The sequence below is a fragment of the Ammospiza caudacuta genome, chromosome 10, assembly GCF_027887145.1.
Source record: "Ammospiza caudacuta isolate bAmmCau1 chromosome 10, bAmmCau1.pri, whole genome shotgun sequence".
In the NCBI taxonomy this organism is placed as follows: domain Eukaryota; kingdom Metazoa; phylum Chordata; class Aves; order Passeriformes; family Passerellidae; genus Ammospiza; species Ammospiza caudacuta.
Window position 1 is genome coordinate 18,733,696 of NC_080602.1, and position 144,179 is coordinate 18,877,874.

At 41.4% G+C, this 144,179-nt stretch overlaps 3 protein-coding genes across 5 annotated transcripts; 1 reads left to right on the forward strand and 2 right to left on the reverse strand.

Annotated features, from left to right (window-relative positions):
- The first annotated feature begins 1,704 nt into the window (after positions 1-1,704).
- TM6SF1 (transmembrane 6 superfamily member 1) lies at positions 1,705-23,496 on the forward strand. Of its 3 annotated transcripts, none has more exons than XM_058811795.1 (10): positions 1,705-1,873; positions 5,339-5,442; positions 5,908-6,005; positions 7,342-7,445; positions 8,299-8,381; positions 9,730-9,851; positions 14,266-14,370; positions 16,390-16,482; positions 17,439-17,558; positions 23,120-23,496. In XM_058811795.1, the coding sequence occupies exons 3-10, from the start codon at positions 5,985-5,987 to the stop codon at positions 23,309-23,311; spliced, it is 840 nt and encodes a 279-aa protein (XP_058667778.1). In that variant the 5' UTR covers positions 1,705-1,873; positions 5,339-5,442; positions 5,908-5,984; the 3' UTR covers positions 23,312-23,496. The 3 variants fall into 3 exon arrangements, with proteins under 3 accessions (XP_058667778.1, XP_058667777.1, XP_058667779.1); XM_058811794.1 differs by lacking the exon at positions 1,705-1,873 and adding an exon at positions 3,197-3,360; XM_058811796.1 differs by lacking the exons at positions 1,705-1,873; positions 9,730-9,851; positions 14,266-14,370; positions 16,390-16,482; positions 23,120-23,496 and adding an exon at positions 3,197-3,360 and having other exon boundaries at positions 17,439-17,524.
- A 1,331-nt stretch (positions 23,497-24,827) lies between these two features.
- On the reverse strand, positions 24,828-61,133 carry HDGFL3 (HDGF like 3). The gene is made up of 6 exons (XM_058811797.1): positions 60,812-61,133; positions 39,246-39,322; positions 35,871-36,009; positions 34,462-34,620; positions 32,760-32,906; positions 24,828-25,995 (listed from the first exon to the last, which is right to left on the reverse strand). The coding sequence occupies exons 1-6, from the start codon at positions 60,893-60,895 to the stop codon at positions 25,990-25,992; spliced, it is 612 nt and encodes a 203-aa protein (XP_058667780.1). The 5' UTR covers positions 60,896-61,133; the 3' UTR covers positions 24,828-25,989.
- A 25,206-nt stretch (positions 61,134-86,339) lies between these two features.
- Positions 86,340-94,960, reverse strand: BNC1 (basonuclin zinc finger protein 1). The gene is made up of 4 exons (XM_058811091.1): positions 94,792-94,960; positions 94,395-94,630; positions 91,255-93,176; positions 86,340-89,289 (listed from the first exon to the last, which is right to left on the reverse strand). Exons 1-4 carry the CDS (start codon positions 94,958-94,960, stop codon positions 88,608-88,610), a joined length of 3,009 nt encoding a protein of 1,002 aa, XP_058667074.1. The 3' UTR covers positions 86,340-88,607.
- Between the last annotated feature and the right edge of the window lie 49,219 nt (positions 94,961-144,179).

Consider the following 144,179-nt stretch of genomic DNA (forward strand, 5'->3'; position numbering starts at 1 on the left):
CATTAATAAATTACCTATTTTTATATTCTCCACAGTATTTTTTTGCTGGCACACTTAAAAATGCCTTCTCAGTCCTGACATCAGAACTGATCTGCCACCGTTTGGTACAGGGACTGGAGAGGAACAACTTCCATGTGCTAAGAAGTGATAAATGTTCTAATCAAGAAGCCAACAAACATCAGCCCAAGCATATTCATTGCTCCTGAGTTAAGCTTTGCCAGCTGAGGGGCTCCACAAGTGGAATTGGCTTCTTGCTGTGGCCAGGATTCCCAGTGAGGAATGTGACATAAGGCTGATACTTGTGATTCGACAGAGAGTTGGGTTGCCTATTTTGAAATGACTGTTTAGACAGAAATTACACAACTTCTAACACAAGAGTGCTGCAGTGTGGTCAGGGATCACCAGTTGTGGCACTGTGCTGCTGAAGGGACTATCTTGCACATGAAACATAAGTTCAGAGCTCCAGGAATCTCTTCTTATCAATAAATACCATCCTCTGACAATTTCTGCATGGGAAGGAGTCTCCATGTCCATGTTTTCATTACTCTGTTTTGCTTTCCTAAGCTTCACTGCAGTTTGTGTATGTAATTGTATTTTTCAATCTTCTTCTGACATCTAATATTGCTAAATGGTTAAATAGTTGTTTGATTTTCTACAAGTTAGGGCATTCACATGTCTCATGATGATGTTACCATTTATAAAATTTGGGAAAAAAAAAGATTTTGCAACAGCAAGAAATGAATAGAATTGAGTATGTGACAGGGAGCTGGGAGGTTACATTTATTCTGGTGACAGCAGCTTATCAACACTGCTTTCATATAACACTTTGATTAGTAATTGTGTTGTTAAAGACACCCTATTCCTACCTTCATTTTTATATCACTGTTCTGGTACATGTGAATAGAGGGTGGTGTTACAAGCAGTTGAAGTTGAAGTTCTTCTTTCCCCTTCCTCCCCCACAAGAACACTTAGAGTTGTCAAAAATGCATGTGTTAGTTTTTGAGAACTCCTGGTTTTCAAGTGAGGGTGTTGTTTGATCAGTGAGATTGTTTGCTCTTTGACTTTATCTCCAATTTAAGCCAAATTTTGAACTGTTTGCCTTTGGGGAAGTTGGTCAGTGGTTTTGGACGGTGCCAACCGAGCAAGTTTTCCTTTTTCTCTAGAATTCGTTTCATCTGTAAAAATAAAGTCAACAAGAATGCTGGTGGTTTTATTTTCTTCCTAAAGCCTGAAATAGAAGCCAGGATATTTTGGCACAGAGCAGGAAGGCCAGAGTTAGAAGGAACTGTAGCAAGAAAAAAAAGATTTCTGACATGGAAAGTGTGGCACACCAGAATCCACATGTTCAGCTCTGTCATGAGTGGGCTTGGGAGCCTCCTCTGTCAGGACAGGGAAAGGAACGATGGAGCTGGAAGGTCAGCAATGTTACTTTCATGGGGTGATAGATGAAAATGAAAGGGGAAAGCATGCCCTTTGGGCAAACATTTCAAACATCCCATTTCAGAGGTTTCTTCTGCTAACAGATGCTCATAATTATTTTTCTATTCAAAAGTGGATAGATCTCAACACAAAAAGCTCAAACAATGCATCTCTGCTGTTGAGTTGCTATGAGATTACCACAGGATGTGCTGTGACATTTTCTACTCAGAAGTTTAAAAAGGACTTGAGGAACAAGCTGGGTGCAAATCAGAGCTGGAATATGCTGGCAGGGTGGTAAGGAAGAAGTTTCCCATGTAGTGTTTGACTTCAGAGGCACAGGAACTGAGAAGCCAAGCTTGAGACATGAATCTTGAGACTGCACTGTGGCAGCTGCATACAAATAAGCAGCCTATACATTTGAAAGCTTGAGAAGTGAACGGCTGTGCATTGAAAGGTAGGCATTTGGAGGTGGTAAATTTAGCCCTGACTCATCCAATGGCAATTTTGACACTTGGGTGGACTAAATTACTTTTAGGAGTTGCATCATGTTTTTATCAGATAGTTTGATTGAGCATGGTTTAACCCATTTGTATGCCTATGGCCAGATTCTAGATCTTTCTCACTTGAAATAACTATGCCAGGATTTGTTTATATGGAATAGATAGGACATTGATATGTTCTGGGTCACCAAGTTCTTTTCTGTCAGTGATATTATATCAATCTATTGCTTAAACTGACCAAATTTACTGTGAAGGACTTAGAATACCCTTTATTGCTCATGGCTGTTTCTGGAAACTAGTGACAGTTTCTTCACAGCTTCGTCCTTCAAATTAAAGAGCTCTTTCCTCTCGCTGGTGTTAACTCCTCTAGTATTTACAAGAGAGCACTCTAAGCCAAGCTCTTCGTGCTTTCCTCACAGACAGGTGCCCTGTTTGCTCAGCCACCTTAGCAGTCCTGCTTTGTATCATTTCAGCAGGAGGGAGTCTGAATTGTGCCCATTATTGCAAAAAATTGTGTTAATTCTTCCAGAAAGAGCTTGCCTGGCACGCTGGAAGTGCATTTGCTGTTTTCTTCAGGCAACACATTCTCACTTGCCAACGTCCTGGAATTAAATGCTCAGTAACTTCTAGGAACAGCGGTTTTCATTTCTGTTTGCCTTGCACACAAGACTCATTCCACCGCTGAAACTTCAGTGTTGATATTGGGGTATAGGCAAAGTTTGAAGCCAGAAAGAAAAGGCTGATGGAGAAGGTCAAACATATACCTAGGTTTTGCTAATTTTTTTGGCACTTAAATGGAAAAGATGAACTCATTTTTTCCCCAACTTTCTGAAACCGCTAATGTCCTTGTTCATAATAACCCAGCTAAATAATGACTCAAAAGAGATGTATAATTTTTTTACGGGTTTCTCAGGGAGTTTCCCAATACCCGGACCAAGGGACCGTCTGTCCATCCGCCACCTCTCACGGCACGGAATCGCCTCGGCTGCCGCCGCCCGGTTCTCGCCGAGCCTTCAGCCCGCAGCGCTCAGCTCAGCTGTCACGGCAGCCCTTGGCACGCCGCCTCCGTCGGTCACCGGAACAGCACCGTGTCCCGGGCGGGCGGCATCGCCCGGCGGGCAGTCCCGAGCCGCGGGCAGCGGCGCGGGCGAGCCCCGGGCGGGCGGAGGCGCTCCCCGAGCCGCCGGGGGAGCGGCGGGCGGCTCCGGTTTCCGAGGCGGATTTAACCTTTGCGGCGCGGGCGGGGGGGTGCCGGCCATGGGGCGGGCAGGGCCGGGGCGAGGCGGCGCCTGGGGCTCGGCGCCGGGCTGGGCTGGGGCGCAGCGCGGCCGCCGCCTCCCGCCGCGGGGATGAGCGCCTCGGCGGCCACCGGCGTGTTCGTGCTCTCGCTCACCGCCATCCCCGTCACGTACCTCTTCAACTGCCTGGCGGCCACCGGCAGGTGAGCGGGACGGGCCCGGCGGGGTGTTCGTACCGGAGGAGCGGGGTGCGCGGGGTGCGCGGGGTGAGCAGGGCGAGCGGGGCGGCCTCGCCGCTGCCGGGTGCTGCCCGCGTCCTGTGACGGGAGCCGAGCCGGGATGCGGCGAGAGCGGCCCCGGGACCCGCTCGCTGCCGGTGGCCATCCCCGGAGCGAGTCCCGTGTGCCGTGTCCCGTGTGCCGTGTCCCGTGTGCCGTGTCCCGTGTGCCGTGTCCCGTGTCCCGTGTGCCGTGTCCCGTGTGCCGTGTCCCGTGTCCCGTATGCCGTGTGCCGTGTGCCGTGTGCCGTGTGCCGTGTCCCGCGGGGCAGCGCCCGCTCCCGCCGGGACCGCGGCCTCCCCCGGCCATTGGCCACCAAACCCCAGTTGTGCTTCAAGGCGAGCGGAGAAGGCGCCGGGCCCGGAGCGCTCCCGAGCCGGGGCTGCCCGCGGCACCCGCAGCCGGCGCGCCGCGCTGGGAATGACCCCGCGCCCTCGCCCTGCCAAAAACCGGGATCCCGGCACAAACCGCAGCCTCTCCTCATGGCAAACCCGCTTCGCTTAAAGGTCTGCGTAGTATTTTGTGATCCCACAGCCCGGGGTGTTTTGCAACTTTACTGCACAAATATTTGCTTCTTGTTTTTTTGCTACATCTGTTTCTTCCCCATTTTCCTCCTTCTGGCCCATAACTGAATTTTTTGTTTCTCATTGCTAGAGTAATGTCAAATAACACATGGTGACTTACTTGATTAACTGCCAATATTTATTTCAAATTGATAGACTGCAGTGAAAAGTCACTGCAATATTAACAGCTGTAATGGTATGAAGAAATTCATCACTGGGAAAACAGACTAGCAGGAGATTCAAAGCATAAAATAAATCAACAAGCTAGTACTGCTCATCCTGACTTAGAAACTATGTGTGTATATTTTCTGAAATATTTGGTCTTGCAAATTCTTTGCAATAATTTAAAGTCAAGTTTCACTAAGGTTGATCTTCTCATAATATAATTTGTTCATACACAACTACACAACTTGTTTTCTTGATGCAGGGTGGTACAATGTACAAAATGATGTACCAGATATTTTTAGCTTATGCTTCTGGACTTTACCTAATTTTTCCATTCATGTTTTTCTCTTGCACAAATGAAGACTGAGGAGGAGAATCTTACCTTAAAGAGAGCTAAAGATAATTTACACCTTTAGATCTATGGAACAATTTTAAACTGCTTTTCCTAGCTTGCATTTTCTTGGGGAAGGAGACAAATTTGCTTTGTGACAAAGATTTTTTTTGTCCTTTATGCCACTCCCACTGTCCATGCAGTAACATTATAGCTCCATCTCCAGGGAAAAGTTCCTTTTGCCTGAGCCCACCTGTGCTGGTCACCGAACCTGCTCAAGTGGTCCTGCCCTGTAGGGCCAGAGAGCTCTCTGGTAGCATTTCCATAACTGAACATCAGCCCAGGTCCATCAGAGGTGCCCACACTGCTACTCCTGTTCCACGGGACTGATGTGATTTATTTTTGAATTTGTAATCTCCTGAGTAGATAATTTATTACTGAAGTGAGATAAAATGTCCCCAGTGATCCTTTTTGGCCTTGAAATCTCTGTGGGTTTGATCCTCATCTTTCCCTTTAATTTTCCCATAGTTTCTGTTTATTTTAGCATGAAAACTGATTTTAGTTAGACAAATCTAGATTTCTGGATATGTTGTTTATCTAGTTATTTTCGTATTTTCTTTTTTTAGCTGATCACACATGCAAAGAGAGGCAGATAAATTCTGCAAAACCATAGGATGAATACTATTGTAGACTATGCAATAAACTTTAAAATCTATATTTTGAATTATTAAAAGTTACTTTATGAGTATGTGTGTTTGAGGATAGCTGGCTGGCAAAGCAAAATTCTATCAGTGTTCCTTTTAAATTTTTCTATTTTTTTTTCTTTTTTTCCATACTGTTGCAGTTCCTGGGTGATTGTTGCAGTTGGATTGCTGGTTCTGGTTCTCATTGCTCTGTCAGCTCGTGTTCTGGTCAAGAGGAAGCCACCCAAAGACCCCCTGTTCTATGGTATGTGTGCTGAAGCTGAGTGGCCTGGCTCACCCATGGCTTTGCTCTGGGCTGCTGTGGCTCCTGCACTTTGCCTTGCTCACCTGCAGAAATGACAAGTCATGTTTTCCTCTCTGCTCCTTTTTGCTGTCCTCCCTCCTTTCCATTCACAGTCAAGGCTGTAAATTCCATGTGCCCAAGATTTTGGAAAGGCTGCACAGTCCTTTCTGCAGACACTGACCTTCCATGCAGGCTGTGCCTGCAGCTTCACAGAATTTCACATTCCTCAGAAAAGCTTCCTGAGAGCTGTGTTAACCAACCACAAATTGAAAAATCCTGAGCTATATGGGAAAGTCATATTGTGTGCTGAATATCTGTGACCTCAAAGTTGACACATCCAGTTCAATAGATCTCTGCCTGACAATTTAGTGAACCGTGTGATTCCAAGTATTTATTAATTTAATTTTTCCCTTTTTCCTATTACAGTTTATGCTGTATTTGCCTTTACCAGTGTAGTGAATCTAATAATTGGACTGGAACAGGATGGAATTATTGATGGATTCATGACTCATTACTTGAGAGAGGTAAATAGTAGTTTGGCTTACAAATGTAAATAAAATCTTCAGTATAAATAACTTGGTGTAGTATCTGTCACAGAAAAATAGCCACTCACACATTCAAAACAGTCTTCTTGAATTTTGTAGTTGACCTGCTTTGTTATTGTTGTGGATAAAACCCTCACTGACTTGCAACCTCCTGACACATTTGGCAGAAATAATGTAGCTTTCAAGCTCCATTGTTATAGTTAACTTCAGGAACCCTGCTCTGAGTTAACTTCTGTGGGAATTGAAGGACCTGGACATGACTGCAGAAAACCACAGAGAGCACTCAGGAGTGGATGAGTTACCACACCAAAATGTGTTACCAAGAAGAAAACAAAATTGCCCCTTTATTTTTGCCTAATCTCTTGACCAGAAGGAATGAAAGTAGAGTTAAAAAATGATGATGCCAGATTCCTAGTCAGCAGAATCTGCTGGCTGCTGAATATCAACATCCACCAAAAATAGCTCAGTAAGAGCTTGACAGGAAAGTCACTGAAGTCATTGAAAAGATTCCATGAACTTAAGTGTGAAATGAGTTGGATCCTACAAGGTTCTATGTTGACATCCATATATTCAGTACTGCTGTAGATCTCTAGGCTGCTAAATATATCTGTGTTTGTTGTATGCTAAATCTATCTTTATTTTGTAGCTTTTTATCACTAAAACATGGAAAAGTCATATTTTCATAATGTGGCTGAGTAAAGCTGGCAGTCACACACAGGAGTTTCCATCTTGCACCCCTTATTGCAGATGTGGAACTCCTTCAGTTCAGCTTGATCCTGCCTGTGTCAGCTCTGTGCTGGGAAATGTGCATTGTCAGTCAGAAGCTGAAATGTGGAGATTGTCAGTCAGAAGCTGAGATGTGCACTGTCAGTCAGAGGCTGAAATGTGCAGATTGTCAGTCAGAAGCTGAGATGTGCATTGTCAGTCAGAGGCTGACATGTGCAGATTGTCAGTCAGAAGCTGACATGTGCAGATTGTCAGTCAGAAGCTGAGATGTGGATTGTCAGTCAGAAGCTGAGATGTGCAGATTGTCAGTCAGAAGCTGAGATGTGGATTGTCAGTCAGAAGCTGACATGTGCAGATTGTCAGTCAGAAGCTGAGATGTGCATTGTCAGTCAGAAGCTGAGATGTGCATTGTCAGTCAGAGGTTGAAATGTGCAGATTGTCAGTCAGAAGCTGAGATGTGCATTGTCAGTCAGACACTGTACCACTGCTAGAAGGAGCATTGGTTACTGCTCTGGGCTTGCTTGCTGCTGTCCTTTCTGAGTTGTTTCTCTCTCTCTGAGCTCTGTGTGTTCTCCCTACCCCGTTCCAGGGGGAGCCCTACCTGAACACTGCCTACGGCCACGTCATCTGCTACTGGGACGGCTCTGCGCACTACCTGATGTACCTGCTGATGGTGGCAGCCATTGCCTGGGAGTGAGTCTGGCCTGGCCCCTGCTCACCTGCCCTGCACTCTCACATCACCTACAAAGGCCTTTCTTTGCCATGCAGTACTTAGATTTTTGTTTTGGGGTGGTTTTGTGCTGTAGGCCAAAGCAGTGCTGTTGAAATTTCATTACTTTCAGGGATTCTACCCTTGCCAAGTTACCCTTGCTCTGAGCTGACTGAGCCCAGAAAGTGCATGGAGATGCATCCTGCCTTCACCCTGCAGCAGACTGTAGCACATCTACATGGCTTTGTGTTAGCTAAAAGCTGAAAGAGGATGTGCACTAAAAGCATGTGTGAAAAAAAATTGTTTTTCAAATAAAAAATTTATTATAGCAAAAATGTATTGCTTAGCACCATGATGATCTCTCATCCCTGTTAGAGAGTGACATGAAGTTTAAGAGAAAAATAAGTTATTTCTAGAGATTCTTAAGCTTCTTGCTGTTGAATAAAGAGCTTCAGAGAGTAAGCACTTAAATTCCAGAGACAAATGTACCTGCTGGTAACAGTAGCATTAACAGCATGAAATTAATTATTAATTGTCTTATAGTTTTGTACAGCCTGTGATGTGCAAACTCGTGCAGTCAGCCTTCAGAGGAGTGACACAACAGCAAATAAATGAGTATGCCCAGAGCTGTGCTGTCCCTGTGATAACCTTGTCCCACACCAATGCAGGATTCCTCCCTGATCCCTCTCAGAGGCAACAATCCACTCTTGACTTGTGGTACAGGTTTTAAAAGCCTCCACTTGCTAAAACACAACCCCAGCAATGACTGCAATATTTAGGGTAGGGAATTTTTAGAAACAGTTCAATAATTATGTCTTGTTTCTTTTTTTTTAACAGACAAAGCTATAGAACCATTGGTCTCTACTGGCTGGGTTCCATTATCATGAGCATCATTGTCTTTATGCCTGGAAATATTGTGGGTAAGGAAGTAATTTATTTGACCAGCTTTCTCCTGTGAAACATTTTCTAAATTCAGATTGTGCTATCTATATTTTAGTGCAGTGTTGGTTCATTTCTGTATTAATATGAAAGGGGTATTTTAGGAATATCAGTAAAGAGATACAAGATATTCCACAATTTAAATATGAGGAAGAAAAGATGGAGACTGGGAAAAAAACCCTTTAAATTTACTTTACTTTCAAGGGGAAAAAAGAAAGTATTGTGTTTTGATATATCTATTAGGTTTTCATCTAAACCAGGTTTAAGTAATGAGACAATAATGTCTCAGTATCATAAAAATAGAAATCTTACTTTGCATAAAATTTCCAATTTGTTTAGAAGTCTGACTTTCCAACAGCTTACAAGAGGCACCCAAATCACATTTAAAAGTCAAATCTGGAAGTTATTCTGTTTTCAAATTAAATTTAACATTCCTATATTTCTAACATAAATCTGTGCTGTATAGAGGTGAGGATTGCAATAAAAATATTGGCATCATTATTACTGGCAGGTGATCCATTAAGGGTGAAACCTTTCTCAAGAAAAGATTTCCTTTTTAGCTAAGCTTAAACTGCTGCAAAGTTGACAAATGCTCAGCTGAGAAAGAGCTTGATGTGTCCAAATCCAGCTTTGGGGAAGGTCACTTTGGTCCTGCTTTTCATGCCAGAGGAGGAATATTCATGGTGCAGGCTGGGGCCAGCCCTGCTCCCTCCCTCCTCTGCAGATAGATCACCACAGAGAAAAGCAGGTTTAATGTGACTCTCCTGTCCTCTTTCCTTTTAGAGAGCCTCTCAAGAGCATGTCTGCCATTTTCCCTTCTGGCACATAGAGTAGCCAGTGTCAAAGGCACACATTTTCCTGGTTTACCTGAGGCTGAGAGCTCTCTGAATATTTTGCCCTCAGTACAAACTTGTGGGAGAAATCAGCACTTTGGAAAACAAATGCAATATCGGATCTTGAAAAATTGATGCATTTTATCCCCCATTTTAAAAAGAACGAGGTCTCTGCTTGAAGCAGGTTCCATTGAGAGGTTTGAAAGCTGTCCCACCCTGTACCAAATGCAGTGACAGATGTGGCTTCCCATCTTCTCAAAAAGTCCCTAATTCAGAAATGGCTTCCTGTCTCAGGGGCTCTTTTACTGGTGTCTCTACTTCTGCTGAGGATGTGATTTTCAAGAGGATTTGTGTGTTAACATTAGTGATTTCTAATGTTTTATGTTTATTTGCATTATCATAGTTGCTTCAGGTTTGATGTTACATAGCATAATTTTCTATTCTTCTGCAACAGAGCTTACAAATTCTCATAAATCTTGTAATAATTTTTCAACAGGCAAATATGGAGCAAAAGTGTGTCCTGCAATTTTCCTAAGTATCCCATATATCTGCCTGCCCATATGGGCTGGGTTCAGGATTTATAACCAACCTTCAGTGGCTCACGACACTCCAGTCAAGGTAATTCTGTTGTATCTCAGTGCTGGCTCCTCTTAGGGCAGCTGAAACAAGCTGCCTGTTTCTGGTGGGTTGTACAGGTCCCTGGTGAGCATGGAATGTGCTGTGACTGCTCTCTCTGATGACAATTGCTGTCTGGCTTTGAAGACTGCAAAAATATCTATACTGCAGGATATTTCATTATGGTGGAATAAAGAAAAAGCAAAAGAATCTCATGTCTGGAGTAAGGAACCTATTCATAAGTGTAATTGTATTCCTAACCTCTACCTATTCAATTTCTGTCTGATTCAGTTTCTTAGCTGATGAAAATAATGGCATTTACCAGCTTCTTAAAGCATCACAAAATCCTGTAGAAACACTGCAGGAAAGCACTCTTCTGCAGATGGCTTACAGATCTCATGTAATTTAAAAAAATTTCATGTGCTTTCTGTAATATTGGATTTTACAAGTGAGACCCTGTACATAAATTGATACAAAAATTCTTTACACATTTCTTGTAAAAATTCTGTAAAAACTTTTACTTAAAACTTTTTAGACTTCTGCCTTTGAAATAGCTAGATGGGTTGTAATAAGATTAACTGAGCCATGAAAATAATATATCAATAGTTTATGCACTGTTTTATTAAAAAAAAAAAAGGTAAAAACCCCCTGCAGTACATAGCACAGAACGGATTTTTAGCTCTTAGCTGCTGTAGGCAAGCCAGTTTATTGCTGCAGCACTCCCCATCAGCTGTAACCAATAGAATCAATTAATATTTTTGTATCACAGGAGCTCCTGAGCCTCAGTCAGGTTCATTCTGTCCCTGCAAACAGGGACAGAGGTGAAGGGTTGTGGCTGCTCAGAGCCAGCAGGGAGCCAGAGTGGGAGTGGCACAGACAGAGTGACAGCAGGACAGACAGACAGACCTGCCCAGAAACACAACAGCCAGCCAGCCAGCCCTTCTTAGGAGGAGAGAGAGGCACAGAGGGATGCCCAACTCTCCTCAGGGCTGAAGAACACCTACAGAATCACAGGTTTTAGGGCAAATCCCTATGGAAGGCAAATTGGAGGAATCTTCAGGTGCTAAACCTCCTGCTGTCCTGCACAGGCTCACAGGAGCCACCTGCCCCATCCCAAAGCCATTTGAGTGATTCATTTGAAGGAGACTCTATTCCTGGCCAGAAGCACTTTCTTTAGACTCATCAAGTCTAGTTAAAGGTAGTGATGGCAATTTTTACTGCACACATCAGTGGGAGCAGCCATGGATGAAGGATTCACTTTGTTTTCCTGGTATAAAGAATACTACAGAAATAGACTTTATAGAAAATATGTGATGGACTGATTACTTGCTGAAATACAACCATGTCTTCTGGGCTTGCCAGGAGATAAACTGCTTGCCTAGGTTAGATATTTTAATTTAGTATGTATTTCAGAGAAACTTAGATTTAATATTCTATTTCAAAAAGAGAGTTCAGGAAAAGCTGATGACCTGAAAATTTAACATTGCACTTCTTTGTGAATCCTTTCCTGGAAACCTAAACTTCCCTGCCTAGAATGTTATAGAAAAAGCCTTGATTCCTTTCACTGGAACCTCATAACCCACCCAAGCTGTTTGTTTTTTAGAAGTTGTATTTAGTCTTCACAGGTAAATTATGCTTCATATCTGAGCATGCCTTTAAATCTTAAAGTGACTACTCATGAATTTTTCATGCAACTCTTTCAGTCCCAAATTAAGAATTGTTTCCAGGAAATAATTGTGTTTAATGCTGCTAATCAGTGAGATAATCATTGTAAGTCCTGAACATATCAGTAGCTCATTTGGAATTAGCTGTAAAATTAAACTTTTTAAAACTATAATTATTCAGAGTTGGCATTAAAAGATTTAGGAAGAAAATGTAGCAATGGTTTTAAACATGCTATTATTAGTATATAGGAAAATACTTACATGAAAATAACAGAATCAAAGTGTATTCTGTTGGCCAAGATATACATTGCTATAATAATTTTACAAACCCGTTAGTTAAAAAAATCATCACTGTGGGGGCAGAGGAAAGGTATTCAAGTTTTGGTTGCTTTCCAATAGAGGGGTACAGGGGAGTGGAAAGGAGCTATGCCCTCATTTGGAATCAAACCCAGCTCTGCTGCAGTCTTTGCAAAGCCCAACAGATTTATCTGCAAGTATATCAGCTCAGAAAAGTTTAATGGAATTTAAAAATCTTTAACAGAATTAATGGAGAAATTCAGATTTATACATGAATTCTGAAGGGACTGACTTTTACAGACAGCACACAAGATTATTCCAATTCTCTAAAACTGATGACATGAGAAGCTTCTCAGAAGTTATGGAAAACAGCTTTTTCCTGGAAGTGAGAGGAATGGCAAAGTGTGCCTGGCCACTTCCTTGCTGCACAAAAGAACCCCTGGGGCTGCAGGATCTGTGCAGAGTTCAATGTTTGCAGAGCATGGGGAGCCCGTGGCAGCTGTGCTTGGCCAGTGCTCTTAGCATGTAATTCAATTTATCATGGGTGATGGGGCTTTGCTGGGTTAAAGAAAGGTAAGGAAAAACTACTCTTCAGTAGTCAGCAAAGTGCAACCTGCCTTTCAAATTCTTGCTTCTGCTTTTTTTACCTTTTTTTTAAAGCGTTGCATTTTCATTTTGTTTGCATGCATGCCTAAAGAAAAAAAGGGTGAGTTTTCTGTACCCTGGCAATTTCACAAACTAGTACTGCACCAAAGGTTTCTTCCACTTAGTGGCTTTGTGTCAAACCCTCTAAGCACAAAGTTCTATTGTAGCTTTGTGATTACAGTGAATACACACATCCATTTAATATTTAAAGAGGGATATTGAAATATTTGAAAAGAGGAGATTATATATATCTATAAGTTTCATACATAGTCCAAAAGGGAAAGAAAATATATCAGCTTTCCATTATCCTAGGTAGTCTACAATTGAAAATTATTTTTAACTCATAAGTGACCTTTTTCTTTCATGGGAAGAAGTATTTGAATATAGGCATCCTTTGCAGGTAATATTAAAAGTACTCCTACACCAGTACTCTGAGTACTGTGAAGTGACACCATACTGCCAAAACCTGTTACTTGTGTTAGTAAATCAAACAAAGGTGACATTTTTTTTTTCTGAAAAAGATCTTTAAAAGAAAATAAGAAAAAAAATTTGTTATGAAAGGGATGGTTTATGTTTGCCACAGCCTTATTTTTGTTAATCTGTAATCCAGATCTTGTAGTATTTACTCAGAAATTGTGCTTGCAAGATTGTTTCTCCTGTTTCAATGACTTTATTGTGAATATCTTGATCCTGTGTGCTTTTAACTGTGCCCCTGCATCCTAATATCTGTTTTGCACTTTGGAGACAATTCCACAAGTGTATAACAGGAAGGAAATCAGATTTTTCTTTTGCTGCCTGCATGCCAACAAGCGGCCAATAAAAAGGAAGAGGAAATGAGTAACACATATACACGGGGAAGTTTTCCCTCTGAACTGCACAAAGATACTGTGATGTGTTTATAATTTTGTCTGTGCCTACACAGTGCAGACAGTGTAGCTCAAACGATTTCCATGTAGGTTTTACTATGTAGGCAAAGAGATGCCTTTGGTTCCCCCAAAGCACCTTCCCCATTAGACATGGAAACGCAGAATGTGATCCCTCCCCTCTGTCCCTGCAGCAGAGGATTCCTGTGCTGAGGAAAGGAGGCACAAGACCAGAGCCAGGCCTTGGAGCTGCCTCAGTGCCACCCCAGGAATTCCCGGGGCTCAGGGACAGAAGAGGAAGGGTTTCCTCATACTCCATACACACAGAGATTTCATTCTCTATTTCTGCACTGCACACTGATATACAATATTTGCTCACTGAACTCAGCAGAGGACTCAGCCAGCCACAGAAAAGCTTTTATTTTATGCCAGTGATAGTCCATTAGTTTTAATAGTGTCACAAGCTGCTGAAAACCAGCATTTAATAATGAGATGGATCCAGTCCTTTTACAAAGCATACTAGATTGAACTTCAAATGTCTGAGACGAGCCTACATTTCCAAGGCTTTTCTACATAGGGACATTCAGGAAAACAAATGATTTCCAATTACAAAAAGAGAATTCTGAAGAAGTTATGCTGCTTTAGAGCCTTAGGTGATTGCAGAGTTAGCGTTCATTTGATTTAGGTTGCTTGAAATGACACTAATCTGTATTGAGTGGCTTCAGTTGGATCCATCCATTTCTAGAGTTTACTCAGATGAATGTTCCTCATTACATCCTCTAAAGTCTGGAGTTGCCTGTTTAGGTGGGAATCTTTGTCTCTGAAATCAGTGGATCGATGGGATGTTTTGTGATGTTTCACCCCTCCACCCTGTGTGCAGGGGCTGCTCTGGGGTGGAAGGCAGTGCCAGGGAGCAGGATGTACCCACAGCCCTGTTCTGTGTTGCAGGTGGTTCAGGAGGTGCAGAAGAAAGGACTCCTAAGGCGACCAATAGATTTAATGCTAGCTGCATACCTCATCCTGGCCACGGGCTTTTGCATATTCAGGGGCATGGTAAGTTGAAGATATTTTAATAATTTAAGCCAATTTTCAGTCAAACTTTTAAATTTGAGTCTGTATGAAAAAGCACTTACATTGTGGTCAGGGGAAATCCTGTAACATTTGGGTTCAAACACACCTCAGATACAAAAGGATAAATTATATATGATAACTATTGGTGCTTTGCTTCTCCATTTTGTGCTGTGTGCAGCATGTTTTTTTCAAAAGGAAGTGCACAACCACCAGAGTAAATAGCATCCCAAGAGGAAATCAACATGACCTGAAACTGTTTTCATTGGTCTGTTGTTCCATTTATGGCCCAGAATATGGAGACAAAGCAACTAAAGTAATTCTGTATTCATGTTTTTCTAAGCAGCAATGCATATTTAAAATTATATACAAAACCAAGTTAGCTTACACTGCATGAGATAGAGAAGAACATTTCCACCTAAAATGAAAAAAAAAAAAAATCCATGTTGTGAACAGCACACATTGTTTCTACTTACCAAGAGACAGTTTTTAAAAATGGTTGCTCTCTAAGCATAGTTGATTGAATCAAAATTTCTGAGGGAAGGAAGCAGAACTGAAAATGCCTTCAGGAGTAAATTCAGTCATAGGTAAATCTATTCCCTTGTCAGCTCTAATGCATTTTCTATCTTAAGCAAAATGAAACTTGTGTATCATTCAGTGAGCATAGCTCAGATGTTTGGGCATCTCAGATAACTGCTTGCTTGCTTCATTTGTAGATTTGATCCTTTCTAGAATAATTCAAGTAGGAAGTGATGATAAATCAGCAACATTTTATTTACCTAGAGCAGATTGTCCTTTTGTAGTTGTGCTGCTCACATTCCTCTCTCACCTCCTGTTTCTCTAAAAACCTGCCTCTCAGAAATGTTTTTTCTTCTAATTTGTCAGACCGCTTTGTTTCCTATAGATCATGTGACTTCAGAGAACCACTGATACAGGTTAAATAAGCTGGTTTAGCTGTAATTTCATTTGTGGAAAATATTGGTCTCATGGTCTTACTTGGTTCTGCAGTCCCACTTTGTTTCTCAAGGAATTTTCTTTGTTGATTTTGAGACTGTGGTCATTTCCTTATATATTTCCTTCACCAAGCAGGAATTGCTTACTGGCCTTGATTATATGTACAGAAATCAACTGAACTTCTCTGTGTAAGGTGCAGGAACCATAATTTTGTGAAGAAGTTCACAAAACACAATCCATTATAGTCCACTCAGACCTGTTTCTTGGATGCCCATGTTGGAAAAGAACAGGGAGGAATATTGACTGTAAAGTTTTGCATTGCCCCCTCAGAGTCACACACCAAATGCACCTGACTCTGAGCTGTGCAGAACTTCCTGTTCAGCCCTGTAGCTCAGGCATTAACAATGCCACAGACAAGCCCAGGGACCTGCTCACATGCATTGCTAGCTCAATTTAGAGCAGATTGTTTTGTAATAGTTTTAAGGCCTACCAGAAAAAGTGCAATTTTTGCAATTTATCCATGTTTATTTGGAACTTTTTACTCCTATAGGCATGTAAAATCCAACAATCCCTCCTTTACTACTCTCAAAAATTATTACTTTAAGTAACACCTGTCTCATGCATTGCTGCCTTGTCCCAGTGCAGCTCTTTTCTTGGATTACACCCATAGCTTGCTATCCTAAAACTGGGTGCTTATCCTGAAGTTTCCACTCTTAGAGCAATTTTCCATTGGAAAGTTCATTTGGTGGGATCAAAGGCTATTTATCAGAGCAAATCAATAGCAATTATACTTTTACAACAGCACAGCCAACTGGCTAAATTGTCTCCCAGTCAAAATCTTCAAAGCAGGCTTTGAAGAAACTTCCTCACAAACCCACTGAGCAGGAGCTGAGAGGGGGCTGCATTTCCCCTTTTATTTGGTGATCACATGGATCACCTTTGCCAGCTCTGTGCTGCAGACCATGAGCACACCCCTAGGGCTGATAACACCAGGTTGGCTGGTTTCAGAACAAATTGATCACTGGAAGTTGTTTTAAAACCTCTTGTCAGATTGCCCTGGACTGCCCTGCGGAGCTGTGCCGCCTGTACATCCAACTGCACGAGCCCTACATAAAGGATCCTGCTGCCTACCCCAAGCTCCAGGTAAAGCAGGGAGTGGGGAGGAGGGATTTGTGAACAAGGATGAAGCCATCTCTGAAGGCTTCAGAGATGACAAGATCAATATGGGAATTATCATTCATGGCAAATTAGAGTATTTTCTAGTACCATTTCTAGCTATTGTAGGATACCAGCTCCTCATTGTGATAAGCTTAACTTAGGTTCAAATTGGTTACATGGAGCTTCACATCCTAATTACTCAGGGTTCTTTTAACACAGCCCATGAAACAGATCTGTGTGCTTTTTATGTTCATTTCCCTTCCTTAGAAAGGCAAAGGAACTTTCAGTCAGGAATCATGGAGCAAGAAGTGGTGCAGTAGGACGAGATTCCTTAGGCTCACATTGCACTTCCATCCCCAGGGACACACTCTTGAAAAAGGGCACTGCACACAAAAATCATTGCAGATGGGGGAATGTTGTGCTTTAGTTCTGCAGAATTTGATGTTCACATTCTTTTGCAAGCCTGGCTGCTGCATGGGGACAGGGCCCAAGGCAGTCAGAGGACACAGGGGTGAGGAAATGAGCAGAAAGCAAGTGTCACTGCTGGATGAGCTCTTCCTGGGAAAGGGAGGGCATGGGGGAGCTGTGTCCCACAGCTCCCAGCTGGGAGTGCAGTGGGGCCTGACAAAGGCTCCCTGTGTTAAGGAGTTAAGCCAGGCCATGCTTTTTGGATGGTCTCAAGATAATAAGGGGCAGGAATACATGTCCTGGATGAAGGGTGTGTGGGTGGGGCAAGGAGACAACAGCCACCCATATCAGCAGAGACCCTAGGGTAGCTGCATCCAGTCAATAGCATCCAGGTGTGACAAAATAGCCTGGGAATCACTGTTGCCAGAAGTGTAGTTTTGAGTGGTCTCAACTTCTCAGTGAGCAGCTTTTTTGGTTTTTAAATGCACTTCCCTCACACTGCAGAGGAACTGATGTTTGTGTTTGGAATGCAGATGCTGGCATACATGTTCTACTCTGTGCCATACTATGTGATTGCTCTGTATGGCCTGCTGGTGCCTGGCTGCTCCTGGATGCCTGATCTGACCCTCATACATGCTGGAGGACTAGCTCAGGTATTTCTTTGCAAAATCTTCACTTTTAAATTACATTATAATAAGTAGAGACCTATGGAATGAATAAGGGGTCCAGGGCTGGATCTTCCCAGGTAGGTTTTGTGTTGATGTAACCTAGATCACCTTTTGTATCTGTAAAATTTAAGGGAGTGAATAATCAAATCTACTACTCTCTAATGACCACATTCTTGTTTAGCAGACTTCTCTCCTTCTACACAATGCTTTTATTTGGCTCATTTAAACCTTATTAAGCACCATGCACTCTTTAGCTGGCATCATGAAGGAAGCCCATCTTAAAGCTGTGACAGGCAATCTTAAAAAAACCCAACAAAACCCAAACACAACACAACAGCACAATACATTGTTTCCATAATATGTGTTGGTCAAGTAGGTAGTTTGAAATATACAAAGAGAAAAAGTACCTCCTTGTCACACAAAATGTACAATATCATTGGAGGATGTTGAGAGAACTCAGGGAACCTCCTGGGCCACAAACCACAGTAACACTCAGGAGTGTTTGTGTCCCCAACAGCAGACAATGATCATTTTTCTTTTACTCATTCCATTCTGGTTCCCTTAAATAAACAACTGTAGTTAATTACTAAATGGGGCTGATGCTTATGAGAAGACTGACCAAAACAATTCAACAGGAACTAGTAAATGACTTATGAGAGACAGATGAGCATTAAACAGATGAGACACAGGGACAATTGGTTTGTTCTGTACATAGGAAATGAAATGTGAGTGCCCAGAACGTCCAGACAACACAGAAAATAAGCACAATAACCCTGCCACAATAGTGACAACATAGGGACACAACAACAACTGTAATTCAAATATTACTATCAGACAAACACAAACCAACACTTGGTTCCTCGGGTCTGAGATAATCATAGATACAAACTAAAATCCACTTTAGCTGCCCAATAAGAAGGGTGGAGTGGTATTTTCTATTTTATCACAGAGAATAGGACTTCTTTTTTCTTCTCTACCAGTTTATAGAGAATCTTGAACTATCATGTGATATCAAAACAGAATCTGGCAAACATTAATGAGGAAGTTTAGATGCTCAAAAGATGTCATAAATATTGTACAACTGTGTTTGGCCAAAATCTAATTAAAAAAAAAAAAAAAAGCGCAAGCTAGCTAAGTAGGCAAGGCTGTGTCGGGAACTTCCTCTACTGACAGATTACTCAGGTTCCATAAATTGCCCAGAAAATCAGGGAAAAAAACACTCATTCAAAGATTTTTTAACACAAGAGAAAGTAAATCAGAAGTCAGAGTATGCCAACTATCACAACCTTGCAAACTTACCAGAAAGCTCAGCCTTCCAGTCTGCTTGGTTTGGGTTTCCCCCAACCCCACCCCTTTTATATGTTTCCTGTAATAAATAATCACTTTTTTTTTTTTTTTAACAGTCCTTTGTACCTTTTGTACCTAAACTTTGTTGCTGAAGTCTAAAACCCCTCTGTTCTTTGTGGTTCTGCCTCAGGATGTGCATTTACACATTAGACTAATACCCAACATTTCCCATTTCACTGTTTAAAGCTCGTCCTGGCACCAGCAAATGCTGTGGGCTGATATAAACTGATTAAGAGAACTCTACATTGCTGTTCTCTCTTCCTATTTTATCTTGCTTCAAAAAACAGTTCTTGACATTTGGGAGGGGTTTTTTTTGTCATTTTGACTTTTAATGCACTGCAGGATGAACTTCAGTTATCCTACAAGTGCACATGATTTAATTGATTTGAGTTAGTAAACTGTGACCAACCTGGGATGTAAAATGCATGTGAGAAAGAATCGAGGGCTCTTTCTTGATTATTTGGGTGCTTTGTCATTTTGAGGCAAAAACCACATTTACAGATTTGTCTACTGTTACCTTAAGTTAAAACACTTAATTGATAATTAAAACACATGTAGTTACCAAAACACATTTGCTTCCTCTCACACACAAGGTCCAGTAAAGCTAAGTGTCTGATGGTGGAAGCAGTGGGCTCTGCTCCCTGGGAATGAACACTGCTCCTACAGATGGGGAACATGGAGATTTTAATCATTTTTATTTCTATCATTATCATGTACTTTTTACAAAAACAAGTCACAAAATACCATGTGATGCATCTAAACTAAGACCCTCCAAAGTGCCTACTAGCCTTTCACACAGACACACATGTGCTGATTTTCAGAATTACAAACAACCCTCAGCTGAAATGACTCCATTACTAACATTCAGACTCCAAAACCTGTTGTGACCCAATAATTAGACTTTCTGAAGCTTCAGGAGGAGCTCTTTGAATTTCATATGAGTGAAGTACCAGGAGCTTTGATGACACAAAAGGGTTGGAACAGCCTCTGAACTTAATTAAACTGGTATTTCCCTATGCAAGTGAGCCATGTGAGAAGGATGGAGAGCCACAGCCTTACTAGCCAAAAAACTCTCTGCAGCCCATTTCTCTGTTTTGTAGAATGTAGAAAGTTTACCCCTACTCCCTCTTAGTGTTTTCTATAACCCTGCCTTTTTGTGGCTATTTTCTGCAGTGCTTCTTGTCTACCAGAGACCCTAAACCCAAGGAATGTATTTTTCTAGGTTACTCCCCTTCTATTTGATGGCTTTGTTAGGCTCATGAGATCAGGTCCAAACCCTTCCAAAGTTACAATCTTTGCCTGATTTTAGTCAGTCTTAGAGAGAAGGCACAGAGTGAAGAAGGACTCCTAACCTTTTTCTGGGTCTTTCCTCTGTCCTTAACTGCAGGGTAAAAAATACATGAAATACTGCCTATGATTAGGCAACAAGGCAAAAAAATACTGTAAAAATTGCAAGTGCAGACTGCTTCATAGAGACAAGCAGGCCAGTGAGAAGCAGGCAGACACAGGCTGCAGTGTCCAGCAGCTTCCACCTGCTGGGAGTGCCAAGCAGAGTGGCCAAGGCTTCAGGGGTGACAAAGGCTGCATGCTGGGCATGTAAGGCTACCTCAGGAGGATACCTGCAGCATCTCATCTGGTTGATTTCTCAGCCAAGGCTGGGGGTATGTTGGAGCCTCCAAATTCTCCACTTGGAGAGGGGATCAGTAACAGAAAGCACTGAGGAATGGCTTATTTGCTGAGAGACCCCAATGACAGCAAGGTAACAGCAGACTCAAGGTTTCATCAGCCTACTGCACACAGGCACAGGGCTCTGCAGGGACTGACAGCTCAGAATTTGGGGTTTGGTGCCAGTCTGCCTGAAGGGAGAGCAGCACTGGGCCACTGCTGAGTGAGAGATCTGCTTTTAACACATATCCCCTGCTCCAAGTAAGAAAAAAAAAAAGAGGGGAAAGAAAAAAAGTAGCAGCAGAGAACAGTCATGAAACAGAAATACAGGAGATTAAAGACATAACGCAATTTTCACAGAGGCAAATCAAATAAATAATAAAAAAAAGACTTTACAGACCTAAATATCCTCCTTGGTAATGAAAGAAGAAGCCATGTGTTACAGTGAAAAACAAGTCTAATAAACAATAACTTCATTATATGGTGCATCATTAACCACTAAAAATCTTTGTAGGCTACAAACAGGACATCATGTTACTGCTTTTTGGTTTTACAACAATTAAAGCTCACTAATGTCCCACAACTCCTGTAAGAGACAAGACCACACAGTAAGGCTTAGATACTCAGGCATCTTGGAGGCTCTGGGAGTTCTGGGTCTCAGAAGCATCCCCTTACAGCTCCTTCTGACAAGGTTTACTGTGAATTGGGAGAAATTTATAATCAACTTACTCTGAAGCACAGCTGGCCACGCTCGCAGGCAGGCAGGCCTCACAATCCCCTCAGAGAAGGAGCAGCTTTGCAGCTTCTTCACCCCAGACCAGGCTCTAAAAATGCAGCCCAGAGGCTCTTGGTGCACCAGAGAGCCCAAACCTCCTGCCTGCAGCCTGCTGGCAGCTCTCTGTCCATCTGTCTGTCTGTCCCTCTGCTGCCCTGTGCTATGAGGGGGCTTTGCTGCGGGCCTGCTCTGGCTGCCGGGGCTGAGGAGGCTCCTCCAGCAGGGACTGAAGCAGGGGTGGCAGTGGGGGTGGCAGTGGGGGTGGCAGTGGGGGTGACAGCGAGGGTGACAGCAGGGGTGGCAGCGGGGGTGACAGCAGGGGTGGCAGCGGGGGTGACAGCGGGGGTGGCAGCATGGGTTGCACCATGGGTTGCACCAGGCCCACCCAGGTGCCAGAGGCAGGGCCTGCCTGGGCAGGTGAGAACTAACGGGCTGCAGGAGACAGAGTGAGTTACCAGGCCGAAATAAAAAGGCTGCTGACAATGTGCCCCTGAACATCTGTTTGCAGTGCAATAGCTATTTACAGAAACATGCTAAGTGGCACTCTGCTGAAGTGTGTTTGTATTTGATTTCGTTGATTACTTTGTTTCCTGGCTCAGGTTTGCTCAATGAGCTCTCCCAATTCAGTTGAGGTGGTTGGAATCACCTGAAACCAATTTCTATTTCTGTTTTGATGGATGGTCTCAGCCTAACCTTTTGCTGGGGTTGTGTATTGAGACACCTGCACTTTATTTCCCCTGCACTTTATTTCCCCTGCACTTTATTTCCCCTTCTACTCTGCTGTGACCAGAACCATGTTCTACCTGAGGCCAAACTGACTCCTGCTGAAGCCAGAACAGAGGATATGATTTGGCCATAGTGTACTCCTCTGTGTTCCTAAAATCCTGGTGTCCCAGTGCTCTCCTTATGGTCAAATTGATGTTCATCTTCTCAGATCTCCTCTGCTGCTAGCTAACTAAATAGTAATTAAAAAATTGGACACACAATAGTTAATGTGAATGAGCAGTGGCTTGAAATAGCAGGTAACAGATGGAAACAAAAGACACCGACTATCCTGACACTTCTATCTTTAAATGTTTGTTTATGCTAAAAATATGCTTCAGGCCAGCAAGCCTGTCTGTGCCTATAACCTTCACTGTATGCTCAATTTATGCTTCAAACCAGCCCAAGCTTGAAACCCAAATATTGCAGACATTTTCTGAACTCATCAGGAGTTGTGGGATCAGATGCTGGAACAATCTGGGTTTAAGATTAAGTCCAAACCCAAATCAGAACTAACATAGGTTCCAAGACTCTCCTTTCTAACTTTACTCAGAGGGATTGTCTGGCTGCTCCCACTGATGCCAAACTCCCAACAAGCCTCCCAGGCAGGTGGGTGAGAGCCCTTGCCCTGACTGGGCTCTGCAGGAATGTGGACACTTTTTTGGGGATCCTCTAGCATAAATTATGACCCAGCAAGCCGGGGTGGAATCCTGTACCTGATGAAATTATCAATGCCACCATGTGCATAAAACAAACCTCTTAGCATGCCACTGATGGTTCCAGTTATGCCTCATACACCAAGATATTAATGATTTTAGTTTAGACTGTATTTTTATACCACTGTGCAAAAGTATGATGGATAATTCTGGAATAAGAATAAGGGCTGGCTTGGAAAATGTCACTGGAGATGCAGACTTGCACGTAGATTATGCCATCTTTCCAAAAATATACATCAACTTTACCTTTTTTTAATATATGTGTTATATACACACCACAGGCTCAATTTTCCCATATTGGTGCTTCTCTTCATGCTCGAACTCCTTACATCTACAGAGTCCCTGAAGAAGCAAAAGAGTTTTTCCTGATATTGAACATAATGTATGGGATTCTTCCTCAGCTGTTCGCTTACAGGTGTGTCAACAAGCCAGAGTTTTTCATGAAACCAAAACAAGAAGAAAAACCAGAATAGCAGAACTGTTTCCAGCTCCTGTCCTTGGCTATGTATAGAGTTGGGTTGGGATGTAGCTGAAGTGCTCAGATGGAACCCCAATGAGGCGTGTAAGATGTGTAAAATTGCACAACTGTGTAGTCGCACGGGCCGCTCTGTTTATCCTACTGAAAAAGGGAAAATAAAGACAACTGCCTTTAGCACCACTTCTCAACATTGTGACTTTGCAGTGCATTGCCAGTTCCCACAGCTATTTTTAAGTAAGCTGCTTTGACAGTTTTAGAAATACTGCATGAAGTTAAATAATAATAATGATGTCAGTGTTTAGCCTCCGCACGCTGAGGAATAGCAGGGCTAGCAGTCCCTGCTCAGAGCTACTGCACAACACGAAGGTCAGCATTGTGAAGCATGAAAAATTAACATACATAACTCTGTCACATGCACATTTTTATTTGTCAAAAAGTATGTCTTGTGGGTAGACCTTGTTAAAAATCCCAAGAAATCTTTTAAGAAGCAATCAACTCTTATGGTAAGACTCCATATATGATAAGCAAATAATATGGTTTTGTTAATTCTCTTCAGGATTCACTTCTGCCAGGACTGCTCACCTGCTTGAAGCTGAGCAGGTGCTCAGCAGCACTTGTGGGCTGGGCACAGAGGGCTCTGAGCCTCTGAGCTCGTGTGTTCCAGAGAGGAGGGGTTTTGGCTGTGTCTCTGCAGCTACTTTTGCTAATGCTGCTGGCTCAGAAACAAGCAGCAGCCAACACAGCGACCTTGGTTTGGGCAGTTTACATTTCTATTTGCAATTACAGCTATTTCTATGCCTTCTATGTGTATTTATATTAAAAGCAGTACACCTAGTGCCTTTCTCACAGATGAAACTAGCTGATATGTTTTAACTGGAAACACTTTATTTGGGTTTGTTGACTTTTTGGTGTTTGGATTGAAAGAATTTGAAGTCTAATCAGTAACAAGGAAGCAGCTGACATGCCTGTGTGCTGCACCCTTCACGAAGGGACCTTCAGAGCACTGAGAAATGCAGGCTGTAACACTCTCCTGCTGAACACTGCTGTGTCAGAGGAGAGCCCCAGGTTTTACACCTCCAGCCAAAGGGGCAGGTCCAAAACAACCACAGCACACCTCAGGCAGTGCTTGCTGGCACCCAGCATCCCTGGTGCAGCTCCTCAGGCTTTGGGACAGCTCCATCCCAGTGCCTCTTCCCAGGGAAACAAACCCAGCTGGGCTCTCACAGGACGTGCTGGCTCACAGACAGCTGTTTGAGCCTCTGATGTTACTTCTGATGTCTGGAAAGAAACTTTGATACATTCAAGGTGAATTTAATGACCTCCTGTTATCCAGAAAAGGCAAAGTACAGAAAAAATAAAGATCTCACCTGCACTTGTATCTATTATGGTCAACTCATGTTAACAGAATGTTTTGCTTTAATACTTGACTTACATTAATACCTCACATTATTACACGTATGAAGCCAAATATGACGCTAACTTAGTTGCTTACAACCTCAAACCTTACTCCCAATACACATTCCAATAAATTTATTCTGTAAAAACAATACATTTTTTTGTTTCCTTTTTGTTTTGTTTTGGTGTTTTTTTGGTTTTTTTTCCTTGTGGTTTTTTTTTTTCGTTTTTTACAGTAAACTCATCAACTACAAACCTTGAATACGCAAAAGATGTTCCAAGGACAAGCATAACAAGGATTGATAAAACCAGACTAAATATGTTTTCACAATAAAAGCTGGCATAAAAATAAATAAAAATCTCTATTATCACAATAGCAACAATAATGTACACAGAGTAATGGATTTGGAATGCTTACTTACTAGTCTAGTTCTATTTCCAAAAGGAAAAAAAAAAAGCCAGAATGACAGCATCCTTTTTTAAGCCTTTCATTATTTAAAATTGATGTTTTGTTTTGGTTTCCCATAGGGCTGTATATCACAGTAAGCTTAAAAATGGAAAGCATCCAAATAAATGATTTCAAATTGTGTTGGCATTGGAAAAATCCTTGTATTAATCTAAAGAAACACAAAAAGACTTTCACTAACTCCACATATAGGAACTAAGTCAGATAGTGTACATTACATCATGGTTTGGAGAAGTATTAAGAGTATAACTAGCTAGGTACTTCTAATAAGGAAAGGTATTTTATTACATTATTGAACTTGGTGGTGATTTCAACTGAAGAAGAATTTTTCTTTCATGTTGTAAACTGATCAAAACCCAAGAGAGAATGGATCTAGGAAAATTTAAAATTATGTCTCTACGTGGAAGATTGTTGTAGCATTGTATGGAGGGGACTCATTTCTAAGATTTAGTTGTGTTTAAAAATGTTGATTTAGAATGATATAATTTGGAGTTATGCCTTTTCTGTCTCGAAAAGGAATCTAAAACATGTTCAAGTATGCGATATCTTCATAAACCTCAGCCACTGGAAAAGGGCAACTTCATGCAACCAAATAATATGAAAATCAAAAAGTAACCCTTAGAAAAAAGGGTAAAAATGTCATTTCTGCAAACACAACAGATAGGAATGTGAATAATGTGCATACAAACTGGGATGCTGTTGATGGTACTAATGAACAGATGTGGTGACTCATATCAAATCCAAGAATATTAGACAACCAAACATGTAACCTTCTTGTGTTTTCCCTTAATATTCAGCAGTCATTATGTTGGTTAAGTCTGAAAGAGAAAGAGAAAGAAGTCACATTTAATGTAAGAAATAACATGCTGCATCAAACTTGATACAATTGATGTTATATTTCCACACTTCTTAGTCACAGGTACAAGTAACCACCTGGTCCATTCAAACAAATTTTTTCTAGAGAAAACTGCTTTGTTACATCAACTAAACGTATCACTGCAAAATATTAATGAGCACAGCTTAAAAGTAAACATTTAGGGCTGTATTCAATAAGCAGCTCCTGTGATATATGGGGGTGGTATTTCCCCCAGTCACTCCATTACAAACCTTGTAGCACACTTGAGGCACAACCAAATTTTGTTTTTTTCCACTGCACAAAATCACTGATGGGCTTCATGCAGGAGCTCAGGCACTGCTGCATTCCTGGATGTCCAGCCACAAGAACACCCTCTTGTTCAGATACAGGAAAGCTTAGCAAGCATGAGCAAAGATAAACATTTTCATCTCTAAGGGATCCAAGTGCTGCTTCTGAAAAGGAAACAGCTTGGCTCCAGTTCACTGTAAGGTGATGACACAAGAGGAACTTCCACGGGTGAGTCAAGGTCAGCCCTTGCTTTCCCTGACATTAGTGGGATCGGGATCAGACTGTCCTCACATGATCACAGCAAGAGACACAAGTCTTGGTTTCCTCCAATTGAACAGAGATGGCAAAATTCACCTGGTGGCCCTAGGACAGGTTACATAGCCAGCAACATGACAGCATGCAGTGCACCATGACCACCCACCTCTGGGCAAGGCATCTCTCCTACAACACTACAACAACACCTTCCCTGTCTTTGGTCAGTGCAGTCCTCTCTTATGACAAGTGCTTTGTCAAGAGTAAAAATGGAAACCTTTGCTGTCTGTGTGGGAGGTCCTGCTACATCCTGGCTAAGGACACACAATCAGGGGTTATTATCAAGTGCTCAGGCTTACAGGAACTACCAGAGCCCTGACTCCCCCAAAAGGGGAAACCATGTGCTGCCCATCCAGCACACCACACTCCAGAGGCCTCTCTCCTGTTTCAGAGTCAGGGAGATCATACTTAGAGATGCTTTGGGGGGGTTCACTGCTGTTCCTTTCCCTTCAGACACCCAATTAAACAATTACACATAATCAGTCAATCAAGCCCTGCTTTCTGCTGAGGTTCCCACTGGCAGTGGCTGCCCAGCACTGACAGGTAGGATGGGGTAACACAGCTGCTTCCTGTGCTGGAACTCTCAGATCCAGTACAGAAAGATGTCCTTTTGGAGCATGAAACCTTGGCAATTATTACCAAAATTCCCTTCTGGGCTAGGCCCAGAAGATTGGGTATGATCATCCTTACGTGGGTGCTGGGAACATGAACACCTCCCCTCCACACTGTGTCACAGACACAGCTGCTGTGCCACGGGAGGGACAACAAAGAGACAGACAATGCAAGTCATGCTCGAGGCTTTTGGCAGTTTCCAGAGGCATGTTCCCCTCCTGGCAGCAGTGCCAGGTGCCCAGGGCAGCAGGTCCTGTCCCCAGCAGGGAGAGCCGCAGGGCAGGGCAGGCTCTGGCCAGGCTCAGCCCTCCCGGCAGCTCGGGGATGCGGCAGCCCGGGCACCTCCCCTGGTCTCCATGGTTTCACGGCTCTCCAGAAACACAACTCTCAAACATCTTTGTTTGAACGAGTCTCCCAGCCTCACTGCAAGCTGTGGTACACCGTGTGCCGTGCTGCACACAAAGGAGAGAGCAAGGATCTGACTGATTCCAGTGCAAAGTTTCTGTTATCAGTGGCAGCACACAGAAAACAGAGCAGGGAACAAAACTAAACCCACAAACTGCTGTCTGTTCTTCTGGCACTGAAGATTACTTCCTTAACAGTGTCTGGCAACTAATTCAGCCATCCTGTACTGTGAAACTGCATGGGCAGAAGGATAATTGTTTACTTGCTCTGTACAATAGTTGTTATTCTGCGTTGCTTTGAGGTCAAAGTGGTTACAGGATTCAATGTACACAGAGCTGCAAATATTTCATCTGTACAGGCTGCTTTAATCTCAACTTGCATTCAGACATTTATGTTTCCTCTGAGTTATATCCCATGTCCTTAGCCAGCAGTGCTGTTATCCTGAAGGCAGCAAACACAACTCCTTACACCATATATTATGCCACTATTTGATTTTAACATAGAATTTTTTACTGTGCAATACTTAGACACATTCTAAAAAATATTATCTTTTGCTTTGAAGGGTAAATTTTAGCATGCCTCAAATAGCAGGAAAAGAAAATCAGACAGAAAAACATACTCTGTTTTCATTTTTTGTACAAAATGCTTTTACATTGTACCAAGCCCTAAATTCTATGCTTTCAATGCTGATAAGCCCCCAAACCTGCTATGCAGCCTGACCAGTGTTATTCTGATAAGTAAAGAAGAGCAGAGGAACCAAACATCTCAAAACCACATCAAAAGGACACAGTGAACCTGTGCTTCTCTGGCCACTTGTACCTCACAGAGTAACTGGGATTGTTGCTACCCCACAAGAATACCACAACAAAAAAGCCTGGACACAGGCTGTTTTAAATATGTTCTCCCAAATGCAATGGTGTCAGATGGCAATAATTTCGGACCAGATTTTGATCCCCTTATTCATGCTGGCAGTTGCCTCCACAAATAGATCCACTGACTCAGTTGGTAACTAATTGTCAGTGTGAGAAAAAGGATCACAGTCCTTTACTCCATTTTAATATTCAGGCTGTACCAGAAGCAAGAAAATGTATCTCATTTCTAGCCAATTTATTCTTTGAAGAGAGTAAAATCATTCACCTCCTGCACCTGAACACCAAGCAAATGCCTCCTTTACCAACACACTGCCCAGACTGTCACTAAAACAGCGAATAGCAAAATGAAAACTTGCCACATACCCTGTGTGCTGGCCTGACCTTCAAACACTCTCTAATAAGGCCAGAACCACAGCCAGCTTTCTAACATGAGTATGTGGCCATTCAGAAGTAAAGTAAAAGCAGTTTAGGTGTTCAGTTACAAAGATTCAGAGTTATGCCAGCGAAGAACTAAAGACACAAGTCACCAGAGATTTAAATGAGGAATGTAAATCTGCTGCCATGAATTCACTCATTTATCAACTAATTTAGTACCATGAAAGTAAACACAGAGCCATGAATACCTTTCCACCAGAAAATTTTCTTTACATGGTATTCTGAGAAAGCCAAAACAATTTAGTATTTAACAGCAGGGAAGAGTTCTGGGAAGATTCTGTGACTCAGGATCTGAGCAAACTCTGGGATGGGCTGTCTTAGCTAATACACTATTAGTTAATCAATATGGGATGATTAACCCCTGAGGTTCAGGCTCTGCATCTTCCTGGGGAAGGAATCAGACAATGAACAGCAGTTAGGAAAGAGCTTGAAAAACGTGTGGTGACAGAACACAATAACCAACTATGGCTGGGACTGAGGAAACATCTCTTTCTTGAGAGTGCCTGTAGTACTCAAGAATAGCTCAGAAACTAAGGGATGGAGATCAAAAAGAGAAAGCACCTTTGTCTACCCAAGGGATAAAAAGAAAATCACAAGTTGAGCCCTTGAACAGTATGATATTGGTTGAAAAAAATATAATAGCTCTGAAAGTACTTTTATTTGCTCTGGGTTTGAGTCTTCAGGAAGCCATCACTTGGCATTTTGAAGCTTACCTCTACCACCTGGAGGTTAGAATTTTCATTAAAAAATATAGGTGAAGGTGCTCCTGCAATCATCTGACTTTGGCTGTTAGCCCTTCAAGAAGATCCCTGTAATGCTGAGGGTAAGAGTGTGATTAAAAGGCAGGATTGCATCTGATCTGAGGAGGAGAGATGGGTCTTCAGCCTGCAGTCCAGGCATTATAAAAGGCAATTACTACCTCATTATTAGTGGTTTTAGTAAGAGAAAAGCTTGTCTCCTTCAGGCACAGTCTGAGTGAGAGGCCTGGGAGGTGCAGAGCAGGGGGGCAAAGGCACTCTCAGCATATGGGAAGCACCCAGGGTAGGGTGGCCAAGCCACATGTGCCTCCATGGTGGCCAAGGGCACTCTCAGCCCAGGGCAGCACCTTGGCCAAGCCACATGTGCCTCCATGGTGGCCCAGCCTCCATGAGCAGGCAGCTCTCGAGCAGCCGGGCACAGTGACAAACCACAGCAATGAATCACACCTGTCCTTGACACCAGAGCCCTGAACCCTTGTTTTTGGGTATCTGACTCAGGGTATCTTCTATCTCTCTGCACCTTATTTTGAGCGAGCAGCGGTTCTCCCGCGCCCGTTCCGGAGGCTCCTGGCGCCATCTCATGGCCACACCAACGCCCTGGAGTGGCCGATTGGGGACAAAGGGGCACTGGGCTCTGCACACTGCAGGGAGGGACCCGTCCTCTGCACACTGCCTGGCCAGGCTCTGCTCACCAGCTCAGTGCCTCTAAGGAGACCATCATCTCCTCTATGGTGGTGTCTTTAGCAGGTCGAGACATTTGTCTGAATTCATGTGTGTGAGCAGAAGGATCACATCCCAACTCTCCAGGTGCATGTTGCTCTTTTTCAACCTTCCTTTCTACAGCAGAGAAACCCAGGTGTGTGAGCTGGAGGAGCTCAGTGCCCTGCAGCAGAGCCTCAGTCTGGGTGTCCAGCAGGATGTGGGTGCAGTGTCCAGCACAGCTGGCCCCGTGCCCCAGCTCACCAATCCTGACACTGTGGGCTGGCTGTTTAACACCAACTCAAATAGACCCTGCTACTCTTCCCCCAAGTGCCCTGTGACTTCTAAAGGCAGACCTTCTAAAAGGACACTTGGTCTGGCTCTGAGGAGCAGCAGAAGATGGAGTGTCCCCTCCTGGTCCTCCAAGAGAATTGCACTACTGACAAAACCTCAGGGAAACGCTGAAAAGATTCACATGAGAAATGGTGATTTTGCAGCAGAAATGGCCAAGGTGAAATACATGGATCAGGATGTGAACTTTTCCAAACTTATCAGTGCTTTTATCTCAAACTGCCCTTAAAAGCACATCCCCATTGTCTCTTTAATCTGTATTACTAAAACTCCACCTTTTCCATAACATTAAAAGCATCCAAGACCTAACAACAGACTGGTTGCTCAAGCATGAGTTCTGCATGGTGGAGCTGCAGAAGTCAGAGCAGAGCCACCTCCCCACATGGGTATGACAATATTGACTCCAGATATTGCTTCAAGTTGGTGCTGGCAGGAAGGATAACACTATTGACAGTATTTCAGCACAGAGGCTAAAATATCTGTAATGCTGAAAATGCTGAGAAGCACAACCATGTTGTAGCATGCTGGACGTCACCTCCTGAGCATGTCACAAGCATGTCACACCAGGAAGAAAGAGCCATATGAATGCAACAGCCACAAAGCCAACATTCTGTGTGATGTTTTAGCCACTTAGTCTGTGACTGACCTAAGTAAGCCTTTTGTCCTTACATGGAAAATGTGCCTGAAGTCCACAGACACATCCCCTGTCACTGCCACAAACATGGGAAACAGCAGGGCCTGCTGAACCTCCTGTTACCTCAGATGCATCTTACAAACAGTTTTCTCACTCAAATACCTATCTGAAGACATGGAAGTGTCACAGGATTCACGAGGCAGAATGTGAGCCACCCTTATCAGCCTCTGACACTGTGTGGGTGAGAGGCTGGAGGGCACAGCTGGGCAGGGTCTCCTTGCATCAGTCCCTGGCTGAAGCCAGCAGCTTGCTCAGAGTGAATGGGAGTGTGAATTTTCCTTGTGACCCCATGAGCCACCTATCAAAGTCTTTACAGCAGAGTCACAAAACAACTACACAGCACTGCAGAGGGACACAGGGAAAGGGAGCCCTGGGAGGAGTCTCTGAGTGGGAGCCAGCAGCAGCTGCCCAGAGGTTGTGTTTTGTGAGAAAGGGTTTGGCTGAGCACGCAGCTGGGTGCTGAGGCACCTCAGCAGTGTCAGCTGAGAGCTGTGCTGGCCTCCTCTCACACCTGGGCATTTGTGTCACTCAGCTCCTGTGACAGCCCAGCCCGGCTGCTGCCCACGTGGCACAGCCTTGGCACGGGCACTGCTCAGGGACTTGGAGCTCCAAGTGCTGGAGCAGACAGGCTTGTGCTGCTCCAAAGGCTCAGAAATAGCAGGGGCTGCTAAAGGTGGCTGAGTAACCAGCTGCCATGTAATCCCCCTGCTCAGCCTGCCCCTCTTGTTGTTGTGGTCACAACAAAGTAATATTGGTATGAACACACAACTGACAAAACACACAAGGGGATTGTATGAAGCTGCTCTGGAGCAGAGTGCATTTCCCATCCTTGGAAGCTCCTAGCCTAGGGCAGCACCTGCCCTGCAACCTGCAGAATGCAGAGTCTGTCATGAGCACATGAACCCTCAAGAACCCCGAGGAGGACACTGGGACCCCACAAATTAAACAAGTGTGACAGGGCAAGCAGGCTCCCTCTGTTAGTGAGCCAGCATGCATTATGCAAACAGTCTGATTCTGCTCTCACATCAATTTTGCATCATTCCAGCTCATGGTTTACAGTGGCTCCTCTCAGCTGACATCTATGCAAGTGGCAGAACAAAAATAATGCTCTTTTCCAGTCATTTCTCTAGAGCAAAAATGTACAAATTTTGGCACCAAGTCCATGTTTCTGTTCTAGACACATCCTGAGCACTGAAATGCAACCCAAGAAGGTGGCACATGGGACACACAGGTCACCCTGGCTCCAAAGCCCCCCAGGAGCAAACTGCATGGGAAGTGAATGACAGGAACAGAAGATTACCCCTTCACTGGTTTTCTGCAAATCTGAAGAAGTGTTTCTTGTGTCATTGCCTGCGTCCCCAGCATCAGAGCTGCTCTTATTTTCTTCCTCTTTGCAGTCCTTATCATCTTCATCTCCAGGAGATTTCCGTGACTGCTTGGAGGATTTCTAAAATGATCAACAACAAAGTGAAAATTAAAACCTGAGCTTCAGCCATAGAAAGACACTTCTGAAATGTATGTGGAATGCTGTCTGATCATGCATTTCCCTGGTCAAGGTGAATACATGGGGTGAAAAGCATTTTTCAGGTGAAGTAGCTGCAGTTACTGCCACCAGTGAAGGAAATTTCTCTGAAATTCTGTGTTCAGCACAGGTTGGCAGCTCAATTGACTGAAAGACAGACACAGTAATAGGAGCTGGGTATTAGTGCTGGGTCACCTGTAGGTTTTGTTAGTTAATGAAACAGATGGTGCCAGCTTGGCAAAAGTTTTGATTAAATACAGAGATGTAAAATGAGAATAACATTAGCAGAGCTGCTTTCCATACTTTTTTTTTAGTGCTGTCAGCTTTAATATATTAACATTAGAGCCATGTGGAACCAATATATCTTCTCCTTTACATCCCTTTATGTTATGCAATTCTACAGTACAAAAGGATAAATTGTGGCATTAAGCCACCATTTTCATAATCCTCTGTTTGTCCAGAATCTTCTGGAAAGAAGATGGCAGAACAGACCTCAATTTCTGATGTAGAACACACAAAATTGGTGAAAATACATTTTGTTTGGTGGATCAACCACAAAATTCACACTCTCCCCCAAACTGTGCCTGGATCGGATTGTTTGATTGCTTCTTCTCATTTCCATTAGTTTTCACTTTCAGAGAAGAATAACATGAATGTGAATAAATTGACTCTGCCCCACTTTACACAATTTTTCAGGTGAAGTGCAGCCCTGGAGGCACACACAGAACCAGAGGAAGTGACTTTAATGTTGCTGCCCTTCATCCCAGGTGACAAGTGAGAAGTTTATCTGAACCCAAAGGTGTCACTTCTCAGGGGATTTTCCCCACCAGCCACTGTGAGACAGACACATCACTCTTAGCTGCCTGATCTACACTGTTACATGAGATATTAACAGGGCTGGTATATTAACAGGGCTGGTACAGTTCAGGTCTTATATCCACAAACTGAATATCCTACTCCCTGCTTAATGAATGAGTTCTTCCACCTTCCCATTCTGTATCCTGGACTGAAGTATTTCACACTCAGCTCCAAGAGGAGCAATTGAGCACATCTGGCCCTACCAGATCCTTCTGGGAGATGGAGGAGGAAGCTTCAGTTCTCCTGGACAGGAACCAAACCTGAGCTCATGACTCTCAGGAGGCCCACTCATAAGGATTTTTTCTTCTTCTTGGGGAGAGACTGATCTGAGATAATCAAACCTATCAACCCATCTTTGCATGGATTTTCTTCCCAGCCCTTCTGATCTCCTTCCCATAGTTTCACCTTCTTCTCAGTGTGTGGGCACTGGAATAGGGCAGAGTATTTCAAGTGGTGTCTCACCAAGGCTACAAATCAAGCCCACTCCCCTTTGCCTGTTTGAACAGCACTGTCCTGGTATCAGAATCAAAATGCTAAAGGAGGAAGAACAAATTTCCATGAGGTGAACAGTATTCCAATTATAAATGCCCATGGATAACAACAGGAAAAGTCAGAAGATAACCTTTGAAGTGTAGGATTTTTTCCGTTTTGAGCCGGCTTTTTCGTTCTTTCTTTTTCCTTTTCCATCCTCTTCTACCCGGTCACCTTCCTCCTCACTGCTGGCATCTGCTGTATTTCCTCCTTCTCCTTCAGTTTCTGATGAGCTCTGTTGCTGAATTGCCTTTAAAATAACAACAACAATAATAACATCAACAATAAAAATATCACTAATATCTATTACTTGATTTTTGTTCTGCATTGAAGATAGAAAGATGGAAATGGACAGCTTACACTTTAATTGCTACAGTTAGGAAGAGCTCAGGTTATTTTTGCAATTATCAGGAAAAAGGGCTGCAAAGGCAATTTTCTCAGTCACCGCTTGAACTCAGTTATCAGATGCAGATTCTGGGATCAGAAGATCCAATAACAAAAACATGTTTGCTGGAGGAGAACTAAGGGCTGCTCAGTGCAGAGACCTGGCATGCTCTACTCTGGGAAAAACTACTGAAACTTTCAGACTTTGGTTGCAATAGCAGAGACTTTTTTGTGAGAGAAGATGGCTGTTACATTCCCCTCAAAGGGCAAGATCTGTGTTTTGGAAAAGCAAGCCCTGACCAGCAGGCTGAGCACTCTTTGACAGCCCATCTCCCACAGACTATTCACTGGACTTTTTTTAAATCCCCAAGTGTATGCAAAACATGTGTAGGGCTGAAAATATGAAACAGGAACTGAGAGAGGCAGCAGCTTTTCTGCAGGTGGTCTGTATCTCTGGCTTGTAGTGTTTTGTGATAATAATGTAATAGGTGTTTGCCTGCTTTTGGAGGTGATTCCTGCCTTCAAAGGACCACATTTTTTTTAATGAGAAAAGTTCTTTGTTTTATACAGCCCACCAACTACTCTTCTCCCCCTCCAGCTTCACTGACTTTCTGCTCTGGACACCCAACAGGGAGAGCTGTTCTACAGCAGCAACTGTCTCCTACAGCAGCTTAACCCTCCACCACCTCACTCCTCTTAGCTTGGGCACTGCCAAGTGTGGAAATCAAAAGTGCAGTGACCTTAAGGTCTGTGTAAAATACATGGAGCCTGATATAAAAATAAACAATAGAAAGAAGAAGTCAGAAATTATTCATGTTTGTACAGGAGTAAATAAAACCATCCATTTTTAATTTAACTAAATGTGTTGCAGAATTTTCCACTTCACCACTCCAGAATGTCACAGAAAGCAAAAGGCTCTGCAGTATGATTAAAGTTCCATTTGTCACAGAGTGTGAGACCACAGTTGTCTTTACATTACACAACTACCAGAGCTGTGAAACTTTCTTGCTCCATCAAAACCAGAAGCTTACACGTCACTCTTAAAGTGCTCACTTTGACAAGCAGTAAAAGAAGAAAACAAGAAAGACAGGAGCAATAGGTGTGAAAGTCATTTACCTGATATCCAGTAAACTTTACTCCAGGGTTGTTTTCTATTTCCCACAGGCCTTCATTAAATCCTTTTCGCTTGTTTGATTTCCCAAACTTATCTTTGTATTCTTTATATGGGAAAAGGTCTTTGGGCCCCAGGAACGCACTGCATTGAACAGAGGGAACAGTCAAAAAAGGACTTTTCACACTCTCCTCTTCAAAAAAATCATAACATTAACACTGCAAATGCTTTCCCTATTCTTCTGCTCATTGAAGCATTTCTTTTCTAGTTTTATTTATTTATTTTTTTGGTCACGCTGGCTTTGAGTTACTGCTGTGAGTCTGATTTAATGGATTGGCTCACCATCCTGATGTTTGATGTAGTAAAATCATGCTGGGTATCTCTAGAAACAACTGAAACATCTCTATTTTATTAACTACTGCTGGGAACTGGCACTTGAACAGTTTATGAAAGTTTATAAAACAGTTTATGATGTCATTGCTTGCGATAGCAAGGGACCAAACTTCCAATCCTAGAGTTATAAATCCAGAAAGGCCTCAAAAATGCCACACGAAAAGTCAAGCATGTAAGGAGTGCCTAGGACCCATGAGCCAAAATCTGTCCCTTGTACTATGGGGCAGAAAAAGCAGTGACATTTATTACCATCTATACTGCCAGTAAGCCTGGGAGCTGCTTTCTTGGAATTAGCCCCCCACATACTAAATTCTGCACAAACACAATAAGAATGCTCTTTCCCAAAAATCTTATAATTTCATATAAGAACAAAAAACAATGGATGAATATAGGCAGATGAGTAATACAAGGAAACAATGAGACACACAGGGTGCTTGTGGCCAAATAGTTTTTTAGACAGCGCAGCAAAGGAGGGATTTTGTGCTTTGCTGCTGCCTAAGTCAGCTGCACATTGGGCCAACTAATTTCAGGCACAAGCATCACAATGCAGGGAAAAATAATTACATAAAAAAAGAAGAGTGATGATTTGTCCTGCTTTTCCTACACACGTTACAGCAAAACTAACTTCTTCTAAACTCTTAAACTGAAGGAAGCATAACTCTCTTTTTGTTGGGTATCTATATCTACTGAATTCTGCATGGTAACATTGAGATTGTAATCACAAGTCAAATTAAAACAATGAAGGTAAAAAGACCCCTTCATTCCCACATGTAAAGATTCTGTGTCATCAATGACCAGAGCTGAGCAAGTCCCAGAGTCCTTCACCATAATCACTGTCCTACTTTGCTGATGATCTGTGCAATTCATGTTAACTCTCTGGTCTCCATCACTGTGGGAATGTGGATTAAATACATTTATTGTTGTAACCTCACCATGACATTGGGAATTTGCCCTTTTTTGCAGATGGGATTCTGAGGCACAAAGATTTGTCCAAGGTCAAACTCAAACTGACAGCAGAGTGCAGAGGAAAAACCAGCTTGCTTCAGTCTCAGTCTAATATCTTAATCACAGGATAATATTTCTTCCTTTCTGCAATCATTATTTCAGATTAATGCCTGATTTATGCCCAGCATTTATGAATGTGCAAAGCTCCATTCACTTAAATCATCCCACTGGCCAAGCAGTTTGCCAGTGCAGAGCCAAATGGTTGCTAAAAAGTCATCAGATGGCAAATCCCTGAGGAAAGAGCTTCCTTCTAACTCCACCTGAGACAGCATGGGATTCACACTCAGCTGGATATTGATAAATATCTTAATTATATAATTACAAAGCCAAGAATGCATTTCTACCTGAAAGCCAAACAGTGATTTCCAAACTAACCGGTGCCATGTTAATATTAAATGCTACACTAAATAAATTATGTTATCTACACTTTTACTAATACCAGGAGATGCCTCTTTGTTGTCAAAAATATAAACAAACAGTTCTAAGACGAATAACAAAGGAAAACTGTATGAAACTTAGTATGAGCTACCTTAACTTAGCTCAAGAGTAATATATGGAAATGTTTCCACAGCCTTTTATGTAAACACTGAAAAGCTGTCTACATCTTTGCTTGAAATGCATTCATTGCCACTGGGAGAGCATAAGTTTCTACTGCTCTGCTATAAAACTAAGGAGCTGCAATCTACAGTTCATTTTTAACAGTCAGGCTTTTACATTTATAAAGTAGGAACTACAAACTGTTTTTCTCTTTCAGATGCTACAGTGAGATCATGAGCTCACAAAGTCCAAATAAAAAAAGATTATCAGTTTGGGATTCACTCATTTTGGAATAAAAGTGGTCAGTTTTTTTCTTAAATGTTTCTCAGAAATGATGTTCCATTCAAAAAATAATTACATTTTGTTTTCTGATTTGAAAGCATTGTCAGTTTATTTAAACTTTATTCTTTTCAGATTATTTTGTGACAATACTAATAGACCACAATATATCAAAACATCAGGTTGTTTCATTCTAGCAATGGAGCGAGAAAAAACAGAAGAACTATTTTAACGAAAGAGAAGCTATTATGAACTTTATAAAGCAGAAACTGCCTTTAAAGATTTTTTTAAAAAATAAAATGTGATGTGTGAGCTATGGAGCTTATAATATTCTGGAATAACATTAAAATTCAAAAATAAACAATAAATTTTTAATAAAGCTTCAAGCCTCTAACATTGAATTTAAAATATCATCAGAATTTCATTTTTCCAGCTTTAAAGGAATTCTAGAGAACATGTTACCTGAAAATAGGGAAGGAAAAGTTTTAAAATTAAAATATTTTGCAAAATGGAATGTGACTTGTTTTTTAGCTATCTCAGACATAGTTTAAACTAGAGACATGTACATTATAATATTGAAACTTTGCACCTTGTAGCAATTATGATGAGACCTAACTCACCTCTTGTGCTCTGATTCCTTTCTTTCCCTATGAGATCAGCCAGCTCAGTTCTTCTATCCCTTCTGAGAGCTCCATCCTACAATATCCCAGCACAGATGTCCCAGGAATGCACATGTTCTGAAGCTCTGCTGAGACTCTGGGGTCTGCTTCCTTTCACATCACAAACCACCAAGTGAGCTCTCACACGGGACATGAGCTCAAACGCGTCCAAACACAGGAGCCTGATCTCTGCTATCATGGACATCCAAGCAAGAAATGTTTGCCCCTGCCTCTGAGTTCAGGGCTTTTTCAGACCCTCTAATGAATTCATGCCCACACATTTCTTTACGGGATACACAGGATTTTGTGTTTAGACCATGAAGGCAGCAGCATTCCCAACCACTCTCAGCTTTCACTCCCATTTGTTAATACCAATGAGTTGGGCTGGCAGGACCTTTCTCTAGGCTCCCAATGGCTTCAGTTAGGATTTGTTCCAATGAAATCAGAGGAAATGATGCTGGCTGTGCAGCAAAAAGGCATTTCCCAAGGAATGGGTCATTCACTTACGTTTCATGAGTCCCAAAAAAGAAGATGGGGTATTTATTTGCTGGAGGCTTGACGGCTCCTTCAGGAAGTTCATCAATCTGTAAGACAGAAAGCAGTGGAAAAAGATTATTCCCAAAAGTGGTGTCCCTCATCCAAGCATCCTACCAAGCCATGGAGGTGCTAGCAGAGGTGTCCTGCAGCCCTGGGAGGTCCCACTGTGTGTGGGGTGAGGAAGGGAAAGCAGCTGCTGGAGTTTCAGGCAAAGTCAGCATGACTGAAATACTGCAGGGAGACAGCAGAAGACCCAGGAGCACACACAAAGTTTTAATGATTTCATGGGCATTTTAATACACAAAGGCAATAAAATCAACTCTGCTTAATTTAAGTGTTAACTTCAGATCCTGCCTCATCAAAGGCATGGAAACCCAGAGGGTAATCCTGCCTGTCTCACACAGCCACCTCAGTAACTCCTGCAACAAATGGGGAACAGATGGGACTCAGGGACTCTGCAGCTGGAAAACAGGACAATCTCCCAGTGGTGCTTCCTGTGGTGATGGTGGTACACACAGTGTAAAATGTGTAATGCACACCAGGGAGGGGGGCCAGGGACTCTCCTTCCCCTGCAACGCCCTGATAACCAGATTTGGCTACCACTCCCCTCTCTACCCTCTCCTTTCACATTTTAATCCTGGCCTCGTATTTCTCAGGATAGAGCTGCAGAGCAGTGAAAGGAGGGATGCTGAGGGTGCTCTCCTGAGACAGAGCTGGTACTGGAACAAACCCCTCAGGCTGAGCAGTGCCCAGACCCCTTCTCCCAATGTTTGGGTGAGAGCACCGGCTGTGAGGCAGGAGGTGAGGCCCAGGAATTAATCTTGTCTATGTCTAATTTTGTAGTCCCCTTTAACAGAAATAAGAGTCCAGGTGCCTACCCACACAAACCAGAAACACAGCAAAGCTTTAAATAACATCCAAGAGCCTGCCTTCCCAGAAATGGCACTTCTGAGCATATGTGGGTGTGTGAAATTAAGTGTCCAGAGAACTCTCTGGCTAAGAGAGAGCCTAATGAGTCTAGATACCTACAGGGCAGCACCAGTGAGCAGGTGAGTGGCCTGGTGCCTGCTCTAAGGCAACTCAGTCTCAACATCAGCATCCTGCCAAACATCACTGCAACCGAGAGCAAAGTGCTGACATAACAGTGCTATACAAAATCTGCTCCTCAGCAGAGCACAGGGGTGCAACCTGCATGTTTCCACTCAGGAGGCCAGACCCACGTGTGCTTTCCTTTTCTCTTCTTGCTGAAGGACCCCTAACACTGAATTCTTATTGATTAATAAGCACCAGATTGTTTTCAAAGGATGTCCTCTTTCACAGTAAAGCATCTGCTTGGCTCCATAGCTTTCAAAGGAGCTTGAGCTTTGGTAAGAATTCAAACCCTTTTGGTCTTTCTGCAAGGACACCCCTTGGGGATGGAGAAACGAGAGCCACATGTGGAACTGTAACATCACAAGACTCCTCTCAGCAGAAGAAATGGATGCCTATCTTTTCAGTCTAACTGGAATATTATCTGAAGCTGCACCAAAATCTGGAGATCTGAGGGCACTTCCAGAGCATTCCCTGAGGGGTGTGCAAGGTGGGACTCTGGCACACTGGGGTCATGTGTCACCATGCACCCACCTACCAGCACAGTCTGCAGGAGACAATCCGGGATTGTCACAGGGGTCACATGTCTTGTGGGCACAGCAATTACTTCTTTCTTGTACTTAACAAAGATAATGATTTGATAAATAAAAGGGGAATCTATTATTTTAATGCACATAGAAGGAAAATACACGCTGGTGGAGGATGAACACGTGCATTCCCTTTTAGCTCAGCTGTGTGAAAGGAGGAACTGAAACAACATGACAGGATTTTTGGTGTCCTCTTATCATCAGGACTCCAGAGAGGAAATGCTGTTGAAGATATTGCTTTAGAGCTCATAATTTTCTGACATTAACTATTTGTTTTTTAAGAAAGGTTGCTATTTGCTCACAATTCATTAATTAAATATAGGTATTAGACTTACAAGAATGATAAAAAGACTGCAGGTCAAAACCACTGCAACTCCCTTTCCAAACTGAGAGCAAGTCAGGGAGATGCTGCATGTCTGCAAAACATTTTATGCCTCCTTCAAGATGGAAGCATCCACATGTCAGAGCAAAAAAGGCTTTGCTGGCCGTTCACCAAGAGGAGGGAGAGGTAACACACCTCGACTGTCTGGATGCCACAGCCATCCTCCTCTTTATTGCCACAAGGAAGATGTCCAGATGCCAGAGCCCAGGAAAATGTGGACTGTTTTCACTGAGACAAACAGTGTCTGCTGGGACTGGAGTGCAAATCTCATTTGGCCACTTGAAACACGGCGCCAGCTCTGGGCTGCATTACAGAGCAGCACAGCCCAGTCACTGCCTCAGCCCCCTCTGTCACGCAGCTCACCTGCTCCCCATTTCGTGGCATATTTCTTTATTCATCCAAGTATCCCTTCTGACTATGTATCATCACATGAAACCATAAAAAAGCTTTTCATAGCTTTTGGGAGCTGGCATACACATACAAACACATGCAGCATAAATCTGCACCAAACAGCTCAAGGAGAGACTGTTAATGCTCCCACTCTAACATTTCACTCTGCAGCTGAGGTCAAGACTTTTCCTGCCTCCACTGATATTGCTGTGAGCTCCCCAGATCTGGGGCTTATGTTGCTAGTGCTATAACAAGGTTGGATATAAAGTGACAGTGTTATCTTAGGGCCACTGAACTCTGTGGAAGAAACTCCAGAGAATTTAGTGAAGGATGAGACCCTCTCTGCCATTAGGAAAGATCTCTTCCCGTTTTACCTCTTTCACATAAATCCCTGCATTAGAGACTGCGAGAGGAGATCTTTGCCCAGTCTCCCTATTTCCAGTAAAGCCACCTTAGCCCTCTGTGAATGTGGAGTCCCTTCGTGCTTATTTAGCTGCAGAACAACCCCTGCACTCCATGACAATTGCTGTTGTTTTGGTGTAGCACAAAGCAAACAGTACAAGCAACCATACTGCAATCTCCTGCTGCTGCACTCAGTCACAATTTATTCCCATTCTACAGGATGTTTTGGTTAAATATGCTGCAGATTTGGATCCGATATTTTCCCCCATATCAGCAAGATCAAAGACAGAGACGGGGAGGGAGGGAGAGGAAGAGAGTGAGCGCATGAGCACAAGAGCAAAAAAAGCATCGCTGCCTTGAACCAGGAACAAAAGAGGAAAGAGCACCCATACTAGAACACAGTGTTGTAGTCACAGAAACCTCACTAATGACTAAAGCATCTGTCTATCAGAGAGCCAGACTGCGACTGTGTTTTGCTCCTGGAAGGAAACAAGCAGATTCTCAAGTACCTGCTACAACCTGCAATCAAACACGGCTCCATCCCTGCCTGAAGCAGAGCGGGCTGCAGCTCGCTGCCACAGAAATCAGTGCGAGCAGCGCATGGCGTGCAAATCTGACATGTGCATCAGCAGCACCATGGGCAGCCGCTTCAATTATGGCTAAAATTAAAGCAGGTGGTTTCAGATTTCGAGTTTTATCCCCTCAGCTCCCGTTGCTGTCATCTGCTTAATGAATAACAATTGCTTTCTTTTTGCACAACCTCAGCAGAGCCGCACTGCCCAGCGTTTGTTTGCCAACCGAGCAGCAGAGCTTTAAAGATGTAACTGCGAGGTTTTTTCCAGTAAACAAACGCCAGGCTTCTGGGGTCAAGAACACCGAACAGAAAATTCAGCTCGCTCCTCTCCAACCAGAGCGGGGCTTTATCAAGCCGTGTTGCTAGTGACTACCAACGTGGAGGCAAGAAATCTGTCAGATCCTTACACTGTGCTTTACTGGCTGGGATGGGTGTGCAGCCCGAGTGTTTTGCTCTCGGTGGTGCCGAGCAATCGCTGATTTCTCAGGGAGTGTCCCCGCGGGCTGTCGGGGTGGCTTTGGAGCCCTGGCACCGCAGCGCTCCCTTCCAGGGTTGGGGACGCTGGGGAGCGAGGCTGGGCTGGGCTGGCGCTGCAGGGCAGAGCCCAGCGACAAGGACAACAGCAGCACCGGCACAAATAATCCCCGTGCCTGCCCGTGGGATACCGGAACATGCCCGTGCCATATTCCTGACAGGCTGGGGAGCTCGCTGGGAGCGCTGGTGCAGAGGAGCTGCACCCCCTCCCTGTGCTGAGCTCTGCAGAGCTCCACACTCCCTGCAAGATGGGAACCGTGTCTGTGACACACACGCAGGGACAGCGGCACGGAGCTTTGTCCCTGCGGGCTGGCACAGCGCTCCGGGCACGCTGGTGTCCCTGCAGGGCCGGGAAGGGGCAGCGCTGCCCCAGGGCAGGACGGGCAGCCCAGGGGCATCTCCCTCCGCTGCAGGGGCAGCAGGTGTCCTGTTCCATCCATCGCAAAACCTCCGTGCTGGGGATAAGCAGCCGCTCAGAAGCAGGAGGAATTCCAGTCTATCTTTCCACCAGACCCTGTCCTATTGCTTTCCAGCAGAATTTTACACACACACAAAAACAGGTATTATGCAAAATATCTATCAGTCCCCATTTACAGAAACAAAAACTTTACATCAGCATGCAGGGATGCTTATGTGGGCAGCAAAACCCACAAGATTTCCTTTTATTTTGCAAAAAGGGGGAATAAAAACTGCAGAGCAGTAATCACTGATTGTTTTGAGATAGTGTAAATGCCTTTGATTGGCAAAAGCACACAGAGCCATTGCTGAGATCCACATCTCCCTCTGAAATCCCTGGAGCTGCTGCTGCACAGCAGTGGAGCACAGGCCTATAGCATTTGCTGCAAAGTGGTTCAAATTGCTTATTATTGCCCAACACATGCAAGCAGCTTGATCTTTTGCAGTTAGCTTATTATCAGAACTCTAGATGGATAAAAGCAATAGTCTTCAAAATCCATTATTAAAATAGGATATTTTGCTTTACTACAACATTTTTATTCCAATGGATTTATTATGCTTTTTAATAGCTAATGCTACTGGGAGTCAGCAGTATAGCAGTATCTTTTCTAAACCATTATTTAAAATACTGTTCTGCAAGATGTAAAATATTAATTTTTTTTTCCCAGAGGATCCTAAAATGTTAAAAAAAAAAGAAAAAAAAATTAAAAATCCAACCTGCTTCAAGCTAAAAACTGTGACTCAAATTCCATAGTGCTTAAATTGAAGAGCAATCCAACTGCAGCTGATTGGAGACTGCTGACTTTTCCTCTCATGTATCAAGACTGATATTTGAAGCAGAGCACTACTCCCCAATGTACATCACATACCTGAACTCCTGGTGTGGAATGCTGGCATATGCACTTTTTCACCCATTAAAAAAGATAACCCTGCGAAGGGTGAGACTGGAAGCAGAATCCAACTTAATAAGCTGGAATTGCACAGCTACAAAAGTAAAAATTAAAAAAGTCTCTGGGCATGGAAGAGTGCCACCAGCAAAAACAAAAAGCAAAACAAGATTAAAACCAGCAGAGCATACTTCTGAACACTGCTGAAAATGGCTGAAGGGTATCCTGCAGACAGCCAGAAATGACAATATAAAGACATCAATCCTCCCTTTTTTCCCCCTGTGCATGCTCAGGACCTCAACGAGATAGAAGACAATGAAGGGTTAGTTGGAGTCCAAACAATGCTGGTAGCAATGTCTCACTAGGAAAGATCAGCAGTCTTGCAGCTGGGTTCAGCCCCTTTACATCCCTAATTAGCAGCATATTTTTAAGACAGAAAGTTGAAATACACTTTCTGCAGGGCTGCTTTAATCTCCAGTATGAAAATGGGGCCAGAGCTTAGTTCTGCGTGACTGGTGTCTATATGCATGACTTTGTAGATAACTGGTCTGTTCATGTGATTCTCTGCACTGCTGGGGCTGCTGGGAGGAAGATGGCAGAGGAGGAGATTTGGGGGATACAAAGACAAGTCCTCTCCTTGCCCCTGGTCTCTGGGATGACCTTGGCCACATGAATCACTGCATCTCCTCCAGCCTCACTTTTATGAATGGGGACTATGGGACTGCTCTTATAAAGCACCTGAGGTCTACTGCCAAAATGAGAGGAATTCCTAATAATGCACACTTCCAGCTCTGCCAGAGCTGCATTTCAGGTTACCCAACTGCAATCCTCCCAGTGAGCACAGCCCAAAGCCAGGCTGCTGCAGAAATGCTCTGTGTTCTCAAATGAAGTGTTTCCTTGCTACTGTGAATGAAGCAATGGTTCTACCACTAGGATTCTGTTTTCCCCAGACTCTTCCCCAAGGAGAGAAAAGGCTGTGATCACACTGTTTTCAGCCTGACTCTTACCTGCAATAACTCAGGGACACGTCAGACAATTTTGCCAAACCAGACAAAAGGAGAAAGGCCAGAGAGATATTAAGTTTCCCCATGTTTTGTGATAAAGAGACTGTCCAACAGAAGATGGGCAGACAAGCAGTCCATATGCTGAGAGACAGCTTGCAATGCAGGCTGAATCAAAACATCAGACACTGGGAAATCCACACAAAAGCAAGCCAGAGAAAAATAAACTTCTTAAGTTTCATGGCTCACAAAATTACTTTTTATTTGTGTATGGGTGGGGAGAGCTCATTTATTTTAAACAAATATTGCCAGCTCTGAGGCATTTAAGATTTACTTTGCTTCCATTTAAGCACAGCGAGGGCTTGCTTCTCTTAATCTGAATTATTCCTCAGATATCAAAATATTGTTTGCAATGTACATCCACCAAAGCAAATCAGAGTGGGCCCACTGACACCTAATGAAAGCAATTTCTGATGACAAAATTTGGTTATCCCATTTGGTTACCATCTTACCACAAATATCTTAGTCTTGAAATATACAAGTGTGAAAGAAATGCACATATAAAATGTGTTTAGAAGACATACAGCAAATAAAAATTAAATAACCAGTCAAGACATCAATAAGTGAGAAATTTCAGGGACAGGACATTTACAAACATTGTATTTCTGTCCTCCTACTCTCTTCTTAAAAACCAAAAAGACATGAAGAGTCATGTAACCTTCTTCCCCAAAGTGTTCAGATAAACCCTGCCACTTTCTGTATCACATCTCTCAGAGTGCATGGATGTATAAGAACACTTCAGACTGAGAAATATTTTTTGGCCTCCCAATATTTACACTAGAATGTTACTACTTCATTGATTGTGTTTGGTTTTAAGGGAGAATGTTATATTCATGAGGCAGGATTTTTTTTTGCCAGTTAACTTGATCAGAACACTTTCAATTAGATGCAGCCGGCCTAGAGCGTTGACATTTGGTCAAACGCTCACAACTGAATTTATACTTGACGCTCATTTGTTCCACCCAAAGCTCCATATTCCACTGTCCAAGCTTTTATTAAAATAAGTGTTGCAAGGCCTTATACTCCTATCAGCACACTTAAAGCCAAAAGGTAAGCAAATTTCCAGAAGACTGCAGTCTCCTAGACTTGGCTGGCTTAATCTACCATTTCTTTTTCAGTATCATTTTCTACCCCAAAAAGTCAGTTGAAAAAATCAGATTTACACAATATTTCTAGGCTGAAGAACACAGAGCTTCCCAAGGAATACACAAAACCTTATGGCATTACAACTTATGGCTAAGATTGTTTTGGGTAAGGAAACGTGGTTGATGGAGAACAGAGCCCTCCAGTTTGTGACAGGGTGGACACACACCTGAGACAAAGAAAAGAACAGTCTCTTTCACTTACTGCAGCCCCTCGCTCCTGCTAGGGGGGTTCAAGCTTGAGACTGGAGATTCCACCATTATCTGGGCTTTTGGGCACAGAAAACCCTCCTGTCTCCTCTGTGACCTGTTTTCTTCCCATCACTGGCAGCTAAGGGGGGTAACATCAGGGGCCTGAAATACTCCTTGCCACTGAACAAGTGCCTCATACAGAAAATGCTTACTGTTACCTGGGAATAGAACATAAAATCTTGATCCCTTGAAAACACAGAGCATTTTTAGTATCCTGCAACCCTCTGAGGTTCAGGTGCAGCAGCTGAGATGGGACTATGAGTGTCCCACCAGCCCTCCAGAGGGAATGGAGCCGCAGCCAAGCCAAGACGTATTTGTCTGCATTATGCCACTCTGTGGACTCACAGAACATAAAACCTCACAGCCTCAATGTGTCCCACCAGAACACCTATTTACAGGATTTCAGAACTCCTTCAAACACCAAGCTGTGTTTGCTGGGATGTGAGCTGATGTACCTGTTAGGCACAGACAGCCTGCACCAGCTGTGGAACATCTGCAGGCACCAGGGCTGCCACAGTGGCACTGCCACAATCACAGCCCCCAGGGGCAGCTCTCACCTGCTCGTGGCGCGTGGCACAGGCCTCACATCACACTCTGGGGCTCTGGATAGGTCTGAGCACTCACATCACTGGCACAGTTGTTTTGCTGTGATGCAAGCGCCACGTAAAAAGCAACAATGTGCACGCAGGCTGGGGGAAATGAGAAGCAATGAAATCTAATTGCAAAGGCAATGAAATGGAGTGATTTGTAGTAATTCTGCAAAGGCAGGTTTTTCTGTTTGCTCTGCTGCCAAACTGCAAACTCGTACCTGCAGGAGGGCTCAGGGTCTCTGAAAGCTCTGGTTGCTCTAAACCTCACAACTGACTGTAGTTAATTGTTTCCTTTACTCACCCAGCCTCAGCCACCCTCTAAGGCACAAAACAAGCCATTAAACACCCAAACTATTTTGCGACAATGGAGCTTTTGCCCATGTCAACTGGGTTGCTAAAACCATGGAATGAAAAAAGATCCATGGAGTCACTGTGCAGCACTTGGACCCAGCTTTGGTATTTTTACTGGGTTTGCTCTCAGTCTGTGCTCGTATTTCCAGGAGTTGCCATTGGGGTGCCAAATACCTCCTTTGCAAAGTCCCCCAGTCTGGGTTAAACTCTTAGGAATTTTAATCCCCCTGCCTAAAGAGACTCAGGAACAAGTTTTTCCAAATCAAATCATACCACTCCCCACTTGCCCATTTTATTGCTTCCAAAATCTCAGAATGAGAGTTTTCATTTAGTTTTGACTCTAAATATAATGCTGCTGAAATTTACTTAGATAGTCCCTAAAAGAATAACAACTTTATTTATTAATTTTCCCAGCCCTCCAAAACTCAAGCAGCAGCTTACAGGAATGAAACTATATTAAAGTATGCAAGGCACTCCATTATGTACTGTACACCTATGAACTTAGATCCTAATTACTAAACCATGTTAGAAAAAATAGCTCAAATCAAATAATGAAAACATGAAAGATAAAAAGATGTATTTTTAGAAATATAAGTGGCATTAATGTCAGAGACAAGATGAATACATCAACATGGTGGTGACCAGATTTGCAGGGGAGCAGCCCATCATTATAAAGAAAAAATTTACATCAAAACCACTAAATAGGAGTTTTAAGCATGTAAGTACTCTCAATTCACATGGATTAATAATGGGCTTGAAGTTGCCTATATGTTTATATTTGTGTAGGATCAAGAGTTACTGCTTAATATCCATTGTTTCTATCCAGCATGTTAAGCTGAATAGATGTACAAAGTATGTGTCAGTATTTTGTTTTATTCTCAAAGAACCTCTCAGAAAACAGTGTTGCCAAGAACACAAGTTACCTACAAAACCCAATAACTCAGGTGCAGTTATGTCACAAAGTTTACTCCAGAATCTGCTTTCCTCCTCTGATTTTCTCTGACTTTCCATCTCTCCACCTTCTGCCCATCACTGTTTCTCATTTCTATCCCAGAATGGGAGAGGTAACCAGAAGATTAATTTTAAGGATCTAGCTTGTCAAGGAACAAATTACATGTGTGGAACCGTACTATTTCCCACATACATTAATATTAAATTTTTAAAACCTATGAATCAGGGATGGCATCCATACTAAGCATGTTTTAAATCAGGTTGCTATTTTGTTTTAAAAAGCAGCTATGAAGAAACAGCATATTATTCTAACTCATGTTGTGCAAATAAATGGAAAAGGCAATTACAAATAAAAGAGGACTTGGTTAGTGGTACATTTATCTGGAACTAGGAAGGGCATTAGGGAACACTGCACATACAGATTTATACTGGGATCCAGACAGAGTGTTTATACAGACCTCATACAAATCAAGAATATCCAACCAAAAGCCTTTCTGTCAGTATTGAAAATTTTAATTCTGTCACTTGGCTTTAGTTTTTATTGCACTGGTGATGACACATGATGTGTCCAAACCACACTCCACAACCACAGTGTTTTAGCTCACACTGCTTCTACCTGTCAAGATCCCCAGTTCAGCCTCACAAGCAGCATTCAGGATGGCATCATTTTCCATAAATCTGCCTTGGTACCAACCCTGACACCCCTGTCATTACTGCAGGTCACTGCCTGGCTGACATTTGACAAACAAGCAAACTAACACCATTATCCAGTAGCAAACGTTTCAGAAAAAGCAAAAGCTTCTCATTAAAAAATTGTTCCACTTGCTCCCACATCTGCTAAAGAAAGCTGGCATTTCTTCTGAACATATTGCCACTAAAATCTTTATTATTACGGCCTTCTAGAAAGTTAACAGCTAGAGGCTTGATCCTGCAAGCACAGCTGGGCATACAGTTTGGCAGCATAAACAAAGCCATTGTCTTTGTATGATCAGATCCCATCCAGCACAATAACATGGCAATTATATACACAGGTGAATCCATTCATTTGTGAGGCAGGAGATGGCATAAAGCATCCTCTAAAAGATAAGGAGCAAACATTCACAGCATTTTAATGCTGAAGAGCCCCATCTGACAAATGGGTTTTCTCTAATGTTTTCATCTTTTAACAAGGAGTTCTTGTCATTTTACCAGAAGTGCCAATTGAAAAAATCTGTTCACAAAACTGACCCACTACCTTACAAACATTAAAAAGCTCCAAAGCAGAGTCACACAAATAAATGCAAATAAAACAAAATATTATCAGATAAAGCAAACTTACTACTTTGCAGACATTAAAATTCTAACCATGAGCCTTAATAGCTTTATGCTACCTTCTTCTACAAGCTTTGATAGAAATACTGACTGTGACAAGGGAAAATAAAATTTGCACAAGAGGAAGATTTTGAAAAAGAACTTCTGATAAAAAACAGTAGAAGGGGTACCTGCACATATGCAAGTCACCTGATCCAGACACCATATGAAAAGAATTATCTTTTGAGTTTGCTGCACCAATAATATCTTTCAAAAGTCCTGGTATCTGGAGAGGCACTGCAGTAAGGAATGTCGGATTTTATTTTTTCTTTTTTTAAGATGAACGTCTGCCTTCTCCCTTAGGCTGTGGTCCTACTTTATGTTTCTACAGGCATGTCAGCACACATGTAAGCAGTTTTACTGAAATCAAGGAATCTTTATGCAGTCAAACTCATTCTCTGCCTGTGGGACATGGTCTTTAGAGAGCAAACTACTGGGATAAGGTCTCATCTTCCTTCTGCAATTCCATAACACCCAGGACAGCCATGCAGTGGATCAGGGCAGGGCAACTAACACATGAAATTCCCCAGCCCTGTCCTACTGGGGGATAATGAAATACAGCAGCAAGAGTATGTGCTAAGAACACAGGAACCTCAATTCTGCAAATGAATGAACGCTACTTAATTGGATGCCAGGTAATAGAGTCTGAAGAATTCCTTACAGAAATACAAATTTACACTGGCTCAGATGGAAACTATGACATCTGGGCTGAAAACCAACAAGCAACTAATTAGTTCAAGAAAAAGATGACAAAAACACGCCACTACAGTAAGACACAGTGCCTGGCATGAGATGCCTCGTTTAGGTGTATTTCTTGCCAGGATCTGCCTCCCTCAGCTCCTTTTTCCAGGTTCTGGAAGTGGCATTTGGGACAGCAAGGTGGGAACCTTTGCAAACATTCAAAGATAGGCTCGTAGGTGTGCAGTCAGTTCCCTTCACCCAGGGATTGTAAACCCAGTGACAACTGACTCACAGCCCTGGCTCTGTGAGAAATACGAGCTGCACGTAAACTGAAATTCAGTCTGCACAGGGAAAAACACAACACAGCTGGGAAAAAGGATTGGCAGTGTCAGAGAGAGAAAGCTGGAAGCAGCAATACTACAGGAAGCCAATAGTGGACCACAAGTTACATTTGAATAACCAGTGTGCTGCAAAGGTCAAGGCACTCTGCAGCAATCCCATATACAAACACACATCCTGCCAGCATGGGCAGAGCCCCACAGAGTGAAACTGCACCTGGGAGAATGGTCCAGCCCTGGTGCAGGACATGGATGGACAGCCTGGAACATGTTAAATGAACCTAAGAGAAATACACAGATGCTTAGGGCAATGCATACACCAAAAACATTCAGTGGGGCTGGTGGGATTGATTGAGTGTTCAGAGGCAGGAAAGCGAAAAGCAAAACTCAAGAGGAGGAAGGAGACAAATCTCCTTTTGAGGTTCAGTGCTCTGCTTTCTGGCACCCCCTTATGCTGCTGTGCCAGGACAGACAACTCATGGCACAAGTGAGTTCAAACCCTGCTCCATGTCCCACCCCACAGTGCCACAGAAAAGGTGAACTCTAAGTGCCCTACATCCAAGCATCTCCCAGAGGATTAAGCAGAAGAGGAGCAGCAGGAGCTGCCTCCTGGTTAACAAACAACGGGTCAGAGCCTGGGCTAACAGTCAGGGATGGAGAGCTGGATTCTTGTTTTCTACATGTGGAAGAGATTCCAGATGATGAAGGTACACTGTCCTCCAAGAATTAAAAGAAAGGGCTGACAGTAACCCACAGGTGTGAATGCTGTAAAGTATAGTTTTGTGAAGCTGAAGAGAAACTAGCAAAAAAGAGCTGCTTGGTTCCAATGACTTTGTATGCAAAACACATCAGCAGATCAAGGAAATGGCAGCAACTCCAGAATTGTTCTTTGCAACTATAGCTTTTGCTCCTCTCTTTGCACTTTCCTGCTTCTCCCACCTGGATTGCATCTCCAGACTGATGCCACATCTCTGTAAGGTCACTCCCTGTGTTATTATTAAGTTTCAATATGTACTTATATTTAGTACATTCAGTAATCCAGTCTGATATGGGATTGATTCCCAGAAATGGTTTGCATTATTGTGCAATTGTATCTTGAGCTCTCCCAGACTTAGAATTTCTTCTGCCTTTGGTGTAGTTTGACTCTTTGTATTTTAAGTGGCTTCATAGGTAGGTGCCTTCCAAGGCCAAGGAGGACAAAGTTCCTGACTCTAAAGGCTGACACTGTTTCCTAGCTGACATCAGTGACACCACAGTGACATCTGTAAGGTCCCTACAGCCTGGAATTTTTTCCTTCCTCCCTGGCCCTACTTACTCTGCTGCATGTAGGATGTTTTGTTAACTGATGATCTTAAGGAAATTCTTTGGTAAATGATATTCCTTGCCCTGTATTTCCTCTTTTGTTATATGATGTCTTCTATTCAAGCAGCCAAACCAGAGCTGGCAAACAGCCTCTCTCTAGGTTTTCTACACATTGCTGCAAGGCAAAATAAACAGTTGTTTCCAGTTTGCATTGTCAGGGCTACAGATGTATGCTAATTAACCTTTCAATCTGCTGATGGAAAGCTGAAAGAGATTTAAATGTACTTTTCTAAGGCAGAGACCAAAGTCTGTGGACACCTGGCCCAGAGCAGAGCACGTCATGTCCTCCCTTTATGTTGACTCTGAAGGCATTTTCAGATTTCAGCAGAGCTTTACTAAAGGCCAGGAGGCAGAGATCAAATCCTTCTGAAATTCAAGGACATTACGTGTCTTTCTGGAGAAACACTGATGCCAAGGATAATATTTGAGTTGACCTGAGACCACTTGAAGGATGGGGAACTTCAGACAGGAACTCCTTCATAACATGGGAAGTTCATTGTTTTGTTAAGATGCTGCAGTATTGACTCAAATTTCTTACCCTCCTTTTGTTTTCTACAACCAAAAACCCACAAACAAACAAAACCAATCCCCAAAGCCAGGTCTCATACACCCTTCAGGCAAAAGTATTATCAAGCCTCTCATGTCAAACAGTCTGAGCAGAAGAAAGGAAAACGAAATGAATCTGCAGTTTATATCCAATTTCAGTATCAGGTTTAGAACTGGCTGCTACACAAATGAATGAAACAATCTCAGATGTGCAAAGCCAGTACTGCAGAGACCTTCCCAAGAGGAGGAAGCGAGGATCTGTTTCCTTCTTTAAGTTTTAAAAGCTTTACCTCATGATACCGCCTTGTTTGCCAAATATTTCTTGGAATCTCTCAAATAATGGTTCATTCTCGCTGCTCCATTGTGCTTCAGCCAAACCACTGGCTGCTGCTGCTGCTGCCTCTGCTGGAGCCCAGAGCCAGCTGATGCCCTGCCCGTGTGCTCCTCCTGTGCTCTCACATCTGCTCCTTTCCAGGGCAGCCTGTGCCCAGGGCAGGTGTGGCTGCACACACACTGACACATCCTGGGAGCCGGGATCTGAGATGGTGGCACGGGGGCAGCCTTGGAAAGTGCCAGGGTGCCTAAAGAAACAGCACAGTGCTGATGTTCAGCTAACTCCTAACCTAATCTCCTCAATCTCCTCCTAATCTCCACAGCCTGCTCCTGCCTGCTCCACACAGACTCCTTCCCAGTGTTTGTTGCTGTATTTACCACTCAAACTGCAGCCTCATTCTCCCTTATGCCTCTCAAGTACACAGTGGAAAGGTTTTTACAGCTCAGGCACCACCATTTGGAACAGTTAAAATGCCCAGCCTCTCCCCATTGTTATCCCTTCTCCAGCATTATGAGGAAGTCTTTTCATCTCTCCTCAAATGACAATTGTATATACTTACTGTCAGCAATCACTTGCTTACAAGATTTTTATTACCCTAAATGCAGGAAGACTTGTTAATGTGTTATTATGACAGGAAAATCAGGAAATGAAGAGTTAAGGCTGAAAACTCTGTCTTCATTTTGCTGCCTACAAAAAATTCATTCCAGTTGGGAATCCTAAAAGGTTCTTTACCTAATAAAAAAAGAGATCTGTCATTTAATGAGGAGAAACTAATATTTCTCCTATCTTTTTGTAGAAGCAACATACAGATTGACTTGACAGGCTACAGGTTTCACTGGAAGGGGCACTGTTCCATCATCCAAAATACATATCCAATGATTTCCATGAGATCAGTTGATAAAAATTATTCAGTGGCTCCAAAGTAATAAGGAAAAGAATCTAACAAAAAATCTGTAGAGTATGGGTATGAAAAAATTTTTGCTTATTGCTTCAAAACTTCTGAGACAACTGTTAGCTTCATTTGGACTCAAAATTGTGACACTGGAGGAGAAGATGTATCCATCTATTGTCATCTACACAAAAAGATCAGACTTGCACATTTGGGGCTAATTATTTAAACTAATTAAAGAGGGAAAAAAACAGCAGAGAGATTTAAAGAACTGAATTTTAAAGATGTTTTCCCTTATATCCCTGCTGTGCTAACAACAAACATGGAACATCTTGGCCCCAAAATGATTTGTTTCCCAAACAAGAGCAAAGGTTTTATTGTAAGATATGGTTCAACTTCATGTATAAAAATTATGACATTTTATGCTACAATCCTCAGATGAAATCTTTTTAATTCAGACTTCAAAGTGATTGCAGGAGGACAGAAAAAGACCATCAGCTACTTAAGTTCCCTACTTTCCAAACAGTAGGACAATTAATACTTCACTCCTTGTTACTTTTGTTTCAGGAAATGAAGGACTCATTACTCAATGAACTGATTAGGTCACTGAAAATGCATTCACCTGTACTCCAGGACATGACCAGGTATCTGCAAATAAGTTTAAATGTTGTCTAAGCAACATGTGTCAAGGTGGCGCAGAAGAATTAGAAAGTCCAAACAATTCCATAAAGGACTCATTGCCCCAAATGTACTCCTCTCCCATGCACCAGAGCAGAACTCATGGAAGTGCTGCCTGAAGAAGCCACAACCTCACCATCAGTTCCCAGGATAAGCCAACCTGTGCAGTGATCAGCAAATCTGTCTCATCTCAGAAAGGAACAAACAGAGACCTGCCAGGAAAAATTGCTCGCAGATCTCCAAGGACTGATGTATGGTGAGGTACATAATTAAAGAGGGAGAGAGGCTGAAGAAGCTCTGAGCTGGTAAAGGAAAAGTCACAGGGGACTCATATTTAGTAACATGGCAAAAGTGAGATCATAAACCAGAGCAACCAAAAGGGGGAAAGGAGAAAAGCACATGGCGCAGGACTGGACAGGTCCCAAGTGGCCAAGGAGAAAAGCTCAAAAGACTGCAGACCAAGTTTTGGCAGAAAAACACAGAGAAAGATCTGTTGTCTATTTTGATGGACCCTTTGAAGTTTTCTGGATCTAATCTGATTTTTGTCTGTCATTCTTTGCCAAAAAAGATAAACCCTGCCAGGGAAAAACCCACCTTCCCTTATTCTTGTATTAATAAAAAAACAAATGGTCTGTTTTAAATATCAAACACTTAAAACACAGAACCTTTCTTCTATGATGTGTTGGAGAGTTCAATATTTGCAAGCTGTCATACTGGCCATTATAACAGACCAAAGTTGTTTCTGTACCTTGTACTTTATAAAATGATGTCAGAATATAAGCCTTGGTCCTATTTCTACAACTGCACCAAAATCAACCCTCTGGCTCCATCCACACTTCACTGAACTGGATGACAGAGGCTTATTTACTAAAATTTCTGCATAGGGGTGTCCAAAATATATTTTTGAAAATTTTTTTTGCTGATACTGAAAGTCTTCTGTTACTCTGTAGTAGCCATTTCTTTTAACAGTGTCTATCATTATATTACATTATGATACCACAGTGTTATGAGCCTTTCTAGGCTGTCATCTAACACAGTCTTTAGGCAGAAGCTTACCTTTAAACCTTTTCCTTGAATGATTTCAGTTCATACTTTGAGGTGCCTTACTTTCATGCCTTGTTGGAGGGGGGACACAGTCAACAATACTGAAAACACTGAGCTGAAAACTCCCATGTAATCACTACATTATGATGGCTCAGCCTGCCACTGACACTAGTTCCCATTAAAATGACAGCATTTACTATGTATTACTCTAAGCAATATACTGAACATTTCACATCCATTTGCAACTAATACATTGAAGTGCCCCAAATCCCATCCTGCCATTGCTACTGGCAGATGTTTTTTCACAGTGGCATTCATAAGAGTGGCATTCATTCATTGTTAGCTAAGTAGCAAATCTGGAGTTAGAGTACATGTTAATTCAGAGTAGCAATAAAGGAACTGGACAAGACAAACAGGGAATGGGAACTTCCAGCAAATGGGAACTTCACCCCAACAAGATGGCAAATACACCTTCATAATGGTGTAACACCAACATTTTAAAGGCTGTGTTCTCCTCCCAGCACAATATTCTAAACAGCTTTAAACATCCCTTATTTATAATAAAATCCATTTTATTTACATTAAAATACATTGTCTTACCTGCTTGGGTCTCTTATATCATCCCAAATAAACTTTGCCATTCATACACAAACTCCTGCTTCTTATCCAAATACAGTTCTTGTCTCCCCAGCTGCACAATCCTAGCCTTCTGTTCAATAATGGCACCAGCCATTTATTTGGGCATGTTCTTATTTTATTGAGGTCATTCCAGACTTTTTCTCTGCTCTCTACAGTTGCATTAACAGCTTCCTTCCTATTTTTAAATCAGTAGCTAATTTCAGCAACTAAGTGCCTATTGTTTCTTCAGGGTCACTCATAAAACAAACACCATTATTGATCTTTCTGAATCTACCACTAGTTTTCCCTTTTATCTCATCTGAGTGACTATTCAAGGGGCAAATTCTCAATAAACCAGGACATTTATCCTAGATAAACTAGGGTATCTGAAGGAAGAGGTTTTTCTGTATATGTGTGCTAATACAGCTCCTATCACAGCAGCATCAAAGAAACTCATAAACCCTTAGGGATTTTGTCTCCACAACACCTTTTTAAGGGGACAAGAGTTGTTAACTGTCTTTTACAAACGAGGAAGTAAGATACAGGGAGATTTAGTGCTTCAAAGGCAAAGGCCACTCATCAAATGTACAACAAATTAAATTCTTATTTTCTACATTTTAACCGCAATGATATCTTCCCTCTATTTTTGCATGCTCTCTGGATACACAATTGCTTACTTGTTGGATTGACGACCTGGCCAGTTTATATTTATCCTGCATTTTTGATGAGCATCTGAAGACAACAGACATCACAGACAAACATAAAAACCACATTAACCAAACTGTATTTCCTTTACCATTATTATTGAACTTCAATACAATTCTAAACAGATTTGTTGTCTTTCAGTGAAGCTAAAGGAAATTTTGGCTTGGCACAAGAAAATGTGATACCAAAAAGCAAAGCAGCCCTTCCAGGTAATAAGACCTAAGTGATCTCTTTCAGCCATCAGATATCTGGCCATTATTCTTTTGGCCAAGTGTGGCAAATCCAGTCCTTCTCAAATGAATTCTAGACCAACCTACAAAGAAATGTTAAATGCAGCTCGACTGCTGGAGCACTCCATCAGTTATAAGACACAATTTTCCAATGGCTCCCTGGCATTTCATCACTATTTTGCCACTTTCTGCATCTCTTTTCTCTCTTTACTCATAGGGATGGTTTGTCAGGCTTGTTTTTACTGATCACTGGATCAACAGAGCTCCAAAGAGAGGGGTGGGAATTGAGGCAGGGATTGAGAGGGCTGCCTGTGCTGGGTTTGTCTGCAGTGCTGAGCCCACAGGGAGAGACAGGAGTCACTGAGCTGGGACAGGTCTGCATTCTGCTTCTGGAGCCTCTGGGATCCAAGGAACCTCCTCTGCACAACACCACCCATGTGCACAGAAATACATGGCTGACTCTGAGCCAGGCCAGTTATGTCTGTGTTTCATTAAAGGGCAGGCAGATCACTTCTGTCCTGCTCCAACACTTCACAGGTTTATTAAACACAGTTTAAGAAGTTTGTCCCTAGACAGGAAATTCATGCCAAAGGTCTCACTGGTGCCAAACACCACTTGGTAGGGGCAATAACACTGCCATTTAAATGTATTGTTACTCATATTACTGAAGCTACTATATTAGCATGAAATATAGAAGTTTTTATGAGAATACAAAGATCAAACATGCTAATTGAATAATGAAGAGAGAAGTAGCTAGCGACCACTCAAGGATCTGGAAGCAAGTGAATCCCCTGGATAAAAGACATTCAGTTAATCAGAAGTTGCATTCTCAACTCAAATATTTATTTGCTTCCTATTTGTATGCCATAAGGTTTTCTGAGAAGCAAAATAAAGACAAATGTTCTCACTAGGTTTTGCCTTCATGGAAGAAAGTGTGCATCAGGCAAAACTTGGCAACCAAGATGATGAAAAGTCCTAGCAAGGATGGCATGAACTGTAATTTTAACAAGGTTCAGGCAGATATCAGCCTGCGTACCATGAAGTTGTATATTATGGCATCACAAGCCACAGGAGCACATTCTGCACACACTCTGCTGAACTAACACCCAGCACTAATGCTCCCCTCTCCTGACAGCTCTCTTCCTACCTGGTGGTAGACTCTGGGCTCTCTGCAGGTTCTGCCTCTACTTGCTAAGTCATGTTATAACTAGAGACTGCTTTGTCTTCACTTGAACTTTACATCCTGTTACTCTGCACAAAGGAAGTGAGTTATGTGAACAGCACACCTATTTTTTCCTAGTCAAGATCTACTTTGTTGGATATTATTGCCATTCAGGTGCCTATTCAGTGAGCCAGTCAAAAGCTATGATCAGCTGCATAGCATAAATGATTTTTTGAAAGGAAAGAAAATGCCATTAAAACAAAAGGCCCTGTTCTGCTTCTGAGTAAACAAATGGGAGTTTTACAAAGGCTCAAAAAGGAAAGGGATTAACATGCTTCAACGTGGTAATGGTCTCAACTGTTCACATTAAAATTTTCACAGTAAATTAAACCATGACAGAGGTAGGAAAGAAGTCAATTTTCAGTGGCTCATGCTGTTCTGCTGACATAAATTGCCATTTTTTAGGTAGTATATCCACCAACCTGTATAATGATAGAATTACAAAACCACAACCCGTTGTTGATTATGTTCGGCCTTTTGCATGCTAATTTTAGCCTGCTCTGCCAAAATAATTGCATGCACCACCTCATTACCAGGCTTCTGGATATTTAGAACCCTGTCGCTATTCTTTTTTTACCGACCTTTGCTTAAGCCTGCTGTGTTGGCCTTCCCTCCTTGTACAGTGTCTGCTGCTCAACACCACTTCTGCTTCCCACTTCTGCCCAGGACACCTTCCCAGCACTTACACCCATCCTTTTCCAGGGCTGTCTTGCCAAGGCTAATGCTAAATGTCAGTCCATCTCTACCCTGCTCATCCATGTTTCCCTGCAGGTTGCACACAACTCTTCACTATCCTCATGCTCTTTACAGTCCATAAAGAACAACAACTTTCCTTGACTAGGAAATGGCATGAAGCACTCCCCAGTCATCCCAGCAAGGCCGGGGAAGACAAGTAAACACAGACTCACTGGTTGATGCCGGCCAAGAGTTCCCACAACACGTGTTACTTAGTGAGTTTACACAACAGTGACCAAAGAGGAGGGAAAGGACAGGCCATGTAAGTGTGCCAGCACCAGACCCCCCACGGAAAGCTCTGCCCTTCGTTATTGTAGCAGCACCAGAAATGGATGTTCAAGTACAATCAGCGCTTATCTGACCGTCAAATGACCACGGTGCCTTTGCATCTCAGTTGCATCACGGCAGTGTAAAACAAAAAATGACAAAGGCCTATGAAAGAAAGTCAACCCAGTAAAGGGCAAGGTGCGGCGGGAGGTGTGGCAGACCCCAAAAGCCCGGGTGCAGTGGGGCGACTGCTACAGAGCCAGACCCGATTCGCCTGCCCAAAGCTCCCCGGGCCGGGCTGATCCCGCAGCCCCGGGACACGCACAGCCTGGCCCCGGGCCTCGCCCCCTGCAGAGCTGTCCCTGCCCCGGGCCGTGTCCCTTCCCGCAGCTGCCCGGGCCCGGCCCGCAGCGCTGTCCCGGCCGGTGCTGGGCCCCGGGGCCGCGGGGCGGCGGCCGCCCTGCCCTGCCCGGGCCGCGGGGGGCGGCGGGGGCCCCTCTGTGTCCCGGGGGAGCCGCGGGCCGGGGCGAGGGAGGGCGCATAATAAACAGCATCGTTTTCATGCAGGCAGGGCTGCCGGCTCCCCAAGCCTCCTCCCCGCGATAACAACCCAGGTACAGCCCGCGCTCGCCCCCCTCCCTCCCCCTTCCTCCTCCTCCTCCTCCACCTCCTCCTCCTCCTCCTCCTCCCGGGGGGCCGGGGAGAAATCTACAGATCAAAGAAAAGATGCACAATAATAGCGGGGTGGGCTCGCACCGCGGCCCCCCGTCCGGCGGGGCCGGAGCCGGGGCCTCCGGCGGCTCCTGGCCGCGGCCCGGCCGCTGCCCGCCCGGCCGCGGGGCGATGGGGGCGGCGGCGCGGGGCCGGGCGCCCCCGCCGCGGTACTCACCCGGGCCGGCCAGTGCGGGTACCCCTTCATTTTGGCGAACACCAGGTCTCCAGCCTTGTATTCTCGGGGCCGCGGACGAGCCATCGGGAGCCGCCGCGGGAGCCGCCGTGTGTCCCCCCGCCCTCCCGCTCGCCGCCCCGGGGGCAGCCGGGCGAGCCCCCGCGGGGTGCGATGCGCCCGGGCACGGGGCGCAGCCGGGAGCGGGGCCGGGCCCGCGGGCGATCCCCGATCTCTCCGGCGGCGGCGGCGGCGGCAGGAGGAGATGGGGTGTGTGTGTGTGTGTGAGTGTGTGTGCGTGTGTCTGTGTGTGTGAGTGTGTACGCGGGGGAGGGGGAGGCCTTGGACACAACCCCAGCAGCCCCCGGTACCAGGGAGCGGGCTGGCCGGGCGGGGGCGGCCGGGGAGCCCTCGCCCCGCGGCGGCGGCGGGCGCGGCGCTGCCCGCGGCCCCCCCGTGCGCGCTGGGCTACGCCGCCCGCGCCGCCCGCTCCATCCCCGCCGCAGCCGCCGCGGCCCCGGGAATATGGAGCCGTCTCCGACGAATTACTCCTCGGGCAGCGACCGAAAACAGGATCTTCTTATCCCCCCCCACCCCGCCCGCGCCTCCCCCCGCGCTTTCCCTTCCTGTTATTTTCTAGGTACACAGATCGGTTTCTATGAAAATAGGAGAGCAGAGAGCGCTCCAGTCCCGCCCGGCCCTCCCTTTCCCGCTGAAGCATGACACGGTTCTTTATGCGCGCCCGACATGGAGGCAGGGCGGCGAGGAGAAGCCGGCCGGGGCTGGCGGCAGCGCTCCCGCTTCCCCCGGCCAAAGGCGCCCGGCCCTTGGGCCTGGCAGTGCCCTGGCCCCGCTGTCACGGAGGCCCAGGCCCAGCACGGACCGGCCCCTCCGGGTACCTGCACACCCATCCTGAGCCCTCCCCATGCCAAGCAGCCTGAGCACACCCTAGGCAACGGCCTGGCTCCTCAGCACAAGGTTGTCCCAATTTCTGTACCCAGCCTGTCCTCCACCTGCCTTCTCGGCTTGAAACTAAAACCCACATCCACCAAGCCATGGACCTTGGAGCTGCACAATGGTGATGTCCCCTCACAGGGTGTTTTGGATCTCTGCTTGCCAGGTGATGCTGGTTTTTCCCCGTGGAAGGGAAGCCCTGGTAACTCACAAATCCCAGATATTGCTGCTTTTACCATAATGTTATCAGTTCAGCTGTAATGTTCAAACATCAATTATTATTGACATTTATTATACTCAAGTACCTTATCTACTAACACTAGATAGGCACCTGCCAGGTGGGTCATGAGCAGCAAAGTTTAGGAAAGGTTTTTCAGCAGGTCTGGCTGAAACTGTAGCAATAGGTTCCCCAACCACTCCCACATTTAAGATGGCAACTGTCCTCTTCGGGTTTAGGGAGACAGCTCTGGCTGATACTTCCCCACTCCCAAGGAAAGCACCTGGCCACAGGCAGCTCCTGCTGATGAAGAAGGAAATAGATGGCTGAAGACTGTAGGGTCACATTTTGGGGAGGGAGTAGATGGACCACAGAGAGCACTTCCAGTCTGCAATGGCTGGTAATGGCAGAAAAATAAAATAAATAAATGCTTCTTCTAGCACCTGTTCCTGGGCTGGCACAGGACCAAGAAAGCTTGTTTTTTATGGTAGCCCCAGATGTGGCTCTGGAGCCCAAATGCTGCTGCTGCTAGTTTTTAAGTCAAGAAAGTTTTCACTCTGGGTCATAAAAAAGGATAAGCACTTCACTGCTGGTGGAACCACTGCTGTAAAATCATTAGCTCAGGTATCAGTAGCAGACTAATAATGGAAAAAGAATTCCAAAAAGCTGGATAAACATTTAGATAATTATCCTGCACTGTGCTCAGTGCTGTTACCTGTTCTGAAGCACTGATCAGTGACAGGGTTGCCAATGCAGCCACCTGCAGTATATACATCTGGCCAAACAGCTCACTTTCACTTTCACATCAAATAGGATTTTGTATCCTCTTAAATTGATACCTGATTCCCTTCAGAAAAATGTAATATAAAATCTCTGACTATAGGAGCTGGGACTCTGATCTGACTCTCTCCAGAATAATCCTATGTGCTGCCTTACACACACAGGATTACCTCCCCAAACCAGCCTTCTCTCCAGAATACTTACTAGAGAGGTGGAGCTGCCTTTTTTTTGTTTTGTTTTAATGCATTGTTTGCTTTTCATCTCAGATATGAATAGCTCTTTCTAGTAACTTATTTAGTGACCTTAAATCAGAAAGGAGCAGGATGTGTGCCAGTTGGTTGCAAAACGAAACTCTATGCTTCATGTACACACCCAAACAACAATGTATTGCTAATGTCAAAATAGCAACATTTGAAGTGACTAGATACAGAACTGAAACATCTCACGGCAATGTGCACTTTTGTATTTCCTTTTGTCCCAACATTGGTGTCTGCAGAGAATGCAGCGAAGGGTTTCCAGTCTGCAGGGAAGATAATCATATACTAGAGCTCCAAAGAAAACTCATCCCGTGGACACGCAAGGATGCAGCTCTCTTTTCCTTGTGAATAGACTGCAAAGGATAAATGAGTTGCTAAGGTAAGAACTCTGTTCAGGTTTGGCCAGCTGAAAACTCTTAAAATACTCTGCAGATAGTTCCTCCATCAAGCTACGGTTAAGATGCTGGGAAAAGGTGGAGAAGAAAATAACCAAATTTCCTTGCTGACGAATGAAAAACCAAATCAAATGTTCCACAGATTAAGAGGAAAGTGAAGTACACTGGCACAACACACAAAGGAGTTTGGTAGTGTGCATAACTCCCTCAGCCACTCCTCACAGCATCCAAAGCCTGAGATCTCCTGCTAGCTCACCTGTATCCTGTTCCTTTCTCTTCCCTTACAAAGGAGAGTTCATCTACTCCTTCCACACGGAAGTGGAAAAGAGGAGTCATAAGAGTTTCTTCCTAACACTTCAAGAGCAGTTTCAGATCATAACAGGGAGTGGAGGGGTGCAGCGGTTTGCTGACAGATGCACTGCATGTACATGGGCCAGGTCCTAAGTCTACAGAAGCCAAGAGCTGGGTCTGCTTTGGGCACAAAGATCAGCAGGTCACAAAGGCAGCAGCAGCCGTGTCCTTACACAGCAAGGGAGACCTGAGCAGGGATGGGTGTCCCCTTCTCCCTAAACTGCCCAGCATGATCTACCAAGTCCTCTCTCACTTCCCCCCTGCCAGCCAGGTGCTCTATTCCCAGAGCAGGGCAGTGTACACGAGTATGAGCAGGGTAGATGGTGATGACAGAGGCCCAGCAGGACACAAGGGAGGTGGCAGGGCCAGCAGCGTGGTCAGCAGTGAAACCCTGAGTCACCCAGGACAGATGGAGTCTGAGATAACTGCTCTGAAGTCATCACCACACTACTGAATTTTGCTTTCCCCATAATTCCCAGAAAACAGTGTTCTTCAGCTATTGAGAAGCTTTCAGCTAGTTCTGATAATTTTTCCCCAATTCACATGAGGAAAAGAATATCTACACACTCCTGGTTGAAGACTTTCATAGTAAAAGGATTTCATTGATTTGAAAGTGTAGATCAATCTTTAAGAAGAGAGCATGTGGACAAAAAAGACCTAATTTCAAAAAAGCCTTGCAAAGTCCTGAATAAATTTTTAAACATACCTAAGTTATGCATTAAATACTCCATGACCATGGTTTTGCACACACCTGTTTGCATGCAGACAGTCTGGAATGTGAATCCTGTTCATGCTGGTTTCTTGCACTTGCCATTTTTTGAGAAGCTGCCTATATTGTGTCTGTTGAAGCTATGTGGATTATTACATTTGCCTCTTACATTCTGTCCCTGGCCACCTTACAATTTTTGCTTTCCCCGCTGAAATCTCTTCTGAGATCAGACTGAAAGTGCTCTGCAGCATGGCTACCTGTACAATCAACTTTACTGTTAGACAATGAAAAATAAATAGTTTTATTTTTACTTACCTACCTGTGGTTGATATAATTTTCTTTCCTTCTGCATTTCCTTTTCCTGTGTGTAAAAATGTGTCAGTAATGATTACCATGATTAGTATTTTGCCCATGACCACAGTAAAGTAGTGCTTCTCTGTTAAATATTTTAATAGGAAACTGTTCTGAGTCACAACTGAGCCATTCCCCTGTGCAAGACATGTCTGAGAGCTCTGTCTGAAATCACAGAGCTACTTCATGTGAGGCAGAAAGAGGCCATGATGGTTTATGTCCATCCCAACATGCATGAAAGGCACTTACCATGCCCATTAGGATATTCTTAATTACTGGAGATAAGAAGCTCACCAGGGGATCTCAAGCTTTCTCTTTAATAAGCTTAGAAGGGAGAAGGGCATGTATCATAGCTGGAGCAAGTAACCTATACCCAGTTTCATGAATCTTCTTATGTTATACACTCCTAATCATATTAAATTAGACAATCTTTAAGGTGATTGCTTTACATGTTGCAGAGGTGTGAACACATATCCTAGAGGCAGAAGAGATAGAAGTACTTCAGTTAAAATTAACTTTCTCTCTGACCGGGAGCTTTCCACTTGAAGATGGAAAGGTTTGCATGGGATGGAAATGTTATTAGCAAGTATGCATTGCTGCCATTCCTTGTTCTCTACAGGCATTTCAGCTAAAGCTACAGCAAGCAAAAGATGCCTACAGTCAGTGCTGCTTTACATGTTCCAACTCAAACCTCTGTTTCTAGTTTCTAGGATATCTTTCATAATTTAACCATTAGAACTGAAATTTTCAATGCATCTAAACTCTTCTGACAATGACAGTAAAAGAAATAAGTGTAAAATTATCAATTTCCCAGGTATCATATAAACATAGCTGAGTTTTAAGTGTCTGAAAAGCATTTGTGCACACTCAACAAGGATTAATAAACAAGCCTCATGTTCTGTCTGGACTAAACACGCTCTAGGCTAAAGTGAATGTGATTCAGCTCATGCTGGAGATGACTGTGGAAGCAAAGCTCATGAGAGGAAAAAATGGCTCCCCTTGAGAGAACTGGGGAAAGCTGGAAGGGAAGCAGGAACTAAAGCCTGGAAAGGATGTGAGAAAAGCAGAAAGGGATTAAGAAAGAGAGGTAAAAGCAGACATGTATAAGAACACAAAGATTTCAGTGTATCTTAGTATAAATCAAGAAAACCTGCACATTATCTAACAAAATTCTGTAGCCCAGTACATCTCATTCTCTGCTGGCAAGTTCTCCATACAAAGACTAATGACCTGTCACGGTGCTGTCAGTTTGCTCATCAGATTATGTGGTAATCCACACTCAATTCAAAGGTATTGGACTTTATGACTTACCAGTCTCTTCAGTGGTAACCAGCCTGAGGTTTTCTGTGGAGAAAAAAATAAACAAATCAGAAGGAAGTTTTTAAAGATTGTATCACAAACCTTTCCAGCAACATGAGTATTTCACAACATTAACTACCTGACTTTGCAACTTCACTGCTTGAATTTTCTCTTGTGGCATGTGAAATGTTTTAGCAGCCATTTATTGAGAAACACTCATAAAAATCTAGTACTTCCAAAAGCATTATGCATGCTATGGAGATTATCTTGATGGACAGAAGTTGCACAATTTACTTTGCTGTTCCCATAATTTTATGTGTTTGCTATAGATATTATTCATTGCAATGAAACTAGTGACTCTCATTTCCATTTGATTGCTAATCTATAAAATGCTTCTTCAAATGACCAGGTGAGACACTTCACCTTTAAAGCTATAAAGCCATAATACCTAAGAAAGAAAACCTGCAACAGATATTTCTCCTCTGGACAAATATTTCAGATGTGCTGTCTAAAGTCTAAGAGATTTATTGGGTGAGAAGTATGTTGAGAGTTGACAAGAACAATAAATTTAGTGCCAGATTCGTGACACTTACCCCATCGTAGTTTCCCCTCATAAATACTGGAGAAAAGGATTTCTATCACATGCCCTCTGGTACATTCATCAAAATGCCTTTTGAAATGTGAATTAATGAATAATTACATCCCAACACAGACAACAGAACATATTTATTTAAGGAGATTTGTAACTTCACTTTTGTATCACTTGAATGACAGTGTCAGAAGCCAGGAAACAAAAAGAAATAATGCAGCTAGCACGCAATTTCTGGAGATTGCTGCTGCTTTGCACCATAAAACTCCTCTCAAGAGCAGCAGGGTTTGATGATGGGATGTACCTATTGTTCAAGAATTCACTCTTCCAGAACCCAAGCCCTGAATATCATCTGTTGTGCTGCAGTCTAATACATGTGTGTTATCACAGGGAAAAAATAATAAAAAAAAAAATCAGTGTCAGGAGTTTCTTCCTGGATAGATTGGTATCAGCAAGAGTTTAATAGAAGGTAAACTAAATGACACAAGACTATCATCCCAACTGTGTTGAAATCAGCAGAAAAACTCTCAGCATGTCCCCTCTGAAACTCTCTTCAGATCATTCTCTCTATTGCATGGGCAACATCCCCAAACTTTCAGTGACTCAAATCACTACATTGGGTCTTATGCCCATCTCCCTCCATGTCTTTCACCTAGGCCAGATCCAAATCTCACTGTCTTCCTTTTTCCATGAGCATTTTTCATCTCTGTGAAGGCACTTTTCTCCAGATATGACCTCTGCAGACCTTTCTTGACCTTTCCCATCCACATGCCCTCTTTCTCCAGTTCATGTGAAGCAGTGCCTTGAGGATGTGGCCATGCTTTATAAACACTTTGCTTTGCTCAAGAGTCACTTGGAAATATCCTCTCCCTGTCATGCCTGTGTTTTACACCTTGGCTCCACAGGACTGAGCATCCTGCTGTTTCTTTGTTGTGGGTTAACTCCAGGAAAGCCCCACACATCCTTGTGGGGTCAGCACCACGGGTCACAAATCCAAAACACAGCACTGTAAAGCTACTGTAAAGAAAATGAACTATATCCCAGCCAAAACTAGAACTTTTTTCCATCTTACCAGCCCCATCCTGCCCAGATTTACTACATCATCCACCTGGATGATGAGTCCTGAAGGGGACCTGGGGGTAAGGACTGAGATACTGCTGGGTTTGAAGCACTGAGGAGAGTTCTCAGGCTCTGTGGTTGTGGTGATGCTGAGGGTGATGACCACGTTGCCTGCCAGGATGAAAACAGGCATGAAGTGCCTGGGAAAGTGGATATAGATGATATTACACCTGACGGGTTGTAGGGGATGTCATTGCTGATCAGGCAGAAAACTTGGCAAGTTACCTTCTCTCCCCTCATCATTCCCAACAAATAAGGACTCAGCTCTCTGGGCAGCCATTCCTTTCCTCTCCAGGGCACATGAGAAGCTGGGATGCAGGGACCAAAGTGGGCGAATCCACCATCACCACACTTGGTCTGACATGCTATTGCTTAAACCTTGTGGTGTACCCTTAAAGATCAGCACACCACCCTGCACAATGCAAGAACTGGTTCCAGCTGCCTCCCGTGAGAACTTCTCAGAAGCACATTTCTTCACACATTCCACACAGCCTCTACCTCCAGATCATGTTTCTTGTGATGGCCTGCGAGTCTGCCCCTTCCTACTTACATCTTGTCATGTGGCAGCCACATGTTGATTGTTTCTCCATTAACCAAACCTAATATCCTGCTCACCTATTTGTCTCTCAGAGATCTGTACTCCTGCTCATGACATCCTTGTAACCTCATTTCTTTTGAATTCCTTTCTCAAAACTCCATCCCTCCCAGAAAACCTAGGATAGCTGATTAGGTCTACCACACCTCTAATGAGTGAGGGTTAGCATCAGAGCCTGGAATTAAGTGGTACAGAGGCTGAAAAGGTCAGGAGTAGGTTGTGGAGGAGGAAAGGAAGTTAGCATGCTTAATAACAATTAAGATTAAAATGTATAATTAATATTACCTTGCCCAGTGTTTCAGTGAGCCTTTGTTGTATAATGTATTTTTTTCCCCACAGTCTGACTTTGTTTTTTTTCAACACTGCCCTCTTCAAAGAAGGCCTCTTCTTCTGAGTTTGGAAAGTTGCATGTTTATAAATAATAAATACTACAATAAAAAAATCAGGGCTACTGCACTTGCTAGCAAACAGCCAATATGCACTAGATCTCTTGGAAGTCAGAGGTCTTTTCTGCTGCTGTTTGTGCCGCTTTACCTAATTTGATGTAGTGAAGTTGCTCCTGATTTGTAAACTGAAAAATGGAGTTGCTAAAATGTAAAATTACAATATAAATATTAAAATAGAATTATAAATATTACAAAATAATACACATCCTAGCAGATGTGCATTATTTGCAGAGATGTGATTATAAGCCAGGAAACAGATATTTCTAGAGAAGTGACAGTATTACTATGTAATTAGAACAAAGAGGCTTCATAAGGAATGGCTTATTTCTGTCCACTTGCTAATATTCTTCCTTAGCTGTCACATTTAAGTGGACACTATCTTACTGAACATGAACCCCAGTTCAAACCTTCCCACTGCAGCTCAGAGAAATACAATGTTTCAGAAGAAAAATTATAACCTATCTTCACTGAATAGAAGCAGCAAAGGACTTAGTACATTGCTGGAAGACAAACATGAAATATTTAGGCTGGTTAGTATTAAGAAAGTCAAAGTGAATACCATGAGATGAAGCAGCCAAACAGAATTGGCAAGGATAGTCTTATAAGGGAGAGGTATTAATAGACTGCTACTCCCACAGGACATGATTCTCCTATCTTAATCAGGCAAATCTCCCACTAAAACTTTCAAAGGGCATCATGCCAGTCCATAGCTAAGCAGGAATTTTGGGACCAAAAGTGAAACCCAAATGTTCTGTCCATTCATGTAAGGCCTTTGTTAATTGCTGGTCTGCATCCTCCCTCTGCAACTTTCTGGCCCTGGCAGCTGGAGGGGCTGGCAGCTTCTCTGCTGGGCAGATGCTGGCACTCTGAAGATAGAAGTCAGAGTTTGATGCCAAGTGGGCCACGGTGCCTAAAGAGAAGAAATAATCTGAACATTCACAGCTGCTTTTTGCCATCCAGTGATCAACAGTGAACTTCTGGAGCATGGCTAGCAGAAGATGAATAGAAAGGCAAGAGGTGATACAAGTGGTTAGGCTCCACAGACCTCTAGTTAAATTGTGCTGTCCCCCAGCCTCAGTTTAAGCAGAGCTCTGGACCTACATATTTATTTGGACCTGCTACAAGAAAAGATCTACTTTTCCATATTTCTGTGTGAAGGACAAATCTCAGGCAGCAAGAGTATGAAATTGAAATGAGCTGCAGTTTGCTTTCCCCTGCAGTGTCCTGTTCTTACTCCCAGTCTTCCAGGACAGTTTTTACCTTACAGTGGTAGCTTAGGGAACCCATAGGATGTAGAATTCAGCATCCAATATAGAAGGATTCAAACCAATTTATACTATTTACATAGATGTCAGTATTGTCCACATAACATAAAATTAACATTGTTAACAGGGGATTGTCAGTATTGTCCACATAACATAAAATTAACATTGTTAACAGGGGATAAGAAGAATTGAGATTCAGGGCAGTAATACAAAGAACTAACAGGCTGTTCCATATCCACAAGCTGTAAGTTATTTTACATCTAGTACTGGCCATTATGTAAACTTTGTGCAATTTGTTTGTCTGTTTCAGCAATGGGAATTTAAATGAACAGGGAAAAGACGGTTCTATTTTGTTTTAATTTTCTCAGGTTAATAAAGTGTCAAATTAAAGCAAGGAATTAATTTCTCAGCAAATATAGAGTTTACAATAATTGTAGTTGCAACAAAGGTCAATAGACCAAATGGCCCTGTCTTGGTGCAACTGTGCTGAGGGCAGTACAAGAAATAATTTGGCCACTGTGTATCTGGTGTACCCAGTTCTCTGCTGCACAAGGCAATGAAAGGGAACACACACAAGCCTGCTGAGTGCAAAGCTCCCATAAATGCTCACTGCACTCTTGCACAACCAGCACAATCCTGCTTTTGAGTTCTCCAGACAGAATTTCAGCCTTAAAAATACTGTGTAGTTCTGCACATTTATAGACTACTAATGAAAAACTGGTAGATGAAATTGATACTACATGTTGTTTAACTGTGTATATATATCATGTAAAGTGGTATGCAGTGAAGTATATACACAAATGTAAAGCCTCAGATATTCCTTTATTTCACTGCACATGAAGTCACTTTCTCTCTCACACGCGTTCTCACACTCAGAGCATAAGGAACCTACTGGTCCTCACTGATCCCCAGAATTCCTGTGGGGCTGGCAAGGTCCAAAGGTCCTAGAAGCTCACTCTGCCACATGTTTGTCTTTCCACACAAACATTTGCTAGGAAATCTATCACCTTCAATGCAGCACCATCATGTGACATGCCAATAAAAATATTTATGTCTCTCACATTTTCCAGACAGGAAAGTGTCTGTTGGAATGAAGATACTGCTGTACCCTCTCTTTTAACTACACCTTTCTTTTTTTTTTTTTTTTTTTTTTTTTTTTTTTGTCAATAGCTTTGATCCTTTACAAGTGTCCTGTCAGTAACCACTCTGGTTTGGATTAAGGACAAATGCTCCAATTCCCTCATTTTTTTAGTGAAGCACTCATGCAAGCTCGTTTGTTTGAAGCTTGTGATTCAAACACTTAAAAACTAGGGCTTTGAGCCCCTAAATGTTTGCTTTCAGATTCATGGCATGTTCATTGCTAGGAATGTCAAAGGCTGCTGCCTCACCACACAGCATGGTCAGCTCCAGTCTTCCATGGAATGGGCAGTGGCATTTGAAGATGCTGCTGCAGAAATGAGCAGAAGCCAGGTCAGAATGTGTACAATTATTACTGCAATTGATGGGAATCTGGGTTATGCTGTGATGCTCCTAAGGCCTGGAGCTGTATTGTCACTGTCTATCCATGTACTGACTGAATCACTCAGATGTCCTACAGGAAACTCCAGGAATAAATAACTGAGTAGAATGAGTGTTGTAGTAGAGACTTCTCCATTTGAAACAGCCCAAGGAGACAATGTAGACATCCTTACTTCTAAAGGCTGAAGATGCCATCTCTTGACTTTGTGTCACTGTGCATTGGGATATGCCTGGGCAGTGTCAACAGCTGAATCTCTACTGGATTTAGTGCAGTCCTCCCTTTCCTGGCTAACAAAACTGCTGGGAATGGGTTTGATTTTGAAATGTTAATTTATTCCATTTTGAAGGCTGATTAGTCCCAGTGCTGGGCTTTTGTTTTTGGGTTGGTCTGAATTCTTCATCTAGGAGAAGGTGTCAATATGGTGACAAAACTTAATTTCTCATCTGTAAAACCTGTACAAATCACACAGCTCTGCCCTATATTGTGACATACACACATGCACCCCATGGCTCCTGCTATGGAGAGGGTAAGGTTTTCCTACATTCTGGTGGGTTTTGCACTACAAGTCAGGGAGGCCCAGCTGAGGGCTCCTACACTATTTAAAAGGATATTGCAGGGCTGTTTTAGTGTAAAAGTAAAAACAGATGACACTATGTGAAAAAAGCTTCTTACGTGCTTGCCAAAACCTCTACAATTTCAAAATTCAGCTATGTATCTTTTAATATTCACTTCTGTGATCATTTGTAACATACAAACGCTTTAAAGTGGCCTCCAAGACTTTCTAAACATTCTTGCTTTCTGTTGTACTTCTAATCCTCTTATTTGTAGGGTGAAAGGAAGATAATGTTGGCTTTCTCTAAAGCTGGCTTACTTTCAGGAATATATGTACTATGACTCTTGCTTTCCTTACAATGCTAATGATGTGCATAACAGGTAAAAATACTAATAAAAATGGGTATTTAAAAAGATTTGATGGGCTGTTCTTCCATCTGCAATCTCAATTATTTCATCAGAGTTGAACACAATAACGTAAGTAAACTTCTGCCTAGTACTTGATCCTCTGTAAAATAATGGAGTCAATTTGCTGCTTTGTACTGACTACCCTAAGCTGGCCACATGTTTCTTTATGAACATTGATTGTAATGCCTAAAAATGCTCAGATTATTTTCAGTTTGAATTACTCGACCTTGCAGAATAATTTTTGAGGATGACATGGAAACCAAGCGCTTGGAACATCTTATATTAATTTTTCTCCTTTGACACTAAAATGGCCACCATGATACTTAAGTTACCTAAAATGTCACTGCAGATTTGAATGCTCACAGGAATAAGCAGCAGAAAACTCAGTAAAGACATGGTTTTGAAAATGTTATGGTGGAGTATATGAAAAAATTTTAAAAATTTGTCCTGCACATGTGTAACACACAGCCCAGTGGAGTCTATGTCTGTGACAAATGTTTGCCACAAAATCTAAGTACAGACAGGTTATAAAAACTGATGGTATCTGGAGAAATGAACAACATTCAGGCCCAAAATCACAGCAAGCATTATCACAGTGTGAATTCTATTTATGACTAGTGAGAAATAATGTAAAATAGTTTTGAGTGATTTATTCTGACATGACAGGGAAACTAATCTGTATGAATGCAACTCTGTATTTTAGGGAATACATTCTTTTTATTTTAAGTATTCCAGGCTGCATATTGTCTACCACAGAAAATTAGTGTTAGTGTAGATCCAAGAAAAGTCAAACATTGTTTTAGAAAGGAGGTATTAGAGGACATAATTAAACATCAGCACCTGGGTCAATGGCCTCTTTGTGTAAGATGAAAGTTATAAGACCCATAGTTTCTTCTGAAAATCAAAAGTCAAGCAGCCCAGGAATTCCTAAGACATATCTAGGATTGGGGTGAGAAATGGTTTCTCAAATAATGAGGCAGAACTGAAGTCTGAAAACTAACTGAGAAGGAATTTTGCACAAGCAGTTGCATATAGAGGCTGGAGTGTGGGGTTGGCTGCTGGATGAGAGAGCTTTAGGCCAAGATTATCTGATTTTTCTTTAAGAAGAAGGTCTGTGACTCTTGATATTCTTTTAAATAAAGACATGTGTGAACTGAACTAGTTCACAAGTATTTAGTATTAACTGTGTCAGTAGGAGCAAGAATGTGTTTGTATGAAAATTAACTGATAGAAACTTTAACCAAGGGAATGATAAAATACTGCCAACTTGAGATTCCTAAACTGGGCTTTGGTCTGAGGATAAGACAAGAAAGTTTTTGCAGATTTTTTTTAAAAGAAAAATGGGAATTCCACTGAGAAGCTTAAGTTTAGAAACTAATATCCCAACCTCTACAAGATGTCTGTCAAACTGTCACTCACACTGAAAAGTACTCCACCATTGCTTGTACACATGGCCACCAGCTACACTCTGCTGAGTTTAAAGCAGAGAAAACTGTAAATATCCAGGCAAACTGCTGAAATGCATCTACAATGGATGTGTACCGTGCAGCTGGTGGAGATGCTCTCTTTGAGCACAATCAAAAACTTGAAGGCAGTAAAAATCTTTCCATTATCTTCTAAACTTTTCAGAGGGCATAATTTTACAGCATTTTACAGCATAATTTACTCCAAATTGTGTTGATTATACTACTTCTAGCTCTGAACCATAACAGACCATAAGGTACTGACTGATCAGCTTATACTTCTAGACAAATTTCTAACCTTTTTTGTTGTAAGTTCTTGTAGATTTGGGGAGAAGATAAACACATGTGTTTGTGAGCTGGATTTTCAGAAGTGTTCCTGTATTTTTAAACTTGAATTCTGTTGTAAAGAGATGAACTTGGGACTCTTCAGCATTGTGTGTGGTGGAGAGTTGTTGAACCTTGGGGGCTTTGCTGGTTTTTTTGCTCTCCTGCTGTCCCATAACAAAATCTGTTTCCTTTTCAGAAAAAGGAAGCCAATACTTATGACAGCTACCAAATTTTGCAAACTACTGGGAAAAACTATTGGGTCAAGCTCTGCTTTAGCTTCATTGAACCTGCTGTGAGCTGAGGCACTGGCACTGTACTACAATCTGGCCATTGTGTCCAAAAGTACAACTATTGGTAAAGGAAAATATCCATGAGGAAGCTTCTGCAGGACAGACTAGCACAGGAATTATGGCTTCAGCATCTCACTGAGCATTTGTTGATGCAGGGAATGGCTCTCTCTGAAGCTCCTCAGCACAGGCTGGTGCTGTACCATGGTGTAGATGTCAGGACTTGGCCACCTGGACTTTCTCTTCTCCCTGGGGTCCCTGTGTTAGCCAAAGGTGTGCCCCAGCACAGCTGTCACCAGCACCAGGGACACACTGCAGTCTGCCAAGGCACTGCTGGGTCAGATGGACTGCTGCTTCCCAGAGGCAGCTTGGAGGGTTGCCACTGTTGTACTTGTCTACACATCCAAGTTAGTTTATTTTCTTTAAAGTGTGTTATTCAGCTCTGCTAGAAAGGACAGAGAGAAAAGCCACATAACAAATATCTATGCTGCTGTTAATGTAGTCCTTCCCAGGCCTCTGACCTTTCTCACCAGGACGGGTTTCCAAGCTTTGTTCCAAAATACAGATCTGTATTTCCCTGAAGTACTGAACAATTTCCACCAGAGGTCTCTGTCTACCAATAATTCCAGTCTGGTAGGATTGCTCATGCACTTCAAGGTTCCAAAGTCAGTGTTAAGCTGTGTCTCTTCGCAGGAATAAGAAACAAAAGCAAGATTTCCCAAATCTGAGTGCCTGGGAAATCATCGTCTACTTTACAGAGCAGTAATACCCATCTGTTACATACACAGAGAATTTCAAAAAAGGTTTTCTTATATAAGAAGTTATTTAAATAACTCCCTTGAGCACATGTAGCCTATGAAAACCAACATTTCAATGAATTTAAGAATTAGGAGCACTTCATCAGAGTTCAGAAACTGTAAATATCCTGCTTTTACATGCAAAACAAGTAAGTTCATTTGAAGCAAGGAAAATAAACTCCTATCTTCTCAGAATGTCTGTGATCCCTAACTTGAGATATAACTATGCTCAGGGGGAACTGCTCCAAGAGACATTTAGATTTCATGCTACAATATCTTTGCGTCTCATCTGGCTTTAATACAAGTGTACCATCTGTTTATGACAAAATTATTTATTTTTATGCCTACATTCCCCTATTATATTTACTAATCTACTTCACTCTATGGGATGCACTCAAAAAATGCAAGGTGCTAAAAATAAGGATTAAACATTTCTGCCTTGAGGTCTGGTCTCTAATTGCTCTGTGCAGCACTTCAATTTACCAAGAAACATTAAGAAGTCTCAAAGAGAGGCTCTTTTGAAGCTCAAACAATATCATCAGGGTGGGGCAAGTTCCCTTCCCTTCCCTCACCTCAGGAAAGAACCTTATCCTTTCTTTGTGCCAAGACATTTGCTGGTGTTTTGTTATGGCAGAGGATGGTATGACATGAGAACCTTGCAGCAGAACCAACACAATTTCCCCAGCTCACAGTAGAGCCACACCACTGCTTGCGTGGAACATTACATCAACAAAATGCTGCTGATGGCTGCTCACCCTGAAATAATCTCAAACATATCCTGGTGTAGTCTCTCAGCTGAGATGTGAAAGGTGCACATTCCTTTCATCTCCAGCTGTCCAAAAGCCACAGTTCCGTATCTGAAATTGAAACAAGGCCAGCGACCAGTCCAGCACATCTGTGTCACCACCAGCAGCTTCTCTAAAGAGAAAACCAATGGACAAAAACCATGGGAGCAAGGTCTGATCCTGCCCATCTCAGTGGGGTGACTCACAGCAGGTGTTGTTGTGTTGAATGCCTGAAGAATTACAAGCCAATTTCTTAGCAGCTCTTACCCGTGTCATAAAACATACCATTACTATATGCTAATGCCATGTACATACATACATGCACCGAGCCCCTTCATTTCTGCAAAATATTACAAGTTGTGGCCTTGAAGCAGTACTGGAAGCTGCGAATATTGCACTGAGAAATATACTGAAAACAAGTTCGGCCTTAGAACACAACAAACAACAGTTGCAAGATGAGAAAATGTATTAATGCTCTTTGCAACACCTGGCACAAGGCTGACAGTTTACCTTAGCTGAGGAGCAAAATTTACTCCAACCTACAACAGAACTCCTACTGGAGTGAAGGTGGCATTATATGGAAGAATTGTAGGCTCAGTTCCAAGAGCACTGTAATTCTTTGTTCAGCTTTGACTCACTCCCTTGTGTTCATGCACAGGTAGCAGAGGGGGTACTTATTGGATGAACAGACTGATAATGTGCTCACTTCTTCAGTGTCCACTGCTATAACAATCCCCTTGGGATTAAGTGAAAGAGGAGGAACTGCATGTGATTTAGGACAAGGAATTTTAACCAAACAGCAGAAATTTCCACTGTGTCTCAAACTGAATATTTTAGTCAAATCAATGCCTGCACCTGTCTTCTGCTTGTAATTCACCATGAGACAGAGGTCCCTTGGTAATCTGGTAGAAATTCTTGCATTCCTTTGAAAAAAATCACTTGTAATTCAGTAGTTCTTTGATTTGCAAACTCTGGGTAGAATTTGATTCATCTTTTGTTCACTCTTTTCCAGCAAATACCCACATTCCAGCTAAAGCTGATCCTTGTTTTGTCAGTATTGTCTCTGACTTCAAATGGTATGTTCATTTTTTTTGGGAATGCACCATAATCTAACCTCTCCTTCTACCTTACATTCAGGTGCAGAAATGTGTTGTGATCACAATAATGGTGAGATGACAGGCAGACCTGGCTATCAGGGTTCAGTTCCAGTTCCGATACTTTGCAGTTTGATTCTTTCCTCCTACACAGCTGTTGCAGGCCTGGATGACATTGAAGGTACAACTCCCTCCTCTTTCTGCTCTGCCAGAGCATGTTATAACTGAAAAGCCCTGGAAGAAGCTACAGACTGAGAAAGGATTGTGTGGGAACAACACAGAGATTTAACTTGAAGCTATGGATGTAGAGAATCTCTAAAAATTATCTAAAAGTCACAACAGTATCAGAGATTCCATCTGAGGAGACTGTCCTTCCCTTCTCTAAAGCCAAGGACATCAATATTCTGCTTTAGGCCCAACAATGTTGAAAGACTATTTCATTACAGCTCAAAAGCTCTGCAGCTTTGACCCATATGATGGACCAGAACGAGGAAATGTATCGACTAAAAGATGCTTTGGTCCTGTTTTGTGTCCAAAAGAGACTCTTATTTTCACTTCATGTGAAAGAAGAAGAAAGATGGAGGAACTTTCTGTCCTTGTTCAGTCTCTAAACAACACTAAATACAGTAAGGTCCCTCATTTCCTGCTGCTGTAAAATTTATGGCCTTTCAGTAGCCTACAGCTACCTTCAAGAAAATAAAACAAGGCAAGAATGGACCAGGAGACCCAGCAGAAGATGAGGCATAATCTAACCAGTGAAAAGGGGTTGTGAGTATTATTTCCTTGTCTTTTTAGGAATATTCTTTCATAGCAGAGAGGTTCAGATCCATCTTACCACATATCTTTTCCCAAAATCTATCCTTTTGCTTTGCATCTACTATAGCAAAACATTTAAAAGTGTCTTTCTGTTGAGAGACATTGCTATTGGCCTGGGAAAAAAAAGACTTCTCCCCCCCGATATTGACTTCAGCAGAAATACACACTTACTGTGTGAGAGCAGAATCTGAGAATAACAAAAGACAGAAGTGCACAAATTATCCAAGAGCTTCACTTATAAACTTGGAATGTGCTCCAGCTTTTAACAAAGTACAAGAAAACAAAAGAAAAAAAGCTCAACAATAGCAAAAACATTGCCAAAGAGTTGGGAGAAATGTCTCACTGCTCTCATGTGAGCAATGAGATTAAAATTCTTTACTCTCAGCTTTTGAAGCCACAGAAATTAAGATCTCAGCAAATATTTCAATACTTTCAGAAGAAGAGAACTCATATTTATTCTACCTGCAGATATTGGGCACAATGATGCCATTATTTAACTGTTTTACAAAACTGAGGTCCATTAATTCAGTTATCTGCTGGTGTGAAGTCAAGGCTTTTGACTGATGAGACACTGTAATTCTAACAGTCCCTGCCAATTCATAGATGATGATGTTGCACAGACAGTATTAATTTTTAAAAATTAAAAAATTATGTACCTTTGCTGTATGCAGCTACTCAAAGTTAGCACTCTAAAAGAGAGAGTCACCTTTTAAGGACAAAAGGCTTGAGGAAATAGGAAGGCCATGATCTGATTATGTGAATAATCTTTCCTTATGTCACAGTGCACATGAGAAAGATGTTGCAACATGGTCCTTGAGAAGGATGCAACACTGGGCTTGGTTTTTACACTGTAAACAACAGATAAAAATGGAATCCTAGCAACACTTGGAATTATAATGCATTGTGTTTTGGGCTGGCTGCTTGGTGGAGTATGATGATGAACATAAACATTCCCAAATCACATTTATTGTAATGTGCTGATGGCACTAATTTCTCTATGCTTGAGTCCTTTTCTCACATTTTCCATCCCCACTTAGCTTTAGATTCTGTAAGAATTCTCAGGACTAATAGTAAAACCCCCTTTTCTTCATTTAATCAAATTACAGTTCTGAAGTTTTGCATTGGTGCAAAGATGCCACACTGCTGCTAAGAAGAGTACAGAACTTTGTGCCAGGATCCTAGGCTGGAAAAGGGGGATGAAAAAGTCATTGTACCACACAGAAAAAACCTCAAAGTACACCCAACCCAACCACACTGTGGGTGCACTTTAAGCCCTGAAGTTTGCAATGAAAATGCCCTTGTATGCATTAAGGCACTAGTCCTTAAGACACAACAAGGCTCTAAGTTGAAACCTGCACCAAGATGGACACAGGGTCACCCACCTGGATCCACAACTTGGGACTATCCTGCAGGTCAAACACAGCTCCTATAAAGCTTACAACTGTCTTGAATATCCACTTACCCCTAGCTGCTTCTTCCATATGGTAACCTCCTTCTGCTAACATGGCAGCATATAATTATTCTAACAACAAAACATCATTCAAACTGTCCTTGTGACTCTCTCCTGGGCCTTCAGAGAGGCTGCAAGGCCCCAGCTCTGGAGAAGGAATATTTTCTTTGCATTCTCTGTTTCACTTGAAAGAATTTTCTGTATACAGAATTAAACATTTTCATCTTCATTTAAAAAGTCCTAAGACTCTCCTGTAATGTTAAATTAGGGGAAAAGTTCACTCTTTGCTGCTCACAGAATTTGTGCAATTTTGGGATTTTCTACTTACATCCATGCTAAAGCACAAGAGAAATACATCCAAGAATGAGCTGTGGTTTAATATGAAGATAGGAAGTGTAAATACAAAACAATACATTGGAAATCAGAAATCTTCCCTTCTAGAAAAGCATCACTACTACTAGCATCGTAAGGCACTCTAAATTTCAGAAGCAGGGTGCCAAGTAGGGTGACATTGCAGGTCTGCTCTGCGAAACCATGTTCTGCAGGGATTTCTGGGATAGAGCGTGCTCCCTTTAGTTTGCAGGATTCTTTGTGGTATTTATATTAGTGCACAATTTGTTGATGTAATGTCATGATGGTGGTCTTCTGCCCAAATCCAACATGTAATTAATGTGATTAAAACCACAACTTTTCAAAGAAAATTTGGCATGCTTTTCTAGAAAAATATGCAGACTTCTTGTGTTTGTAGTACATATCTGAATGCAAATGCATGTGTTTGATTTCCCCTGAGTGCTGTGTGAACAGTTATTATTACTGACCTGGAAATTATTCTACTTTCCCTATTTGACTATTGTTTTTGTCTGGGTTAATGCATCCCTGAAACCAGATGTGCAACACTGGATATATTTCCATTACTTAACATGATCATGGGTATTTATTATCCCAATGGTTGAGGCAGTTACAGTTGGTTTTTGCTGCCCACTCCATGACCTTGGTTGGTCTCCATGACCCACAGGCCTCACAGGACAAAATGCAGGGTGCTGCAAGGAATCCATATCAATGAGGCAGTGCCTGCGATATTAATGCTATGAACCACCTGAAACAAAAGGAGAGAAAATTTAGATTTTAGTTCTCTAAAGCATGCCTCTGTTGGATTTTACATAGGCATCTATCATGTGGCAGAGCCAGCATCACCTCCTGCTGTTAGCAATGAAAAGGTTGCTCTGGCCAGTTCTAATTCCAGCCAGAAGAGTGCAGCAGGACATACCTGTGATGAACATGTCCTCACAGGGCAGACCTAGAAAATGGCCAAAAATTTTTTAAGGATCACCCACTCCCTACAATAATAGCCTGACATGTAAAACAAAATAAAATGCCAGTTAACAACAAATTGATTTCTTTCAGTCACAGAAAAGGGCAATAGAAAGAAGAGGATAGTTGACCTAACAGTGGCTATTGCTCCATAACTCTAAACCCAGTAATTTACATTGCTGTAAACAAAAGACTAGTAATGGAGGAAGTGATTGTTTGTGAATACTGAAGATTTTTTAAGAATAAATTAGACTGGGGGAATATAACATCATGCAAAAACTACACTTGCAATAATCCTCCATGGGGACACAAAAAGACCAATCTTATGTCTGCTCAAGGGCACTAGCAAGAGAGCAGAGTGTGTATAATGCAGTGCTGGCAGCTCCATGTGGGAACAGGCACTGCTTTTTGGTGTTTTGTTTCCAGCTGAACTGCATGGTCTGAATACAGGGGAAACCCCCATCCCTTTATCATAAAAACATAAAGATACAGAGATACAGGTTAGATACAGGTTACAAAGATACAAGTGGAAAACTGAGACTGCTTTCCTACTGCAGCCTTAAAGAGGTTTCTTCATACAACTTTTCCTTCATACAAGGAAAAATAAGGTAGAGGAACATTCCCAAATGCAACAGGGAAAAGTGTAGAAACAGAGAAAGCAGAAATTTTCTCATTCGTTTCAACATACAGCTATTCCTCCATTTCTGCTTCATTTCCCACACACTGGCATCATCCACTCACTGGCAGTAGCTGCTCATGCCTGCATAGCTTCCAAAATGGATTCTTCTCCATTCAGTTCCTACTGTTTCAAAGAAAGATCCTCACCCTTTCTGCCACAAATAATATTCAAGAAGGAACTCTTCATCAGAGATGCTCTCTCTGTGGATGGTGGTAACCCAAAGAGTGCACAAATGCCACCCACAATATTAGTGGTACTCCATGCACTCCTTCCCCTTTGGAATCCCCCTGTGGCGGCTCTCCAAATTTCAGTGCCCCAGTTTCATGCTCAGCTACTGCTCTTCTTCATTCTTGTTTGTGCAAGGTAAAATGGAGAAAAATAAACACAGACTGGAAATTTTCATCAAACTCCACAGAAGTGAGAAAAACCTAGGTGCATCATTGCCCCTCACCTCCCCTGGAAAGGAAGGAGATAAGACAGCCGAAGGATAAGGATGGGCACAGTAGAAGCTCCATCTACACTTTCCTTTGTAGTCAGAGGGTGAAAGTGTTTTGTGCTAAAGCAGAGGGAGGCAGAGTGCTGGGAAAGCCAAGTAGATGGTTTCACTCGAAGGAATTTTTCCTGGATATGCTGAGGAAAGCAAAGGGGCTCACAATTTCCAGGCCATTGCAGAAAGGGGAAGCTCTGCATACAGCCCTTTCTGAAGAGAGAGAAACCCCCATTTTTGTAGCTATCACTACCAAGCCTTGCATAACTTTGCACAGGATAACTTTAGGCAAGAGCTGGCTCGGGGCACACTCCCTCAGAGCTCTCCCAGCCTGAGTAGCCTGTGTGTACCTCTCACTTGCACATGGCCTCTCTGTGCTCAGGAATCCAACGTAAGGTTTATATCATCCCACACAGAGGTGCAGATGTTGGCTTCCCAGAGCAGCAATAACATGTCTCCTCTCCAATAAGTTATGTTGTTTTCCTAGCGTCTCCTCTGAAGTCACTCTGGCTGCTCCTGGTTCCTCCACATCTCTACACTCCATACACTCACACATTTTGTTCTCTTTGAGAATTTTTGGCTGGAGACTCTCAGAATGTCATAAGGCATATCTGTCCATATTTTGAACTTTACTAAACTAGCCAAGCTCACTCAGAGTCAGTGTTTTATATCTAGGCAGGATCTGTTTCATGCTCTCTTACCAGCAAAGATAACACTAGTACAGTTGTTACGTTGGTCATGTAGAAATATTGCCCACAAACTAATCATTTATTGTGGAGACAGGGGCATAGAAATGAGTAAAAACTTGTTTTATCTTTCATAGTGTAATATTTTGACCTGTTTTATTAAGTTAGCAGTTATAAAGCACTGCAAGCAGCCAACATGGGTCTATTTACTTACACATGTAGCTAATGATCCTTGTTGAGACATGATTCCAGTATTATAAGCCCTGTTCTACTAAATTCATTGAAACTGTTCCCAACTTACATTACCATAAATGAGAACAGAATGAGGTTTAACATGAATATGCAGCCCTATGCATATGCAATTTTACTATGTATTGATATATATGTGTGCATAAATCACCTATGCATGAAGTGCATATACATATTGTCATTCTTATAAATCAGCAGATTCAAATAAGATATTTTCCTAGAAAACAGCTTGTATAATGACTATAGTTAAAAATAATAATTTTGGAATTAAAATTAGAACTCAAGTTGAAATCTTTTCATCTGCTCAGTTTTACTGCAGTGCAAGTTGCTCAGTACATGCCTTAACAGTAATATATTACTTACAACTATGGGATCCTCTTTTTTAAAAAATCAATGCAGTGAACAAATGTTAGGACTATGTGTTTCTAAATTTGAAGGGATACGAAGAGGTGAGAAAAATCCAGGAGAATTCAGTTCATCCTTGACAGTCCCCTCACTGGCTTTAGGCTTCAGTGAGAAGGGCAGACTGGGCTTCTGCTCTTGAGAGACACTGGTCTGGGGTAGGAGATGTACAGACAGGGAGTGAATAGGAAATGTGTCACACATCTTGGGAACTTACAGTCTGACTCAAAGACTGAAAAAGGGCAAAGAAGCTTCAAAAGTACAGAGTTCTCTCTCTCATATCATCGTATGACAGGGAAGGGAAGCTTGAGCTTTTGCTAGTACAGGGTTATGTCCATCTAGGAAATTTTTTCAAGCAGCCATCAACATGCTTTTCCAAAAAGTGGTAGCTAATTTCACAGTCCTGACAATTTCTCAGACTTGAAAACACTGGCAGAACATACAGTCATCAATGACTGCCTCTACCTAAATTTGCAAGATTCTGAAGAGTAGCAGATGCAGGAGTTAACAATAGCAGCAATATTATAAAAATAACACATTTTGGAAATCCCTACACTGAATGAGCAGAAACTACAGAACAAGAAGAATAATGACCAAAGATTTAAAAGACTGAAGCAAAGAATCAGCTCACACTTAAGACATGCTTGAATTGGCCTGAAGTTATTGAAAAGAAAAAAAAATTTTAAAAAATTGTAGAATGATGCTGATATATGGTGCTCCTCACAGTCCAAATTACAAAGAGTTTTGCTAGAGACTTTGGCAAGCACAAGTTTGACAAACCCTTTCAGTGCTGCATTCAGCAGTCAAAGCAATTTCTCTGCTTATTAAAAACAAGCATCTGCAGGCAATAATGCATAGTAATTCACAGTAAGTTTTACCAGTTTAGGGTAGGAGCTACAGAGACACAATATAAAAGGCTACAGATGCTTCCATGAAGCTTTAAACCAGTGCAGAATTAGATGAAGTGCTCACCAGAGAGTGACTGTCACCTCATGGTGTTACCTTTCCCTTGCCTCTTTACAGACCACACATAAAAGCTGGAGGGTGCTCACAGGGAGCTGAGCTGACAGGGCTCCAGTTTAACAGGGTGATGTTTCAACAGTACATTTCCAAGTCAGCAATCTCGCCTCATCCAAGGAGTGCCAAAAGGCAAGGGGAGCAGGGGGTGAGGGGTGAAGGCAAGGGGAAATTAAAAGCCAGTCTACTTTCAGAAACATGCTTGCTGAGGTTATGTGGAAATTTCTCTAGCCAGCAATCTGTTCGAGAGTTTCCAAAAGTTTTCTAAGTCATTCAAAGCTGACTCGGTCATGCTATGCATACTTAATTCTACTTCAAACTGTGTCTTGCCCTTCCCTCAAATCAGGGGGACTGCCAGTAAATGCCGCTCTGAACAAAACCTTTGATCCAACCTTCCTCCTCTTATTGCACTGTTGTCTCCTTCCCAGTTCAAACTCTCATTTCAGCTTGGAAATGAATGCTCACTTGCAGGCTGAATGGAATCCTTATGGGCTGTATCTCAAACTCTAAAGGTGGTTTCAGTTTAGCCGCTTCTCTTAAATCTATGCTTGCTGATTAATCAGAAATTGCTCATGAGACTTTTTCAAGAAGGACCTGGCACTCTACTTAAAAATCCCTGGATTAAGTCCAAGTAGTTTAGCTGTTTTTTAGGCTTCCCTATTCAATGCAGGGCATCAGACAGGTATTTTCAGAACTTGTTTCTCCACTTTGCTGGGTTTTGCACTGTATATCTTCAGTAAAGATTCACTAGAAACAACAGCCTCTGGTTTTGCCACAGTTCTTTTTAAAGTGCTTAGAAAACTGGGGCTATAAAAACAGATTCCTTACACTCCATTCCAAATAGATTTCTGCAAATACTCCTGTAAGTACCAGGACATTCATTGTTCCAGAGGGACATAGATTTGCTACCAAAAACTATTCAGAATACCTGTGTTCTGAAACTGGATACTCGGAGTGGCTACCCCCCAGTGTGCACCGTGCCTTCTCCTTTGGAGCCACAGAAAGACGACAGGATCTAGTTTTTGAGGTTCTTGTTTTCTAAGGGAGAAGAAAAAAGATAAAAATAAAAAAGGAGCAACACACTCAAGTAGAAGGGGTGGGCATGCCCAGGCCCAGTTCAAATCTCAGGCAAAGATCTGATCCCCCAACTGCACATACTCACAGATTGCAGATGTGAACATCTCTGGAACTGAGCCCCAGCCAGGGGAAGCTGCTTCAGCTCTCCAGACCGACTCTGAAAAGCTCCAAAAATAATGGTACTACTATTCTGAAGTGAGGTTACTTCCTTCAACATCTGTGGTGAATATGTGATACGGGCTGCTATAAGCATCACACATATTTAAAACTAACAGGAGATGTCAAGGCTTGGTCCAGCCACATTGTGGTCATTAGGAGGAGGGAGCTACACAAACGCTTCATGAGATACATATGCTGCTCTAGGGGTACTAAGGGTTAGCCTGTTCTGAGAAATCTCCCATCCTGTCCAGATTTTGGAGAAATAACAAAAAAATCCCCACCAAACCCTTCCAAAGTATATAGAATAAAGAGAGCACAAAATATCTTTCAGTGTAGTTCTCAATGATGAGATATTTACCTTCTGTTTAGCTGACAGCTTTTAAACGAACCTCTACCCTTGCCTACTGCACAAAGAAAAAAAAAAATCAATAAAATATCTGACAACATTTATTACATTACTTCTAATGGCTCATTAATACAATGACACTTCCTTATTATGGAATAAGTTAGTACCATTGTCAAACAGAATGTGTTCTCAAAAATTGTTCTTTTTTTAAAATAAAAATTAAGAATAGCAGTATTTTCAAGCAAAAAAGCCTACTTTTGTGAATCACCCAGAGGCATTATTATTGGTTTTTATTAACACATACAAAATTATTAGGGTATACAAATGTGTTTCTTTTTTTTTGACACAGTGAAAACTAAATAAACGGGCATTACATTTCTTTACATCACATTTTGTTTCAAAAACCAGTTAATGATTAAACAAAGAGGTTTATATATATATATGTATATATATACGTATAAAAAAAAGAGCTTGAAATAGCTGGATAACAAATAATTGATTTATACTATCAAAAGGCTGGGAGCAATTGTGTCTCCTGTGATTGTGCCCTTAGCTTTCAAACTATGACCCCCACTGATATAAGTTTCTACTAAAAATCCAAAGAAAACAACAATGAAAAACCTCAGCAAAACAAACACCACTCTACTCGCCCCAAAAAAACCAAAACACCGATTCCCCCCAGAACACAAAACCTCAAAGCAATGGCACAATGTTCTGCAGGCTAATATTTTTTCCTGACTGATTCAAGCACAAATGGATTATTTTAAATATCACATAAACCTACAGTAAATTAAAAATGGAAACCATTTCTAGTGAGCACAAACATTTACAACTGTGTCATGTTTTTTTCCTTGCATAACCCATACTCACACACAAACCAGTTTTCAAAAGAATTGGTGAAATAATCAGTCCACATTTGTTTCTTTTATACAATATGAAATGGTTACAATACATAGTATTTTTTAGAATAAGTTAAACATCAAGACATATGGCAATAGCATTGTACTATTCTTTCTACATACATATGAAATCCTGAATTTCAATCTATTTTTATTCAGTCACAAAAATGAATAAAGACTAAGATCCAGTTATACTGGAAAACTAGGCTAGTTCTAGAAACCACAAATACTGTAAGCACTTTGGTATAATATGTACAGATTGTGCTGTCAATGTCATGCTTGCATACTAGAATTGATCAACAGATTTCCACTGGTGGAATAAAGTAAAAAAAGTACTGTAAAAGACTTGCTTTCTTATTTCTTTTCCTCTTTGCAAATGATTCCAAAAGGACACACCACAAGTACACACACAACATTTGTATGATGTGACTACAAATTAAATATTAAAGTGTTTTTAAATACAACGCAAGGCCTGTCTTCTTAAGTGCATAGAACGTAATGCAGAATACTGTTAATTACAGGGGCAACCTCAAAGACATGAAACATTTTAACAGATATTGAACAAAGTTCTCATTAAAAGAAAAGAGGTGTGAATGAGAATAAGCATTCTTCTATTGTTACAAAGATCAACACGTGTTATCCCCCACTGGTAAGAGAAAATAACTGCTGCATCATAAAAGATCTATCTACTGCATCCATTTTATCACTTGCTCTCAGAGGCTTAGAATTGCACCCTCAAACTCCTAAGAAGTTTGGATATTTCGTTGGGGATTTTTTCTTTTTTTTTTTTTCTCCTATTTTTAATACAACTTTTCTCTTTCTGAAAGTAGAACTCAAAAAGTGCATTTTAAATTAAAGGGCTTACTTTCCCCCTTATTTTATGGATGCATTTGCAACAGTTTAGAAATTTTAGCTTAACCTATTCATTCTATCAGTACAATTTATCAGAATGTCTCAGATTTATTCAGGCCATTCTGCCAACAAGTTAAGTGCCCCTTTTCCTGCAAAGCAAATGGTATTAAATTCTAAGAAATCCGAAATACTGTAATATTTACTGAAGTGAAATGAAAACTTAAAGAGTAAGGACTGCAGGATTTTCAGAATATTTGGACTTTATGCAGTTTTCCCAAATTTGTACTTTCTCCTTTGGATTTTGGGATATAGTTAGGTACAAACATTCTGTTCCACTAACACTGCAAGTCAGCTTCAGACTAAGATCTCAGGAATGAAATGGTAGCCTCAAAATTCTCAACCTAACCAGAGGAAACTCATCCCAATCATTACTCATTTCTTACACAACACAACAATCCATTTAACATGTAAACACAAGCAATGATGGTTCTCATTTGAAGCTCCTATTGTGGCAAGTAATACTTCACAGTATCAGAAACACTTAAATTAATGTCCCTACTACCCCCATTTCTAAGATGTCGTCTTTTCCTTACAGAAGTTTTAGCTGTTCAACATCAAACAATTGCACAAAAACTACAGCACCAAGCTTTGCTAACTGAAACTGCTGGAGAGCACACACAGGAGAAAAGAATTTTACTGTGGTTGTTGAGTGAGCTAGAAGTCAAATGAGCTTAAATAAAACTAATGTTAACACATTCCTTAATTGAAATGATTAATTCTTAGCAGAAATAAATTAAGATCAGTCTGATCTTACTGTAAGCTAGTTGGTGACCCAGCCAGACTTTTGTGCAGATTGGGGTTTTGACTGTGCCTGTTCCGACTGCGAACAGATGAAAACATTGTGTTGCAACCTGGGATTTTGCATTTGTGGAGCTGGCGAAGATGCACAGTTTTGTAATGAGCCCTGAAAGTTCCTTTATTACTGTATGTTTTCTGACATATATGACAAGTTATTGGCAGACTGGAAGGCAAGTTTATAAAGTTTTGATTAGCTTTCTCAATTAGAGAACAGTCTTGGTAGAGTTCATCATTGGGCATTAGGCTGGGTCCTTCACAGCTTTCATCACTATCATCCAAGGGCATGGTGCATATCTCACTTCCTCCGTCAGAATCCCAAGAAGAATGAGCACTGCTCTCAGATTTAACGCTGGAAGTAGTGCTTAGATCCAGAACAGCTCCATCATTTAATGGATCGTATCCATAACTCTCAGAACAGGGTTCTGCAATTTTGCTCATTGGAAAAATGTAGCTGCCTGCTCTGTTCACTCCTTTGAAGATTACAGAAGTACGTCCAACATGTTGTTTTAAAGAGACATCTTGGCAAAACTCCTTAGCCATGTCTTTCAAGAGGTATGTTGCATTGAAATGATTGTTGAATTCCAGTGTATCTTTAGTCAGAAGTTTATGATGAAGATTTAGGTTTGAACTATGTCTAGAAGAACAAAGAGAAGCTTAGCAAGAAAGTGTTTCACCTCACTTAGCAGTTGTTTCACAATGACTATAAACAAAAACATGGAAAATCATTATTTAGTAGCATGCATAAATTGTAGGCTTCAGATTTGACCAACTACCACACGGACTGCACATGGACAATTTACACATGTGACTGGGTTCTGAACTTGCTTGCACTAGCATATATCAGATTCTATGTAATAACTCTATGCAGACTAAAAACCTATAAACTGAACTGAGTTCAGAGAATGGACTGAGGTAGGTAAGAAACAAGATTGTTTCCCAATGGACAAAGCAGGAAAGGATTGACACCTGAGCTGGCAAAAAATGTTGATGATCCCATGTACTCTAGCCATGTCCAGGATGCAGCTGTACATATCAGTACAGAAACTTTTGTTGACAGGAGTTTCCTTGAAAAAGGAAACTTGAAATAGATGCAACTTGCAGTTTTCAAATGGGCACTTCTGGGTTCAGTCTGAAACCACTAAAACATACAGAGTGACTGTTCCTCACTGAACATTGTTAATCAATCAGCTCACTGGGAACTTACAGGCTCTGTCTAGAAGGCTGAAGGTATTATTGTAATACTGGTAAAACATAGGTCATTCTCCTTGCCATCATGGTTTAAACAGAACCATGAATTGTTCAAAAAGGCACAGAAATATTTAGCATTTGTAGTCACACTACTCTATGTTAAAGTCTAGAAACTTGTGCAAAGCTGTTCCAAATAACTATTGTTTTGTACAAAACTTGTGAAATTACTTCTGAGCTCGCTTGTCTTTTTTTTTAACCCATCTTCCAAAAGCACCTATGTGAAAACTTATCTCAACATATTGGTGTGGGAAGGAATCTGTGGCATGTGAATGCAAATCTTACTGCTGGCCTTCTTTCCTGTGGCCCATATCGCAATTCCAGTGGAGAGGAATTCACATCTGGAAAGATGCAGGCAGCAGGGTATGAAGCCCTGCCAGCAGCAGATGAATCTGTGCATCTCAGATGCAGAGGCCAGTCCTCAGAGACCGGCTCATCCTCTCTCTGGATTGCATCAGCTGGCTCCAGCACTCCTAGCAGACTGCAGACAAACTAAACCTCATGTCACTCTCAACTACTATCCAGGCATGCTTCCTCAGCCAAAAGCTGCTCTAACACCGCTGCACACTTGGAAACTTGTAACACTTCAATAGGTTGGTTACCTATCACTGACCGCTTCAGATACATTTCTGATGGTCAGCAACAAAGCTTTGGCACTTGTTGCTCAGTTTATGTACATAACAGGCTGAAACAAAATAATTACAGCAATATAGTACTGAAATGAGCATTAAACTGAACCAAGCTCATGCTTTAGTTTAGAAATTATTATTTAATCTCACAGAAAAGCACTACTGATGTGGATAAACACCAGATTGTGTTAGTTTGACTACCACTGCATAAGGTTAATTTTGGGCTGACAAAGACTAATCTTGCTTTTCTTATGGGCTTTTTCTCACCAGTCTGTTCCAAATCCTTGAGTAAAGAAAGGACAAGGGCAAGTGAAGATTTCCTAAATTGATCTCATTGCTTTTTCTTCAAAAACACTGTATACATTAAAATATACATGAAAGTACATATTAAACATGTAAGTCCACACATGCATCTACTGGAAAATTGCTGAATTCATACCCTTATGGCTTTCCCTTTATGTACTGAAGTATGCTTTCAACTACTGCAGTCTTTATCAGTTATGAAATTTTCATGGCTTTATTTAATACCTTGTAGTCTTGTGGAAAGGAAATGTTTCTTTCAATGGATTTTCATTTCAAGAACGTTCTGATAAGTTATCATACCTGTTATACGAGGATACACAGAAAATATTTGTAGGCTCCATTCCTCAAACACTCATTTTAATTTCAAATTAGGCTCCATTGTGATGGTAAAATAAATACAATTTTGTTTATAATTTTCTTACCTGTCTCGACTTCTACGAGAAGGGAAAGCAGCATTACAGCCCTCAACTGTGCAAATATGCATTTCTTTGAGATGTACATTTTTGAAATGCATTTTTACACTGTAAGGGTTTTTAAAAGTCTTCTTACAGATGTCACAATGAAAGCGGCTTTCTTCCTTCTGAATCCCTAGTGCATGTTGACTGACATGATCCATATCTTTAGAGTCTTCAAAACAAGGAATGGCAGCACCCCTGTTTGACAAAGTGCTGAAAAAGCCCCCGGTCAGCAAGTGGTGTTGCAATTCAGGGCAGTCATTTTTAGGAATCCTGTGCTGTGACTGCTCTTTAATATACATGGGGGGTTCAGTCATTGGTTTTATAACATCACTGTGGTGGTGTTTTGGATCTTCATACATAATCTCATGGGAAACTATTTTTAATGGTTGGTTTTCTTCTGGTTTAAACTCTTTCTCACAGTGTTGCAATTCATTCTCAGAGATATCCTCGATGTATTTGTTATTTGGTGCAAAGACAGATTCAAAATACTTTGGGCCCTCTACCCCAGAGAGAGATTTCCATGAATTACCTGAATGGGGGTGCTTTTCCACCCTGTCGGTCACCCGCTTCTCTATCTTATGCTCACAGGTCTCAAGCTCTCCATCGCTTACCCCCTGCAGGCGTGACTCATCTTCAGAGCTGGCAACATCGCTACTTTCATTGGGTGTCTCAACAGCTTCTTTCTCTATCTTAATGGGCATACTGGACTTACGAGACTTCTTCTTGGGGAGCATGTCAAATGGCAACTCATTGGAAACAAGCTGCTCTGGTATGGAGGAAGAAACAAGAGGCAGAGAAGGAAGAGTACCCGGAGTATTGGCAAGCTCGGCTGGTGTGACTGGGCTACGGTAAAAAGGAAGAACAGGCTGTACTGTCTTCAGGTTTGGAAAGAGGACACCATTGTGTCCAATACTGGAAAATCCAGCCTGGCCTTTGGAATCTGTACAAGAGCTGGCATAGCTGGAAATAGTTCTGCTATCCGGAGTTAAAATTGTGAATTCTGTCCTTTTACTGTCTCCAGGTCCAGCAATGGTCAAACCATTTCTCAGATCCTTATCCCTGTTATTTCTGTTCATTGGCATATGGAGTCTGGGGTTAGGATTCGCACTATGACGATTTCGACTACGCAAAGAGCTGAACACCATATTGCAGCCCTCAATGGTGCATTTGTGCTTTATCTTCAGATGAACAGCATTGTAATGTATTTTCAAAGTACCTTTATCATAAAATGTTTTTTCGCATGCAGTGCAGAAGACACGCCCTTTTCTTGGCCCAGCATTTTTTTCAACAGATTTCATTTTGTTTTCTGGAGATAGTGCTGTCATTTCAAGCTTGGCTGCTGTATTATGTGAACTGGAATCACTTAAAAGGGCATCATCTTCTGTTTTAGTGATATCTGGGCCATTTATGCTCCTCTCATTTTCAACTTGAAATGGTGCAGAACTAGAAGTTAAGAAACTGCTTTCAGAAAATGGTATTTGAACATCTTGTTTGGTTTCGTTGCTATGCTCTTGACCTTGCTCAATCAAATGTCTTTCTGGCGGTGAACCTATCAAAGGTGGAGGCACTGGGCTGAAAAACTGAAACGGCAGCATGAAAGCCATGTTATTTACAAGATTCTCAAAAGGATGAATGTTGGTGGGACTCATTTTGTCCAAGGAAGCAGAAAAACTAGGACTGTGTGGGTTGCAGCTCTCAATGAATGCCCTAATATCCAAATTGGCAGTTGGTGGTGGTATTATGATTGACTGCCCTTCTTTCTCTTGAATTGCCATTAACTCTACAATGGACTTAGTTTCTCCAAAGCGAAGGAACTGCTGCAAAGTAGCCAGTTCTTCTTCAGCGGTCATTATGCTCCAGTGATCCAGAACCTTTCCTGAAGCATCCTAAAGCAAAAAATATTTAAATGAGTCAGACATTAGTTAAGGTAAACAAAAAAACACTTCCCCTCAAATCTCTCATGTTTTTCAGGGACTAAAATTTATTCTCTAGCAAAAAATTAAAAACATTTAATTTAATGAGGTCAATGTAAATTCTGTGATAATTTCTTCCAAATTTTATCACGTTGGTGATATTACTTCTTCCTGAACTGACAGTAATACTTTCCAATAAACTATTTTTTTCACAAAAATTAAGACACGTTATTTGAACAACAGATAGTATCCTGTAAGCACAGACAGGAGAGATGGAGCAATCAGACCAAGATTTAAGTCCTCATTTAAGTCAAGTATTCTTTCATTGCAAGTTTAATAATCTTCCAAGCAACTAAGATCAGAGAACAAATGAACCTATATTGATCTAGTGCCAGTTTTCACAGAGCACAGCTGTAATTACACTAGTGTTGGAGTTCTTTCAAACTCTAGCTATGCCTAACTTTTCCCAATAACTACAATAAATATTTTATCACAGAACATGTATTTGATGGCCTACTGAGATTTTTCACAGTGCATGTAAGAGTTTCTAAGATGATGAAGAACGTAACATTATAAATTTTTCATGTGATAGAGGTTCAAGGTAATTGATTCCATATTTTTAATCCTAACACTAAAAAGCAAGATTATCAAGACCATTAAATATTGATTCATGTCATAATGTAAGATCATAATGTTACTTTACATAAAAGGTAACTTCCACAGCAGCAAGGACTAACATCAGTGTAAGCACATAGGGCCAAATACACTCTGGCTGCTGCTCCAGTAAGGTCGATAGCACTACCAGATATTAATATTGTCCCTGGTGTTTTAAATAATGGCAAGTTTATTTCTTGATGTATTATTCTGCTGTATAAAAGCAAACTCACTGTTTAAATAATACTGGAACAAGTTCTAAAGCCTTTACTTTGATACACTACCAGTAACTCTTGATTTTTATTTTTGCTTACCTTTGTTGTTACATTTGAGCAAGTGGAAAGATTTCAATTAAGTCCAACTAAAAAAAGAGACCAATCACCAGAAATCACCTTTCTTTTCTGGCATTAAGCTCATACATGTCTACTACTGTCTTTCAGATGTGCCACATTGTTAACACATTGTGAACCACTGAGAAGATTAAGATGGAAAATTACTTAACTGTCATATTTCTATTTTAAAAGCACCTTTAAATACCTGTAGCACATATCCACGTATATAATCCTGCAGTGTCCAATCCAGAGCATGGAGAATCTGTATCACCTCTTCCTGCTTCAGAACACTGAAAAGCCGATCAAGCAGAATTTTAAGGCGCACAGGGATGGCTTGGGTTCCGTACAACATGAGGCTACTGATATCAAAGACAACATTGGATTGAACTATTTCTACTTGGCTTGATGGGTAGAGGTTTGGAATCCTTAGTTTGCTCAGGGCTGTAAATAAAAATCACAAAATGTAAATAAACTTGAGTCCCAAGAAAGAGAACATGAAATGCAACTAATATTGGGGTGGGGGTTGAGGAGGGACACAAAAAACATGCAATAGTTATGAGGATCCTAAATGGTTTTCTATAGATTGTAAAAACAAATATTACCATGTGCTACCCATCCATGCCGGCATTGGTCACATTGTCGCTGATTTATTTTCCCAGGTTTGAAACACTGACAACTACAGTTCACGAGAGTGCACCGGATAGCCTGGAGATCAATGGAAAGCACGATAGGTAATATATGAGCACCATTCAGATTGTGCAGATTATACATCCACAGTACCTCTATAAAATCCACATGAAGACAGAATTAGCATACCAACACAGACCTATCAACGTGCAATGTAAGTAATCCAGGCAAAGCCTGAGTTATACAAGTCACCAGCAGAAACACTGCAGTAAAATGAAAGCAGAATATTTAACAATATACATAGCAACACTTCTGTGGATTTATTTAGGCTGAAGCACCTTCATAACAATTATTGTTAAAAATTATGTATTCATCTAAGCTCTGATCCTTATGTATGATCACTTTCTCAGGAAGGTTTGAAAACAAAGCTGTACAGATGAAAGACCTCCTCTCACAGTTTTGCTGGCACTCCATACTGCAATATAGCAAGCTCTAATGAGCAGTGCATCAGCTCTGCACAGATGTCATGCCCTGCACGTCCAGAATTCACATGGAATATTTCTATTTTGTCAAAGACAAAGGAGTTTACTAATGCTCCTCAGTGACAAAGTTCACCAAAAAGTACTCCAACTGCTCCAAGTCTAAACAATCACATTTTGAAAGCAAAAGAGAGCACACAGAACACCAGTTGCACTGTTCAATTAGTACATCATTTTACTCTTACCAAGGTCATCTATAATGCAAATCAAATTAGTATTCAGATGTCCCTAATCAATGAGGTGATACAAACTTGCTTCCTGGAATATAATATTTCTTCTGTATGTGCCCATCTGCTGAAGAAGGCAAACAGACAATTTGGAGGTTCTAGTTAAAGCTCCAGAGGGATTTGCTACAGAGCAAAGCTTTTGCAGGATTCTGCACTGCTTGGATCTGGCACTAAGAACTGTTCCTGCATAAACAGAGTATTTATTGAGGGAGGGAAAGCAAAGAAATTGATGTGCAGAATATCTTCACTGGAATAATAAAGAAAAAGAGTTAGATCATACAACTGTAAAATGCTGGCATTTTTCTGCTTTTAAATTAATGTTCCCTCTCGTAAGGTTTTATGCAAAATGGATACTTCCACTCCTCAAAATACCTACAGGAAAGTAAGATAAGATTTGAAGAAAAAAAAGAAACTCTGCATTCCCCCACTGGCACTTTAGAAAACATACAAGGAAGCCTGATTGTCCAAAAACTTGCTATGAAAGATGGATGCAAGAAACATTTAAACTCAAAAGTACATGGCAGAAAGTTAATTTCACTGAGATCTGCAATGGTAATTTTTTTTAGACTTGCAGCCTCTGGCTGACTTGGGGCAGAAGAGGACACTGCATACAAAACATATAAATAAGCATGTTCATGACATTTGGATGTCTGGTACTTCACAGTAATGGATTTGGAGGGAGATTTCAAAAATCTCAGTATCTGGCTTATCCAGGAGTTGCCTTACATGCACATCTCCAAACTGCAGCGACTTGATGCTGAGGTTTGCCTCTATTTGAAGAATTGGAACAAGTGGCAACAGGGCTCTTGAAATCTCTGAATCACTTTGCCTTTAATCTTTTAAAGGAGCTGTTGCAAAATCCTGTGTTCTTGAGAAAAGCTCTTGCTCCCCATAAAGTCATAAAATACACATCAATACCCTATGCAGTATTGCTTCATTTTAATGGAGGATATATTTTCACTTAGATCCTAAAATACTTCCATATAACAATAAAAAGCCATAAATTTCTTATGGAAAGGTTGGGGGAAGAAAAGGTGTAGTTGACTGTGGATTCATTTCTACCACAAGATATCAAACAATAACGCAGATTGAGTCTTCTGCCTCTCTGCATACATAATATTCTGTGACTTGCCTGGACTGATGCCTTTCCACAGGCAACCCTGCTAGGTTCAGTAAGGTGCAGTGCATTCCATAAAGGCATCTTTTACATTCCCTTCAGACAAAATTACAAAAGAGTACTTCCTTTTTCTGCAAGAAGTAACAGAAATCTGCACAATGAAAAAAGCTGTCACGATGAGAAGTTAATTGAGATTTCAAAATTTTTTTCATTCCTTTTCCTTTGGACATGTTCCACAAATCACTGACCTTTAAAACTACTTTTTCTATTTAATTTGTGTACTTGGACAAGAAAGATACACCACACCAAATTTTGCATTTCATAGCTTTCTGTAAGAGTCTCCTTCTACATGGTACACGTATTTATTTTGCTCTCCTGCGTATGCGTAGAAGACTGCACATGCCAAAATAGGAACAAGTAAAAAGAGGACATTTTGTTTTACCTATATGAAAGCAGCTGTTACAAAGGGAGTAGAGTTCCCCCTCTATTCTAAATATTGAACTGAAGCTCTCTCAAGTCACATTATTGCTTCTGGAAACTAGAAGGACTTAGCTTGCATCCTGGTGCATATCAAAGGTGCACCCTCGAATGGGGGATCTGTGCTGACTTAAAAAATTACTTGAAAGAATCCCTGAGAAGAAACAACTGATTTTTCAGGTTTTTAGCATTTCACTTCATTTGTGCTTGTCAGAGTCTGTGTCTCCTAAGGCTTTTCTATCAACATTTATAATCATATATATAGACACAGAATATATAACAAAGCAAAATTAACTTCTGAAATAATCACTGAATAACAACTTTAATTGTCACTGTTCAACTTCAAAAGGTATTTGCAAAATATGCACCTTGATTATCACCCAAATTAACACAAATCAGACTTCATTGAAAAGAAATTTAGCAATACTTCATGAAAACAATATCCTTGTCTTTTGCCCGTTAATCCTGTTGTCCTTAATAGCCTCTTCTAAGGTACTGTAATTATATCAAGGCTTTTAATAAGCTTTATTTTCCCAACAAGTGGAATGTACACACAATTTTATTCTGCAGAACAAAGAAATAACTTTCTGTATTGCATAGATGCAAAGCTTGAAAATTATAATTAAAGGATTGGAAATGTAGAAGGAAATTACAGTGGAAATTCTTTAAAGTGCAATCCTTTCATTCAAATCATTATTTATTTAATTTCATTTTCTAGAAACAGAAGGCAGATGGTCTGAAAAACTAAATCTTATGCTATCATCAAGGATCTTGGTATTGCTTTCCAGTCACTCTCTCCTTCCCAAATGGATCTTTCCTAATCCATTATCAGACCTACTTTCTTAATTCATTTGAAAAATAGAGTTGAAAAGACTGATCAAAATGTTCTGTGGTTTTACCAGCATGACCGTGGGAATCTGAATGCTGAACTTGAAATAAAAATGATCCCTCATTACAAGACAGACATTAACCATTAAACTGGTCACCGAAAAGCATCTGACTACTAATCACTGCATCTTAACATGTGCTGCCTGAAAGTCACACCTGCTCACATCCTTTTTTTGCCAGATATTGATGTGGCTTCAATTATGCTTCAAAAGTTACTGAATGTTTCTTTGCAACCCACTCACAGCCCTCAGAGCTAAGGAAAAGCCCAGGCTAATGGGACATACTCATGCTGATTCTGGGTATATAATCAGGCTTCATTTCACAAAGCAAGTTTGAGGAAGTCTCCTGGGACCTATGCTTACTTGCAACATACAACAGGTTTAAAAAAAAGCAGCAAGACAAGAAGGGCACAATAAGTGTATCCAATCTCATTCAGCGTTAAGAGGGTTCTGGTTTGACAGCACTTTGGCTTGGGAAATAAATTAAGAAGCAAGGAAACATTGAAGACCTTGTCAGGACTGAGTTGGAGATCTGTGCTCACGCTGCAAAGCTGCTCTGGGTCTCTGCACGCAGCAAGGGCTGCAAGTGCAGACACCAGTAACACAAAGAGCAAGTCCCACATTACCCTGGTGCTATTTAACCACAGAAATGCACAGCTTAGCACCCTCACTTCTGGCACTTTCTGGCATCTAAGAAAAACCCTTGTCTTTTTGCACTAAGTTTCTCCCCACTTTAAAAACTGCTGCTTTTTTTTTCAAGCTACTGCCATCACATGAAGAGCTTGAGAGCTTCCCTGCTACGAGGATTACTGACAAAATGGTGTCATTGATGCCAGGTTACAGGAATGCATCTTGCAGGCAGGGCTTAGAAATTTCTATCAGTTTAAAATGCAAGTTTGAAGAAGGAATAGGCATTAAATGAAACAAATACACGAGAGAACCTTTCATTAGATGAGCTACAGCAGATACTGCTTTCATTGCCCTCTCTCTCGGGTTTCTAGCAACAAGCTGTATCTCCTATGGCCATACCATCATCAGTGGTAATCCCACTGAATATATGCAACCCACCATGGTATGTGCTCTGGTGGGCACTAATCTTATAGGAAAGAAGTGGGAAAAATCCCATATTTGCAGAATAGACCCATAGTGGCCCCACAGTAACAACGTTTGTGGAGAAAGGCATGATTTACAGTGGGGGAAGAAATAAAATTAAACATGGGACATATGTCTGGTTATTTGGAAGTATTTTCTTGCTTGCTCCTTGTAAAATATTTGCAAAGGAAGTAAAGGGATAGATACCTTTACCATCCCTTAAATTGAAAGTACAGCCACGATACTTCAAAGGCCAAATCCAAATCTGTTTGCACCTTTCACAGAGAACAGTAACTATAAATGAGTGTGAAGTTGCCCTTCTGGTCCATACTTTTTTCTTCCTGGTTTTTATTATATTCTACCATGTTTCTTGTGTTTGCAGAGTTTAAATAAAATCCTTTTTCCTCACTGAGTGACACTTGATTACTTTTGTGCTTGAATCCTTTGCACAATCACTGAAAGCAGAGACAAATCAAAAACCCCTTATCATCAGCATCTCTCTCAGTGCCATCCTTTTCCACATGATACAATGAGCAAAGCTTTGCTTTGTCCATTGTTTGTCAGGCAACTTTTGCCACTTTCCCTTGGGATATATTCTGCTGATAAATAACACAGTCTGTCAGTTTTGTCATGATTTAAACAAGTCCTCAATTTACATTTTGTTCACCTTACTTTCAATGTATTACAATCCAGCTTATCCATATCAGGCTAATATCTGGGGTTTTATCCATTCCACATGTATCTGTATCCCCCCTGTCAACTCTATAGTGCATATTTAGTCCTTGTGTCTGTTCTTCCTGAAGACAGACTTCAGTTTTCAACACACTGTTGAGCTCTCTGTAGTTTACTGGAACTAAAATATATGCCAGCATGTTTCACATATGATCAAAAAACGCGCTGGGCCGCTCTCGATGGTGGAAGTACTTGTTGAAGACATAACCCAACAATTAGGCATGAGATGCATGTGGTTATTAAATCTGTTAGATTAAGCACCTTGTACCTCTAATTGTTCCTGGAAAATTTCAATGTACTCCCAGTTTAGAAAGGCTCTGAATCCCATCTGCCTGTGGAGACCATTAGCAAGGCCCCTGCAGCATCTTCAAGGAAAGGCTCTGGGCCATTTTCTTCTTCCTGACATGCTCACTTCAAAGAGGGAACAAGATGCCTGGAGGATGGACAGAATATGGAAGCCCTGTGCTGCCTGTAAGGGGAGCTGGGAAGACAGTGGGAATGGGGAAAGGGAAGAACAGAGCACTGCAGCACACTGATGTGCACAGGTCTGACAGCAAGGCCCAGCTGAGAGTTACTCTGCACAAAGACTTGGCCCACGCTACAACTTACACGTGCTCAGCTCAGCATTGTGGAGGTTCCTTCTGTCACGTGTTTAAGGTCCTGGAAAGTTCCTCACCACCACAGCACAGAAACACTGCCTGCCTTTCACAGGCTGAGCCCCCAAAACAAAGGGATTTCCAGTCAAGTACATTTCCACCTAACCCACTGCACTTGTTTGCCGCAAGTTCTATTATTTCTACACTAAAGCTTAGAAATATTTAAAATAATTACACAAAATTATTAAAATAAGAAAAATGTCCTTATAAGATTGCTAATTATATGGGACTGAATGCACATATTACTTGCAGAGTCTCATATCAAAAAACCTGTTTCTTACAAAGTAACAGCTGCTGTTAATAGTTATTTAATAAACATAAGTAACAACAAATAACTTTCCTAAAAAGCAAACCAGCTCTGCAGCCTGTTGTATCGAGAAAGCATATCTGATATCTTCTGTATTTTGAGCTTTTAATTAAGTAGAGAAAAGTTGTAAACAGATGTCAGAGAGTAAACAGCTGACCAAATAGCTCCAACCTCCTCCATTCAGACACATTAAAAATGCTGGCCTGAGATGATTCATATGACAAACTTCCTATTAGTAAAATTTAGGAAAATGGTCTCCTGCTTAAGAGACCAATTAGGAGACAGATGGGAAAGGTGGAGGTGGGCCACAATTTGCTTTTTACAGTGCCACTGAACACAAAGTTACACTCACAGCTCAGTTCCTAATCTGACAATGGCTCCTTGGTAATCTGGCTGGTTTTCATTCACACCAACCATTTATTCCTACCAAGCTTAGGAGGTGCAAGAACATTTGAAATGCCCAGACAAAAAGCTTTTGTTTCAGAGGCCAACCATTGATTTAGACGTTGATCTTACCCTATTCTACTGAAAATTTTGGCTGGTGTAGCTACCACTTAACGCTCACTACCCTGTTCTGTGGGAGAATTATGTTATGATTTTTATTCTAGAAGTACACAAAGGCCACAAGCTGAATACATTTTCTAGATAAGATGATGGAATACAGCCCATTAATTATCTGGATCCTTATGTATATATCCATACTGTTTATTTGGGGTCAGATACCAAAACCTGACCTCCTTCTAAACATCCACAGCCTAAGACGACACATAATCAGGATATTTACAACCCTGAGCCTGCAGCAAATTGCATTACTCCATTACCCTCCCCCTCAGTGGGGCTGAGCAAGACAAATTTGGTCCTAGAATTTGACCAAATCTCTCTCTTGTGGGGGCAACTGAGCACTTGGAGTTGAGAATGTTTAATTGCCCTTTTAATAATTGACTAAAATGTCCTCAAAAACAGACAAAAATGTGAGGAGAGTGAATTAGCTCAGCAAGATAGAAGGGAAATTAGACAGTTCCTTCACAGGATGGCACCACTCTGTCAAATCAACCTTTCTTGCAGACTTAAAAGACTGTCCACATGTCACCTCTTCATTAAAATTTTTTGATATGTGAGAAGAGTGCTAGGAGTGAGGAGCTGAGACAAGAGACTGAGCTGACACTGCTCACAAGCCAGGGCTGGCTGGGCCCCGTGGCAGCTCCGGTGGCAGAGGAGCTCGGGGCAGTCGCGGGCACTGCGGCGGGTGAGGAAGCACAAGGAGCTGCTCCTGAGAAAGGCAGCCACGCTGCAAGGCCAGGCTTTAATCACAGCATAACTTGTGGGATGAAAATCACTCCTCATGCATGTCACTTACCCTACGGGGCCCCTTAGGGCAACTCTTGTTAATGGCACTGTCAAAATAATTATAAAGAGAGAAGAATTCGTGTGTGTGTGTATGTGAGCGTGAGCACACACACTCGAGTGCTACTCTAAACAAAAAGCACTGGACAGCAGAACTTCATTTTGCCATTCAGCAGCATGGCTGTAGATAGACTGGCTTATGCTGCAATTAATCTCACTTGTTAACAACAGGTAAGTGCTGACAGACAGCTCAGTCCACCTCAGGGACATAGGCAGAGCCTCTTTTACTGTTTGGTTTGGAAATGAAAACAAGAAATACAAACTGAGGAAGGAAAAACTTCATGTTATCGTTATCTTAGAGTTATTTACTTTTGATTCTGAACAGACTGTGATGATCCAGTTCCCACAGCATACCTGCCCTAGCCTGCACAGGTCAGAAACATTTTGCTGGTATTAAGCAGTGTATCTATCACAAGATATTAAAGCAGTGTCTCCTTTTAATAAATTTAAGGGGAAAATCGTTCTTATTAGTGCATTTCAAAAATAAGTAACAGATTGCTGCATATTGATGACTAAAACTGATCAGACTTTAGGGGTAAAGGTGAGTCATGGGACAGAAAGGGTGTGAAATTATATGCAATAAAGCACTAGATGCTGCTTAATCTAACAAGTAAGTTGTGCACATACTGCTTATCCATACTGACATGCTAAGCATGCCACACTAAATGCTGAAGCTACAGATCTAGCCACGAACTGCAGTTGAATTAAATATTTAACTCCAAGCCCTATGCAAGAAGTATTATTAACACAAATGCACAAGTATCAGAGAAATGAGGAATATTAGAATATATCAATTGCAAGGCCTTTAAAATATGTCCTTAACTCTTCATGTATTTTATAAAATGGTGCATGGGTGCAATGTGGATGAGTTAATGTTTTAAAGACAATCCTAAATTTTTCAGCTCCACGCACCGCTGCTTAAGTCTCAAAGCCATAAAATATACATGCTTAAAATCTCTTCCTTTTTCCTGTTACGGACTGAAGACAGAGATTAAAGAATAAAAGTGAAATAACTCTCTGAAATATTTAGTGTTACACAATTCCATTTAATGCAATTTCATAAATTTTAAACCCAAACACTATTTGTACACATACACGATATTATCTATGGTGCTACAGTTATGCAATATTTTACGCAACAGTGTCGTTCCATTGGTAATTTCACAATTTAAAACTCAGTATTCCTTTTTATTGAACACAGGTGAGGAAATTTTCACCTGGCTTTCAGACATCAGTTTCTCTCACATGAAAAAATACCAATTTTTCACTGATGATTTTTTCTATTTGAAATTTGAAGTAAAAAAAAATCCACATTTTTCTTTTTTATATTTTCCCCCTCTTTGTTCAAATTTTCTATTGGTTTTAAAGTGTGGAATGAAATATTGTTCTTCATACTAAAATGACCGAAGCCGGTTAAAAACTGCCACTTTGCTCATTCCCTCAATAATATTTTTTTGAGCCTGAACACTGAAATTTCAATCTCTAGGGTTTTTTTAAATGACAGCAACAAAATAATAGAAATAAAAACTAAAAAGAAGACAGGCAATGACATTTGCTGTAAAACTTAAACTGTAGCATCTGCTAGGACAAAACCTGCTAGTTTCCAGCACATAGGAACCGTGAGAGTTACTGCACCACTGAAGCCAGAAAGGACAGGAGATGACCCAGAGGGCAAAATCAATTTTTCTCCCTTACTTTTGGTGGATACTTCATGGAATAAAGAATTCAAGATCCATACCTAAACTTCAGCTCAAATCTGCATGAAAAATGTTTGCTAAATGCCAAATCATCCCGAAATGCTTTCAGAACACGTATCTGGAACAAAAGCTGTAATCTAAAGCAAAACAAGAACACTTCTGTTTTTATCAGAGGTGTACTTAGCATCATTGTAATTAAGTCTTTATTACTGCAAACCAAATAACTCACTGGTTTGCTGGATTGGAAATGGAATGACATGCTCAATATGTAGGAACAGATCTTTTAACAGTATCACGAACAGACACAGAAGCTGGAAGTCTGGACATTTGGTATCAAAAGGCCAAACCTCACCTCAGACTTAGGAGGCAGAAGTTCAAGGAAAAGCTCGTGAAGTGACCCAATATTTGTAATAATTTCTCCTATTTCTGTGAAGATTCAGCTCTCCCAAATATCTGTATATGTTTGCAGATATTATTCTTGGGGTTCTGAATAGGCTGCAGATGGTTCAGTAGTTCAAAGAATAAACAGAATAACTACTTTTACAAAATCAATCAAGCAAAAAATCTATATAATATATTAAAGTATAACAAAAATGTATTTTCCATAAGATTAGTTATTTTTTTACATGTTCACTTATTGTTAAAAGTCTGATTAAGCTGCCAACGGCTCAAAATTCTAGCGCATAATTCAAACAGAATCGCACAATTACACTGATTATTAAAAAATCCCACTATCAGCACTTTACATACAATGATAAATAATCTAGTTCAATATCTAAGACGTTCTTCAAAAGTCCGGTTTTTTTCCCTTTTCTGTAAAAGGAGCAATTAGAAAGGTATTCTTCAGTGTATATTGTTATAATCACTAGAACAAAGCAAACCAACTCGCACTGTTGTTAGCAGTTAAAATAATGATGGACCCACTTTGCCCCATGACCTGGAGTGGAGTGAGACTCCCCCACCTCCCACTCCTCTAGCACTGCGAGCTGAGCCACAATTTCACTGTTTTAAAACCAAAGGACAGAAACAGAGACTCTTGTCTAACATAACGCTTGCATATCTTACAACAAACTGCACTTATTTTCCAAAAGGATGTTAAAAATAGAAGCATATGATCTTTTCCCACCTAGAATTGTATCCTTACAATTAAAGACTATTAGCTGGCATCCCTTTTAACCGTCAAACTCAGACAGTGGCAGTTCTATAGCCACAAAGAGAAGCAGTAAATGAGAAGAACATGTTACTACACTGCATTTGAGAAAGTTTGGCTCCAAGCTATGCACTGATTAATATCAGATCTCCTTCTTTACTTGCCTCTTGACAATCTTGTCACATCTGGCTGACAAATCCTTACAAGCTTATCCAAACCAAGGCAGCCCAGATCATGCTCCGGGAGTAGCTTGAAGGAAGCGGCAACACCAGCCATGTACTGATGTGCCATCATGAAACTAATGAAGCTGACTTCACTTGCAGACTGCAGGAACACGAAGAAACACAACATGCCCCAAGGTTTTGCAACACAACGCAGAGTCAGCTCACCAAAAGATAAGACAAACAATCAGCTCCTGAGGTTCAAGAAGCCAAGTAGATACATGAATTACAAAAATTTATATGGAATTGCTTGAACAACAATCTCAACTAAACGAGCACAATAAAATCCAACTTCAGATCAGATGTGAAAACTGACTGTTAAATGCCTTTCAAACAATGGTTTGTTTTAAATTAAAACAAAACTAGTCTATTTTATTTTCTCTCCCACATCCCCAAAATACCAGAATGTCGCCTGGGTCTCAGATTATTCAAACTGAAAAATATCTAAAAATGAAAAGGGGAAAAAAAAAAGAAAAGAAAAAGAAAGAGGAAAAAAGTGTCACTTTTTATCCGTAGGATTTTACAGAAGGATAAACCACAGCCTGTGTATATCAGTAGTCCTCCCCTGGGTTCGTGATCTGCCCTCTCGTCATTTTTAAACCAAGAATTCGTTACACAGACAACTGGAAGTATTTGACCAATTAATAAACCAGAAAGTAACATGCTGCATCTTAAACACATCTAACAAAACCCCATTATGTATGAGCTAACAATTAAACCATGTTTATTTTTCCATGTGATGAAAAAACCCCAAATAAATAAGTTAAATGCATCACAACACTAGACACTTAATTGGCACAATATAGTTAAAAACCCAGACCCCCCCCCTTCACACACACACTCATACTTAAACCCACCCACCTCCTCCCCCCCACCCCAGCTCCCCCCCCACTAAAATACAAACAGACTGATCCTAAGAAAAGAATTGCTTGCCTTATTTTCTGGATGCTAAATAGTCAAAAATAAACTGTACATAAAGGGCATACATTACACTCCACTTTAGTGGTAATTTCTAAAGAACTTCGTAGTGAAATTACATTGTTGTCTGCTCTCTAGTGCATTTATACGTCATGATAATGATAATGTATCTGGTTAAAGCACTTGACTCAAAACACATCTGAGTCACAAATCACAGATTTTACTGCTATTAATGTATATTGAGGACTTGTACAATTAAACATTGTCAAGTATTTATGATTTACATGCTACTACTTCAATTGGAAAACAATTACACAAGTGATGGCTCTGCTTATTATAATCAGCCTGCAATTCTGCATTACTTACTGTAGAACAGGAAAGTCACACAGTTGTTTACAGTGAACAGCAGAAAGAAAAGACATTTTTTTTTACAGAAACTAGTTTTCTACTTTTACAATATCTTTTCATAATTAAGAAATAGAGAGCACAGCTCCCTACAGCTCTCATCCCCATTGTTCATTGCCCAAAACAACACCATTGCAACATTTTTTTTATATCTCCACAGTGCATAGCCACAAGTAAAAGTTGCACAGTAAAAACATACATTCACATAGAACTGCAAAGAACTTTCCTTACCTCAGACATTCTTACTGTGCTTATGTTTCCAGAGCTATAAAACAGTTTCCCATTCCCTCAGTGAGTTGTACAAAGAAGTACTGGAAACACTCCTGCCTGTACAAGTACTAAGGCAGAACCATCACACGCCTCTTTACTCTTGTCTGACTCTGAGCACCTCAAGGTCTGATGTATGCTCAGGCTGTGCACAGGGGAGTGAAATAAGATCCTCCCCCTTGGTGTTCTCCAGACCTACAGTACGAAGTTGTGTCTGCCTCTCACCTCTGCAGCCAGCTCTCACCTCGCTGCCCCGGAGTGCTGCGCTCCAGCCGCTCCTCAGTCGCAGGGCAGTCCCCTCACAGCTGGCTTGGAGAGGGCATGACACTCATCTTTCACAGAGATTTGATCAAAAGGAGTCACGGAGGCTTGAGGCGCTCCTAATGCAGTGCGAGGAGATTCTACCTCTGCTCTGGCAGCCTAAGTAATGCATTAAATCAATGCAGCTGACCTAGGGCCTATTACAATTTTTTTTTTCTTCTTCTCGGAGTGTACAACTATCTGCAAATAAGCTATGAGGTACTTACAAGTAAAATTACTTATTTTTAGCGTCAGTGTTGTTTTTCAAATTGCAGCTGCTGCAGGTTTTATTTTTTCTTTTTAAACATTTGCAGGTCTCAAAGGTTCTGTGAGTGGGGTGTGTATTTTTTAAGTTAAAACATTTCCCCTTATCAACTGACTTTTGAGTTAGGGCTGAATTTTATTCCTTTTTATTAAGTTGAAGCTTCCTATTAACAGCAGTACAGGTCATAAAGACAGGAGAAGAATTACTTTCTAGTAATTGGGCCAAAATCTGGTTTTAGTTATTCAGGTGTTGGGTTGCATTCATGAGCTAGAGCAGGATTTTTGTCATAGTCCTTTCTCACCTATTTAAAAAAAAAACAAAACAAGCCCCCAGGACAAAACACTTCCCCTCTCCTCGCCTTTTAACTCCTGTAGATAATTTCTTTGCACTCTGCTAACACAGGAATACACTGTAGTAGACCAGAGAGGCACGAGCAAGTTGCAGTGAACTCAGAGGGAATCCCTGTAGGAACATACCAGGACAACATCTGACCAGATGAGTACCTGTAATCCCATAGGAAATGCAGTAGGAAATAAGATGGCTGTAGGGAGAAGACAGCTAACATATTATTATTGTTAGTTTATTAGTTGTCTTCTGCTAATCCTGTTTACTATTCACTAGATAAATGCACAAGGCTTAAGGAGAACCTAATTTACATGTAGCTAAACACTGGCATAGAGCTAAAGTGCATGGCAGTAATTGGAATCAGACCAGGGTAAGGCCAACATGATCCCAGAATCTGGTCCTACAGAGCATGACAGGAAGCACACACTTTCCTAAATCCTTAGGTTTCTCCATCTATACTTTATTTCTCCTGCTAAGCTCTTGAACCAGATGGGAAAACAGAGAGGGGATGGGGTTTCCTAGAATGGTCTGCCAGATCCTCCTGGCAAAAAGCACTCAAGTGTGGCAAGAGTCAGCCACCAGTGATGACTTGGTCCATTTCCAAGAGAGCCCCACATGAAGGCCCCAGGGCCACCTCTGGGCCCTGCAAGATGCCCCAGGCACTTCTCTCTTGGGGACACAAGGCAGGACACCTGGATTATCACTGGTGTGGTAAACTGGTGGGAAGAAGTACCCAAGAAGTCATGGCCAAAAAGGTTATTTGAACTGATTCTTAATAGCAGTGTTTTAAAAGCATCTGCTCTGTGATGGGCACAAAAGCTAGCTGCTCTCTCAAGATGTTAACTCAAAGCCAAAGGCACACCTTGTTACTAAAATTATATTTCCTTCTTAATGAAACAAGCAGTGATGTTCACTAAAAAGGACTCAACATGATTGAAAATTCTGCAACAGAGGTGAGAAGAGCAGCTTAAGATTACATAAACTGCCAGAAGCTCTGAATTGACTTCAAAATGATAAGTGACTAAAACTTAGTTGTGTGGAGAGCTGCACTCCCCTCTAGCAAGTTCCCAGGAAAAACCTATTTACCAGCTATCTGCCATTTGCCTGGTAGATGATAATTCTTATTAAATGGGCTAACTATCCATTGCAAACAATTTAGGACCAATTTACTGTTTTCTTAATTAATTATCTACTAACAGTCTTTTATTTTAAGCATTGTTTTCATTATTCAAGCTTTTTCAATGAATATTTAATGGGAGTATATTCATGCTCTTTTAAAATTGTTCACAATTTCCGATTAGCAATTTTTCAGTGTTTTACTACCTGTGTGTCTTTTAGCAGAATCCAATGATCCTTAGCATAAAGTGACATGTGCAAGGCAGGATTTGTATCTGCAGGTCAACTTCTAAAGGAATACTGGTACATTAACAGCATTTTTAGTAATTTCAGCTGACTCATGGTCAAGTTTACTTGTACGGAGCAGTTACTGAGATGTATCTTAAGAATGACTAAAATGGGAAGCAGAGGGTGACTTCCCTAAAGCTTCTCCAGCTTCCTGGAAAACCAGCTTCTTGTGAAAAGAAACAGACATTGGGACAGAGCACCAGCCTTGAGACAGCTCCTGGACTTCACTTGGGGCTCTGCCACTGAATTGCTATTTGACCTCAGGCAATTGATTTAAATTCATTTATATTTCCTTGCTTCTGAGTTACTTTTTTTTTTTTTTTTGGTTTTAAATGTATGTAAATTTTAAGCTCTTTGAGGAAGCTATAGCACCTCATTACATTCTTCTCAGGGACAGTGCTGACGGCAAAGGAAAAGGGTCCCCAGGTTTGAACTCCACGTATGTCATAGGAAATACCTAAAGTCAGGGTGTAACAATGCAGCCCAATGAAAGCACCTTTCTCCTCCCACCTGTCCCAGCCTGTTCCTTCTTCTCCATGTCCCAGCCTGTGTACTCAGAGCAGCACGAATGTAGGGGGATGTAGGGCAGATTATGAAGTGCTAAAACTCCTTAAGCAAATGCAAGGGTACTCATGGTTTTGAGAAGAGTTCCAACACATGGAACTGACTATAAACAAAAAGCTGCTGCTCTTAACTGATTTTATTCTCTAGGGTATGTTAAAAATGGGTATTAACTGCAGGGAATCACTACAAACAAAACCTGAGTCATACAGCACAAAGCGCAATACAATACCTAATAAAAGATTTTTTCTGAGTCTTAAATTTCAATCATGACCTGAATTTTGGTGTTTGATTAAAAAAAAATCATTCTAAAGAGAGTATCAGGAAAATAACCAAGCACTGACTAAACACTGGGAGTAGGTTTGTTCTGCCACTGTGTTCTCTAGGCAAATGGGTACGTAAATTCTGAATTCCCCAACCCCATGCCATTCCTCCCAGAGCTGGCTGCACAGTGGCATTAACCTCCATGTCCTGCCTGCCTGGCCTAAATTCCAATCACATAATACACGATGTCCCTCTTACTTAAATCGGTGCTGGCAAAGATCTTCACACTAATTTAACACTTTGCTCACTTGCCTTGGAGAAACGTGTGGATTAAACATTTCTCAGAAGAAATGTGAGACAATGGTCAGCCCCATGATTGTACCAGGTCACCTTTCAGGGAGAAAAGCCAACAGGAGTAAGAATTGCTGTCCAGGACTACAGGGACACAAGATTTTGGGGAAGTAGGAGGGGAAAGAAGAAACAGACTTTGAGGAGAACTGATAATGTGTCAGGAAGACAATGACAGTTGCGGGTTTCAAACAACTTGCAAGCTCAATGTTTTGTAAAATCTAGCACATGAAGAGGAAAAGAGATTTAAACTTAGTGTGCTGTCAGTGCATAGTCTAGCACAGGTTTTGAGCACTAGTCAAACTCCAAACAGGCCTGCTAAAGGCACAAAGTATTAGACAAGGTTTCCTAAGATGTGTGGAAGGCCAATTAGATCTCTCCATTTCTCACTGAGAAACAGAGAAACTCAAATTTCCTATTCAGTATTTCCATATAGGCTACCTTACAAAATCAGCCTAAGCTATAAAGTGTCCAAAACTCTGCTAACAGTTTAAGCAGAGTTTAAATGTTTACCCTGTCTTGCTGCTTACATCCCCTTTAGGGTAATTAGACAAATTCAGCCCTGCAAGAGAAGTTTATTGAATACTCTCTGCATTTGCACCCTGCTTCAGCAGTAATTTTCACCTAACTGTTCATTGCATTACTTTTCTGCAGCCCAAACCAGTAGTGAAGTCATTACAAAATGCTAACATTTAAAATAGCATGTACGGCAAACGCAGAGACACATCAGCAACACCAGCACCACTGACCCATCCCTGGGAAATGGGGCCTCTCCACTGAGTGCAACTAAGATCAAGAAACTGCAATTAACAATTAGGACTGGCCTGAACAGTAATTTTCTTTTTAACTCTTTTTAATGGTTACTTTATATCACAGTCTATTTGCCACCAAAAATTTGATCGTGTAATACATTTGCATCTAATAAAGATTGGTGTTTTTAAGTTACAGCTGTTTTCAAGGCAAATCTCTCAGCATTAATAGTAGCATATTTATACCACGTGGCTTAATTATGCATTGCACAGCAAAAGCTTTTTAGTATAAAGGTGTTAAAGCATATAGCTTTAAACCATGAAACATAATAAACCAAAGGACTTGGTTTGACTACTCTGAGCTAATCAGTACATTTGTTCATGTCACAGCTAATTATTATTCGCTACTCGAGATATTCCTGCTGATGATCCTCCTACCAAAGCCTTCCCCCACTCCAAATGATTTCTGTAGACGTGTGCTTTGATTCTCCAATTTGGATTCTTCATTATTTGTGTAAAAATTTTTGGAGGTTTCTTAGGATCACCAGAATTATACACTGCCCAACTTGACCTGTTGATAGCATTAACCTTGAAGTATTACTCTTCTCCTTTCTTCCATTTTCTAGTGTTTTAGTTTCTTCCTTCCAATGCTGCTTTGCACTGAACAAAAGACATTTGGAATACACTTGATGACAAACAAATACAGCATTTTATCACTCCTAATGAAAGCATATTCACATATTGCCACAGTGGTGAGTTCACCCAATTCTGCCATAAATGGAGCTTGCCCTTGAATGTGTACAATTTCATTCTAGGACCTGAGAGCATTTATAAAATCTCCAAATTAGGTTTATTAAATAGTTTTGGAGAGTATGCACTAAAAGACTCTATTTTGCTCCTCCCTCCCACTGCTCCCCACTCTGGGCTGAGACAGAAAACTAGCTAACTATTGGTTCTGTTCTCTACTTTTCCACACATTTTTACCTACAATGACATGCAGCTTCTGTCTAAATGGATGGCAAAAGACTGCATCATTTTTCCATATAAATGTTATATACATACATGGGACACCCACCCAGCTAGAGATAGGGCTATAAAGAGTGAGATGCTGCAGCAAGAACACCCCCGAAGATTCCTGGCAGCTCTGCCCATCTTTCTTTGCATGATCAGTCTAGTTTGGGGTGGGTTTGCATCAAAGTGCTAGAAAAAAAATTAAGAATTTGCAAAGTTGAGTTCTTTGAGAACTTCCCAAAGATGAGAAAGGTGTTAGCAAGCAAAATGAAGTTCTCCAATTTTATCTAATAACCAAACAATAATGGGAGTTGAAGTCTTTCACTGCCAGGGATTAAGGTGGATGCTCTATTGGCTACACTTGTCCCTTTCTGCACAAGTCTGCCAACTGCCCTCTAATCTTGCAAGCCCTATGAGGAGTTTAAAACATTTAATTGCTAACTCTATTATTAAGGAATCTACCCTGTCAGAATGCAGCACCTAACAACGTTAAGTCTCTTAGAGCAAATCAGTTTTGATACTGATGTTTCTCAGAGGTGCAGCATTTAATCCTCAAATTACAATGCAAGTTTTAACAGGCAGTTTCTACCTTTCACCAAGATTTAGTAATTGACAAAAAAATTCAAACCCCTTTCTAACACTAATGGTTTATCAAAAGAATACCAGTAATTTCAGTCAAACCGTTCTGATGAACCAGGCAGAAATACAATGGGGAGACAGACATGTTTATGCTATCTGATTGAAAGGGCTGAGACAAAATTCCAGAGACTTGGTGTTGTCATAAGAGGAACAGTCAGGAACCATGACTGTGCCCTGGGGCCAAAGGGTGTGACATTGGGCCAGAGGTGTGTCAAAGACAGAATAAAATGCCTGCCATAAAACTGGTAGCCACTCATATTCACATGGTTAAAGAAAGAAGAGTTGGCAATATAACACCTGAAACAGTAATGTTCTTTGTTCCTTTTTTCCGCAAAGATGATGAATCCTACCAATACAGGAGATCCTTCACCTACTCTATGGAGCTTTGTATTTATTTTCACAGCCTCCAGCCTCTTCCTTCCTTTTGGTTATGGCTTTGTTTTTTATTTTCCCCTCTTTCTTCTGCCCTTCTTGTTCTGTAATCCCAGGTAGTGGTTTTTGACCATTTAAACCATGGCATATAATAACTGATGAGTAACACAGCAGTAATACCAGTGGTGGCAATTTTGCTTTGTTTCATGGGAGTGTTAGAGTATTAGAGAGATGACTAGGACATGTCTCAGTGGCAGACCGATAAAATGAAAGATGAATTTTCCCTGCCTGCAACTCTTGCCAAGTTTTAATCATAAACATCAAACAAGTTACAGGACATGTTTTTCCCAGGCAATGAAGTAAAAAGCAAACAGTCTATTTTTTAAAACAAATTTCGGATGAAGAATTATTGCAAAAAAATTTACTAATTTATCTACTGAAGATGCTTTTGCAAGCTCATCAGCTACAAATATCTGACTAAATGGTTGAGTTTCACAACCATACTTAAAGTACTGCCACTTCTATGATGATCAGTGCTTGTCATAGAGGCTTATTTACCAGGTCTCCCACTTTGCTGAAGACTTTCCTTATGGCTTTATGCTTTAACCAAAACCTTAATTCTTAGTTCTCTTCCTATCTACATACTCTTCTAACTGACTGGGAGAAAATTTCAGTTCCTATTTTACAGTGACATGCCAAAAAACTTCCTTGAAAGCGTTACCCATCCTCCATTAGTAGATTTCTTCAAAGCTGCCTCTTTTACTTACTCCAGACATGTGCCTGTTCTTTTTATGTCTAGAATATGTGTTAAACTTCTGAAGTTTACCCAGGAGTGAAAGCAGAAGGCATAGCAATGTCCTGGAGTAGCATCTGCCTACCCCCTCCGACCGGGATAGACGTCGATACCAGGACGGTTTGCAGTGAGCTGTTTTTAATGGACAGCTCCCAGGTGACAGCAGACACTGCTGCAGCAGCAGCCGCAATATCATACATCCTTGATTGAACTTTGATTAATTTTCCAGACTTTCAGAGCCTGTGGCAAAAGGATCCACAGCGGTAGCTGCAGCCATTAACTCCATCTTTTGTGATTTCTCCTTCTTCATTATGTTTGGGTCTTGATTGAACTTTGTTCCAAGTTAGTAGCTTTTGGCTATGGACAAGGGAGATAAGACTTTAGAAGTGGAGTGCAGAAGGATAATATGTGAGAAACTTGCAGTGAAAGCTGCCTGGCTACTTGGTGCTAGCTTTGGATATACCTTGATGATGTGAGCAGCATTAGCAAAAATGTTGGAACTCTGGCTACAACAAACAATCACTTAATGCAGTCACAGTCCAAATGTCTTCCAACACTCGTGCATAGCAGATGCTACTTAATTAGACCAAACTAATTCAAAATTACTGTGTTCATGTATTGAATAAAATTACCATTCCTGGTCAAAGCTGTAACTTTACAGAAGCACTTGTTAAAATAAATTAACAGTCCTAGTAGCCTCCTAATATTATTTACAGAGTTTGCTGCTAAATTGCGCAAGCAACTGTACAACTATTGGTATGCTCAATAGAACAACTTTATACTGTACAGTCAGCCTAATGTCTGTAAGATTATAATATCCAAAAAACTAGCTTAGCAACAAACAGCTAGTATAAATCCTACTGTTACTGGGGAAAAAAAAGCCAAACCTGACAACACTTAACTGAAAATATTACACCAAGTTTTTCCAAAAGATCCTTCAGTGTTTTCATCACATTTCTGCTTCCTTCATTTTTGGTCACAGAATATCTAAACACTTTGTAGCACAGTGACATTTCAATTCTAAGATTACTTCACAAAAAAAATAAAATTCTCATTTTCCTATTCTTTTTACAGTTACTGGTCAAATCTAACACTGATACATCTCCAGAATCACTTATGTCTAGTGTTTTGCCTACTGTTGGTATTGAAATGGTGGTATATCGAAATTGTATGCAGAGGCTGTAGTGATCTATAGAAATTTTTGCCCGAACCTAGGAAAGCCCTTTCAAAGCCCCTTTCAAAGCATGAAAACTGAAACTTACTGATGGTAAAAAATATTAAACTATTAAGGGTGATTCAAAATCCACTATAAATCAAAGATATACACGATGTTTCCATAACATCTGACACAATGGGGCTTTGTCCCTACCAGAGGCCTCTGGGCATTCCTGTTATATAAGCTATAATAGATTTGTCTCTGTGAAGCTTTGAGTTATTGTGGCACCTCCAATAGAGGCAGCATCTGAAATAATTTAAAACCTGGAAATAAGAGAAACCTTTTAAAAATAAAATACATATATACATATACATGCACACACATATATAAATAAATATAACTTTTCCTTGCTTTAAGCTTTATATTCAATGCCAAGAATAGCTGGCTGAGGAACTGGCATCTGCCGTGAGCTCTCATTTATCTTCCGGCGCTGCCTTGCCCCATTGCCCAGGCAGCCTCCGCAGTTCCCCTCCGCTCATCTCCTCACCACTTTGCCTTCCTCTGAACCCAGAGCAGGCTTCCAGCACAGAGCCCTTCTCTGCTTACAGGCTTTCCAGCCCCTTTCCTCCTTTTGCCAATCCCTGTCTCAGCTTTCTGACAGGAGACTGCATAGAAAAAAACAGAACCTCTCCTACCTGGTAGGCAGCATTAGAAACAGACTTGCATACTAGAAATTATCAGCTTAAATGTGTTCAGACTGGAGCTAAACTGTCAGCTCAAACTGTATCTATCTGGGTGATCTGGACACTTGCTTGGTTAAAGTGGCTGGGATACCACAGACAGCTAGCAACTTTGGGAAGTAAATAACTTGTGGGAATGTTTGAGTGTTGCAACAGAGAGAAGCAATTCAAGAAACACAAAGCTGATGGGAATTAAGTATTGTACTGGCTACCGGGTCCCTTAAATTTTATCATTGATGCTTCTTGAAATGCACTTGAGCAAGCACAAACCTATTTTAGGGTGAAACCAGAGCTGCCCTGTTAATAGCTTCGAAGCCCTGGACTGGTTACCTGGGCTTTCCCTCCATTAATACCGTGGTTTAAAATAATAGGGAAGTATGCATAGCATGAAAAGTGGAAAAGAAGAAAAGTGCTTCAAGACCGACCACTTTTTAGTGCACGTTTGGGAACTGCTTGGAGGAGTGCCAGGGCTAGAACAAGGTGCGAAATCATACAATCATAAGAAGGGTGGCAGGTGTAAAACAGAACTCTCTTATGGAGCAGTGGTTTGGGTAAAATATCTGCAGGAAGCTGACTGCCAGACCGACACTGAAGTGATTGAAGGAGGAGGCCTGGCAGGATTAGCACAAGGAAGTAACGAGCCTTCAGGTATACTAAACACACACACCGTTTGTGTGACTTTCCACAAACCTCCTTTTCTCTTTCATGTTGTCCTAGTATTTTAATAAACCATACAGTGGTGGTAAGAAGGAGCATGGGGCTCCTGGAGAGACAAGCTGAATGGTCACTACCCTGTAAGATGTAAAGGCCACTACCCTGCAACAGCCCATACTGGAGCAGCATGGGGTTAATGGCATCCCAGGATTACTTTTGATGCCTTTCTCAACGGCTGGGACAGGTGTCCCCTCCTGCTGAGGGTGTCCACAAGCTGAAAGATTTTATCCTGCCTTTGCACAGCCACCATGACTTGTGTCGCCTGCTTGAAGGGAAGCAGGATCAAGCCCTCCAGCAGTAACTGGAGTGAGACATTTTTATTAGTCCAGCCACATGCTTTGCTCCAAAGCCCTCAGCTTGTCATAAATTTTTCTGTGTTAAACTCTTCACCCAGATATGGCTCTAACACAAGCTCCTTGTCCAACAGATTATTTAGAGAATATTCTTTTTGAACTGTCTCTTCCACAAACAGAAGATGCAGCCAGCATCCTGTCTCTGTGACTTCTGATTAAAGGAGCACTAAAACTCCACAGACAAAAACCTGAAGAGGGAAGAAACACTAAATTCATCCTGAGCATTTAGTGCTATCTTCTTCTGAAATCCCTCATGGTAAAATGAAGCTGTGGTACTGTCAGCACAACCTCGATTAAAAAACTGTTGCAATTTCAAATAGAAATTAAATACTTGGCATGATCTTTAATTTTCCCTATAGTAAGGAAGCACTACTAAAAGGGCATCCTCTGAATACATTCAAATCCTCATTGCTATAAATGTTTAGTTTCCAGAAATACAATTTATACCAGATCTGTAGAAACTCCATATACCTCTGACACATTCTTTTCAAGTAATTTCAACACATTTTATTAAAAACCCCACCAATAAAACATCACAACCCTCACTGAAAGCATTATCACCCTTGATCAATCTGGTAAATTTGTGATTTACCCAAAATTATGCAATAAACCTGGGACAGAAATAGCCTGTCATTCAGTCAGTTTTGTGCTTCATCCTCTTCCCAAGAACAGCACTTTCTCCGGAGCTCCATTTTAGGAAGTGAGTGGCAACTGCTGCTTATAAAACCAGCAGAGTACAGGTATAGCTCCCATTGCCTTTACCAACTCTTCCTCTATACACTAAGAAAAAGCTGTCTTTGTGCTGAAACATCACATTATACTGGCCAGTAAAGAGAAATAGAAGAGCCTTTGCAATAGGTCTATTTGAAAAAATAGGCTTCTTTAGAAAGCTCTAAAAACTCATTTATAGCTATAGAAATTTCATATTTTATCAAGATGCTTTCTCCAAACTACATTACCTGGATGACATCCTTTTTGAGGCATCTGCCTCACAGAATAAGAAACACATGTTTGCAAGCTACTTTCATAGAGATTTTGTGATGTAAATAAGTAGCTGGAAAGGCAGTTTGTGACAATGTCAGTATTTGGAGCTTCTTTAGTCTGATTAGAAACTGCTCTATACAGTCCAGCCATTAGCAGTGGAACACACTGCTTATTTCATGTACCAATTAAAGTGTTGCATCACACCTAGCCAGTTGTAATCAGAAAAAGTGGCCCAAGGAGCCTATGTAAACATTTGTGACCAGGAGTACAGCAGATACCTGCTTTATCATCTCTCTACTAAATAAATGTAGCTTGAAAAAAGTGTTTACCAAAGAGCTGCAGCTTGCAAATCTCAGGTGTCTAACAATCATACCCAGGACTGGAAATTACCAAGCTTTGAACACTCAGCTGGACTTTGAATCACAATTGGCAAATAAATGAGCCAATAAAGGAACTGTGATTTTGGGCAAAGAAAGACATCCACACTAAAGAGCATTTGCTCCTCCTCTCAGAAATCAAACACTTCTGTACCAGGAAGCACAAGCATCACTCAAGCACATGTAGGGAACATGGAGGGGACACCAGGTCCAGCATCCTGCTGTGCTGCCTTAGGCAAAAACGCACCCAATTAGCAATGCCAGTACCTGGCCCCAAGCAGCTGTGGCAGGAGCGGCATGAGCCCTGATGTCCTTTTAACTAGTCTATCAGTATTTCAGAATTTCAAAAAAATAATTGTTTTTAAGAACAATGAACTAGATTTTCATTTAATATTAACAGCAAAAACATGGACAAGTTATTTTTCAATGACAGTTTGGAAAAAGTATTTGAGCAGCTCTCTTCACAAATTTATTTCGGATCAAACTGCTTAGTTTTTGTCAAAATAAAATATTTTAGATTCAGAAGGTTTCTTTGAAGTTAAATTTAAGCATAGATTGTTAACATTTTTTAAATACTTAAGTGACTTGTGTGTCACTTTTAAACTTTTTTCACTTTACAGATGAAACTGCACTGAAGGATGCCACTGAACCTGCAATTAAAACCCAATTGAACAAACCTGAACCATATGAAAAAGTTTTCCTCTATTTTCTTGCAAAAAATTCTCTGGCTACTCATACAACAAAAGCCACCGGGCCTATGATAGCACAAGCAGATATTTAAAATTATGTCTTATTTTAGCTATTGAGGAAAAGCATCACACAGACACTGAGGGGCCTGCAGACAGTGTGTGCTTTCCCACCCTGTCCCATCTACCACCCAAACCTAGCCCTGGAAAGATCAACTGTAGAAAAACATGTTTTCTTTCCACAGCTCACTCAAATTCTTGCTTTCCCTGATCCTGTTGAATATGATTCCATTTATCAGAGAAAAAAAATCCAAGAAAAAAGATGCCAGTTTTAGCTATTTGAGAACTAAACTGAATCCATATGGGAACTAAACTGAGACCAGCCATCATTACTGAGGTTAAAGCAAGGCAGTAATCCATCCCATTTTAGAGTTACCTGCACTATGTTTGGCAAATTCATTCTGCTTTGCAATGATCTCATGTAGAAGAGTGATAAGCCACAGGTTCTCTGTGAAAAAACAACGGTTCTTATCTGAAGATTTATTTCACCTCTATGTATTGCAACACCAATATGCTATTGGAACAACTGCCTCGTGTTTGTACAGTAGTATAGCCATGCAAGTGATTTTAGGCACTTCTTTCTATCACACCTGGATTGCCAGTGATCTATCAAAAACAGGTCAGAACAACAGGAGGGTGAACTCAAAAGTGAAGCAAGGCAGGTTTTGATGAACATTTGTGCTTATGCTCACTCATTTTACTATCAGTGAAATACTTCCATCACTGCCATCAGTAGGGTGGTGACAACATCAGCTTTTTAATGTCTGGGGACAGTAACTGACACTGAGTAGAGAAGTATACTGGAAAAGAGGGACACAAAGCACTGAAGGAAAGGCATTACACAAATTATGAATTTGACTTGCAGGTTTGCCTCATTTATTTGGGGGGTTTATTGGTAGTTCACTTCCTGGATGCCTCAGCCCAAGCTCTTGTTGGTTTTAAAACACACACAGACACACACACACACGCTCTCCCCTTTTAAAATGGATGTATGTGCTCTGAAGCACAGCCCTGGGCAGCTGTTTGTACCCCAGAAGAGCCTGCATTCCTCTGACCTCCCTGCTGTGTCTGTTAAAGGCTGCTGGAAGGGGTGGGCACCTATTCTGATCTGCAGTGTCACATTAACAGGCAGATAACGTGCAACCACAGATCCATTCCTCAGTGCCTGACAAAGCCAGGGGACTTGAAACACACTGACAGTGACTCGTTTCAGGTAAGCTAGAAGAGATTGGGGTTTTTGGCTGGAGAAGTATTTGGAGGACTGAGCAGGAGCAGTGCCTGCTCTACATACACACTGCCTTTTCTTGGCTTGAGGGTTTATATACAGCAGTGCTCATCCAGAGAGCTGCCTGCTTCATGGCTGGGAAGAGACCCTGCCGATTCACCTTGCCTTGGTCACCTCTGTACAAGATTAATGCAGTGCATTCCTCTGAGCTGGGCTGAAAGCAGAGCAGGTGCAGAAAAGCATCTGTTTTCCCCCGGAGCAGAGAGAACCTCTGTGAGCAGGCAACACCTGCACATGGCCCGGTTGCTGGGCTCGGGTGGCTTCCTGGAGCCACTCACTGTGTTACAAAAGTTCCTTCCAAGTCCCACATAGTCCTAGACTCGCTCCTAAGTGATATCCTTGCACTCAAAGTACTGTCACAGCTATTAAGATCTGCCAGGAAGCTCTTGCTCTAAGACTGAGGTAAGACCTCCTGGGACTGGCAGGCTCTCAGCTAATAGTCTCAGTCTTTGAAATTCATTCCCTTTGGCAGCTTCCCAAAGCCAGATGCTAATGACCTTAGGCATGATGCAAGACCTTTTTATTGGTGCAATTTAAATTTTTTTCTTTTTTTTCGTTTCTGAAGTAGCAAGGAAACTAGACAATGTGTCCTCTTTTGAGCAAATGTCCATTTTAGCATTGCAAGTAACAACCTAACTTTTGCAGAAGCATTGTCTGAATCCATCTTACATGTGAAAATGTAACTCACTTCAACAGCAGACAATGACACAATGTTTGAATGTTTCTCTACATAACAAAGGAAGAATTTTTAATGCAAGTTTAAGCTCAAACACTTCGGACTTGTACCTCTTTATTAGACATCTTTCCAAAGAATTTGGCCTAATGGGCTGAATGCTGACTTTAGACCGTATTCCCAGCCTTCTGCCAGGCAATTGTGTGACTACAGGCAGGGATATCTCTGTCTCCACCCCACTGCCTGTGCAGGGATCTGCCCTATTGCAGCAGCAATAAATACCTTGGGCTGCACTAAGAGTGTTCCAGAGCCAGGCAGCCTCGTGCTGCTGTGCCATTGCTTAACTGCTTGTCAAGTTTTGAAAAGCATACATTCAAATGAATGCAACTTGAGTAAGCTTTTTTTAGGACAACAGTTTCCCGACTTCTTTAACAATTAGTAAGCACCAGCAGAGGATATTCTGAAAGCTTATTCTGTCCAGGCTTCCTCTATCTTCAGGGCAGAGGGAGAGGCTCCTTCTGTGGGTGTTTCAAAGCAGGAGCCTAAAGCAGATATTCTGCCTAGCTCTACACAGGACTCTACAGAAATGTTGATACATGGGGCCTAGGAAGATTAGCTTCAGTAAGCATCATCTTTTCTCCCTTCCTTTTCTCTTGCCTCCAGACATACTGAAGAAAACACTAGCAGATCAAGACAATAGCATAAAACTTCAGATTTCTTAGTTTAAATTCTCTTTCAAAATTATTTAAAATTACCTCCTAGTATGTTATCAGCGATAAAGGCAGCAAGAGTAACTGTGCACCTGCACAAAGACACAGTCAGTAATAATAAGACAGTATTATTTTGTGGTAAATGGATTTTAGTTTGAGACTTAAATCTTGACTATTTTCTTGGATAGGTATTTTGTAACAAGTCCACAAATGCTACAAACCTTAGAAATGAGTTCTTGCTCTGAATTTCAATCAACTGTAACATAAATGTAACAAAAGCATATGTGACTCACTTCCACAAGAAAATAGGCACAATAAACAGGTTTTTCCTCCTCTTGCAGGAACCTCCAGCTTCTAAACAGACCAACTACCAAGCTAATGTAGAATGGACAATGAAAGACTCACCTATGTGTGAAACAGCTCTGTAACTCTAATCAGAAATAAATTCAGACACTTTGTTTAAAACTGGAGAACAGCAAATTGTTATTTTTGGGGTTCTTTGTTTAGGTTCAACACCTCAGCACTAGGTCATCAGTGCACAAACACTCAGTGGCAGAGTTACAAATATGCTGCAGCACCAATAGGTGAGCACTGGCAAGAGGAGTGCTGCACACCATTCCTGCAATCAGTAAATCACTTTCGAGACCAAACAGGAGGAAGTAAAATATGTTTACAAAGCTTCATCTTTAAAGATTTGCACTTGTTGACAAATCTGTATTTTTTGAATGGGCAAAGCATTCAGCAACTTCTCTCTAAAATTCAGTGGGCTGCATCTGCTCATCTCCTCCAGGAACCTACACAGGTATCAGCACTGGAAAAGCAGCCAACACATTAGCTGTTATCTGGAAATGAGGTAAGATCACGAGCTCTGCAGCTGGAGCCAAGGGATGGAGCCTCCTGCTGCATTCCAGTGGCTCCTGATCTCTGTGCATTAAAGAAATGTAACCTCAGCTGAGCACTGGGGTTAGACTGGACTTCCTGTACTTGACTATGAGAAGTAGCGGGCACAGTTTGCCACACTAATGGTATTTAAGCTCTTTGCAGAGGTTGGTCCCTGAAGACGTGACCAGGGACTTTTCCCACCCTGCTTTTATGCTGGCTGGAGGAGCTGCTGCTGCAGAGGAAGGCAAGCTCTCCCTGTTAAATATTCTCTCCCCGACAGGCGCTGCTGCAGCACTCAGTAGGATTCTGGTCAGTCACACTGCTTTTATAGTTCAGTTGTGGATACTTTCAGAGTATTTCTAATGATCTATTATTAATTGCCAAGAATTACATTCCAGTCTTAAATTCAGAGAATGTGCAACTTTCAGCTGTCAAGGACAGTAATTCAGTACTTAAATTGTAAGTATCAAAAGCTGTCAGTGGACTGATTTATACTAATTTGAACAATATCTAGATGAAGTAATGAAATGAAAGCAGGGAAAAGGCATTTGAGTAACTGGTGTCACTAAACCAGCATACAAGTGATTAACTCAATGAAGTGTGCTGGTGTCAGTATTTCAGTGAGAAGTGAGGATTACAAGCTGACCACAAAGTGTAAAGAAAATGTATTTAGAAAAGGTCAAATAAAGGGAAAAATTCAGATTTAAAAGCCAGATCCTTAGTACACCTCAGAGTGGTATAACACTACTGAAGTTAGTTAAAACCATGCTGTTTCCCACTGAGTGGGGGTTTTGTCCTGCATTTGTGCAAAAGAAAATAACAATGTCAACTAATTGGTAAAGTAAAAACCTGGCAGATCTGCAAAAAACTCGGTTGCTTGACTCTTCAGTTAGGGTATGTATTTCACGGCTGTATAAAGAAAAAGGAAAAAAAAAAAGAGGACTGGAAACTCCACCTGGATGCTATCAGTCTTGCCCAAGTAAACAGTACTGACATTAGTGCTAGCCTGCTGAGTGGTACAGGTTAGAAAGGGTCACAAAGGCAAAATGGTGACCAAACGTGTCTTGAGGTAAAGATGCTCTGGAATCTGTCACAAAAGGAGAGAGCTGAAAGCTCATTTTATCTAGAAGTCATTTCATTTTAGAGTTCAAAACAATTAAAAGACATTGAAAGAATTGTACAAACATGGATTATAGCAAGACAGAAACAATCTCCTTTTTCATATAAACATGCCCTCAACTACATGCATACAATGTGATGTGTATTGTTCTTGAGATAACAGTGCAGCACACCATAAAATGACAAGGGAACAGGCAAGAGGGATAGCAAAAAAAATAGTTCATAAATAGTTTTTCTCATAATATTAAACAAATATGCATACCCATTATATAATTAACATTTTTTTCTACAGAAAAGAAAGCAAGCAAATGCTAAAGAATTTGTGATGTCCCAATACCTAAATGAAGTTTTTTGCTGAAGTCCCTTGAAATAAACTTTTCAACACTCAACTTGTTAAGTTGCAACTAAATTTGCAAACCAGAGAAATAACTATTGGTATATAATAATCAATGAGTTGCAGTAACTATTTCATGAGGATTTTTTTCATCTAGCTTTAAATACACTTCACTTTGTTAAGGGAAAGAACCTACAATAATTACTTGAACTTTCTGGTTTGTTCTCTTTTCTTTTGTCTACAAAAGCAACCCTGAAACCACATCTGGAAGTCACAACTCCTGTAAAATAAATTTTACCAGTAATATTTTTGTAAGAAAAACTGCATAAAAGAAGGATTTTTTTAAGGTCACTCTCAGTTATTTCTCAATGTTCTAGTCCATACCAAGGAAAAAGAAAAAAAGCAGGAGAGATATTTGCATGTGGCATTAAGCAACAAGAGTCAGTTTCACAGATTTTGACAACTGTCCAAGTCTACAACCAAGCTGAGAGGCTATGGCCCACTCAGAAATGAAATGGTTAATAAATCTTAAACACTGATCCTTTTCCAGGCATGTTCAAATAGCACAGGAAAAAAAAAGCCGCAACAGTAAAGTGAAGTTCCGAACTAATTTTACTTCTACAGCATGCCAGGAAGTGTATTACATGCCATTGGCGAGATACCAAACCTGTGACTCTGGGGGGATGACTGAAGGAATCCTCACAATTCTGCATCTTGGAAATAAATTCTGTGCTAGAAGGAAAAGCTCTGTAACACATGCCATCTGGTACCCTTTGCCTTCCTTGTATGAAAAGGGAGAGAAGAGAGAAAGGCTTTTTCCTCATGTATAGACCAGGACACAGTGGGCCAAACCAGCTGGTGGTAAGAGCAGCAGAAACAGCAACTCAGCAGGTGCTGCTCTCTCCCTGCTGCATCTCTGCAGAACAGGGCATTTCCACAAGGCTCAGTATCAATCTCAGTTATCTCCGATTCATATCGGGAAGTTTATTATAATAAGTGGGAGTGTCATTTGGCCCATTAATTGTGGGAGAATAGCACCTAATTGCATTGTAAATGCAAATGGTTATGCTGGAGCCACTATACTGCACTGAACTCAGTTCTCAACTATTGCATGATTTTTCCTTTAAAATATCATTTGTAATGTGTCTTAAGCAAAAGCCAAAACTCTGCTCAAAATTTAAAATCAACTATTTTATTTAACAGTACAATAAGTAAATAAAAGCTCAAATGAAATCAACATTATATCATATTCTGAGAATCCAGATGAGAAGAAATTACTGCTTCAGGATTAGATTACCACAAGGATAGTTAAGTAATTCTTTGAGAAACGCTTTCTTTAAGTAGCAGAGAAAAATTCCAATACAGGTAAGACTCACATCCAGAGAGGTAAAGAACTGTCTGCCAGTCATTCCCAGTGCCCCAATAAGCTGTTCTAACTCTTCTTTATCCTGCTAGGAGTTAAAGTAGAAATGGCTATGAGCCAGTGTGAGTTAGCCCCAAGGAAATTCCTGCAGAGTAGCAGGAGGCATTCTGGGGACTGGCTTGAGAATACTGCATTCCAGCTCTCTCCAGTGGCTGTAATGACCCAGCGGGGCCATCTGCAGCCACATTTCAGTTTGGGCAACTCCCAGGCTGCTCTAACCTGGGGAATGGGCTGAAGTACCTCATCTGGCTGAGGAAACAGGCACTGAAGGGATACAAAGCTCCTTTCCATGTATATGAACTCTGCACTGATAGATTGATTTATTTGGGTCATTCATTAAACTCTTGTAGGACTTGTCCCATATAAGTTAAAGTTAGTGTTCAAATCTCATGAGACAAAACATGGTAGGAAATCACTAGCATAATAAAAATCAATAATTTATATTGTAGGACCTTGCAATACTACTGTAACAGTTTTTTCCACAATAAGGCAGTAAAAGCTATTAAACAAGCAGTGTCTATTTATATTATGTAATATAAGCAGTTTGTATCATATCTGGGGTCTATTTTCATCTGAGTGCAAATATTTAACTCCCATTAATGTTAACAAGAGGTTACCTAGCATGTACTTTGGCAAGAGAATAAAACCTGATTTTTAACATTAATCTTAAGGAAGCTTTCAACTTGAAAGAATCTTCAGAGTACCTTGTATTAACACTATCTTAATTGCCTTGAAATCTGGATTTTTCGAGAAGCACAGACACAGATAAAACTGACTTGTGTTAACTTTAAATTGCACATTTTGGGATAATGGGAAATAACTGTGTCACCTTTCTGTAAACTGCATAGCTTGCACAGTAAAGGCACTGTTAGCAGAGACGGTGATAACATCTTTGAAGAATTCTCTCCATTTCAAAGAATATTTTTTCCCTAGCTTTGCTCCCCAGCAGAAAATTAACTCACGCTATTTTTCACAGTAAGAGTAGTGGGGGAAATTCCTACTACATTTTCAAATGAAGTGACTTTTTGGCATTCTCTATTTACAGTTTGGGGAATCTCCTTGTTCACATTCACACTCTCAGTGAGGACAGTGAGGTAGCATAGATACATAGCACAAGTAGAATCTGGCCCTTTTCATTTTGTGAAACTGCTTTGATCATGATTCTCTCAAGACATTATTTTAAACTCGAATGCAATTGACCGCTATTGCACCATATGTTCCTTATGTGTGAGCTCGGTCTTGTTCATTAATTTTTATGCCACTACTGTTGGAATTCAGCCAGTGTAATGTGGAGGCAATTAGCAATGTCAGAGTGTTCATGCCAGCATATAATGAGAGAGAAAGAGAGAGAAGGAGAGAAACGGGGAGATTATGCTTCCTGCTACAGGGAAGAAGGGTCCTTTTCAGAGGTTATATTTTTTAATGTTATTTGAAAACTGAAATATCTAATAAAAGCAAGTGACAAGAAATGAAAGTCTTGTTACACAAGTAAAATTTACTCACTTAAAAAAACTCTCCTACAACTTTTTACTATGTTCACCTATTTTCAGAGGATCAAACTGAAGATGCCCTGTGGCCTGATGACCTTGTCTTTAATCTTACAAACACTGGGGTCTGCTAAAGCTCTGTATCAAAATGCTCAATTCTAGCCTACAAAAAAAAGACGCATGCATATACTAGAACAGAAGTGTGCATTAAATAACGTGTTCCAATGACATGACCAAATCTGTGGCTTCTTGTTTTCTTACAAAATCCCTACTACTGAAAGTCTTGCAATCTGAGATTTATGCCATTTGCCATTGTAGATGCTATTTCTGTTATGTGTACAAGATAAAAAAGGAAGACGTGTCTGAAATTCCAGGGAGTACACTTATTGAAGTGTCCACCTCTTCCCATTCTCAATGTCACACACAGAGAAACCCCTACCTTTCCTTTCAGTGGGCCAGTTTCAGAATACAGTTTTGGTCTGATCTCAGAATACAAAGGCAGCTAACAAAAACAACAAAAAGTCTGCAGTATTAGAAATCTTGGGCCATAAGTCCATAAGTAGGACTCCACTAGAACTCTCTCTCAGTTTCTTCCCATTAAACTCCATATTATTTTCCCATGAAAGCAAAGATAAAAACCACTATATACACAGAAGCCTCTTGATAGTGCAATACTTGACAAAAATTTGTTGTTCTTGCGAAAGCATCTACAGGTATATGTTTACAAAGCAGATAACTCAAAAACCTGACTAATCAGGAGAATGCTCAACTAAAATCTAGATCCATATTCTCCAATGGTTCCTTCCATTTCACATTGTGATTCAGATCCAGGCTTGGCTTTTACAGTCCATTAAGAAGACAGACAACTTTGAAGTTCACTGGGGACATGGTTCTCAGTTCTATAGTGTTTAATGGTTTAATTATCTATTTGCATGTGAAGTCATTAAGCAACTCCCTACTAATACTGTTATTAAGAGACACATCCCACTGCAATCATTTAAAAAACAGTTACTGTAGCATGGTACTGCCTGTGGTAAGGGTCTTGTGGCTTAGTGGCAGCCCTTCACTTTTGAAAGCTTGGCAACTGTATAAAGGTAGTTTGACTAATCCACCTTAATTCCTCCCAGATATTTACCCTCATCACAAAAATCACAGCATCTGGCCAGCTTCATAGTGTACAGCCATCTTTACAGAACCCCATTCAGAGTTCTGCAAAGGCTTTGCTGCCCTGAATTGACACATCAAGAGCCTGCTCCAGAGCCCATGGAGGTCCAAGTCACAGCTTATTGGGCTCAGAAGACATTTATGCAGTTTGGCAGCATGGCCTGCCTACGATCCAGCTACTGTCATTTGTTCAAACTTCATGAGCAATAGAATTCTGTAATTTAGAATTACAGAAACTTTTCAGTAAGTTTCTAAAGCAGGTCACAGAAGTAACAAAAACTTTCTAAACTGCAACAGTTTTAGCAGAACTTAGTCTAAACCAAATGTTTTAGCAGCATGACATCAGACAGCCTTACAGACAAGTCAGCTTGAATGGAAATTTTTTGAAAGCACCTTTTTCCCCCAATTAATTTGAACTTTTATCCTATATATTATATATTATATTTAATACTGAGAAATAGTTGTGGTAGAAACCTGGAAACTTCCAGAAAGGAAAGATTTCTGTAGCTTAGCAGTTTCCCCATACCTGTTTGTGTTTTTTTCAGTAGATGTAGCAAAGAGACCTGCATGGCTATTTAAAGCAAGAGCAAACACCATCTTTATGTCAGTGACAAACAGAATTAGATCTATTCATTACTGAACATTTACTAATTCTACTAGTAAGGGGAAAAAAACATGTGCTGTCATAAGTTCAATTAAGTCAACTAAATTATCAAAGCAATACAGTTCAGCTAACAGGAGTGAGCAAAACAGTGACATTTGAAAAGTATGTTCTCTTACTTCCATGTTATTTACAGTAATACAGGAGAGTTTAATTTTAATTGCGTGTTAAGAACAGAAAAGGAAAGGGAAAGCTTAGGGAGCAGTCATAAGGCAATTGGATTAAGAATCAAACCCAAGCACTACTGAATAGCAGGGTAATTCTTCAGTCAAATGTTATTAGAACAATTAATGGAGTCCCTATTCTGCAAACTAATCCAGCGATTTCACTTTCTTCTCTTAAGATGCTTAAGAAGTTTGTGTGCATACATGTTGCATGCAAGAACAATTTAGATGAAAAAAACTTCTATAGCTTCACAGAAATCTCAAACTAGTAGCTAGATTTAACTCATAGACTCTATTAGCCAGTGGTGTCTCACAGGCATGTCCACCACAGCTCTAAAAAGTGTCGTCCAAGAGGAGCACCAGCAAACTGTGCTCGCTGGGGCTGTGCAGCTGTGTGCCTGCAGCTTTCCCTCTCCAGCACTCACTGCCAAAGCCCTCCTCCCCTCACTGCTCCTAATGTGTTCAGACACCCAGGATGCAGGGAGAGGCTGTGCATTCAGCACATGGCATGACAGAAATGCCAGCTACAGTCACAAACTTGCCCCAACCAATTCTGCTTCCGATATAAACTGTGCGTCAGGCACAGAGTTGGCAGGAGGCGGTTTCATAGGAAAATGGCAACAAGGACAGCAGAATTTTATTTCTGAAGTAAATTTCTATTCCCTCCTGTCTTTGTCTAGAGTTCTTTCCAAAGCCAAAGAATTCACAGTATGAAAGACAAACTCCAGTTTTTCTGCCTCAAAATCTAAGGAATGTGCTGCATGCTGCAAAACTGCAAGTGAGCAGAAACGGTGGAAGGAGTCTCTGTTTCTGTGAAGACCCAGGCACAGATAACATTTGGTTGCTGAAAAGACACCTCCTAACATGTAATGTGTAATCCTCCCAAAACATGCATACAACATGACCCTGGCACCTAGGTGGGACAGCAGAATCTTCCTAAGCTTATCTTTATGGGTATTTGATACTTAACTGAGGATTCCTTTCTAGCTGTAGATTTGTCAGCAGGGGCTCCTTTGTCCTTTCTGAGAGCCCCGACTAACACAGGCACAGCAGATACAGGGGATCTGTTCAGTCAGGGTATCTGTTCAGGCTGGCTGAATTCCAACCACTTCTTCCACTGCTGGATTTTGTGGATCAAGCCCTCAGTAGCACTGGACACTGCCAGCAGCACACCGAGCAGTGCAGGTATGCTCCAGAGCAACTGCCTATGAATTGCTGCTATGGAAACTACCATACCTTCCAAATCTATACTCAGGATGCATTTTCAAGCTTTCCCCCTCTAAGCAAAGGCCAGAAGGACACTCAATTCAGAATATGAGCTGAAATTCAGAGATAATAAATTTCAAAATAAGTACAAGGCACAAACGGATCTAGTTGCACCTTAATGTGATTCACGGAAGCAGCTGGCAGAAAAAAAGAAATCCAGAGGTCATCATTTTGCCCATGGATTTCAGAGGAAGGAACTGTGGTATTTATCTTAATTCTGAAATTCATCTGCTATGCACTTTTGAGCATACCACCTAAAACTTCCATACTTTCCTTTTCTCATATAAAAAATAGTAGATGTAACATATCAACTGACCCACTGACCAGGTTGGATTTTTTTTTGTGAAGAACTTGATATCCTTTGAGAGAAGGTGCTGTATAGGTGAAAACTATTACTACTCTATTCTTGCAATAACTCCAGGACAGCCCAGGGAGTCAAACAACAAGGCTGTCCCACTAAACACAAAAACAGCTTTACAAGAAGTAAAATTTAAAATAATAAAATCTGGACATTCAGGAGAATTAAATAAGAGACCAGCTTGTAGTTTTCAAGTGCAGTCATCTGAGTCAGCTCTCTAAGGAGTGCCAAGGGCTAAATTCATCCCTGAGCTATGCTGGCTTCTGCCAATGTAAACCAGGACACGCGGCCTCTGCCAGCAGAGCAGGGAGAGGCAGCAGCAGTGGAAAGCACCCACTGCCTTGCTCTTTGTTGGGGGTCTAAATGCAGTGGCAGCAGCACTAGGAGAGGCCTGGCAAGGCAGGTTCACAGCTGTGGCAGCCCAAGGTGTCATGGTGTGCACGTGGGAACATCTTTTACTCTGGGCTCTGTTACAGAGGTCTAAGGAGATTTTAAGGCAGTCTTTGGCAGAGCCTACTGTAACCAAACCTCTTGCAAATCAAGGCAGGGGCTTATAAGGGAAGTGTCACTGACACAAAGAAGAGTAAACCCATGAGAGGAATGGGATTTTGTCCATCTCCACATTCCCCTGTGCAGTTTGTATCAGTGGACAAGTTTGCCAGCCTGTGTTGCTGGCACAACTTAATGTACAGTGAGATTGAGTCTGTGATTTAACTGGGAAACAGCTGTGTGAGTCAGATGTTTTAAGGGAAAGGCAGAATACTGTGTACAGAAAACTGTCCTCATTCCCCCATGAACAAAGAGTGGCAAAAACACAGGCACCTCCACTATGCCAGCTGCAGTGTAGCAGTCCTCGCTTGGCAAGATATAAAAAAGAAGATTAACAAGTATAATAGCATTTTACTGTGCTCTTTAGAGTGAAAAATCATTTGTATGTTACCACTACTGATGGTCCAAAACCACAATGCTGAAACTAAACAGAGAATACAGATTTGAACCTTCATCCAAACCCCACCCTCAGTTCTTTGTTAGATCCAAGACTGGAAGGTACCTATTTTCTCTCTTCTGAGAGGCTGGTGTTTTGCAAGGCCCCAAATTCATGCTTCACAGCTGAAAACCTTGAGACAATCTCAATTTTGATAGCCACAAACCAGACTTGCCAACCCAACTGGTAAGCCCCAAACTAAGCCTCAACCCAAAGCATGCACCACTGCCCAATCTCCCCCAGGCTTGAGCTCTGCCAGCAGATGAGGCCAGAAGCCGCCCAGCTATACCTCACATTATGAGGATGGCTCCAAGTATAATCCAGGGGAATACACAAAGATTTGGCTTTCTGTAAAGGCTAAGTTGTGACTGAGTGTCTCATCTTGGTCCCTGTTGGAGCAGAGCCCAAAACCACCACACGCTTTGGCACTGTTTGTTGTACTTGGCAATCCTCGCTCAAGCTAGGTGGGTGCATTGGCAGCACTTGTGAGGAACCCCTCCTCTTTAATTGGTGGGAATGTACCTGTAAGGCTGAGCTGTGTTTGGTAAGGCTAAGTGTTCCCGCAAGGGAAAACGACTCGAGACAATGCAGTTGGTGTTTAGAGTAACAAGACAGAGGATGACTGAGGCACTCTTTCATGTTACCTGGAGGGCCCTGTTAAGCTCTTGCTGCTTTCTGTTGTTTCACCAAGAAACCGTGTCCCTTGCTTTAGTTAAAGGGAAAGCTGATGAAATAGTGAGACAGCCCAAAGAGTTTTTCCCCAGTAATTGAGAGAGGCCTGGACCACAATTAGCTTCAGTCACTATTTTGTTCCATGTCAGAGGTTAAAAAAAAACACAAATACAGTTTTTGCCTTGAACTGTCTAAAGCAAAGAAATTAAAAGTTACAACTGCTGTTCTTTTTAATTTATTAAAATAATTTCTTACAAACTGGAACATTACATGAAAATTAAACTTTGTTCTACTTCCAGGCTGCCTAGCGCTTTGTTTTGGTTTTTTTATGTAACAAGAGATGGTGACATTTCCTAAAGCTAGGCATACATTGCATGCATTGACTTAAGAGCTATTAATTCTACTTGTGCAGGATATAAGGGGTTTAAATGGTGTTGTGATTTGAACATTAGTAGGAGAGTTTTTTCCAAGCTCCACACCTTTGCATTACATGACAGAAGGCTGTATATCACTTCCTGCAAAAAATTAAAACATGTCCAGAAGTATGCCTGTTCTAATGGAGGCTCAGACACCTCAAGACTGAAATTATTACAGAAGCAGATAGCTGAAAAATCATCTCTTGTATTCTATTCAGTAGAGGGCAGTGGCAGATAGAAGCCAGGCATGCCTATGAACCTGTGTGAAGTCCTGTCTCCAAGCTGGTTGGCAGCAAACACACCAGGCAGGAAGAAAATGGTGGATTCAGTGCTTTTGGTCACAATCCTTCTCTCACTCTCTCCCATCTCCCCCCCTACCCTCATCCTCCCTGTTTTTTTTTTCCCTCTGCAATGAGTGTTATCAGCAAGGCCAAATGCCTTCTACAAGGTGTTCCCCCTGAAAAGCCGGCAGGAAATAAAAATGCTCAGAACCTTATGGGATCAAGTTCTTAATGGCTCTAAATGAGAGTAAAATAAACACATGCACATGTGCATGCATGCACACACACACCCAGCACCTATTTGTCAGACCTTTTTACCAGACAAGGAGAATACAAGCTGGAAAAAGACTGTTTCCGAGTGGCAAAGGCACTCAGAGACATGGGGGAGTAAGTTTTAGCACAGTCCTTGCACTTAGCAAATTAATCAATTCATTGTTATGGTTACAATTAAATACAAGTGCCAAGAAATAAAGCAAGAATGTTACATTTTGCTCCATTACCTCACAATTACACATTCACAAACACTCATTTCTCAGCCTGTGCAACTGAGTAAGAAAAAGAAGTGTATATTCATTGTTAATAGCATGTAGTGCTGGACATGTAAATTTATACACATGACTATATATGAAAAACTGTATATATCCCAACTTTCCTAATCTAAAATACCTTACCTTGACCACCTTAAAGCATACAAGGAAAGAAGGAAAGCCCTGTTGTATAACGGAGATTCCAAGTTTGAATGCAAGACCAAAAAACAGAAGCCAGGTCAGGAACACTGGAAACAGGAATTCTGAAACAACTGTTTTCAGAGAAAACAGTACAGTTCCACTTCTTTTATTACAGGTTGGAACAATTCTGCCACAATGGAGTATATCTCTATGACTTACTACAATTATCTCCAACAGAATTACTGTTGAATGAATGCAAGAAACACAGTGCTTGTATGTCTTTACATTCTTGTATAAGCTGCTAAATGCTGACTGGCAAGAAATACTGAGTCATTAAAAAAATCCCCTGCACCATAACTGGTGGGGGGAAAAAAGGCAATTACTATTACATGGACAGACTGCCTTAAGTGCAAGTCACTGCAGCATTTCTGAAGATCAGACAGTTTTACATGCCTGGCTGCAGAGTGGACAAGAGAGGCAAGTGGCACTCGGGTCAGACTGCCAAGTGCTGTCCTGTCAGGCTTTGCCTCAGCATGCCTGCACCTGCATCCATTCCTGGGCTCCCTCTGGCCTACAGCCTTTGCAGAGACCTATCTGCAACTGCCAGCCTTCATAACTGCTGAATGACACTTCCTACCAGCAGCTACTTAATGAAAGAGGCTTTCCAAGACAAGGATCAAGTGTCAGCCAACTTTGTCCTTCTCTTCTGGAAAACCATAAAGGTGGAAATGAGAGTCTCTCTAGCTGCCCTGCCACAGGACTCTACCACAGTGCTTTGAATGTGGCCCAGTTTCATCACTGGGCTGGAATGGATTTGCTGGGGGACGGCTCAACAGCCTCTCTTTCCACCCCACAGCACTGCTGAGGGCACTGCTTGTGTTTGGGCTCCTGTGGATATGCCAACCCATATCCAAATGATGGCTACATCTAGCTCTGCTCTTCAGAGCCCATCTCAGCGCCTTCACCAACAGAGTTTATGAATCAGAAACATGTTTGGGAAAGATCCCAAGTGTGTAATGACTTCCAAAAGAAAAAAAAAAGGCAGGTTGTGCTTCACTATCCAAACAGTGAAGTACAGCTTTATTCTACTCTCATTTCAAGCATGCAATATTTTGAGCTAAATTTAGCTACAGAACTTTATTTGCATTGAGAAACAAACCCTGTACGTATTAGGCTGGATGATGCCATTCTGCTTACATATGTACTTGCATATAAGCAATAACATCATTCACTTTTTATCTCCAATAGGCTTCGAAAGAAAGGAAAAAAACCAAAATGAACAAATGCATACTGGTGTAATCCACTGAAGCATACACTGAAATAAAGTACCTATTACAGCAGTAAAGAGATAAAAAGGCACAAAAACAATACTGAACAGGTAAAATTAAACCTTTGGGTTTTAGCAAGGTTTGACCATCAGAGCCCTGAAGAAGCTTCTTGTTGGCAGGATTTGAAGTATTATATCCTGATTAAGTTGATAGCTGGCATTCATTGCAATCATTTGATGATATATTAGAATCCTGGGCAATTTTAACTCCTCCATAAAAATATCTGCAAGGAAGCCTTTCAGGCTAACATTGACTCAGCTACTCGGTGACCACCTGCTTTGCTGTGGTAGCAGTAAACTGCAAAGTCCTGTACTTACAGAACACACTAAACACCAAAGTACTTTCAGCACAGAAACAACACACTCAGCAACTATTTATTTGCTACCTTGTCTCTCTGGGAAAAGCCCTGCAACTTTCTCATAGCCTGCCTAGCAAAAGCCCTGCATGGATTTCCTCCTACATGACACATGGGAACCTACTGCTTTCTCAGGAAGATCCATAACTTGTCATCTTCACCCAGATTTGTACATCCAGACATGGGGCTGGGGCTTGGCAGTGGTCAGTATGAAAAGTGCTCCCACACACTTCACCTCAGGGGGAAAATTGATAGAGAATTCAGCCTGTGTAGCCAGCAGAGGCAAAGCACAGCTGTCTGCAACCATCCGACCGTCTCAGCCTTGGTCATCTTGATCTTTTTAATGACCCCGTGTATCAGCGGAACACAGGCATCTGTTCAAAAGAACCTCGCAGCTCCTGACAGAGCAGAGCACACATCAAAGTCGGGTGGGTCAGGTTCTGCCCCCACGAGATGCATTAATTCAGAATAACTCAAATGAAATCAACAGAATTACCCATCATTAGCACTACAGTAACCAATAACTACATTTGCATTGTTGTCTTTGCACTGTGACTTACACAGATGTGCTAGCTTTTGTGCTTCAGATTAGCTATATGCTTTTTAGCCTAAGTATTTTTCATTTCCCTCTGGCAAAATTAAGGGTAGTTTCTAAAGAAGACAAGAGACTGATGGTATTTCTGTAAGAACTTTTTGTTGCTGGCAATACTGAAGTGGCAGCAAATGCAACAGATCTGTAACACATCTCAGGGTACAAAGAGTTAATCTCCTTTCTTACAGATCATCTGTATCAGTCCAGATGCTTGGTTGGAAGGAAATATAACCCAAGTGCCTGGTCTAGTACAGCAGACTAAAGAATAAAAATATTTTTATGTTCTGCGCTTATAAAATATTCTATTTGCTGTGTAGTACCAGTTATGTTTAGAACCTTCCTTCAAAGATTTTCTTCTCATATTGAGAAAAATAGATCCATACACTCCTTGTTAAAAAACACCTCTGCCTAAATGTCTGACCTCCCCTGTGAAAACTGATCCTTTGGTGTTGGTCTGCATCTTTACTGTGCTTTCAAACTTAAATGTTAAAATAAAACCAAGACAACAGAAATCACAGTAAAGTGCCACTTAAAGTCAATGTAAAGTTTATAATCCTATGCAGTCCATTCTTCTATTATGCTGATGACAAGTTAATTTGGCTGATAAAAGGGAAACAAAAGCAAGGAAGTAATCCTGTTTTACAGAATATTATTCAAACAATAATAACTTCCTTTGCATAACACTTATTTCATTCCATTATTACTGCTATTATTACTACTATCTTAAGCTATGACAGATTGTGAAGGGTCAGAGATAATTTTTATCAATCAGCCTCCCTTTGTCTTTGGCAGGTTTAATCATGTCACTTGGAATGTAGCATGAGGGGCCTGATGAAATTGGAAAAGCATGTGAAGATAAAAATCACTCTCAGATGAATTCAGACACTTCCTGCCACTCTGCAGATGCCACAGTGCTGCAAGCCACCCTCCCAGGAGAGATGATTCACCTGGAAGGAGGGCCAGGCTCTGCCAGATGTGTAGGAGGCTGCCTGAGACCCACATGCTAACACTGTCTCAATTGTATGAAGCATATGCTTTCAGTCAAGGGTGAAAAATGCAGGCACCAGCACATGCCAAAAGTCTTTCAAGCATGGCCCACCAGTCAGCCTGAAGCTTAATGCACTGATCCATCGAGTCAGCAGATGTGTGTCACCACAGTACAAGTTGAAGCTGGTTAAAGCTATAAAAGAGTGAAGTGACCTAATCCAGACATTCAAATCTCACAAAGAAAACCATATTGTTGTCACTTTGGGGGCCTTAATGTGGGACTTAAAGCACAAACACTGAAAAACTTCTTGGAGTAAAAAGGTATGTTGCTGCAAAAACATAAATCCCAACCCTAAGCTACACTTGTACCGATTTCAAGTTGATCTGATAAAAGCATAGCACAGCTTTCCTTTTTAGTACTGCACATACAAAAAAGAACATCTGCAGAATTTTATTGCTGGAGCTATAAATGCTCCTTATCCGCTTGGTTTGAGGCACAAGTCCAAAAATACCTTGATAGAAAGTTTATTTGCAGAGTACCACGACGTACTTGGTAGAGCCAGTGAGTTATACAACATATTCTTCCACTCCTGGCTAAGTGCTGTCGGTGTCAGCTCGGAGTCCAGCTGCAGAACCTGGCTCCATAATGCCTGGGAACCCCTCCCTCCTTCCCATTTAATAATCATTTAGTGGCTACAATATTTCCCGACACACTCAAAGTCAAAGCACACTTTACAAAAATATTCACCTTGTTCACATGCAGAATGATTTGTTTAAAGAAACCAGATCTCCTTCGCACTCAGAGATCAACCCAACACTGGATGTGTGCAAACCCACTTCACTGTCAACACAGTTGCTTCAAACAGCTTGTTCAGAGGTGGGTGATAAGATGTAGTTCTCACTGGGCAAACACAATTAGGCAGACAAAGATTTTTCTTCAAGTGTTTTCTGTCTATCAACTGCAATCCAGTCTACAGATCTTTCTCAAGTATTCCTGTCTGTAACAGCCAGGTCTCTGGAAGAATACTGATGTTTCACAATGACCTCATTGTGCTTTGACATAGCTTTCCTGAGCTGTGGCCTGTGGCAAACACACACCTGCTCTATTTATGCCCAAGAGGCCAAAAAAAAACCAAAAAAAACAACCCAACTTCAAATAATATTCAAGTTCAAACAACAAGCAGGGTTCTTCTGCCTTAAAAAAAGTCCATCTTGCAATCCACTTTGCAAAACATGATAGCTGGTCATTTAAAAGTTAACTCTTAGGAGCCACTATGGATAAGTGCTATGAAAACTTATGCTAGCTTAAAGGGGGAAAACACCCACACTGCATCTGAAGTTTTGTTATGCCTCCCCCATTTCTCCATTTACAAGTGTTGATTGTTACCACTGATTCATAGCAGGGGCTTCCCATAACCTAAGATCAGGACTAAGCCTGAGACTGCACCAGGAATCAAACACGTGCATCACAAAAACAAGGTCAAAACCCCAACATCTATGTAAGTATAGGATGAAAGGCAGCAAGAGACACAGGACACAGATGGCAATGCCAGGAACAGAAGCAAAAAGCAAAAAAAAAAAGAACATAAATACATACACACACACATATACTTGTGTTCCCTATATTGATCCTATCCAGTTAATGACAAATGTTTTAAACTATGTTTATAAATAAGGTTTTTAATTAATTGGGCTGGGGTTTGGGGTTCTTTCAGTTTTCTGATTTTTTTTTTCATTGCCTGCTCACCTGGAAGTTATACTGGGCTAAAAAAGACTCCTGGCAACAACCCTTACACCAAATACCTTCTGCATGTCAGCTTTGCAATACTTTGCATCATCCACAGTCTTCATTAGCAAATTTGCCCTTTCACCTCAATAGCACCCATCTGACATTTCCACAGCTTCAGAAGCTTTTTTCCCTCCACCAAAGCACGTTTTGGAGTGGTTTCAGGGCAAATTCTTTGATTCTGGTGCTGGAACATTAGTGAGGAAAAAAAAAGTAAAATAGGAGAGTACAGTTGAATGTTCCAAGAGAAAATGAACCAGACATAAGTAGAGCTCCACAACTATGGTTTTTCACAACTCCTTTTCTGATGTCTTTTGTGAAAAAATTGCTGAATGCTAGTTTCCTTACTCAAAAGGCTTTTATTCCTTAGAGGAATAAATAATGCGCTGTGACTCCTATGGAGGAGTTACTAGAGGCTAATAAAGGAATGAAAGTGAAGGGTGCTCAAGACATCCCTGGTGGTGCTTGAAGGTTTTGTCTTTGGCTGTTGAGGTAAGACTGGACTCCACAGGATCCAAAATAACAATATCAAAACTTGTGCAACAACAAAAGTGTAAACAGAGGCAGGAAAAGGCAGCAGTGGAACAACAGAACACAAAGAAATAGCAGCTACCAAGCTGAGTTTTCTTTTAGTCTAAGACAAACTAGACTTCTGCACTACCTAAATATCACTGAAAGCTCACATGATAGCATTTGTTTTCATGGTTTATATAAAACCATACATGCTGCCTCATATAAAGCATATAAAACCATATTAAAACCCCATATAAATCCATATTAAAAAACCCACATAAAACCATATAAAGAAAGCCATGTAAAACCATATGCTACCTTCAGCATTAGCTAGGGTAAAATTAACTTATTATTCATTCATAATATATTAATAGTTTTTCTTTACTACATGCTGTCAAAGCATTCACTGCTCATTTCTTTTTTGGGGCTAAAATGGAGAGAATAAACTAGAGCTCGTCAGGCTTTACCACTTCTTCCTCCCCAAGTGAGTGAGCACCACAGATGTACTGCTATGACCCTGCTATCAGCTCATGCTTCTGAAGAGCTTAAGAAAGAAATTCTGCACAACAACAAAAGTGTATTGATTGAGAGATTTTCATGCTCTTTTTTTTTCCCCAAAATGACTGCAATTAAAGAGTTAAGCCACTGTATGTGTGGGCGAACCACTTTTTGTAATTGCTATCTACCTACAGATCTTGAGAGAGATGTTGATCTTCTGAAATGAAGGGTGCAGACGCAAGTCTTTTTAAACCAATAAAAATACCAACATTTAAGTGGGGTTTTTTTTGCCATAGATCCTTTGTATGCAAATCACTCATATCAGATAAATAGAAAATTAAAGACTTCTCCTTGGACAAAACATTGTCATTTGAACTTGGGAAAATACATGGCTGCCAAAAGATATCCGAAATGTATTTGACAAAGTTCTTCACCTTCCCATCACAATTTCACGATATGATTTTTATTTGCAATGTACAAATAAAATAAAAATAATGACTACAATTTTTCCGCTTCTTCAGAATAAGCAATTCTGTATCACTCTATGTTCTATCCACCACCAAAATCCTCTAACTCTGCAGTGCAAGAAATCTCTCTCCATCCATCGGAAAAAAAAGTCCTGTCAAAACTTGTCTCTCCTGCATCCCAGTCAAAACCTGGTGATGTGTGCACACAACTCCACATTGTTTTAGAGGGCTCTGAAATACACCACATAATATACCACATATACCCATACTTTTAAGGGCCTACTTATGGACGCAAAACAGTATTTCTGCATGGCAATGGAAGAACAGCTATGCAGAAAGATGTTAAAGACTGAAATTAGACCCAACTCCTGCCAGTGTTGGTACCTCTCAGTGCCCTATTTTCCAGAGCTCTCCCTCTGTAATGCCATATTCAATACAACTTTAGTGTAATACATCCACCCTTCACAGCTTACATTGAGTGTGACCACACAGTTTCCTGGTTTTGGGCTTGATCCTGCCAAATGTTTTCTTCCATGAACAACCTCTGCTCACAAAAGGTGTATCATGGAGATCTGCACTCACATAGGAACAATACTTCTGAGGATGGAATTAGAGCACAAGTGTCAAGCAAACAGCTGGTGGGATCACTCCTGCAAGATAGCTCCTGGCCCATAGACTCCACATAGATGTTGACTCATATCAAAAGTGCATAGCAGTGCATGGGGCAGAGTGCTGACTCACACAGCAGGATTTCACAGAGCTCTGCAGACCTTTCTGCAGGTATCAGTTGAAGCCTGGAAGCAGTGAAGTCACATTTGCATTGAGTCTTCCCCATAGGGTTTAAGGCAGGACAAAGCAATGCAAGGGTAGCTATGCCACTTCCCCAAAGCAAATGAGCCCCAAACTGGTTCAGGCAGTGCCAAATATCAAGGAGCAGTATATTGGTATTCAAATTAAGATTTTATCTATATATAACTGTGCAGAATTTTGTAACTTTGCTGTAAGTGGTCCTTGTACACGCCAGAACACAAAGTAGATTTGGCATCTTTGGATATAGACTGGTGCCTGCAGCATGCAATTCCAGAGTTTGCTTTGAAGCTTTTTCCCTTGCAGTGGTTTGACAATGGTCATGATTCACCATATTCAACATGCTTAAATTAAGATGGCTTTCCCTTTATCATTTGGAATGGAAAGGAAACAAAAAGGACTTTTTATAGCCTTCTGTCACATTAATGGGCCAGTTAAGATTTTACAGCCCTTGCACTCTTCCGAGAACTCCTTCCTTGCACCCCACGATGTGTGCTACAATCAGGTGTAAATACATCTAATTTCTCATCCCACCCAAACTACAAAAGTAGACAGAAGATGGAGCAACACTTGTGCTTCCCAGGAATGTCAGACAGTATTCAAACAACACTCGCAGAACCACCCTGAGGTGCTTTGCTCCATATTGTTCCCAGCACCAGACAGGCCCCCAAATTAACTGTGATCCATTATTTCACTGAACATGACCAGGTGGTCAGTGGGAGTTGTCAGGACCAGCCTTCCTACAGTTGTGGAAGTAAATATTTCCTTTTCTTTAATACTTCTTACCTATCCTACCTGTATGCATAACATCTGTAACAGGTTCAATTAATTAATTAGAGTATTTCTCTTAAAACCCACATTAACTTTTCTCTTAAAACCCACATTAACTCACTGACTGGAATCTACTGATTTTCCAAATACAAGTTACTCTTTAGATTTTAGTGTGTGTTACTGTTTAGATTTTTCTATTCCTGCACAATGATCTGGACATGCTTTGTAGTTTTGTGACAATAATTCACTCCACATAGGGCACACACTCTCAGAGTGTGATTAATGACAACTTGACTTGTGTGCAAACAGTCCAGTACAGACTATTGGATTCTTTCACTTGGATGCTTTCACTTCCAACAGTCACAACTGCAAAGAAGATGAACATACCTCATATTTCAGAAAGGACCATTTACACCATAAATTGCATTAATTCCTATGAAAGAAGCTGTGACTTCACAGGGTTATTTTAGGGGAACCTTCTATACTTTTGAATGCTAGGGCTGCACTTAAGCCCAATATATATTTTAGTATTTCTAATAAATTATTTGCCTCCTTATGTACATACTGCTCCCTCAAAATGTCAAAATTGCATTGTAGGCAACAAGAAAATGTCCTGCTGCCTTAGACATGCTCTTGGAACTAGAAAGAACCTGTGGAAGGAAACAAGTCAGGGAGCAGATAATGGTTTGGGGGCTTTTACAGTGGCCTTAGGGATCAGTGTTTCAGTCTGACTTGCATTTCACTTAAGCCTTTGCAGTGTCCTTCATGACCCAAGTGCAAACTGAGTCCTCACAGTTATGCTGTCCCACAGCCAAGCAAGCTCTCTCAGCTTTGAGAGAAAAGTCATTTTTTCCTCACATACATGATGAGGTACAAGTTTTGAAGTCAAAGCATTATTAGAGAGATGCCAAAATTGACTTCACTCCCCGCTGAACGCCGACCCTCCAGGTACATTCAGCAACTGCTATAACTAAATGCAACTGGCCACAGTTGGCATGCCCTGATCCTACATTTGTTCAAACAGATATTCCACGGAGACTGATGCCAGAACTCACGCGCGTTCCAACAGTGAAGGCTGTGAAACATCAGGTTGTGACAGCTGGCTTTAAAATAAAAACTGTCCAATGAAATATATGAAAACATAAACAAGAGGACTGTTGTTAGCCCAGGGAATTCAGTCATTTTCTCAAGACTAGTTTTAAGTTTACTACATTCAGCAAATGTATGCCTTTAATGCATACATTGTTCCACCTACTTATAAAGTGAACAGCTGAGTAAAAAATGAGGAGCACCTTCTGTGCAGAGAAATAAAAGATAGCATCTCTCAGCTTCCTCATTACTTTAACCACTATAACCTGCAGAAAGCAAGTAAGAGGTCATCAGAATGCTGTGGCAGTGCTCCATTTTTTTGAATGTTGCAAATTCAGAATCAGTAACTTCAAGGTCAAAGTGTTCACTGTTTTTTGGCTTTTCTCACAGATAAGAGAAATCGACCTTGCACAAACCAGAGAAACTACAAGATATGCAGTCATCTGCAATTTTAGAACTACAAGACACTAAGACAGCAATTGAGAGGTGAAATTTGTAGAAACAGATCACCTGCAGACAACCTAGAGCGCAACTGCTCCTCTGATGCAGCAGGATCCACAAGTCCAGTTGCTTTCACTCCAGAAACCTCTTCTATTTACTAATCAGAAGGAGGCAGATAGACTGAAAGTTCCTGCCAGAGCAATCATGACTACAGTTAGGGAACCCATGATACTCCTTCAAAGGAAGCAGTGGAAAAGCCCTTTAGGAAAAGAGGGCTCCAGTTTTCCAAAGATCTCATTTCAGCCTGTGACAATGGATCAGGTCCTCCCAGGGAATATCTACACACCATTTCTTAATTTTGAAGTATCTTCCTTGGTATTTAATAATTCAGAATCACTTTATAAGTAAGGCTCTAATTTCCATTAGATGCCAAAATTACTTTAAAATTTTTCTCTGTAATATTTCCTGTGCACCTTGTAAACCATTGAGTGCTGTAAAAATCCCCAAACATGCTCTTCCCCTGGGGTGTAAAAGACCAAAGAAAAAACCCAAATATCCTTTCCTCTCAGAATTAATAATAATTGCAAAAAGACACGCTTAGGCTTATGAAGCACAGTAGATGCAAGGGATAATTTTATATAAATTACAGTCTTTTAATGATGATTTTTGTCTAAAGGTGGAGCTCCTCTAGCAAGGAAGATTCATTAAAGGAATCAGGTGATCATTAAAGGAAGAATTGAGAGAAAACTCTGCATAGCCACTTTTTCTGTCTTGTAAGCCCCTTTAGTACTCATTTTTCCAGTCATGAAATGTCTATTTGATCTTTTTTTCATGTGATATGCAAGAGTGCTTTTTCTTGCCTTACAGCATCATTCCAAATAAACCACCAAGCACTATTTGATTTTTCACCTTAAACAAGACACATCTGCATCTCAGACATCTTTGGCCTACAAAAAAACCTCAC

Excerpts from the sequence above, each read along its gene's own strand:
- TM6SF1 (XM_058811794.1), top strand. The coding sequence starts at position 3,269 with ATGAGCGCCTCGGCGGCCACCGGCGTGTTCGTGCTCTCGCTCACCGCC. Across the intron at positions 3,361-5,338 it reads TGCCTGGCGGCCACCGGCAG|TTCCTGGGTGATTGTTGCAG; the intron begins GTGAGCGGGACG and ends ATACTGTTGCAG. Across the intron at positions 7,446-8,298 it reads GTGGCAGCCATTGCCTGGGA|ACAAAGCTATAGAACCATTG; the intron begins GTGAGTCTGGCC and ends TTTTTTTAACAG.
- HDGFL3 (XM_058811797.1), bottom strand. The coding sequence starts at position 60,895 with ATGGCTCGTCCGCGGCCCCGAGAATACAAGGCTGGAGACCTGGTGTTC. Across the intron at positions 36,010-39,245 it reads TTTTTTGGGACTCATGAAAC|TGCGTTCCTGGGGCCCAAAG; the intron begins GTAAGTGAATGA and ends TGTTCAATGCAG. Across the intron at positions 32,907-34,461 it reads AAAAATCCTACACTTCAAAG|AAATCCTCCAAGCAGTCACG; the intron begins GTTATCTTCTGA and ends TGATCATTTTAG.
- BNC1 (XM_058811091.1), bottom strand. The coding sequence starts at position 94,960 with ATGTATAATCTGCACAATCTGAATGGTGCTCATATATTACCTATCGTG. Across the intron at positions 94,631-94,791 it reads GCATGGATGGGTAGCACATG|CCCTGAGCAAACTAAGGATT; the intron begins GTAATATTTGTT and ends TTTTATTTACAG. Across the intron at positions 93,177-94,394 it reads TACGTGGATATGTGCTACAG|GATGCTTCAGGAAAGGTTCT; the intron begins GTATTTAAAGGT and ends TTTTTGCTTTAG.